Here is a 126,083-nt window from a genome sequence, read left to right on the forward strand (position 1 = left end):
ATAAGAGAGAAACATCGATCAGCTGCCTCCTGCACACCCCCTACTGGGGATGTGCCCCTGACCGGAATCGAACCTGAGACCCTTCAGTCCGCAGGCTGACGCTCTATCCACTGAGGCAAACCGGTTAGGGCAATCATTTTTTAAAAATATATTTTTATTGATTTAGGAGAGGAAGAGAGAGGGAGAAAGAGATAGAAACATCAATGATAAGAGAGAATCATTGATTGACTGCCTCCTACATGCCCTCCACTGGGGATCGAGCCCGCAGCCCGGGCATGTGCCCCTGACCGGAATCGAACCCAGGACTCCTCAGTCTGCAGGCTGATGCTCTATCCACTGAGCCAAACCAGCCAGGGCATAACTACATTCTTTAGGAAACCATATCTGAGATGATATAATTCTACCCTGAAGAGAAGGGAAAGACTTCAAATATGATTGGTGAAAATAATCAGATGCCTAAATATAACGCAGATAGGATGAATGACACAAGAGCCCACCTTCTAAACCAGACTGAAGTGACACATTAAAAAGAAATTGCTTTATTCACAGCTCTTGTTCACTAGCACCCTTTACACTCATTTTCCTAACTCCTACTCTGCACCAGCATCATTCAAACAGTCCTTATTTCCTAGGAGAAAGCATCCCATTGCAACAATCCCGGAACTGCCCGAATTCACCTCACGGGAGGAACGTCACACCAGTGTCATTCTAATGATACTCCCGTTTATTTATTTATTTATTATCCTCATCTGAGGATTATTTTTCCATTTATCGTTTAGAGAGAGTGAAGAGAGAGGGAAAGACAGAAAGGAACATTGATGTGAGAGAAACATATCAATTGGTTGCCTCCTGCATGCACCCCCACCAGGGACGGGGCTGCCGAGCAGCCTGAAAATGAGGTGCGTGCCCTTGACCAAAATCAAACCCAGGACCCTTTGGTCTGCAGGCTGATGCTCTATTCACTGAGCCAAACCAGCTAGGATGGATACGCCAGTGCACGGGCACTAGGCTAGGCATTCATGCCCCTAATTCCATTTGGCCTTCACAAGCCAGTGAATGGGGAGCTCTCTCCTGCCCAGATTCAGAAGCTCAGAAAGGCAGTGACACTCCTCAGCGGGTACAGGCAAGTCTGCCCATCTCTAAGGCTGGGAATTTTTAACCTCTCCACACTGCACGGCCCTGGCTGGGCGTCCTTTTGGGAACCCAGGGCAGGCTGCAGTGGAGCTCTGGGATCCCTGCCCAGGAAACAAGAGAACTGGAGTCCAGCCTGGTGCATAGCAAGCGGGCAAAGGCTGCTCCTTTCAAAGCCACCTGCACAGTCTGTGAAGTCTTAGAAGCTGACCCATAAGCAGGCACTTTCTCCGGCCCAGACAAGGAATGCACAAAGACCACAAAGACTGTTTCCACCTGCTGGGAATGGGAACGCTGTGAGTTTGTGTCCCCCCAACCCCACCCCCCTAACCCCCATGCCCCTCACCCCCGACCTGGAATACAACCACCATCACTCCCAATACCAGCAGCAGCAGGATGTGCTTCTGGCCCCTCCCCCCATGGCCTCCTTGAATCCTCACCACAACGCTAGGCTTGGTTCTCCCAGCTGTGGAAATAAGACAGTGAGGCACACAGCTCTTCATGCCATTGTGGGGACCAGCTCAGCAAGTGTGGAACCCACTACAGCACCTCTCAAATTGGTCAGGGAGCTCGGTCCCCTGTGGGCAGGTAGGCTTTGCTCCCAGTGTCCCAGTGCAATCCACCCTCAAAGGAATCATCTTCATGGGTTTTCTCGTGGGGGCAGGGTGTGGGGATATTATAACAGCCTTTCTCCCCTTTATATATTTCTTATATATTTTTGCTATAGCAGTTATTTTTATATTAAGAAAAAATAACAACTATTTCCTTTTCAGAGGAAAAAATGTTCAACTTCCATCTATTCTCATTTTCATCTTAGCCCCTGGATGCTTTTACATCTATATCCATCTTTTTTAACAGAATGAAGGAGACTCTGGGATTTTGCAGCAATATTAACATTCTCATATTCCTTAGTTTCAACTGTTGTCACTGTCTTCACACGAAGGTAAGCAGCAGACAAGTAGACATCAATCTCCCTTCAGAATGAACCCAAACAATGGCATTTATCTCCCTGCCCAAGTTGAGTCTGAAAGTTGAGGAAAGTAGTGATTTCATTTCTACCAACTCCACGATACCTTCCAATACGCAATCAGCTTTCCCACCAGTCAAGGTAATCAGGAAGGGAAACAAAGTCAACACTAATGTTTGCTGAAAGCATTTCTTTTGTATATGCATTCCTTAGCTCTTTTTTTAAACAATTGATGCAGTTAAGAAAGGTTGTATACAAAAAAATACCTCAAGGAGAATTTTATATGCATTATGGAATTTACTGAAATATTGGCATGAATTTTTTAAAGCAAAAAAAAGTCCTTCTGTAATTCAAATAACCTTTTTCTAATTAACCTCTATGATTGGCTGATTTTGCTATGCTGGATTTTCTTAAAATAAAGGTCATTTATTTATTTATTAGTCCTTAGTAAACTAGCAGAAAAATTGGGGGATCTATTTTTTTTGACATGTCAATTTCCAGTTGTCATTTGAAAAAATACTAGAATTATTACACCCACTTATTTAAAAGGTGATCTCAGCATAATTCCTCACTAAGGTCTTAAAGACCAAAAACATATTAGGAATTGACAGATGCCATGATTTATTCTGCTACACGTGTAATCCTGTCAAGGAAATCTGCTCAAGTTTTAGAAAGCATCTATTTTCTAAGGAAATCTAATCTCTGCCTAAGGTGGGATCAATCCCACAGTCTTTTGTAGACAATGACCCTCAACGAGAAAAGTGCATCTAAAGGGTAGTCTGGGCTGTCGGCCAGTGTGACAGACACCCTGACGTGGGTCACCCTTCAGAGTTCTCTCCACGCACCACTGAGGCAGGCAACGGGAGGGGCTCACACATTGCGGGCCACCCTGGAGGCCTCCAGTTAATACCCCACCCCCTGAAAAGGAACCCACAGCAGAGCCAGCCCCTCAAAGTTCTCACTGAAGACAGGGCTGCACTGGCCCCACCATGCTCCTCACTCAGACAGGGCCAGCAAAAAGCAGATGTTTTTATGAACAAAGAGAAACTTTATTCTAATATAGCGTGGAAAGTTTTTAAGTAGAAATTGTTCTTATCTGACAAAAAAATTCTGACACTTTGAACATCTAAAAGGTTATTTCTGTACAATTATATAAATACTTGAGGCCCGATGCATGAAAATTCATGCAAGAGTAGGCCTTCCTTCCCCCAGTTGCCAGCACTGACTTCCCTCCACTGGCTTCCCTCTGGCACCCAGGACCTGGGCTTTCCTCCTCCGGCTGCCAGCAGGCACCTGGGGCTCAGGCTTGCTTCCCTTCGGCCCTGTCTGCGTCAGGAAGGATGTCCGGAAGACACCCAGTCTAATTAGCATATTACCCTTTTATTATTATAGATTTTTGTGTCTATATAAACATGATGTTTATGATCCTAAAAGCTTTTGGGGGAATCAATACAATTAGAGTTTTTAGAAAATGATTAGCCTAATTAGGAAATAAGAAACACCCTCCAAACACAGCCAAAAAATAAAGACAATTGGGGGACACATGGCAGGAAGGGGCTGAGAGGAAAAGGAAGATTGAAAATAATAAAAACACCACAAAACCCTGCACTTGGATTTCAGAGGATAAAACCCAGCAAAAGCTAAATTATATGTAAAAATAAAAATGAACCATCCATGGGAGGGTGAGATGATCTTATGATCAAATTTCATTACAAGACAATACAATGAATACATCATCTGGCAAATTTGTTCTTCCAGGAACAAGGACCTTTCCTTGTTCATTCTTATCAAGCAAAATATTCAAGGTGAAGCAGAAAGAAAAGATTTCAGAGCCAGCAGACATGCATTCAGACCCCTGTTCCAGCAAGTGTACTGGCTGTGTGACCCTGAGCAGGTACTTAACCTCTCTGAGCCTATTCCCCTGCCTGTGAAAGGTGGACAATAATACCTACTTTGGTGGTTTGTTGGGAGGATTAGAGGTTAACTTATAAAAAGTGCTTACACTGCCTTGGAAAATAACTGACCCTCAATAAATAAAATTATTTTGTGTGTGTGACAAGGGATTCACTTTAGAATTTAGAATGGGCTTTGCTCTGCCTATTCTAAGATTATGATTCTACTAGTCTATTCCCATGTGATCTGTCAGTCAATAGTAACTCCAAAGTCAAAAACTAGCCACAGTCCTGCCCCTCCAGGGTCATGCAATCACAAAGAGCCACCAAAAGTTACAAAGGACTTTTCCTTTGGGAAGTTGTGGCCACCCCTTTCCTAAAGCACCACCAACTCAGCATGCAGTAGAAGCTCATGGAGAAGAGCTGTGATGCCCTCTAGTTTGGGAATCTTTGTTTCCTCAGAGTTGCACAAACCACCATGAATTCTACATTTTTCACCATGAAGTAACAGTCACACAGCAGACCATGTAACTGAAGCTCCAGGAGCCATGAGGTAGGTTCCTGCCTGCACGAGTCTCCCCCAACAGGTCTTCAAGCACCACAAGTCTTTCCGGGCCCAAGCGCCTGGACCCCACAGGAAGCTGGACTTCTCAAGTCTCAGGCTCTGAGACCCTCACTCCATCTGGGCAACAATGGTCAAGACTCCACAGAGAAGTGGCTCGTAAGCAAGAACGAACTGGCAAGCTCTCTGGCTGGGCATGTGAGTGAGCAGACTCAGGCGGCAGCGCACATGGGCACATGCACTTGAGAAGCGCCTGAGAGCAGCAGCAGGGACCAGGAGGATGCCAGTCCTGCCCTGAAAGACGAGGGTGCCACCCCCAGTGTCAAGGACAGAAAAAGAAGAGGCTGTACCAGCAGAAACTAAAGAATGCACTTGAGGTAAACTGTGATCTTAGAGATATGATGCTCGAGGGGAATTTTAAAAAAGAGGACAACACCGAGGTTTTTCATGAGTTCTATGGAAAGGCTCAGCTAAGTTTTTGGTCCTGGTAAGATTTTCTTCATTTCACAGACAGTCATCCCAGATACTAAATAAAGCCGAGGTCTGTAAGAGGGGTGGCTGTCCACCCTATTCTAGAGTCGGCAAGGTTTCCAAGAAGCCCACACCAATAGCCTGGATAAGGCTTCACCCTGTGCTGTGGGATCCAGGCAGGGTGGTTCTGCCCAGGAGCCACATCTGGACAATGCCATCTGCTGCAGGGAGGAATGATCTGAATGTCCAGGGCGTGGAAGTGGCTGCGATGCTGCACCTGGGGCTAGAGCTGCTGATCAGCTAGGAGATGGACCATGGGGTCTGCACCAGCCTGGAGCTTTCAGATGAACTGCTCCTCATCCCTGTCATTCAGGAGCAGAGACCACTTGTCCCCACTGTCATCAGCTGAGGTGCTGTGCCGAGACAGCTTGTCAGACTTCAGGGAGGACAGAGACACCTGGCTGATGTAGCTGACCTGGTCCCAGGGCGTGGCCCTGGGGGAGTCCCGGCGCCGGTCATCCATGCCAATGTGCACACTGACTTGGGATGCAGTGAGGGGCTTCATGCGGCCCTGGGCCTGGGCCTCGTACCTCTCCAGGTCAGGCTTCTTATAGCTGCAAAGTAAGATTCCAAGAGCATTTGAATCATTCTGGACACAGGCTTTTGAAAGCCTCTCATCCAAGTATTTCAATAACACGTAGTATTAAACTCCTAGGATTCAGGTAAACTCCCAATTTAGAAACTTTGTATCCAAATGCTTGGCATTAACTTCTTGTTAAATGAAAGCATAAGTAAATAAACATCTATTTTAAAAAAGGAAAAATATTAATACACAGGGATCCTGTATACAGTCATGGGCTACATAATGATGTTTCGGTCAACAATGGACTGCATATGTGACAGAGGTCCCATAAGGTTATAACGGAGCCGAAAACTTCCTATCCCTAGAGATGTCAGAGCCACTGTGGCACTCATTACTCATGTGTTTGTGGTGATGCTGGCGTTAACAAACCCACTACGCTACCAGCCAGATAAAAGTACAGCACATACAATTATGTACAGAACATAATGATGATGATGTACGATTATGTTAATGGTTTGTATACTTACTCTACTATATTTTTTATTATTTTAGGATGTATTCTTTCTACTTATTAAAAACCAGTTTGCTATAAAACACTATGCCATACTACACTGGCAGCAACCTCATACATCTCCTGTCCACTGCATCTCTTGACTACATCATTTTCTCTTGTGCTTGAATTATTCTCATGTTGTTTTGTACTGTAACATGCTGTGCAGGCTTGTAACCTAGGAGCAAATGGTAATACCATACAGCCTAGGTATGAAGTAGGCTATACCTAACCTAGGTTTGTGCAAGTGCACTCTATGATGTTCCTTCCCAAAAGGACGAATTGCCTAACGACACTTCCCAGACTGAATACCTCGGGTTAAGCGGCACATGACTGTACTTACATAAGCAGCCCTTGAGCAAAATAACTAGAATAGCCCAGCACGTGATGACTGTTAAGTGATAGATTACTTGATCGTGGTGCTAATAAATCATTATACACTCAGCTGTCCCTTAGGTCTTTGCCTTAGGTGAATGAATCAGGAATCTGAGCTTAGCACACACCCACTGCTGGCCCAGGAGGGGCACCAGCCAGCCGAAACTGTGTTGCTCATGCAGTGCAAAGGGGCCTAGCAAGTATTGCCTCACCTACAGCACATGCTCATGCCCTGTGGGGACTTACCACTTGAGCTGCAGCGACGAGAGAACTACAGACACAGAGGAGGCTGCCATGGCTGCCGAGCCCATCCACGGCTGCAGCACGATGCCAAAGGGCATGAAGACACCTGTGTGGGTTGAGGGGGGGAGAGAACACTCACTGTGCAGCCCAGAGAGAGCAAGGAGAGGGCCCACCAGGAAATGCTCAGTATAACTTGGAAGCCCCCTGCCACAGTGAGCACATGCCTGCAGGCCTCTAAAGCAGGCTATCTCAGAGCTGGGCAGTGGGGGGCGCTGTTGAAGGGACTGGGGTCTCCCATCCACCCTGCCCTTCCTGGGCCTGTCCATAGGTGCCGACACCATTTCAGGGGAAACTCCAGGAGAACAGTGAATCTGAGGAACCAGAGCGATAGCAGCAGGATGGGGGAGCCAGCTGTCCTGAGGCACCGCGGGGACTGTGAGCACTCAGAGGACACACTGCTCGTGACCACAGACCTGTCTGCATGGGTTGTCTTCCCTCAGGGCTCAAAACATCTTTTTAAAGGGCAATGTGAGCTAGGACCCAGGACAGGGCCAGGAGACTCAGTCCACATCTGGGCAAAGGTCTGTGGCAGAGGCACAAACACAGGAGTGAATCAGCACCTGGGCTGGCTCTGGAAGCAGCAGGTACAGCTGCCTGGCCCACCCCACCCAGTACGTTCAGGCAGACATGCTAATCATCATGTGAGTCACCTTTAACCACTCAGGCACAACAGGGGACATGAAGTGGGAAAGTTGTGTTTACAAACTTTAGGTCTCAGCCCACGTGGAAGCCTTTCCTTGCAGAAGAGCTTTTTCCTACTGGGTAACTCAGTACTGAACGGGGAAGAAAGGAGTTATGAGGCAGAAAAATCCATCTCTTCCTGGGAGACAGGGTGCATTTCGGGCAGGATGCATTTTTAAATTAAGGTTCTAAAACATCAATCACGGTGCCTAGCATGTAGCAGGGGCCCCATAACTGTTAATAATGCTAGTTTTTCAGACTGTATGTGTAATAAATGGTTCAGAAAACAGGGCCATAGTAAATAAATAGTCAAGCATCTTGGCAGCTTTTCAGAGAGAACCAGAGTGAATGAAGGTTGGGGTTCTCTCTGAAGTTTCTCATTTACTTTTAGAGAGTTAGCAAGCAGAGCACATAATAAAATCAACACTTTCTAAAATGCTCCTGGCCAGCCAGCCAGCGAGGTGGGCTGCGCACTAAGTTCGGCAGGAACCGGGCACTCAGAGAGCTAGAGGCAAAGGCCACAGGCAGGGAGAGCCCCGTTACCTGCTGCGATGGGAATGCCAACCAGGTTATAGATCAACGCCAGCACCAGGTTGAGCCGTATCCTCCAGACAGTCCTCTTGGAGAGATGAATGGCAGCGACTACATCGAGCAAGTCATTCTGAGGTAGAGGAGCATTTGGTGAGCCAGGAGCTGTGCCCACAGCCCTTACCCCTCCCACTGCCTGGACAACGGGGAGGAGGCACAGCGCGCTCACTCTGATGAGAACAACGTCAGCCGCCTCAATGGCGACATCTGTGCCTGTCCCGATGGCGATGCCGACATCGGCCTGTGCCAAGGCTGGGGAGTCATTAATGCCGTCTCCCACCATGGCGACTTTCTTCCCTTCCTTCTGGAGCTCCTGGACCTTGGCCACCTTGTGAGAAGGCAGCACCTCTGCAAAGACTTTGTTGATGCCAACCTAAAGGAAAGGAAAATAGCCATAAAAAAATAAATAAATATATAATGCCTGGTGTTGGCAAAGGATAGGAATAGTAGCAGAAACCCAAATCTTCCTGCCCAGCCCCCACCCGGCCTCCAGGTCGTCAAGGATGTCAGTCACCAAGCCCCACAGGTTCTAGATCACATGGCAGATTTACTCCCTGATCTCATCACAAGGCCAGGCAGTGGTTTGGGGCCCTCACTGGTCTCCCAGCCCATGTCCCGGCCTCCCACTCTCTTCTCCATATGCTGTCCCAGTGTCTTTCCAAAACAAATTATTTGGTCATTTTCCTTTCCTGCTTAGTCTCCTCCAGTGGACCCCAGTTCCCTTAGGACAACATCTAAATTCCTCGGTCTGCCTCCTGAGGTCCCCTTCGTCCCCTAGATCTCTGCTCATCTCCAGCTCCCTGCACCATTCAGCTCCATGTGCTCTCCAACTCCCCACTACTCTGTACCCCTGGACGGTGCTCCTGCTGCCTGTTCTGCCCTGGAAGGCCAGCTTGCTTTCCCTCCTCCTGCCCCCTCTTCTTCACCAGACCACTCCTGACTCAAGCTTCCTCTCCCCTGGGAAGGCATCCCCAGCCCCTGCCAGGCTGGAGGGAAGTTGGCAGCACCCACATGCCCCATGCACTCTTCTGTTGAAACACCAAGGACTCATTTTATAGTTGGTCACTGGTCCACCCTCCCACAGGACTGGGAGCTCCTTAAGGGCAGGTACCCTCTTCACTCCTCTCTGTAGCCTGGGCGGTGTTTAATATATGCTTGCTGAATGAATGAACAAGTTTTAACCAGGAAAGGGAGTAACTCAACAAGTCCATCATTAGCAAAATGCCCAGTAAAGAGAGGTACTGTTGCTTCCCTCATAAGGTGCAATTCATTTTCAAAAGCATACCACTGTACACACATTTTTAGGAGGAGGGGTATATATGCTCTTCAGGAATTTGTACTGGAGCCATCCCCGTGAGATGGGCCAGGAAAGCATGCAGCAGCTCTGTCTGCACAGCCCAAACTCAGAACCCAGGGCTGTGGGGGAACTGCCTGGGATCAGTCACTTATCTGGTGCAACCAGTAGGAAGAGTTGAGCTAGCAAAACATTCCTTCAACATAAAGACTACAAAGTTGTTTATGTCAGCCCTCAAGCCATGGTGGTTTTTTTTGTTCACTGTGAAGACTGGAATGGAGAATGATGGAGTTGCTTTTCCAGGACTGCAGCCAGTCCTGCATGAATCACAGCTCCCAGGCCCCAGGGCGTGACCTTTGCTGCTACAGCATGGTGGTCAGGGGTGGGGGTGGGGGTGGGGGTGCTGCATGGCTGAAAAGAACCCATCCAGGGGGAAGCTGAAGCAAAGCTGAGTGCTGGATGCACTGGTGCTTAGTTTTTCCCCTCAAACTGCTTCTGTGAGCTTAACATCACTTTAGTTTGAGAAGGGGAAGAGGGTCCCGGCCCAGACCTGGGTGGCGATGGCTCTGGCTGTCTTGCGGTTGTCCCCCGTGATCAGCGCCACATCCACACCCATGCTCTTTAGCGTGTGCACAGCCAGGGCGGCCTCCTGCTTGACGGCGTCTGCAATGGCGATCATTCCACAGAGCACTCCTGCGGGAGACACCACAGTGGGTGCAGGGAGCAGGGCCCTGGTGGCCCGAGGAGCACAGCCAGTTTCAGTTTCCTTAACAGCGTGTTACCCACAAGAAACAAAACACCCAATTATAGAACACTAGAGGCCCGGTGCACAAAAATTTGTGCACTCAGGGGGGAGGAGGAGTCCCTCAGCCTGGCCTGTGACCTCTCGCAGTCTGGGACCCCTCAGGAGATAACGACCTGCTGGCTTAGGCCTGCTACCGGGTGGCTGAGGGCAGGCCTAATCCCTAGGTGCAGCCCCTGGTCGGGCTCAGAGCAGGGCCAATTGGGGAGTTGGGGCACCGCCCCCTGTCATGCACAGAGCAGGGCGGATTGGGAGATTGCGATGCCACCCTCAGTCACACTCAGGGTAGGGCCGATTGGGGGGAGTGGGGCACCGCCCCATCACATTCAAGGCAGGGTTGATGGGGAGGTTGCAGCGCCACCCCCTGTCACGCACAGAGCAGGGTCAATCAGGGAGGTTGGGGAGCTCCCCCCTGTCATGCACAGAGCAGGGCCCATCAGGGGGTTGGGGAGCTCCCCCATGTCACTCACAGAGCAGGGCCCATCAGGGGGTTGGGGAGCTCCCCCTGTCACCCACAGAGCAGGGCCAATAGGGGAGTCGGGGCACCGCCCCTGTCACACACAGAGCAGGGCAGATCAGGGGGTTAGAGCGCTGCCCTCTATCACCCACAGAGCAGGGCCAATCAGAGGGTTGGGGCGCCGCCACTCTCACACTCAGGGCAGGGCCGATGGGGAGGTTATGTCTCTACCCCGTCACACACAGAGCAGGGCCTGTGTGTGTGTGTGGGGGGGGGGGGGGGGGTTGGGGCGCCGCCTTCTATCACCCACAGAGCAGGGCTGATCAGGGGGTTGGCATGCTGCCACTCTCACACTCAGGGCAGGGCCGATGGGGAGGTTATGGCTCTACCCCGTCACACACAGAGCAGGGCCCGTGGGGTGGGGGGTTGGGGCGCCACACCCTGTCACACACAGAGCCGCAGGGTGATCAGGGGGTTGGGGAGCTCCCCCCTATCAGGCACAGAGCAGGGCCGATCAGGGGGTTGGGGCGCCTTCCCCTGTCAGGAACAGAGCAGGGCAGATAGGAGGTTGTGGCCCCACCCCCTGTCACACACAGAGCTGCAGGGCGATCGGGGGTTTGGGCGCTGCCCCCTGTCACGCTGATCCCGGTGCCGGGAGGCCTCGCGGCTCTGCTGATCCCGGTGCTGGGAGGCATATTACCCTTTTACTATATAGGGTAGAGGCCTGGTGCATGTGTGGAGGCCGGCTGGTTTGCCCTGAAGGGTGTCCTGGATCAGGGTGGGGGTCCCCACTGGGGTGCCTGGCCAGCCTGGGAGAGGGGATGATGGCTGTTTGCAGCTGGTCACACACCCTTCAGGGTGGGGTTCCCCACTGGGGTGCCTGGCCAGTCTGGGTGAGGGGCTGAGGGCTGTTTTCAGGCTGGGAGTGAAGCTCCCAACTGCTCCTTTTTTTCTTTTTTCTTTTTTTATTCTGGGCCAGCTTTAGCACTGAGGCTCCAGCTCTGAGGCCTCTGCTGCTGAAAGAAGGTATCTGGTTTGTTTCGGTTCTATAATTGAAACTCTGTATCAATTCCAGCTCTGAGATCCCGGGATCGCTGAAAGCAGGTTTCTGGGGTTTTGTTTAGCTTCTATATTTGTCACAATGTTTTTTAAACTGCAAGCTCAGAGGCCGGCAAGGCAGGCGGGGAACGTTGGTTTCCTCCATCACTGAAGCAAGCAAGCCTCATGTTAGTTTCAAGCTGCCTGGCTGCCGGCCGCCATCTTGGCTGGCAGTTAATTTGCATATCTCACTGATTAGCCAATGGGAAGGGTAGCGGTCATACGCCAATTACCATGTTTCTCTTTTATTAGATAGGATAATATGGTTTGATTCTGTTTTTTTAAAAATTTACATAGGACAGATGCATACAAAGTCTGGAAGGACTATCAAAATGTCAACAGTGGCTCTCTGAGGTGTAGGCTAATAAGAAACTCCATTTTCTTCCTTATAGCTCTCAGAATTTTCCAAATTTTCCGCATGGCACATCCACTTGCAGAGTATCTAGCTCATAACTCAATATACCTTAGCTATTAAGACATGACAAATATAACAAATATAGAAAATACTACTTAGGAAGTGATGATTGTCCAAATAGGAAGAAAATCAATACTTCCTTTTTTTTCCCTTGTGATAAAAGCCACTTGAATAAACTTTTTTTTGGAGTGAACCTTTTAGATACTGAGGCAGGAAGGCTTTTGAGGCCTGAGGTGTGGCGGCAACAGAGTGAGTGTGAGTGATGTGTAAGGGGCATGACTCCAGTTGAGCCAATTCTGCTCTGTCAAGTGGAGGGAATTGTGGGCTTACAAGGACATAGGAGGCGGCCTCGTGATGGGAGGAGGAAAGTGAAAAAGCGAATAGGAAAGAGGACCTAAATTAGTTCTTATCTGCATATAGTTTTACTTCTATTAGCAGACACTAACATTAACAAGTAAGATGCTAATCTACCTGAGATGTAAAGCCCAAGATATAAATGGGTCCTTAGATACACTCCATCTTGAGAAGTGGAGGCAAGCTGCAGGGACCTCATTCTTTCAGGGCATGCTAGGGTTAAACCTCTTGGAAAGTGAGCTGCTTTGTCTGCAGTGATGAGGAGGAAGACTCCAAGCTACTAGCTTGGACTGCAGCAAACAATGATGGTGAAGACAGAACTCCAAGCACAAGGAGACAGGTGCCAGAGCAGAGCTGGCTCTGCGGCACAGAGGAGGGCAAGGGAAAGGGCCTCGGGACCGGGGATGCCATGAAAAAGAGGTCAGCGCAATCTTTTACAAGGAAAAACTAAAATTAGTAAAGGGAGATTGTTTCTTTTTAAAGAGGCAGGATCTATTTTTGCCTGACATCGCCAGAAGCTTTATGTCTAAGAGAGCAGGAGGAAGGCAGAGTGATACCGTCAATAGCCACCAAGATGGCCGTGTGGCCCTTCATCTCGTGGTCTGTCATAGCGTCGCTGACCTCGCTGGAAATGGCTAAGCCGTTGCGCCTCATCCATTCTCGGTTTCCAATCAGCACAGAGAAAGTCTGGGGAGCTACGTCTGTTCAAAAGAGTTTGTGGTTATTCCAAAACAGTGTAATTTCATCATGAGAAATTACTAAAAACTATGGAGCCCTTTTAACGGCAAAATATCCATTTGACCATTCCGAGAAATTATCACTTAGTAAGTGCCTCTCAGAACACCATCCTTAAAGGACCAGGGGGAAAAGTATAATTAATGTGTAGAACATGTGGGTATGAATTAAAACGGAACATTAAAAGGTACATTTTCTATGTGTGAAAATGTTACAAACCTATCAGACATTATGTGGTGTCCCTATCTGCTTTTTAGAGGAATCTGCTGCTTCTTTTTCAGGGAGTTATTTCTCCAGCATCAAATGCAAGTGGTGACTAGATGACCCAAGGTGAACAGCAAGTACTCTGTCTACTTCTATGAAATGTTTTAAAGCTATACCTCCTAAAAGGCCAGTGAGTCTTTCTCCTGTCACCTTCCATGTGTGCCAGTAACTTAGGCGTCACTGCATGAACCAGTCCCTGGACACTAAATGGAAAGGTCATCCTAGGGCTTTAAGTTGCTAGAAGGTGGCAGATGGCTTCCAACAGTGAAATCTAAATCAAGACTCAATTACCAACATACTTAAGAGAAAGCACTAGACACAGTTGTTGTTTTTTCTGGTTTGGGGTGTTATGTTTTCATACTCTTACACTGATGGATACCAAGCTATCCTTAGAATAAGAAAGGCCATTATTCAAAAGCAGCTCTCACTCCAAGCAGTGTCCCTGCTTAGCGTGGCCAGACCATTCCCATCAGCTTTCCCTGACTGCTGCTGGGTCTGTAAACACAAAACTTCCCATCAGAGTTCTACTAAGTGGGAGGTTTCCTGTTTAGGAAGAACAAAGCAGAATTCCCAGCTGTCCACCTTGTAGCTCACAAGAAGCCAGGCTAACTTGGGATAAGAAAGTGGAAACTCAAAATTATGAGCAATACTCTATAGATTTACGTAATAGACTACTTTTGTCTGCCATTGGCATCAAGAGTCAGAGGAATCAAATACAAGAGGAACTTCAGGCTTTCCTGGGGAGGGAGGCGTGCAGTGCACCTGCCATGAACCACCTTTCTCCACAGCAGGGGAACCAGGTAGCATGGTGCTGTCTGTGTTTGGCACGTTGCCCCCTGACCCAGCCAGACCCGACCCCTGGCCGGCTGAGCACCAGAGACAAAGGCCAGGGATACCTATTTCCGTGGGGACACTGCCAACCCCATTCAGGTGAGTGGCCCGTTCGGTCAGGTGCTCGCTGTGGGCCAGGATGCCTTCCACGCTGCTGACTTTACAGCCAATTCCACAGCCTGGCACGGCCTGGAAGTCCATGCAGTATCCCAAGGCCTCAGTTCCAAGTTCCTGTGAAGGAAGGGAGCAGGAAGAGGAACCAGAAAACAGAGGGGGAGGTGAGAGGGAGGAGGGCAGAGATGGGGGTGAGGGTAGGAGAGAGAGCAGCCCCAACCATGAATTAAGAGGGAAAGGTGGGATGGGAAGTAGAATTGCAGGAAAAGGTAAAGAGATAAACTATTAACTCAGCAATTCCTTTTCTCTGACACAGACATTTTAATTATTAAATTGAACAAAATTAAATAGCCAAAACTCTGTCCTTAGGTGGGTGCCTCATGATATTGGACATGTTGCAGACTAGGAGAAAGGCTATTCACATGAAACATCTCAAATTAAGGATGGGGAGTTGTAAAGGTGTCAAAGAGAGGAAATATGTTATTTTTATGTCACAAGTAATTTCATTAAAATAATGGAATAGGCAAGTGGTAACAAAGCTATTCTGAGGCTATTAAGAGAGAACTGCCCACTTACAGACCCGTGGAGGAGGGTGATGTGGCAGGAGAAAGGAGTGGGGCACTGTTTTTATTTGGGTTAACAAAACAGCAAAGGAAGCATGGCTGAGGGTGAGCAGAATTCTTTTTGAAATATCAGAAAGGTGAGAGGTGAAATGGCATGCCTGGCCCTACATGAAAGACAGAAACACGAAAAGAAATTTCTAGAAGGTTCCCTGTCCAGGAAGAGTTGTCAACTTTTTCAAGGCATCCATGTAACCCTCTACATTTACTGATAATTGTATTTGCCCACACCGTTTACATTTTTTCTGGGCAGTATTCTGGGGCATTCTGCTGCTTCTATATTCATATTGAAAATAGAGAAAATTAAATAGGACCTTCGTCTGAGAAGATCAAAAGATGAATGCTTCCCAAGTAACTGTGCCAAGAACCCACTGGGCTTCCGCTCACTTCTGCTGGCTCCTCTCCATTTCAGATGTTCCCGACTGCATGGATTTCTATCCCATCATCCCAAGACCCCATTTATTTCTGTATCCCTTTGCACTAAGTAAAGGATGGAATTTACATACCATCTGTCTTCCTCACCCAACCAGCAAGCAGCCCCGAGAGGCAGAGTTCCCAACTTCATAGCTGTCCCGAGCCCAGGTGCTCAGTAAATGCTCAATAAATGACTGTTAACACTGAGCTGCTTTTGCAATGATCTGGAGATGTGACAAGGGACCAACTACTGCGAGCCCCATCTCCACTGGCCTGCTAAGTGGTTTTCCAGATCACATAAGCCAAGGCCTCCTCAAAGGCAGCTGACTGAGGTGCCATGGCAGCTGAGAGGAAAAGCCTGTTAGGAGGAAGGAGCTTGGAGGCTCCAGCCTCACAGGTGAGAGAGGAGGCTGAGGGAGGAGCGGGAGGAGGAGCAATGCCCAGGTCTTCATACCTCTTTACAGTATTTGGTGACAGCCACACCCAAGGGGTGCTCACTGCTGGCCTCCGCAGTCCCCACCACAGCAAGAACTTTCCTGAGGGGCAGCGTGGCCACATCCACGAGCAAGAGGACCCGCATGACTTTGGGGACCCCGTGGGTAATGGTGCCAGTTTTGTCAAACATCACAGTCTTTATCTATCAAAACAACCACATCTCGGTTAGCACAAATACAGATGGAAGGGACTTTAAAATCCACACAATCTTGAGGCAGAACTTAACAACAGTCCTTAATCCTTCATGACATAATCATTTGCAATCAATCACAAGGTTCAACCACTCTCCCTGCAAAAACTGTTTCCCTCTATGCCTCCCCCCTCCCCGAAATCATCACTATGTTTTAACCTTAACCAGGTTGAGCCAGAAACTCTCACTCCGATGTAGCGAGGGATGGCACGCCGTCTCCTGGACAGTAACACTGGCAGATTTCTTGTGCAGGATCAGGAGCCAGGGACCTGGGAGTCGGCTACCTACTGCTATCTGCTGAGTCAATCACGCTTTTCTCTGGCCTGTGTAAGTGCAAAAGCCTATAACATTAAAGCTCTTGCACTCCAAGTTCAAGGAAGGGAGTATTCCTTGGCCATAATAACAGGAAACCATCAGAGCCAGTTTTTAGACCTGCGCCACTTAGTCAATGGCAGCTTTGCACCAGTCCCCGTGGGTGGGCTCAGCCAGTCAATAACAGCCACACTGGCACCTGCTTTCCTACGGCCAGAGTCCACCAAGCCCCATATTAGGTCTGCTTGCTGTGTTCAGACTATGACCCACAAGCATGGTTCTCCCTTCATTAACAAATACTAGATCCAGCTTTTTGTTTCTGCAGCTGAGTGCTGGCCCCTTCAACACTATCAACTGGTCTTCCTCCATCAATTCTTGCCTCCTTTTAGTCCATCCTTCACTTTGTAACCAGATCTTCCCAACAAGTAATCCAGTCACATCACATAGGCGCTTCAAAGCCCTCCACAGCTCCCTGTTGTTCTTTGTGCTAATTTCCAAATCCTTTCATAAACCTCCAAGACCCTTCAAGGTCCCTCTCTCCCTCACCTTTTCCCTCAATAGCCTGATCTATCGATTTCTCTTTCTCTCAATGACTTTCTTTCAGTTCCTCATTTATTATTCAGCAAATAACTATTGAGTGTTTTCAATGTGCCAGGCACTGGGCAAGACACTGGGGATACAATGATGGGAACAGTTCACAGTCTTCGATGTTATAGAGTCTACGATACAGCACCCCCTACCCGGCTCCTTATCCCCCAGGTCCTTTCCATGTGCTTTCCCCACTGCCAGAACAGGCTTCCCAACCTCCGTCTTCTGACTCACTCTCACTCAACTGTCAGCTCTCAGGTACACCACCCTCATGGCCAGTCCCACACACACAAGTCTATGCAAGGCCCCCTGCTGAGCTGATCTCACAGCGTTGCACCCCATCTCATAGCACTTGTTCTTTACTTACTCCATACTTGTCTTTCCCCATCCTTGATAGCCAAAGACCATGACGAGCGCCAGCCATAAGACCCACACATAGTACATACTCAACAAATATTGACTACATTAGTGGAAGGTTAAGGATTGGTATGTTTGGCCAAAGGAAGATTCTTTATACACAGTTGCCCATTATTCCACTCCCCAGGTCACAGGACCCCTCTGCTAATCACACAGATGCAGAGCTGGTACTTTTCTCCAGGTGTGAAACCTGGCTCTGCCATTTATTACCTGAAGGCCTTTAGGCAAGTCACCTGGCCTCCTCCTGCTGTAGCTCCCTCATCTGTAAAATGGGAATAATGGCACCACCTCAAAGCTGTTGATCAGATTAAATCAGCTAATATTTATAAAGTGTTTAATTCTATAACTGTTAACTGCTGCTATCATTCTGTCAGTCCTCGCTTCCTGTTGTTTTACTTAATGAACAGTGCTATCCTCTTTCAGGTTTCTCTCTTAATATGAAATTTAAACAGACACTATTTTCACTAGACCTCAAAGTTTAAAAAAAATCATGTAGTAAACAACTACAAAATCATCCTAGTCAAGACCCCGAAAGACGGTCAGGAGCACTGCAGTGCTGGGCCAACCTTGTGGGCCGTCTCCAGAGGCTTGCCCCCCTTGATGAGGATGCCGTTCCGGGCAGCCACGCCGGTGCCCACCATGACTGCCGTGGGTGTGGCCAAGCCCAGGGAGCAGGGGCAGGCAATGCACAGCACTGTGATGGATGTCTGGAATGCAAACCGGATGATTACCTCTGCCTGGGAAATATGTTTACTGGGAATCTGAAAAGAGGAAAGAGAGGTAAGCGGAGAGTGAAATGAGAAATCACACAGAATCCTAATCATTGTTGTTTCCTGTGTAAATTCAAAACAAAGTATGGGTCTCTTTTCCAGATATGGTGGCACATACTGGTATTATTTGCATTCTGACATCTGGAGTTATCTTCATTTTTTTTTTTTTTTAATGGCTGGTGTCTTTGGAGTACAATGAGGAGATACTATATTCACTTAATTACAATAAAAAGTAAGTTTTCTAAATCAAGGATACAGACCACAATCTCATTAGCTTCTATCTACATACTTTTTCTTTTTGAAAGGCAGAATTCTAAAATAAGATATATTATTAAAGGGTAATTTAATTTTTATAGAAATAGTTGGAGTTGGGTAGAGGGCCTGTTGTTTAAGACATAATGCATTTCTTAGAGGTAAGATGATCTTGTGTGTGTTTTTAAAAAAACACACACAATAATTCTTACCAAAATAACACCTGGCATTGTGATGGGATTGGACAGACTTCTAGAAGCTGACATGAACCCTGTCCCTACAGTGATTTTTATGTAGCACAGTGACAACAGTATCTTAAAGGAACATGCAGTACCTCATTTGCCAGCATCCTCCCTGATATTGCAGATAAAACAAAAGAAGCCAAAGTAAGACGGAAAGGCAGGGAACAGCAGAAAGTCACATATTCCAATTTGTTTAACACTGAATTTTCCCATAGCCACATGCCAATGAGCTGCTCTCCCACAAAAGCAGAAACTTTAGGCAGTGAGGTGCCACAGTAGCCAGTGGCAAATTCTGGAATACAGTCATAGGTTACTTAAAAGCAATGAAGTCTCCTTAGATGTCAGAAAATGTAAAACTTGGACATTTTTCATTTTAAGATAGGAAATTTAAGAGAGAAAATGACATCTTAGTGAATCACACACACCCCGACAATATGATATACCTTTAATTATGAGTAAAAACAAGTTTTTTAAAAGTATTATCCATTCCATAGTTGCAATTTCTTATTCTATGGCTCTAAGGTAAAATACATATTACACTGGGCTAAGTATGAGATATTTTTGAAAAATAAGGTAAAACATTGTTCTACTCCCTGGGCAGTTATCAAATACTACTCTACTAGTAAGTGGGTCATTAGCTTTTTATGTATATCAAGGGATCTCAACGTCAGCACTATTGATATTTAGGGCCAGATAATTATTTGTGGGGGCTGTCCTGTGCATTGTAGAATGTTAACAGCATCCCTAGTCTCTACCCACTAGGTGCCAGTAGCATCCCCTCCTCAGTCATGAGAACCAAAAATGTCTCCAGACATGGCCAAATGTCCCTGGGGGCGACAAAATCAGGCCCAATTAGAAATCACTAAGCTCTAATTTCTGAAGCAGAAAGTTTTTTTTTGTTTTGTTATTTTATACCTTTTTAAACGTTTGATAAAACTACATTTCTTAAGATAAATTCTTCATCCACTTTTTAAACTAAAAATATATGTATAGACCATTGCCTCATGTTTAATAGGTATTTACTAAAAACCCACTAGCATTGCTTGGGAAGCTGCAAGGTTAAAGGTGGTATTTATGGACATAGACAGCAAAAATACATTTTTCTTAAAATTTGTTAAATATTATCATGCATGCCATCAAAATCTGAAGTGACCTATCTGCTATGGTGTGTGGTTCAAAACTCTCCAAATGGACAATACTGCTTGAAGCATTGCAACTGAGAGCCAACTGATGTTTGTGAAACTATCTAACTAGGAAGCAAAGATCATCCTATCCTATATAATAAAAGGCTAATATGCAAATCGACCAAACTGCAGAATGACGGGTCGCTATGATGCGCACTGACCACCAAGGGGCAGACGCTCAATGCAGGAGCTTCCCCTTGGTGGTCAGTGTGCTTCCACAGGGGGAGCACCACTCAGCCTGAAGCTGGGCTCTCAGCTGGCGAGTGCAGCAGCGGTGGCGGGAGCCTCTCCTGCCTCCACGGCAGTGCTAAGGATGTCAGACTGATGGTTTAGGCCCACTCCCTGCAGGCTCCCGGACAGCAAGAGGGTTCAGGCCGGGTTGAGGGGCCTCCTCAAGTGCAAGAATTTTGTGCATCGGGCCTCTAGTCTTTAATAAAAACCTGCAGAAGTAAAGTGACTGATTTCTTACCACAGCTAAGATTTTGCTGCCAATAAGTAAAGCAAGCAAATAAAATGTAATGGGTAACCAAAGCCCATTGAATCTAAGACATGAAAGAATAGGGTTAATGGCAATAGATTATCTAAAACAACAACCATATAGCCCACAGCATTCAACTTACAGGAAAGTACTTCTGAACAACACCAAAATCGATAAAACCGATTATAATCCACACCACCAACGTCAAAGTTGAAATGATGATGATAAATGGGACAAAATATCCACTAAACTGGTCAGCCAGTTGCTGAATGGGTGCCTATAAAAATAAAACACCAAGACCACAGGAAATTACAATCTGCAAAGCAATCAAACACCACAAGAATGGACAAGGACTGGGATTCTCAGCTCCCTCATTAACTTAAAAAAAAACCACACTTTATTGTTGAAAGTATGCCCCCTCTTCCCCCCCCCTACCCCCCGCCACTGACCTCTTCTAGCTCACCCCCACCCCCCACCCCAGGTCTTCACCACTTCATTAACTCTTGACTCAATAATATCTGCCTGACTCTTTGGAACTCTTGGGATGATTTCTGAAATGAGAAGCAGAAGAGATATTGTTCTTTACATTTTTTCATTACCTTTGACATCTGAGCCTCTTCCACCAATTTCACAATCTGAGCCAAAGTGGTGTCATTGCCCACATGGGTAGCTTTAACGAGCACAGAGCCATGTGCGTTTATAGACCCAGCAATCACTGTGCTTCCAGGTTTCTTAGTGACTGGCATGGCTTCTCCTAGAGGTGGAGAGAAGAGACCAACTTTCATGCACTAAAACCCCATTCAGTGTTCATGGGACCTGCCACTGCACTGATACCCACCCGAAGGGAATGCAAAACAAGTCACCTAACCTGTGATGAGGGACTCGTCGGCCATGGTATTGCCTTCTAGGACTTTCCCATCCACTGGGAACTTTCCCCCTGGAACAACCTTGATGACATCACCCCGCTGCACCAGCTCCATGGGCACTTGCTCCTCTCTGCAATAAATGCCACTCAAGTTACACACATGGCCACTCATTGCAACTCACCCTCTTGGTCTGTCACTCGGGCTGAGTTCTACAACTGTTGGACTGGTTACACTATACTAGTTTTACACAGAACAGCGGTATTCAGTGTATCTGTCAGTTACAGATTGAGTCAGTATTTATTGTGCCACTACTATTTATTGTGGCACTGGGAATATAGCTGTGACTGGGATAGCAAAGTCCCCACCTCATGAAGACAAATTTCGTGGAGGAAACAGAGCAAACAAATTAGTCCAGGTATTAAATAAACGCTGTGATGAAAATGTGACTGGAGGGCTTCTTTAGTTGTGGAGGGAGGAAAAAAATGAGAAGGCCTCACTTGACAATGACATTTGAGTTGAGATCTGGATGACAAGAGAGGCCAAAATACCTGGGAAAGTACATTCAAGGGAGAAAAAACAGCTAATGCAAAGGCCCTAAGACAGACAGAAAGGGTGCCTTTGAGAAATAGGAAGCTGGCAAGCATTGCTGGAGAGAAGAAAGTGGGGCAGGCAGAATGCAGATCACATTGGACCTTGAAGAGCAGAGATGTACGTATGCTTGAATGTAGGGTTTTCAGTAGGAAAGTGACATAATCTGATTCCCATTTTCATCTCTTTGGCTGCTGCAGGAGCATGGGCTGTAGGGGAAATAACAGAAGCTGAGATAAGAGTTAGGTTGTTGCAATCACCCAAGCAAAAGATGTCAATGGCACAGGCTAGAGATGGAGTGATGAAATACCCAGGAAGTGTTTAGGGCCTGCATCAGTAAGATGAGCAGATGCACTAAATACACAGGGAAAGAATCAAAGATGAACTCTAAATTTTCAGTGTAAGCCACTGGGTGGATGAGAAATCATGTAATGAAATGACAAGAACTATGGAGAAGCAGCTGAGGGAGGAAGAGGAAAGAGGAGGCTAACTGAAAATCTCCATTTTAACCTGTTAGGTTTGAAATGCCTATATGACTTAATGTTACGTAGGAAGTTGAAAATATGATTGGAGTCCTGACAGGTGCTGCTCAGGGGTTAGAGCTGCGGCCCGCACATGGAAGGGTCTCGGGTTTGATTCCAGGTCAAGAGCACGTACTTGGGCCCAGCTGGCGTGGAGCTATGAAACAGGAGGTCACAGTTCAATTCCCGGTCAGGGCACATGCCCAGGTTGTGGGCTTGATCCCCACTGTGGGGCGTGCAGGAGGCAGCGATCAGTGTATCTCTCTCATCATTGATGTTTCTAACTCTCTCCCTTCTTTTCTGAAATCAATAAAAAAAAATATATTTTTTTTTAAAAAAAGAGCATCTACTTGGGTTGTAGGTTCGTACCCCGGCCGGGTTAGGGGCATGCGGGAGGCAACCAATCGATGTGTCTCTTTCACATTGATGTTCTTTCTCTCTACCTCCCCCACCTCCCTTCCCTTTCCACTCAATCTAAAAAACAATGGAAAAATATCCTCAGGTGAGGATTAACACACGTACACACAAAAGACTGAAGCTGACAGAAGAGATCAGAGCTTGAGGTACAAATCTGGGGCTGACAAAATAGAAAAGCATTTGAAACCATGAAATGCTAAGAGCTTACCTAGAAGAGTAACAGGAAAAAAGGAGATCTGGAACTAAGCCATGGGTCATACCAATATTTGGAGGTTGAGTAAGAGTGGAAGGGCCAGTGAGGGAGATGCAAAGGGCCAGCCAGTGAAGCGAAGGAAAAGGAGAGGATCCGAAGGAGCACCCAGACGTCATCACATATGCAGATGTAGTTACACAGATGCAAAAACAGAAAATTCATCATGCTCTATATTAGAATTAATTTGTGTACTTCAGTGAATATAAATTATCTACACTAATAAAAGAGAAAAATGGTAATTGGCGTACGGCGATACCGTTTTCATTGGCTAATCAGGGCTATATGCAAATTAACTGCCAACAAGATGGCGGCTACAATTTGCATATGTAGGCACAATGCAGGGAGGCGAAAGGGAAAGCAGGAAGCAGCCCCCTGCCACTGACAGTGATCGGAAACCCAGGGGGGAGCTAAGAGCTGGGGGGCAGGGCAAAGGCGGCCCTGGGGCCGCCTTTGCCCTGCCCCCCCAGCCATGATCGGAGAATCAGGCGCCTTTGCCGCCCTGGCCAGTGATAGCAGGAAGTAGGGGTGGAGCCAGCGATGGGAGCTGGGCACGGTCGAAGCTGGCAGTCCCAGGAGCTAGGGGTCCCTTGCCTGGGCCTAAAGCGAAGCCCACGATCGCGGCGCCCCCCGCTGCCACTGCAGGTCCCCGCTGCCTGGGCCGGACTCCTAGGCCAGAGGTGTTAGGCCTGGGCAGGGGCGGAGCCTGCAACCGCGGGGAGCTAGGGGTCCCCTGCCCAGGCCTGACACCTCTGCCAGAGGCCTCAGGCCTGGTCAAGGGGCCGATCCGGTGATTGGTGATCGGAGGGTAATGAGGGTCAACTCCTCTGGCTGAGGCATCAGGCCTGGGTGGGGGGCGGAGCCGGGGATTGGGGGGATATGATGGTCCCCTTGCCCAGGCCTGAAGCCTGGGTCAGAGGCGTCAGGCTTGGGCGGGGGGTGGAGCAAGCGATCAGAGGGAGATGGGGGTCCCCTGCCCAGGCATGATTCCTGGGCCAGAGGCCTCAGGCCTGGGTGGGGGCCAGAGCCAGTGATCGGGGGGAGATGGGGGTCCCCTGTCCAAGCCTGACACCTCTGGCGGAGGCGTCAGGCCTGGGCAAGGGGCCGATCAGGCAATTGGAGGGTGATGGGGGTCAACGCCTGAGGGCTCCCAGTATGTGAGAGGGGGCAGGCTGGGCTGAGGGACACTCTCCCCCCACACACACACACACACCCAGTGCACGAATTTCGTGCACCGGGCCCCTAGTACATTAATAAAAAAGAAAAATGTAAGGGGCAATAAAGGCTAAAAGTGCTGGTGAGAGATTGAAATGTGGATTAAGGTTGGATTTGGGTACATGGAAATTACTTGATGTCTTTGGCAAAAGCAATTGCAGAAATTGGTAGAGGCAGAAGCTCAACTGGAATGGGCTGAAGAGAGAATGTGAAGTAGAGAAATGAAGATAGCAGCTAAAGACAACTTTTAAAAGAAGTTTTGTTGTGAAAGGGGAGAAAATAACAGAAGCAGAAGAGGGAGCGAATTAAGATAGGAAATCATGAATTGCACATAAAGTGTAAATTGTATGATGGTGGGGTGGTGAGAGAGAGAAAGGGAGGAGGACCAGCAGGAAGAGTGAGAAAGCGAGAGGGACCAGGCAGGGAACCTGGACCAGCTTTGGGAGCACCTCTCTAAAATCATTGTGTGGGCCAAATATACAGCACTTGCTGGCTCACGAAAAAATGGTGAAAAATCAGAAAATCAGGTCTGTACAACAAGCAGAAATCAGAGGTTATTTTATACTGTCCTTTTGTTCTACAAAGACTAGATTTACACTACCAGAGAGGATGTACAAAAAGCCACCTTATTTATGTGAGAAAGAAAAAGACATTTACTGAGTGCAGGTACAGTGCTAGATTTGTAGATGTCTTCTCTCTCTGAATCTTCCCAAAAGCATATGAGATAAGGTGATATTCACCCATTTGGGCAGAAACCTGAACATTTCTTAGAAAGGTACAAAATTGGACATAGGTGCCCATTTCTTGAAAAATCACTGTATAAATGTATAAGACTCAGGAACCAGCTTGTGCAGACAGGTTTTACATATTTACATCAATATTTTCTTTTTTAAAAAGTGTTAGGAATGTCCTCTGTAGTGAGGACTCAATGTTGCCTGAACCTGAAGGTCCAGATGTACCCACCACGCTGCCACCTTCCGGCGAGGCTGTGAGGGCACACTGCTCCCGCGGTGTCACCTGGTGCAGGCTGCCTGAGCACACGAAGCCTACCCTGAGACTAAGTTCATGTGTGCACTGTGTGCATCAGGAGCTGGGGACACAGGAGTGAGCACGGCAGACATGGCCCTGACCTCAGGAGCTCAGAGTCCTCGCCACGGAGCAGCAGTGCAATCCGGGTCAAACCCTGGTTCAAAGCCAGAGTCCTCCTTTCCACAATAGCAATTTTGTTCCCAAGATTACCTGAGATGATGGGAGTCCCAGTGCCTGACATATAGTAAGTGTCCAGCCTCTGTGTTAACAAGTGTTGTGCTAGGCTGCAGTAATGAACAGGACAAAGTGGAGCCTTCCTCTTGGGAGGGCTAGAAGCTAAAGCCTGTTTGATATGTTACTTCAATAATTGCCATCTATATATATATAAGGCGAATATGCAAAGTGTCCCCTTGGGAGTTCAACCTGGAGACCAGGAGTTTGATTGCTCGCTATGATGTGCACTGACCACCAGGGGGTGGTGTGGAACATGGCAGGTGATCAGTGGCAGCGGGATGCTGAGGGAGCGAGGGAAGGAGGAGGCAGGGAGGCACAAATCTGATCAGCCCTGATCACTGGCCAGGCCTAGGGACCCCACCCATGCACGAATTTCGTGCACTGGGCCTCTAGTAATGAAATAAAGGGAGTACTGAAAAGGAGACCTTTCAAGGGAAAGTGGGCAGCAGACTAAAGTCCTGAGTGTCGGATGTGTAAACTGGTGACTCGGCAGGGTGGCGAACAAGGAGAAGGGGAGGATCTCTGCAACTCAAGAATACTCTGCTTTCTTTTGAAGCCTTTCCGCGATGGAGACATCCAGGCTCCGACTCCGCCTTTCCGAGTCCTGTCTGTATGACCTGGAGAAATGCTTATCATCCCAGAGGTCTCCACTTGGCAAGAGGCAGCTGTGTCAGGAAAAGGAACGCCTGCTCACTTCAGAAAAGAGGACTGTGGGGGCAGAATCTCCCCTCCCCCATTAGCTACCTACTAGGCTTTTGGCTTATATGGTGATACTTGGCACACATGTCCAATTAGGTGCCCTTGTATTAGTAATGCTAATATCTGCTTAATCTAACTTTAAATTTCCACTTTGATCTGAATTAACCAATCTTCCTAACTCTGAACAGCTTAATTTGAAGTGAACAGCCCTTTATAGGGATGAAGGTGGCTCCTTCTGGTGCGTTCCTAGTAGCATTTCTCCTTTAGCAACTAATGGCCTCCAAAATGCTGAGTTGTGGAGATATATTTAATTGAAACAGCTTTTACCCTAGCATTTCTTCAACTTTAAGAGTTCCTGCCAGCAGTCTGTTTACCTTGCCTGTCTGCTTACTTGTCTAACACAAGTTAAAAATAAATAGAAAAGCCCAGGCTGGTGTTGCTCAGTGGTTAGAATGTCAGTCCAAGCACTGAAAGGTCTTGGGCTCGATTCTCAGTCAAGGGCCCAGTCAAAGTCACGTACCTAGATTGCAGGTTTGATCCCTGGCTCCCATTGGGACCTTTGTGGTAGGCAACCAATTGATGTTCCTCTCTCCCCTTCCCTCCCTCTTTTCCACTCTCTCTAAAAATCAACGGAAAAAGATATCCTTGGGTGTGGATTAACAAAACAAAAAACGAAAGACAACACACACACACACACACACACACACACACACACACACACACACACTTAGAATAGCCACTGGTCTAGATAAAATTTATAATTTTGTTTTCCCAGTTATAAGAAACAAAACACTTCAATGTGGGAGATTGGGGACCAGGCTGTACAGGCCTTTCAATGTCAAGCAATATGCATGTGGAATTTATTTAACATTTGACAGTTGTTTCATTCATTCAACTAGTCAGTATCTGAGCACCTGCCACGTGTATGTCCAGGGTGACCGAAGGCACCAAGTGCTTGGAGAGCACTGAGGAGTGACCACAAGCCAGGCCTTGGGACAGAAAAGGCTTCTGGAGGACACGACATCTAAACCAAGACCTGAAGGACAGGAGCCAGGTGAAGGGGAAGGAAGAAAGGTGTTCAGAGGCAGAGATGACACGTGCAGTGTACAGAGGCCTGGAGACAGGAGAGAGCCTCTTCCTAGGAACTGCCAGTGGTGGACGATTCGGAGGAATGACAGGACAAGAGGCTGATCCCAAGAGGCACACAGGGCAGATGCTGAGTCTCACATGTGTGCTGAGTATGTACAATAGCAAAATAGCTACACAATAACGCCATCTGATTTGTGGTAAATATTTTGAAGGAGACTAAGAGTGTTACAATGCTTCAGACGAGAGATGGCAGTGGCCTGAGCAAGTGTGGTTGCAGTGGGAAGGGCAGTGTGCGAGGCCACCAGCAGCTGTGGAGCTAGAAGTGAGAGGACAGAGCCTGTAAGTGCGGATGAGAGGAAAAGGAGTCACATAGGACACCTAGGCCTCTGCCTGGGAGCTGGTGTGGGATGGTGCTATTCACGGAGAGGTGGACTGGGTCTTTATGCCCACCCAAGAGACGGATTCCAACAGGCAGGGGAACAACATTGGCACCTGGGGCGGTTTTGAGAATGAAGACACAGGCGATAGAAGGTATCCCAGCGACAGTCTGTAACACACCAAGACAACAGACAATGGGGCCAACACTGAAAGCCAAGATTCATTGAATTTAAGGAATGAGGAGAATGAAGAAATGACTGCCAGATCAATCAGCTATGCAGATGTTCCCATCACCCAAGACTTGGGATGGAGAGAAAGGAGAGGTGGCCCTGGCAGAAGGTCTCACTGAACGGAGCCAGCTGAGGCAGGAAACTCCAGTGGCCTTCAGAAGGCAACGCGGACCTGTCCATACCAGCAGAGGCCCAGATGCAGGAGGGCCCTGTAGGAGGTGGAGTCTGACTTGGGGATGGGGAGGTCTGGTGCCAAAGCTACTCAGAAAGGCAGGAGAGCAAGGGGTGACCATGGGCCCATCTCCTCCAAGTAGCCCAGAACACCCTGTCAGGACCCTCCTCCCCCATTTGACAGAGAGGAACTGTACAAAACAGGCATTAATTGATGTGCTCCAAGCACACAGCCTATCTGAGGCAAAGCCAGAATGGTCTTCGAGCTCCTAGCTTAAAAAATGGTACCACCACATTATGATGGTAGTAGTCAGGCCCATAATGTGTCCACCAACAAAAATTAATCACCATCTTTGGAAAAGAACTGAGTTATGGCAGGTGTTTAGCCCCACAGTACTTTGGTATTTCAACTAGCTTTTGCCTTCTGGCAAAGATGCATGTCTCCTGTATTGAAGTCAATGGAGCTGTCCATTGCCACGGTAATCCACGCTTTCAGACGCATTTCCAAATGAAAGGTAAACAGTAAATGAAGTTGCTCTTGGCTTTATTCCTCACCTGAACATTTTCACTTCTCAGAAACTCTCGTCATTCATTTAGAAGAAGAAAAGCAATAATTTGGGGAAGGCCTGGGGAGGGATGGGAGTGAGGGTGGGTGGGTAAGGGGACATCTGTAATACTTTCATCAATAAAGATAAATTGAAAAAGAAGAAAAAGGAAAAAATAAAGCAGCCAAGAAGGTTACTAGTGTAGAAGTAACCAAGTGCACGTGGAAGCCTACAGGTGCCAACAAGCCTACAAGTGCCAACGGGGTCCTCCTGTCTGAAGGGTGGCTCTGTGTCTGCAGGGCTCTAGTCCCAGCCCTGCCACTCACCTGATGTGGACACATACCTAAGATTCTTCCTAATAAAAGGGGAATCATGAGAGCACCTGCCTCATAGGGCATATCAGGGTTAAATCAGATAATTTATGCAAAGTGCTGAGTAGTGTACCTGGTACATAATAAGTTCTCAAATCTCAGCTATCACCATCATAATTCTGATTAGTATTTAAAAGCCAGCAGCCAGACAATACAGTGCTGCAGTCAGCCTGTGCCTCATTAACTTAGTTCTTCAGGTCTCACTGAATGGTTCATGTACTCAACACAGGCTCACTGAGAACCCCACTGGGGAACAAGGACCTGTGCCAGTGACCTCAGAAGTTTGTCTCTTGGAGGTCACAGCCAGTGAACCGGCACTGGCAAGAGTGTGATGAATGGACAAGTACACAGTGGGAGAAGGGCACAGGTTGGTGTAAACAACAGAGTTTGGAGTATATGTCATACTGGATGGTAACAATCTGCAAAGATGGAGACACTGAAGATCAACAAGAAATCAACAGAGGAAGCTCCTGAACAGAGGCCCAAGGAGAGAGACCCATGTTCCATGGGGCAGGCAGGAGTGTGCAGCAGGGGAAGACAGCTTTGTAATTTGAGCGGCAGGAAACTGGTAGATGTCAATAGTCACCAGTCAGATCACAGGTTAAAAGGGAAAGTGGTAGAGCTGGGGAGATTTCAGGAATGTGAAGAAAGCATATAAATAACCACTATTTAGAATTTGAAAATGAGGCTGAGCAGAGAAATACAGAAGCAAATTTGTAAAAATGTCCCTATTATTAAATATGCTTTAAGAGTCAGTATATGTAAGGATAAAGAATATGGACTCTGAAACCAACAGGCTGGGTTATATCCCAATTCAACTCCTTACTACCTGTGTGACCATGGGCCAGTTGCTTAGCTTCTCTGAATTTCAGTTTCCTCATCTTTTTAAAAAAATATATTTTATTGATTTTTTACAGAGAGGAAGGGAGAGGGATAGAGAGTTAGAAACATCGATCAACTGCCTCCTGCACACCCCCTACTGGGGATGTGCCTGCAACCAAGGTACATGCCCTTGACCAGAATCGAACCTGGGACCCTTCAGTCCACAGGCCGACACTCTATCCACTGAGCCAAACTGGTTAGGGCAGTTTCCTCATCTTTAAAATATTGGTACTATTAGTCCCTTACTCAAAGTTTTATTATTATTATATTTTTGTTAGATTAAATAAAAGAGGTTAGAATAGAGTCTGGCAAACAGCAAATGCTATATAAGTTCCAGCAATAATGAAAATAATCATTTTTAATATCTGCCAACCTTGTGAAAAAGAAAAATACTACTTCCTTTTTTATTCTTGGCAAGTTGAAACCCTTATCTCTCAGCCTGTCTGAATCCTCTGAATCTTGCAAGGAAGGCCCAGCTCACACTCCATGTTCCTTGGGAAGCTTTTCTTGACCACCACAAGCCTTCCTCTTCTAAATTCCAGGGCTACAAATCGTCTGTACCTCTAATTTATCATTTAGCAGCATACAGCACTGTGAACTTGTGTTTATCTTTGGTACTTAAAGGCCTGGTGTACATGACTGGATAGAAGGAGGGATCTTATTGTGCATGTCTATGCCCGCTTTCATGAGATCTAGTGTCACATACACGATGGGTGTTGATGTGTATGACACAGATTGACATAAATTGACCAAGCACTCTGCATGAAGATAACACACCTGATGATTGAGTTGTCCTCGCCAAGGGTCACCACGGTGGCTTCTGTGGCTTGGAGAGACATGAGTTTGGCAAGGGCTTCTGAGGTTTTGCTCTAAGAAATAACCAGAATGTAAAACAAGAAGTATCATAAACTGACCCCTGCAGGAAAAGTCTGCCCCCCTAACACAGCACACCAAAGGGCTCTCCTGGTCGATGGGACCCACTGAGCATCAACACAGCCATGTTATCGCCACACTGAATGCACAAAGGCCACAGTTCAATTAAACATTTCAGACTAAAAAAATAATACCAATCTACCCACTGATAGTTTTCTTTTAGGTTCAAGCCCATTTCTTTCAGGGCCAGGGTCCCATTCATTTATAAAATACATTAAAATACTGAGTACAATGCAGGATATTTAAAATGGCATGACCCATTTTTAATAACCTGCATTAGTGGAAATGCAGATTTCTAGACTAATAAGTAGTATACTCAGTTATGTACTAAGAGATGGCATGACCTCTGACCTGAAATCCAGGGTTCTTTCCATGACACAATGCACCGAACAAAGGTTTTAATAATTAACCAGATTAGCTGGGATTTCAGAAGTAGCAACCAATTTGGAGATTAGTGATCAAAGCACCTAATTACTAGTATATGTAGGTTTCACATTTCTTTTAAGTCTTGCTCTAATTGTGTATAGTTAGTAATTCTAAACATGGTGTTCAGATGTATTAAGATTTGTATTACTGAAGGGAGAGTTCTTGTAACATAAAGCTGCACTTACCTTTGCCACGTGTTCCAGCCACCGCCCCAGGGCAATGAACACAAAGAGCATGGGGGGAGTGTCAAAGAAAGTCACGGGGCTCCTCTCAGCCTTCTCCACAATGGCCACCACCAAGATGACCAGAGAGTAGGCATAGGCAATGCTGGTGGCCAGCACGATGAGCACATCCATGTTGGCAGCTCTGTGTCTCAGAGATTTGTAGGCCTGAACGTAGAAGTACCACCCACCGAGGAACTGAAAGACAGATGAAGGGATAGCTGAAACAAGCAGGGCACAGTGTTCAAGGAGCAAATGGAGGCCCAGAGGGCCCTTGGGCTGGCAAAAACTCTGGGCTCACCCACAATTTTGATGTTACTTTTTCCTCTATAATCAATGTTTTTGAAATATATTTCCTAATTCAGAGGACTAATGGCCACAGGAATGGATAATCAAGGGCATGGGAGACCTTCAGAACTCAGAGTACACAACCTAAATGTCCATGGTGACAATGGTACAATAAATTACACTTCATTTATGCTGTGGCCAATACTATGCAGTCCCTAGGGTGAGTGTGTTATATCTACACTGAGTGGCCAGATTATTATGACCACCCCATCAGTACTTCATTGACATTTCCAAAAATACTGACTATTGAAAACTTCCTAAGCAAATACTCTCAAGGTTTTATTATTATTATTATTATTATTATTATTATTTGCATAACTAATTCACTTCATTGTACTGATGGGGTGGTCATAATAATCTGGCCGATCATAATAATCTGGCCACTCAGTGTATAAACCACTAGAGTGAAAGATGTACATGATTAAGTAGAGAAGGCAGTTATAAAACACTACATTTATTATGATGGGTCTGCCTTATATGAACATGTATACACACATAGATACATACTTAAATATTACCTATATGGATAAAAGATACACAACCAACTAGTAATCCTATTTAATAAAGAGGTAATATGCAAATTGACCATCATACCCTCACACAAGATGGCTGCCCCTATGTGATCAAAGATGGCCTGCAGGGGAGGGTAGTTGGGGGCGATCAGGCCTGCAGGGGAGGGCAGTTGGGGGGGACCAAGCCTGCAGGGGAAGGCAGTTGGGGTGATCAGGCCGTCAGGGGAGGGCAGTTGTGGGGGGACCAGGCCTACAGGGGAAGGCAGATAGGGGCGACCAGGACTGCAGGGGAGGGCAGTGGGGGTGACCAGGACTGCAGGGGAGGGCAGTGGGGGTGACCAGGCCAGCAGGGGAAGGCAGTTGGGGTGATCAGGCCATCAGGGGAGGGCAGTTGCGGGGGGACCAGGCCTACAGGGGAAGGCAGTTGGGGTGATCAGGCCATCAGGGGAGGGCAGTTGCGGGGGGACCAGGCCTACAGGGGAAGGCAGTTGGGGGCGATTGGGCCGGCAGAGGAGGGCAGTGGGGGCAACCGGGCCAGCAGGGGAGGGCCGTGGGAGGTGACCAGGTCAGCAGAGGAGGGCAGTGGGGGTGACCGGGCCGGCAGGGGTGCAGTTAGGCATCGATCAGCCTGGCAAGGGAGCGGTTAGGGGTGATCAGGCTGGCAGGCAGAAGTGGTTAGGGGCAATCAGGCAGCCATGCAGGTGAGCAGTTGGGAGCCAGCAGTCCCGGATTGTGAGAGGGATGTCCTACTGCCAGTTTAGGCCCGATACCCCGAGGATTCCCAGATTGGAGAGGGTACAGGCTGGGCTGAGGGACAAACTCCCCCCCCCCCCAGTGCACGAATTTCGTGCACCGGGCCTCTAGTAATAATAATAATAATAATAATAATAATAATAATAATAATGTGACCTTGGGGAATGGCACTGGGCTGCAGGCAGGGTGCCAGGAGTGAAAATATATCATCTTCTTTTCTTTTTATACTTCAATGTGGCTTGAATTATTTACAATAAACGTACATTACATTTGGAATTAAAAAGAAAATACAGGAAAAAATACACAAATTCAGCCTACAAAGACTTGCCCCTTGATAGTCCTAAATATTTTGATATTAAGTCAGGAGTTTTACTTCCTAATCCAAAATATATGGAGGCCATATAGAAATATGGCCAGTTCCTTAACATTGCTCCCTAGAAGTCCCCTGAGGCCCATCTCTTTTACATTACAATTTCCTCAGAACCACATTTCTACCTCTCAAGATAAGACGTTAGAGAGAAGCTCGAGCTACACAGTGATCTAACTGCTGCTACTAACAACAAAAGTAAATTAAGTTAAAAGAAAAGCAAACTAAAGACAACTGGTTCACCAATCCTGGCACCAAGGGGGTTGCTATGCCAGTCAGATGTCAATCATCTGCAATCAACAGTGAAACTGACAGAGAAACAAGATTCTTATAAGTCCTCTGTGGTAGAGGACACCCGCTGCTGGACATAAGATGGAAAAAAAACAGCAGTGGGCCAGGGTAGTTCAGGAAAGCTGCAATCAAGTGCTGGTCACGCACAAACATGAAAGGCAGAGGTTTGACCTTTTTTCTGGTACGCACCTGGACAAAGGTACACAAGATAAAGAAGACGAGATTTAGAATCGACAATCCTGGAATGATGTTGTGGTCCAGGGCCATAGACTCATGGGGTTCATTGCTGGGTATTAACATATAGATCATTAAACCCATAACAGGGATGCCAAACACCAGGCTGCACAGGAAAGATTTCTTCCACCTGGAAAGCAACGAGCAATACCAACAGGTCAGGTACCGCCTGCCACTTGGATTATGGCTGGGCCTCTCCTGAGAACTCAGCTTAAGACTTGACTTTGTCACATGTGTGGGGCAAAATGAAAGGGCTAAAATGAAAGAAAAGCTCTCTCCCTGACACAGGCCATCTGAGGGAACACCTAAAGGTCTAAACTTCGCTGCAAGGACATTCCTGAGATGTTTAGAGCCAGCCCATGCCTGCCGATGGCTTACATGTTACCTCCAACCTACAAGTGAGGCAACCGAGGCCCAGAAGCTGAGAATCCAGCCCAAGAGACTTAACATCGTTGTCTATGGCTGCCTACAGCTCTTTATTCAAAATGTAATCTTATGCAAACTCCCAAGAAAAAATAGGTAAAAGTAACCTTTTATTAGTATTAACTTACTTAGACATTTACTTTTAAAACTATACTTAAAATAGTCGGGGAGAACAGTGAAGCTGTCTTGTTGAACACCGATATTTGAAATGGGGGTTGGTCATCAGTGACAGCTGTGGTTTCACATTAGCTTCAGCATCCATGAAATTCTAACCAAATGGTTGTGGGAACTGATGCACCTTAACTGAAAACCAGTGCCTATGAGGTTCAAGTCTCATCTCCTCAGGAGGCCGCCCAAGACCCCAAGAATTAGCCCCTCACTGCCAGCCCTCTGCTGCAGGCCAACCAACCACAGGAAACCACCTAAGAATCCATGAAGTTCCCCTGCCACTGTGCCCCCAGATCACCCTCACTTCCACACCCACTCCCTCAGCCCGGGAACTGCCACTCATTCTTTGAGGCCCAGATCATGTGTCCTCTGCTTCTTGGCTTCCAGACTTCCCAGAACTCACTTGAATCATCACTCATCCACTCTTTCCCAGCCAGGAAATGGGCACCTCAAAGGTAGGAACATTCTATTCATCCCCTACACCTAGCACAGTGTCCTGCTAGGACAGTGGCCTTGTTTATTGAATGAATATGTGAACATCTGAAACAATGAATGAATTCAGGTCTCCTGCTTCCCAGGCCATTTCCTTTCCAACTGGCTACAATTCTTGTCCTTGGATCCTGGTTCTAGAACCCATTCAAATAAGTTATCAAAATACTATAAAATAAAAAATCCATGCTCCCTTCCTTCCAACTTCAGTGCTGTCCCTGACCAGCTGATGTGGCTGAGTGACTGAGCGTCGACCTAGAAACCAGGAGGTCATCACACTTCGATTCCTGGCCAGGGCACATGCCTAGGTTGTGGGCTCCATTCCCAGTAGGAGGCATGCAAGAGGCAGCTGATTAATGATTCTCTCATCATGATATTTCTGTCTCTCTCCTCCATTTCCCTTCCTCTCTGAAATCAATAAAAAATATTTAGAAAACAAAAAAAGTGCTCTCCCATCTGTTAGCCACCAGTCATAGGTGACTATTTAAATTAAAATTAGTCAAATTAAATGAAATTTAAACTTCGGTTCCCCAGTCACATTAGTTGCATTTTGCGTACTCAGTAGCTTAGCTAGTGGCTACCATACTGGGAAGATATAGAACGTTTCTATCACAGCAGAAAGGTCTAGTGGACAGCACTAGAGGGTTAACATAACAAGGGTAAAGGCAACCAATCCAAGTGGATAACACTGGGAAATCAGGGAAGCAGGGACACTGAGAAGCACAGAATAAGGCACGTCACACCCAGGGAGAGGGAAGCAAGAGCTTCAGTTGATCTTTTCTGTTCTACCTACTGCTTTATTTCCATCTTGTGGTCCAAGTGATGAGCGCTGGGGTTTCTCTGGGCCATGGAAGCATGAAAGCCGATTTCCTTATTATTAAAAGAGAAGGGTGGGGAAAACAAAGAGAAAGGCACTTGGTTAAAACATACATTGGTAGAAAGTATTTTACATCTTTTGACATTAGAAAGCTAATCTAAAATTGCCTCAGAGAAATGTACTGTTTTTTCCTCCCACAACTTTACCCAAATCACTTTATGAATCCTGTCAGAGGACCCACACCATCTATGCTTAGAGGCTGTTGCATCCCAAGGAGATGGCTTCAGATGGAAATTCCTGTTCCTTCTGTCAACAAAGGCAGCAGCTCTGGAGATAATATCAGTGTGCCCCAAGCTGATCAGTGTTGAGTTGTAAACTCAGAATTTTTGAGTTAAGGAATCCCAAATATAGAGTGGTCAGCTGCTTTCATTCTCTGCATGAGGAAACTGAGGGTCAGGGAGGTTAAATACTCTGCCCAAAGGCACGGCATTATCAGAATACCCAGATCCAGTGCTCACTTCTCCAGGCTCCCAACTCAGGCCTCTTCACTCTGAGCAGACAGTGGCTACTTCAATATCTGCAAGCTGTCACTTCCATTGAGACCAGAGACCACACCTCATTCTGATGCTATCTTCAGGGATTAACCCAAACATTTCCTTCGCTGCCTCTCTTCTTTGCCCTCTCCGCCTTATTTGATCTGATCACTAAATGTCTCTAATATCCTTTAGGAATACACACAGAAAAAGCTGTCAGGGAATGTCCTGTCAGCTATCACAAAATGAAGAAGGGCTCCACAACTCTGGCACTGGGATTTCACACAAAAATTAAAGCAATGGTGGGAGAAAGAGCATCTAAGATAGTCTGAACACAAATCCTTATACAACTAATACCACCCGAATTATACTAGGAAAAGATGCCCCAGACTCACAAGAATAGAGGCCAGACCTTGGCCTCAAGTAAGGACAAAGAGGGGGCCGTTACCAAGCTTATAGAACAGAGTGGAGGCCAGCAAGGGCATTATACAGGAGAAGGATACCGAGCCATGTTCAAAGTACCACCTTTACCCTCCCTACTACTTAGTATAGCAGTCTGACTTCTTAGCCTAATCAACGCCATATCACACACCTGTAGTGCGGTAGAAATAGAAAGGCTGGTAAGAGCTGGGTTTGAAAGACAGCCCTACAATCTTTAGCTTGGCATCAGTGAACAAAGTACTTAGCCCCTCTTGGGATCTTTCCTCATCTGATAAAGTAGCTGTGTTGTCTGTCTCTGAGTGTGAGGCACTGTCCAGCAGTGCAGAGTGACGGTATTATTTCCATGTCAAAAAGCTCTGCCAAGCCATTCAACAGACATCTCTCTTAAAACACATGCATGCAACACACACACAGTGAAGAGAAAAGTATAGACAAAGTTAAACTTGCTACAAGATGTTTCATTTCATAAGCAAGTTCCTAAGCAGTAGTTTCCTAAACTTCATTTATTTTTACCATTAGTTGTTACAAGTTAATCTTGTTTGGTTTTGACTGACTTAACCCATTCAGATCACCACTAATGCTCTTCCTCTTATGGTGCAGTATAATATAGACCTTAAAAATGAAATGGTATGTCTGTGGACAAACTGAGTGGAACAGAGAGGTAGGGAGTGTGTGAAAACTATTCTAATTTATTTTCCAAAGGAAAAATTACCAAACTCTCCCATTATAAAGCAGGCCTAGCATAGTGGCAAATGCATATAATTCTTTCAAATATCAACATTTCTTTAGTCTATAGATACTTGGTACAGATATAAATCATACCTAAAAAATATACTTAGGCGATTTAACCCTATGTACCAGGTATCTTGGCAATATTGATGTTCCTCAGGGAATATCTGAAGTTAAAACAATAACATCTTTTTTCTCCAACATTCGTATCCATTCACTGATTTTCCTCTTAGAATATCTGATATTCAGTTTATTTTTCAATGATTCATCTTATTTCCATTGGAAAAGTTGAAAGATTTTAGGTGACCTTTTTCCCTTAGCTGTATTCTCTCTCTCTCTCTCTCTCTCTCTCTCTCTCTCTCTCTCTCTCTCTCTCTCTCACACACACACACACACACACACACACACACACACACTAGGTATAAATTAGTTTTTTAAAAGATGGGAATAACTTTTTAAATGACTGACTTACCTCAATAATTCTGACAATATCCCTCGGACCAATAATTTCTGGGTCAAACTTCACATGGGCTTTGCTGGTTGCTAGGGCCACGGAGGCATGGGTGATGCCATTCGTCCTCATGAGTTTGGATTCTATGTTGTGAACACAGGAAGCGCAGGTCATCCCAGTGATCTGCAGCACAAGATGACAAAAATCCTGCTGACCCAGAATAAAGAGGCACTCAGGCAGCCACGAGCTTCTGAGCCTCCCCTCCTCCCACAGCACCCTCCCCAAGACTCTGCACTCCCACCTTCAAACCCTATGAGCAACATCTTCACCCGAATCCTTCACCCGCGGCATCAAGTATAGAAACAGTGATTCTTCCCCAATTCTGGTACAGGAGACATAGCCACTCTACTAAGCAGATGGCAAATGACGGAGGTGTGACTTCCAGCTCTGACAACTAGGGGCTTTCATCAGCCAACTACACTCTGTCTCAGTCATCTCACCAGCAACACCAGAATAATAGCGTATGCACCTTCTCTGCGTCAAACTGATAAGGATGGGCAACTCTACAAAACCCTCTGAGCTCTTGAAATACTCTCTATGGTCCCGAGTGTTGCTGGCATCTGGTCTGCAGCTGTGGGTAAGAATGTCAATAGCTCATTATCAACAGGAGAAAATGACTTAGAAAGTGAGTGATCGAGTTGATAGGATTTGAGGCAGTCCCACAGTATGAATAGGGTATTTCCAGGTAAAAGTAAGAATAACCACAGAGTGAAGCATGGGAAAAAACAAAAGGCAGGGCAGCATGTGGTGTTCTGGCAACCAATAGTCAACATTGGCAGGGCACAGGATATGCAATGAAGAAGAAGCCTGCCATGTTGGCTGGGACCACATGAAGATGTCGAGCACCCAACTAAAAAGGGTTGCTAAGCCCTAGCTGGGGGCTCAGTGGTTAGAGCGTCAGCCCGCAGACTGAAGGGTCACAGGTTTGATTCTAATCAAGGGCATGTACCTTGGTTACAGGCTCAATTCCCAGCCCCTGTTGGGGCGCGTGTGGAGGCAACCAATCGAGGTGTGTCTCTCACATCAATGTTTCTCTCTCTTTGTCTCTCCCCCTCCCTTCCATTCTAATTAAAAAAATCAATGGGAAAAATATCCTCAGGTGAGGATTAACAAAAAATAAAATTAAATTAAAATTAAATTTAAATTAAAATAAAAAGGGTTGCTAAGCCAGCACTTGATGGGAAATCATGGAGGGGTAATGAGTACTGGAATGAGACTAGAGCTACACTTTGAAATCTGGATCAGTAATCTGAGAATCAAGTATTAGAAGAGATGGAAGAGTCCCATGTGGAATTAGGGGAAAAGGAGAAGCAAGCTCATCTGTAATGAGATGGAAGGAAAAGGAGGAAAGGAAGGACCATCACACAGACAAGAAGTTTACTGGCTGGCAGGTGGCTGTGCAAATAGAATTCTATAAAGTCTACAAATATTTCAATGTTGCTTCTAAGATCTCATTTTACTTTTATAGTAATAATAGGTAACACTTATTATAACACTTGCAACTTAAGAGGCACTGCCCTAGGCACTATCCTGCTCATATCAACCCTGCAAGGCAGATCTCAGTAACCCCAGCACTAGGAGGTTTAGGAACTTGTCCAAAGTCACACACCAATGAGTGGCAGAGTGGAGCCTGGCTCTGCACCGCTGCAGCAAGCATCATGAGGTGATCTCACAGACCAGGTGAGGACACATCCCTGCAGCGACAGAGCCTGAATTCAAGCCCAGTGAAAGCTATGCCACTCTGCCATGCCATGCTGTGTATCTTGGCTTGAGAAACAGGAGTGAGATATTCCATCCCTGTAATATGTAGAAGGCAAACCAGATAATTCACTCCTCCAAGGATCAGTGGACAGAATTTCCCAGAATACCATTAAATACACACATAACATGTCTGAACAGGTGATGATAAAAACATTTCTCAAAAAAGTATCACCTTTCCCAACCATATTCTTGATTCAGATTTTTCCACACCATAGTGCAGGCACCCTGCTCAGATCACAGGGGCTGACTTGAGCCGTAATCCAGTGAGTATCACTCTTTGCCACTCAACACACATGGAGGCCCATCCAGAGCAAAGACTTCACTCAACAAAGAACACCACTTATCAGCAGGTCAAAGTGCCATTCGTGTCCTTAGTACTTTTTCTTTAAACATTTACTTACCTTTAGGCAGTGACTAAACACAGGAAGGAAGTAAAGGATTCTTTTACCTAAGTAAAACAGCATTACTCTATTCCTTGTGCATTTTTTCTGTTTGCTTTATTTACACAAAACAAGGTTTGTACGTAAGTGCTTGTAAACATAGCATTTTCAAAATAGTAGACATACCTGTTGTTTTCAACCATTTGTTGACACATGCAGCAGGCAACAATGGACAGAAAATACCCGCCTCCCCACCACCACCACCCTACACCTGCCACCGTGACCACACTGGGAACAGCAACTATACTTGGCCTTCACTCAGACTGAGCACTTCAGGACAATCTTGTCACCAGTTACCTTCTGGATGCCCTGTGCCCACTTACAAGCCCCCTCCATCTGTAATGGCACTGGCTACAGTGCTGATTCACCTCCTCCAGCCTCAAGACACCGCTGACATTCTAGCTTCCTCTATGCAGGCTGTATGGAGTGTTCCTATTCAACTCCCTCCAACCACCAACTTGGGACAGTCGCCATTTTAATTAAATTCATCTTCCTCCAATACTCCCACCATCTCCTCCTCCTTCTCCTAATAGCTTGAATGTGCCCAATGGGAATCACTCCTGTGACTTTCTGACACAATGAACATTCCTTCACAAAATGAAGAGGTCCTGTTGGCTACAATACAAAATAATACAAACAAAACAACAGCAAACAGGATATATGCAAGATGGGGAAAGCTGACTGATCACATCTGCAGGTTGTCAGAGGCCTGCCACCCGCTAAGCCCAACTCCAGCTCAGTCACTGTACTTACGATCAGCTCAATGTCGCCATCGGAGCCCGTGTAGTCTTCCATTACTGCTGCCCCAAAGCCCAAGTCCTGGATGAGCTGAGCTATCTCGAGTGGCTGGATGACTTCTGGATTGTACTTAACTTCTGCCTTTCCAGCCATCAAGGCAACCAGCACGGAGAGAATACCTGAAACCATCAAGCTACAGCTGTAACACTCTAGGAAAGGTCTCTGGGTGTTCAACATAACCTAGAAAAACAATAACAAAAAACCCATCTGCCCCCGAAGTCTCTGGAACAGTGATTCTCAAACTTGGCCTGCACATGAGGACCACTTAGGGAGCTTTTAACTAGCATCATGCCTGGCTCTTAACCCAGACCAATTAAATCAGAATCTGCAGTTGAGTGTGAGGCGTCATTTTCAAAGCTCCCCAAGTGATTCTAATGTATAGCTAAGAGTGTGAACCACTGTTCTAGAACAATACTTCTCACACTTTATGGACATATGAACCACTTTGAAGACCTTATTAAACTACAGATTCTGGTTCAGTGGGTCTGGGGTAGTGTCTGAGGTTCTGCAGGTCAGCCAGCTCCCAAGGTGATGCTCATGCTGCTGGCCCGGGAGGCCTCTCCGAGTCCGGCTCTAAAATACACTGATGGGTGCAAGCATCTCAAAGCAAGGGATCTAGTCTGCAGCCAGCAACTACTGTTACAGTAAAGATAAACTTTTTCTTCAGTCACTTTCATATAAAGAAAAATAATTTTCTAAACTGGTTTTCCAGTTTCTGATAATTTCAAGAAGTGAAAAAGAAATCCCATGGACTATCTTGCTAATAACACTATTGTGTTAGTTTAAGGCAGTGGTTCTCAACCTTGGCTGCACATTAGAATCACCTGGGAATCTTTTTAAAATCCTGATTTCTGGGCCTCATCCTCTGGAAATTCTGTTTCTTTGTTACAGGGTGGGGCCACAACATTAGTAACAAAAAAAAACAGAATTTCCGGAGGATGAGGCCCAGAAATCAGGATTTTTAAAAGATTCCCAGGGTGATTCTAATGTGCAGCCAAGGTTGAGAACCACTGGTTTAAGGGGAAAGGGGTTTATTGATATAGATCAGCGGTTCTCAACCTGTGGGTCGCGACCCCTTTAGGGGTCGAACGACTCTTTCACAGGGGTCGCCTAAGACCATCAGAAAACACATATATAATTACATATTGTTTTTGTGATTAATCACTATGCTTTAATTATGTTCAATTTGTAACAATGAAATTGGGGGTCACCACAACATGAGGAACTGTATCAAAGGGTCGCGGCATCAGGAAGGTTGAGAACCACTGATATAGATGAAAGCAATGATGTGCTTTAAGAATGTCATAAAGGGCCCTGATCAGTGTGCCAAGTGGTTAGAGCATTGGCCCGAGCACCAAAGGTCATGGGTTTGATTCCTGGTCAAGGGTAGGTACCTGGGTTGCAGGTTTGCTCCCCAACCCCTGTTGGGATGTATGTGGGAGGCAACTCATCAATGTGTCTCTCTCACCAACCAATAGATGTGTCTCTCTCACGTCAATGTTTCTCTCCCTTCCTCCCTCCCACTCTTGCTCCCTTCCACTCTCTCTGAAAAGCAATGGAAAAAAACATCCTTGGGTGAGGATTAACAACAAAAAAGAACGCCATAAAGGATAAAAATAAGGGATTCAAGTCAGGAACAGAAACATAGGCACTTTGAGATCCAGGATAATTTTATGGGCAGCCTTTCTGTGGATGACCCTAAAGGAAGTCCTTTTAATACCTCAATGTGAACAAGGTCATTCGAAAGCTCCAGGGAGCTAAATGAGGCCAGACAAAGTGTCATCCTAATTTAGGGTTGACTCTAAGGGCCAGGGAGACACATCAGAGAGACACATGGAACCACTGGAGTGAGGAAAGGGAAAAGTTGTCTACCTCTGGTGGCATGGGAGGGTCATGGTTAAAATATTTTCCAAACAAAAAATTGGGACAGGATTTCTGTTGCACTTGCAGGTTTAAGAGAATATTGAAAATGTAGTTTGGAAAATGTACTTTGGCAAATCCACAGCACTCTATAGTTTACAGGGACAAAAAAAAAATGAAATATTTGAAATTGGAACTTCACAAAATACAGGCTTTTATTCACTTGATGGAATTGGAGGAGAAAGATAAGGATACTAGAAGAACAAGCCAATTGAGGAGGCTAACAATAGATTGTGCCATGACCGCTAAACTGGAATTCCCATAGTTAACTTACTCAGACACATTTATCTCAAACAAACTAAATACCTCTTAAAGAACATGCCCATGAACATTAGACAAACATCTATACTATCACATAATGAACTTGCTACCAGATTATCAGGGCCACTTATAAATGCAGACAGTGGAGACTGAAGGGACAGCATGGTGCCCCACTTTGCTGAATGCAGTGTTGGACAGTCCAGATGCAGCATTCCCAGTGTAACACGGGTGGGTATAGGTCTCTTACCGGCTTTTTTCTGCAGGTTTCTCTCTATGTTAGACACACAGGATGCACAGGTCATGCCTGTGATCTGTAAAAAGCACTTCTTTGGTGTCACTGTTGTGGAGGCTTGTGGAGACTTTGCTGAGAGGCCAGAGCTGTGGATTTTAGGGGGGCCCCTACCATGGCGAGCCACTACCTGTACAGAAACAGGCATGCCAGTTGTAGTTTGTGCTGTGGAATTCGCCACACTGTGCTCTCCAACATGGTTGCCAGGATAGTCTGCTGGAATAAAATGTCAGAAATCATTCAAATTAGAACAAATAATTGAGGTTTTCTTCACAGCAGGAGGTCAAGCCTGACAATATTCAGATGAAAGCTTGGAGAGTTTACATCAGTTGGTTGGCCTTTTCATCACTGTTTCTCTCTTCCCACAATCAGAGAGAGGCAAACAATTATAGACACATGAAATATGCCGATACTTGAAGAATGAAATGGTCTGGCTAGATGAATGCTTTAATTAGATGAGGATAACAATAAGAACTCACCAGGCACTCTGCTAAACACATGTGTGACCTCCTTTAATCTTAAAATAGCTATGTGATAAATACTACTATTATTCCCATTTTATATGAAGAAATGAGTTACACGAAATTAAGTAATTTGACCCAAACCCCTCAGGTTGTAATAGTGAAGCTAGCTTTGAACCAGGTCTGTTTAACTATAGGCTCTGTTCCTTTAACTGTTATTACATTCTAGTTAGCGGAGGTTTGCTCCCTCCCCATGAGAATCAAAATGATCCAAAACACCTTTTCTGAGTTGTCTTTTTCTTATTGTTTGCAGAAGTCCTATATATTCTGAACAGGAATCCTTTGTCAGTGGATTGAACTACATATATCTGCTCTCAGTCTATGGTTTGTTTTCACTCTCATCTAATGGTGTCTCTTTTGATAAAAAGAAGTCCTTAATTTAATGAAGCCCAACTTATCAATCAATCAGCCTATGATATACTTCAAATTAACATTTATATATGTATGAGGTGATAGTCAAGGTTAATTTCTTTCCACTAGGATATCCTATTGATCTGGTCCCATATACTGAAAAGACCATCCTTCCCCCCACTAAATTACAAAAATTTCGGGGAGCTATTGTTCTTTCTTCCACAAATGTATATACCGATGTAACTGATTTTGTCAATACAGAACGTTTTCATCCAGCAAGTCACATGATTTTGATGACACAAAATAGCTGACGATGTAGAAAAGATAATTACATCATTTAATGATGAAATCCCATTTGAAAATCCACTGCTGCAGAAGATAAAAGTTGGCATTAGCCTGTATTGACAATAGACCATGAATTTTAAGTTTCCCTTCTTAATAAATCTCACATCTTAGAATGTTTTGCTCATTTTCTGAAATGTGCTAAACTATTTCTATTCACTTTAAGAGTCCAGTTGGTCGACACTTTCAGCACCTTCATGGAAGACCCTCAGTACTCTGGCCTTCCAGGATCCCTACCGTATTGCTGCAAAGACATCACCTCACCCACCAGCACAGTTTACTCTCCTAGACTTTATCATTGTTCAAAATGACTCTACCCCTGGAGTCTCAAACTCACAAATTCTATTCTATGGCCTCCTCTTAATACTCCACCTCCCACACCCATCGACCCTCCTGTCCAATCTCTCCCTATTTTCCCTGTCCACCAGCTGTTCTCTGGATTCACCTCCCTTTCTATCCAAATATTGTGGTCAACAATCTCCATAATATTCAGCTATTGTAGAGCACGCCATACCCTTACTAACCTACAATTTACACATTGCTATTCTTCAACATGGAGGTATGACTCAACTAAATTCTGGGCTTCTGGAGCTTGCTAAAGAAAGTTAAAATAAGTTAACAAAAACCCAAACAAGCTTATGCTAATGGAACTTTTATTAATCTATGTAAACATCACGGGTGAGCATATCAATTGAATAGGCTTTCTGGATGATTACTTGGCAATATGTGTTATTAAGAACAGTCCCTCTAACTACTTGGTACTTAGTAGAGGCACAATAAATATTTGTGATGGAATTAAATAATGTTTATACCTTGTGACCCAGCATTTATGCTTTCAGATATTTAATAAAGTATATATACAAAGATTTAGCCTTAAAGATGCCCATCAGTATTATTTACAATCACCTGCACATAAAATAGGCGGGAACAGTCTAAGAGGACTCTGACCTAGTTACAGTACATCCATATGATGGAACACTATGCAGCCATAAGTGTGGTGTTGCAGACATAAGAATGGAGCTTACAAGGATGATTATGATAAATTGCAGAGAAAAAAGATATTACAAAACTATGTCTAATACAAACCTACATATTTCTAAATATAAGTTATATATGCTTGGGTAAAGTCTACAAGACCATATATGAACTGAAGTGAACCATGTGGACTTTGAGGGAAGAGAATTCCAGACAGAGAGGACAGCAAGAATAAGCCAAATATGAGGACTCCAAAGGGGTCAGAAAGGTAATGGGTGAGGAAGGGGGCTTCTAGATCACCATAAGGGCTCCTCCTCTTACAATATGAGAAGGGAGGGTTTGGAGCATCAGCAGAATAATAGGATCTCTGTGGATGCTGGGCAGGGAAAACACTGCAAGGATGAAAATCAGGAAATAGAGGCACCAGTTCAGAGCCTCTTGCAAAATCTGGGAGACAGATAATGGTGGTGTGGACCAGGGTGCTGACCTGTACAACCTTATACCCAAGCTTCATCTAAGCCAGACTGCTTTCAAGACATACCTGGAGGACTCCTGCCTGTGGGCCTATGCTCGTGTCTCCTCTGCCCAGTGTGCCTGATGAGATCCTATCCATTCTGATATCCTATCTAAGCCCCCCCTCCACCACTACCTCCACCATCAAGTCTCTGGGAGCTCCACAACCAGATGCTGGATTTTCTCCTTTACCTACACCATACTTGTTGCAATTATTCTAAACCTGCCTTAGATGATGGGTCTCTGTGATCTGCTACCCCATACGAACCACACACAGGCAGGTGCTAGACTCTGAGTACTTCATGGCAGCCAGCACAGTGCCAGAGACCCAGAAGATCCTCAGCACATGTTGGTACGAGAGAACCGTGCCCAGAAAGTGGCATTACATATTTACAACAGTGAGAGGAATATGTTATACCTAACAGATGACTTTTCCTCATACTATATTCATATATCCATCCACCTGTCCATCAATTTATTCATTCATTTAAAAAATAGTTACCATGTAAATCAGTGAACAGATGCAGAGCTGCCTTCTAGATAAAAATCAAGTCTAAGTGTATTCTTAGCTGTCAAATTGTAACTGCAAAAACCTTATTTTCTTTAATCTGGACTTTTATTTCTACTTTTCCCTTGACTCAACTGGCCTCACCCAGCACCCTGACTCAACCACCTCCCTCTCCCTTGCTTAATCATTAAGCCCTCAGGACAATGAGGTTCTGGTCAGCATCTAGTAGTCTTAGGAACAAGGCCCTGGGTCTATTGACTTATAGAGACAGAGTTTTCAATCCAACTAAAGACAATATCTTGGCCTCAGTTGTGTTTTAGTTCCTGACCCAGGAAAGTGGAAAGATCTCAAAGAACAAATCCTTGCGAAGTTGGACAGAGCAACTCCATAGCTGACATTAGGACCAAATGCAATGATGAATTACCCTAGCACCAACCAATCAGTAAAGACCACAACACTAATTCCTTTAGTCACTATGACTAATGATCTATTCCCTATATAATCCATCCCCTGGAAGCCATCAGGGAGCCAGGTCATTGAGCACGAGCTACCTGTGACTCCAGGCACGGCACCATCTCCTTAATAAATCCCTACTTTCTTGGCTGCAAACTCCTGTTCATGTCTTATTGGCCTTTGATGTGTGCAGGCAAACGGACCCTTTCAGTCTGGTAACAAAATAAAATGGCTGAAATTCAAAGCCTGTCACTTGCCTATGTGCTCTCACAGACCTTCCCTTCCTGCCTTCCGCTTCATTATCAAGGGTTCTGACCCCTGCAAACCACTTACCCTGGCTTTCTTGTCAACTAGTTTCTGATTGAATTTGCCACACAGGAGGTATAAAGTGGGAAATGATAGTACAGAAAGGGGGGAAAATGAAAATGTTTTCCATCTGTTTATTACGACCCCAGCTCCTGGCTCCAGCCTTTCTTTTTTTGTTGTTAATCCTCACCTTAAGGATATTTTTTTCCATTGATTTTTAAAGAGAGCGGAAGGGATGGGGAGAGAGAGAGAAACATCGATGTGAGAGAGACACATCAATTAGTTGCCTCCTGCACGTGCCTGGACCGGAGCTGGGGATTGATCCTGCAACTCAGGTACATGCCCTTGCCCAGTTATCAAACCAGAGACCCTTCAGTTTGCAGGCTGACAATCTAACCACTTAGCAACACTGGCCAGGGCCTGACTATAGCCTTTCCCTTCTTAGTTTCAGTAGCACCAGGTGCCACCAGGCAACCTCAGCCTTGGGGTCTTATAACGCTCTCTTCCCTCAGACCCACCTGCCAGGAGGTGGTGCCTTCTGCTAGTGCTAATCTAGGGTTTCCTTCCTGTTCTGTTTGGTTTTCCTTCCTAAGAGATTTCCTTAAAATATCTGTAAATAATTCCCTAGATTAAAGCCCTCCATTGAGCTACCCTGTGACCCTGCTGGTCATGGCCCATTATTTTCTTTCTCTTTCATTTCCTTCACAAATACCTACTCAGTGCTGGGTGCTGCTGAGTCAAAGAAGAAACAAATCACATGGTTTGAAGACTGTCCTCAAGGAGTTCCTATTCAATCCAGAATGAATAATCAAATACAAATGATGCCTTTTTAACATTTAAGTGGCTATAAGGGGTAGTCCCAGCACACTTACAGTTTATCCTTAACTAAGATTGACAGGTAAAATACAGAATGTCCAGCTAAATTTGAATTTCAGAAAAACCATGAATAATCTTTTAGTATAAGTATGTCCCCTAAAAAAAAAAAAAAAAGTTATTTATCTGAAATTCAAATTTAACTAGGTGTTCTATATTTCTTATTTGGTAAATCTGATATCCTAAATACCTCTTGTGATAAACATAGCTCTTATAACTCTGGCCAAGAAAAATCACTGGGTTTTTTTCTTTTAGGTTTAATTTAATCCAAATATTCTGGATTATGTAGTTCAATGCAAATTTCTTTTTACTGCCAATAATTTGATTCCACTGTTGAAAGACCTTAAATTTCACACAGATATAGCAGATAATGGCTTCCTACTTCATTTCTCACCTTTTGAGTACAGGATTTACTGTTCTTTTGTGTTTTCCTTATTTATTTTTATTTTAAATAAATAAACAAAACCCACCTCCTTCCTGAAACTTGGTACAAGACAAAGTACAGATGGCGCCAAGTCACTCCACCTGACTTATCCACACCTTTTAAGGGTGTGTGTGTGCAGGAAAGTATCACAACAGAGCAAACTTTCCAGGGAGAAATTCTTTATCTCAGTGGTGGTCAGAAAATGGAGAAAATGGATGTGGGAAACTCAAGTGCAGCTGGCCCGGAGTATGGTCAGTGGGCTTTGCCCACAAGTTCTTCTTAGGGATGAGCATGCAGCTCCAGCCAGAAGCTGAGAAACTGTCCACATTCTCATCCACCCTGCATTTGCATTGACATACAGGGCATGTATCTTGAAATCTAAACAGTAAAAACATTATCACCCAATAGCTGTCCCTCACAAAATGTCCCACACTCCCTCCTTATCCTCAGCCTCTCTCAACCACCCCTCCCTATCTTCTACCCCACTCTGTCCCTTCCAGACCTAAGCTACTGGAGGTCTGCACCTCCCTACCACCATGCAGGCAGTGAGCAATTCCAGCCGATGGTCTCCTCTTAGTTAAACCTTAGCCTCTCTGGACCCTCTTCCTTTATTTCCAGGACTCTGCCCTCTTCTCATGTCACTTGCCTGCAAGATCTTCCTCTTATAGGTGCCACCACCGCCCACCCCCCTACCCCCCCATTCCTTCCACACCAGTGCCATCACATTCCTCCTCTGCTCCTTCCCTTCTCACACTCAGTCTTCCTTCCTAGGTCCTCTGTCATCTCTGGCTCCAATCACTCAAATCTGCATATATGAACTGAAGTGAACCATGTGGACTTACCAGCCCCACTCTCCCCAAAATTCAGGACTCATAAGCCCAGCCACCCTTCAGCATCTACCTCAGCTGGGGCTCATCCCAGGCTCTCCCTTTCCTCCCTAGCCTGGCCCCATCACACACACCCTTAATCTGACACCAAGCTTGGCAGATCTGACCTGAGTGTCTTCCAAATCCATCTCTTGCTCTCCAGCCCACATCATTTCTCACCCCACCTCTTATGGGGTCTCACTGCCTCAACCCCCACTGCACCCTAACACTGACTGGTCCCCTAAAACATAATCTGGTCTGTATTTCCTCTGATCAAAATCTTCTGGTGACTCCCCCTGCCTTTATAATAAAGTCTAAACTCAACCTGACATGCAGGGCCTATTTGAGGTGGCCCAGCCACCGTCCACCACCCTCTGTGAGTCCTCACACTCAGGCCACTCTCCTCTGCAGCTTCCCCAACACACTGTGCTGCCGCTCAGGCCTTCAGACCACTGTCCAGGCTGCTTCGTCCCTGGTCACTTCCCCACCCCTCCTGCCCCACCCCAATCCCTTGCCCCTCACTGGCTCACTCCTACTCACTCTCCCAGAGGAGACCTGCCTAAGCTGGGAGCTTGGCTCAGGTGCCCCTTGCCTGGGCTTGCACAGGACTTGTCCCGTTACACTGCAAGGGTTCCCTCCTCTCAGAACCCTTCTCACTACAACATAAGCTCTCAGGAGAAGCCATGTGGCACTCATTCAGTTGCACAGTTCTGACGTACGATAGAAATTATGCTATATTTGCTGGGCTCCTACGTAAGGAAAATGAAAAATAGGCAAATGACCAGTCAGTGAGAAGAGGGGGGAGCAGGGATGGCCACAACCCTGGAAACTCTGTTTAGTGAGGTTGGCATCAGGGTACGGGGACCCTTTGTGCTCCTGTGGAACATTTCACCCATCCATCCTCTCACAGCCATCAAGGGTGGGGGCAAAGGAAATCATCCTTAAGTCCTTCCCTTACTTCCCACTTTTAAGGGAATGGGCTCTGGGTGGTGAGCCTAATATTACATTATTTTTATGATTTTATTCTATTTAGCAGAAAAATCTTCAGGGAGAATGATGATGATTCTTTGGTCAGAGAAGGACCTGATATTCCTACTGTACTCTTTTTAAAAGACAAGGTGCCTCAGTGATTGAGCATCAGTTTCTGAACCAGGAGGTCACGGTTCAATTCCCAATCACCTGGGGGGGGCACACACCTGGGTTATGGGCTCGATCCCCGGTGGGGGGCATGCAGGAGGTAGCCAATCAATGATTCTCTCTCATCATTGATGTTTCTCTCTCTCTCTCCCTCTCCCTTCCTCTCTGAAATCAATAAAAAATATATTTAAAAAACAAAACAAACAAACAAAAACGAATCAGGGTTCTGTTCAGAAAAGAAGCCAAGAGTCCAAGGACCTCAGCATTTTAGTCCCAGCTACACAAGAGGCAAAATCTAAATAAACACTTGGAAATTCTAAGTCCTCTAGCCTGAAAAACTTAACACACAAGGGAAAGTTTCAGAATTCTGTTACCATGGTCCACATGTGAGGCAGTGAGTGTGGCTCACCTGTCCAAACACGCAGGTACGATGCCATAAGACACAAAGAGAAAGGAGACAACCCCAGGGTTAACTACGTACCGGAAGCAATGGAAACCTCAAATCCCATTTCTTCTACAGCAGCTCGGAGCTCTTCTGGGTTAATTACAGAGGGATCATAGAGAATCGTTCCAGTCCCATCAGCCAGAGAGACTGATATTTGCTGCACACCTTCCCTTTGGGAGATCAGGCCTTCGATGGACTGGACACAGGATGCACAGGTCATGCCAGCAATAACAAGCACCACGGTACAGCACGCATCTTGCACCTGGGTTCTCTGAGCAGGGACAGGGGAGTGATGTGTAGAAGACCTGTTATCTGTCCCACTTCCTTCTGCTCCATCAGGAAGAGAAACTTTAAAGTTCCCTGGTGGAAGAGCCTCAATCGCCTTCTGCAGGGCCGCCGGGGAGACATAAGAAGGATGGTACTGTACTTGGGCAGTTCTGTTCTCCAAGGACACCTGAATATTTTGAACCCCTGGGAGTTTGCTGATATTTTCTTCAATATTCCGGACACAAGACTTACAGTGCATTCCATCTACGCTCAGTTGCAGGGTGACCACATGGCTCCCTTGCTGCTCCAAGGTCTGAGAGTTATTGACATTCTGGTTCAAAGTAGAAGGTGTTTTTGAGTAAGCACTCTGTAACCGTCCAATATCAATTTGTCCCAGGCTTACAGGAACCACTTTGTTCTTGATGACAGCTTCAAACCCCATGTCGTTGACATGGTCCCTGAGGTCTTGAGGTTGAATAAGATAAGGCTGATAAGTGATGACTGCCTCTTGGTTGCTGAGTGAGACTCTGACTCTCACCACTCCTTGCAGTTTCCCAATCTTGCCTTCTATGGAGCTGACACAGGACTGGCAGGTCATGCCCTCTACTCGAAGCTTGACTACAGCCTCCAGGGCTGGCAAGGACCTTAAAGGCCAGGAGTCAGCCTTTCCTTCTGCAATACTGGCCTCAAAGCCCATGTCCTCAACTTGACAGCAAACCTGTGGCAGGCTCAAAACTGATGGCACATATTTTACAATTGCGTTGCCTTGTTCCAGGGAAACCTTTATACTCACAATGCCTTTCAAACTGGAAATCCTGCCCTCAATAGACTTTACACATGACTGGCAAGTCATGCCCGAAATGCTGATGGTGCCACTGATTGTCTGTGAAGGGCACATACCATCCAGACTACCTTCATAGCCAACATTGTCAAAGGCAAAACTCTGTTTCATTGTTGGTTCCCAGCCACGAGTAGGCAAAGAAAGTTTAGACAGAATCTAAAAGAAAAAGAAATAACTTTTTTTATTCTTAAAACAAATTTTTTTTTCTAAACTATCCCACCTTGTCTGTCACTGAGAAAATGGAAAGCAATGCCACTGGTGTCTAAACATCCCAAGAGTACAAGAGCATAAAATGCAGGGAAAGAAAGCTATAGACATTACAGTTGACCCAGTTCCTACAGTCAAAAATCTGCATATAACTTTGACTCCGCAAAAACTTAATACCCGGCCCTCCGCATCCATAAATTCCCAACCTTAGATCTAAAAAGTTGACCTTTAAACAACACAGATTTGAACTGCAAAGTTCCACTTATCAGTGTTGTTCAAAGATCAATAGTGTTTATCAAATGAAAGAGTTCAGACGGGTTCCTTTTATTTCTGACATTCTGTGATTCTGAACCTAGAAGTCAACTTACCTACCTTAGTGAAATGTTTTATCTTACCTAGATGTGGAGATGTCTATGGGAAAGGAGTTTACATGACACAGTTTACAAGCACAGAACAAGCATGCAGGCCTGTGACAGAGGCAGAAAGCACAGCAGCCCACAGATCTCCCAAGAGACCCTCCCCCAGTACCTGAAACCACCCAACTTGGTCCTTTCAGCTCTAAGTTAAGGGTCTGGCTGCAATGCAAATACAAAAATTAGGTAACACCTTAATTCCGTATCTCATTCTAGGTGTGTCTGTCTTAATCTCTCAGCAGGGCTTAACTATCCTTAACAACCACAGGGTACTCAAGCATGTCAAACTCACGGCATGTTCCAAATGCAGACCTTCCAGGCCCCATGGGGTCAGACCATATATACCAGAGGAAAAAGATCTGAAAGTGTGCTCCATGAGTCAGAGGAACTGAGCTGGGGCAAGAAGGGCAGGAGTGGAAAAGCTGGAAGAACAGGAAGTTGAGTTTAACAAGAAACTTCTCAATTCTGCCTTTGCTGAGTGTCACTGTCCTCCCTAGTGTTCAGGACAACTGTAGCATTACATAAAATTACAAGTGTGTCACCAAATTAAATGGACCCATTTTCTTAATGTACCACAGTACAAGTATAATTGCCTGATTTCTTCTCATAATGATGAGGCCACAGCCATTCTATTAACATACATGATTTTCTTTCACAGGTCCCAGCCTCAGCACTCTCTTAATTAGATACAGTTTTTATGCCAGTACTATTACATATTTCAGAAATTTGGGAACAGGCCTTTATACATGGTACATGATAAAAAAGCATGTCACTCTCTGCTCCTACACAATCCTACTTATCTTCAGATGAATCTGTTACATGGATTGATCTCCGTATCGTCATCCATAAAATGCGTAATCTTTCTAACTTCAGATTTTGAGCAGCTAAACAAGATAAAGTTTAAGTAACTTTTAAAACCGACTATAAATGTTCATTTATATATCCACAAAGGAAATCATAAGCTAGTTTGAGATTAATAATTATAAAGAATTGTTTTTAAAAATACTTACTATAGCATTTTCTAAAATAGTATAGAAAAGAGGGAATAATTAAGTAAGGGACAGCAACCAAGTAGGGCTGCTGAATTCAGTAAATAAACTGAAATTATATATGGTGTAAATATGGAAATGTAGTATATAAGGATGACATGGCTCAACAGTATTAACTGACAACTGGATAGCCACACCTCAGAAATCTATCTGGAAAAATATAAATCTAGAACGTATATATCAAAATACATTTCAGACAGATTTAAAAGGAAGATATAAAAAGCAGAATGATAAAAACATGGGGGAATATCTATTATAATCTCAGAGTGAGGAAAGTCTAAATATGACAAAACAAAAACAAGAAAATCCAGAAGCTATAAAATTACAGATTGATATATCTAACTATAATAAGAGAAAAAATTGCTCAAACCAAGGCAAAGGTTAAAGAAACTGAGGGGAAAAAGCTTGACTTTACATTAAGCAAACTAAGAGCTAATTTCTTTAACACATAAAGAGGTCCTTCAAAGAAGAAAAAGGTTAACAACCCAACAGAAAATATAGGGTAGTTCATCAAAAAGAAAATACAAGTGGCTTAATAATATATAAAAAAACTATTAAATGAGAAATGTAACATTCCAACCTCACTGTGGCATAGTTTTCACCATTCAGATTGGCACTCATTTTGATTCTCAGAACTAATGGGAATGTCACTTCTCTGGAAGGCAACTTGGCAATACGTATTAAAATTACAAATTCACATATTCTTTGACCCAGCGACACTATATCTAAAAATTTAGCCAGTAAATATATATGTTTATATGCAAAAGGAAGCATACAACAAAGGATTGGAAATAAATATCCATAAATAAGAGGATGATTAATTAGATCATTGCACAGCTATACAATGGAATACTATCCAGCTCTTAAAAAGATTAAAGCAACTTTGTAAATACTGAAATAGATTGATATCTAATATATTGTTCAGTGAAAAGCAAGGCACAGAAATACATAGTACCTTCAGTTATCTATTCTGCATGACACCAAATTTAGTGGTTTATAATGAATGCACAAAGATTTTCAATTTGGACAAGGCTCAATATGGAAAGCTCACTTTCTATGCCACATAGCATTTTCTGGAATGGACTGCTCGGGCTGAGGTGCCACTTCCAAGATGGTTCATTCATCACAATGACTGGCAAGTTGATGCCAGTTGCTGTCTGGAAGCTGTTGGTCACAGAAACCCCAGTTCTCTTCCATGTAGCCTCTAGGCTGGGTGCACCTCACAATTGGTGGTTTGTAGGTTCTGTAAGGGAATGTCACAATAGTGAGCATTCCCAGAGAACAGACCTCATGTGCTAGCACATATCAAGCATCACTCTTACTAGTTTGCCATTGGTCAAATCCAGTCACCTGGCCAAGTTCAGTCAATATGGAGGTAATTACATAAAGACTTAAACACAGGGAGGTGTAGTTCATTGGAAGGACCACCAAAATGAATCTATCACAGTATGCTAGCATTATTTGTGTGAGAAAAACATTATTATACATATAGATGCTTATATATGCATAGATTGTCTCTGGGAGAATATATAAGAAACTAGTACAGAATTTGAGAATTGGACAGTTGAAGGGATCAAGTGACTAGGGTATAAGAGGGGGAAGAGTTAGTTTTCACTGTACAACTTATTGTATAATACCAAATTGTGTTACCAAATTCTAATAATTAATTGAAAAATTAAAATAAAATAACATGAGTATAAAGGAGATCCAGAACTGTGACTTGATTGAAATTGTAATTGATATTAATTAAATATTTATTTAACTGAAAAAAAGATGAAGGGAAAACTAAGAAAATACCTAAGGACATTCACTTTAATATGTTAGTAAGCAGAAACTGCCTCCTTATAATAAGACATAAACTTCAACCACCCAGTCTGTTGGGAAAATAAATCCCTGTTTTGTCTTAGGTCTAGCTACACCTTACCAAACCCCAAATCACAGTGCTGGTTCTTAATCCCTGGATTACTGCCAAAAAGGGTTAGCAGAAGTGTTGGAAGCTATTTGTTTGTAGCAAACAATGCTCAGAGGTCCCCCCTTCCTGACAGGCAGGTTTCCAAGGACAAGCAGTTACGGAGGACAACACTTTGCAAATAACCAACTTTATGAATCAGCAGAGTATCTGAAGGTTTACAAGCAATCTCCTAACAGTTATTCAGTGTTGGATAGTTTATAAGTGTGCACACGTGGTGGGTGGGTGTGCATGCTTTTAATTCCACTCTGAAGACAATCCTTCATAGTGAAAAAAACTCATGTAATGAGTTCAAACAAGTAAGTTTAGGTTTAAGGGCTCTTCAAGCATCAACAGCACTGGAGAGTGTGGGCCCAGGAGACAAATGCTGTATCAGGGGAAACCTTGTAGAAGCCCTAGTGTTGTTTAATTCTCACTAAATTATGTACTCCTTGAAGACAAACATCTGGGACTTCTTCTGCAGGCCCAACACCAGGTTGGGGAAGAATTTTTGCAAGCTTTTGAATTTTTAATAAACTACTAGTATGATAGGCATTAGTATTAGAAAGGGTTACAAATACAAGAGGAGAGAGGGATTTCACAGAGGGAAATCCAAATGAATTTCTATTCTTTACTATCTCTTTAGGCACCCAGGTCACATGGAATTTGCTGAGAGTGCCAGGTAAAAACAGGTAAAGGAATATAAAGTGTTGATTCAACAAGATGGAGCAAGGAAAGAAAAATAAGACTTTCAGATAGGCCAATCTGGTATGAAGAAATTGGAAACCAGGTGGCATGTTTTGATTAAAGTTTTCAAAGCCAAACTAAAATTGAAAAGTTGTAGAAAAGAACTGTGATTACACATCAAAGAGCAATACTATCGTGTACATAGTGGAAAAACCATTAGTCACTTTTGAGATCTCTCAATTACATATGGATCCACATCACCCTTAAGTAGGGCACTACTTGCCCTCTTATCCTTGAGACTTCTTTCACTTTGAAGGGTGTATAATGCCCTTAACCATGTATAAGCCAAAAATGTCATGCAACTTTTCCAATATATAACCTCCACCTCATACAACTCTATATTCCTAAACTTTCATGAATTCAAAATACAGAAAAGTCCTGATTTTTTGGTATGTACACAGACCCAATGATAGCAAATAGCTAATGATTCTCAGTGTTATTTTATAAGGATGACATTCTATATCCCTAATACTCAAGGTTATTCAAAAGGAGGCATTCTTATCACCATTTTACTGTTGAGACAGACTGAGATTTATCCAATGCCACAAATCCATTTAAATAACAGAGCTGGGCTTTAAATCCAGCTCAAAAGTCTAGCAGGCTCTATATTTTTAAAAACAACTTCTGAGGTTACTTTTTCTTTTTAGCCATGTTAATTACAGAAAGAGATTACAATGCAGAAAAGCAAAATGAAAGAAATACAGCCACTGGAGCAGTATAGAGTGAATGTAGTCGGGAAGTAAGGGTGTGGCCAGGACCATTGAGGCCAGCTGCCTGAGGCTGAGCCTGGCCTTAATCCCTTAGTATCTGTCACCTCTAGCTATCTCAGGAACTTCAGAAAACTACAGTAGAACATCAGTACTCTCTCTGCTTTCTTCAATATATATTTCTAACTCCAAATACACTCAAAACAACTACACTTAGGAAAGGAGACAGGACACAGGCAGAGGTGGCAATGTTGTACATCCTCCTGAATACACTGTGACTGAGTCCCTGCCTGGCTCTGTTCTTATCTGATAACTAGAGGCCTGGTGAACGGGATTCATGCACTGGTGGGGGGTGTGGCCTGAAGGGATCGGCCCACTGTGGGAACGCCACTCATCCCACTCAGTGGGAGCACACTGACCACCAGGGGCAGCTCCTGTGTTGAGCGTCTGACCCCTGGTGGTCAGTGAGCATCATAGTGACTGGTTGACCAGTCATTCTGGTCATTCCACCATTCAGTCACTGGGCATTATTATATAGGATTCAATGGATGTCAGAGATTCACAGGGGAGGGAGGATCATAAGAGACCACTTGAAAAGATCATATTCAAACCAGGCATTTGGGCGTCAGCTTCTACAACCCCCAATGAGGAGGAATCGATGTCCCCATGTTAAATTTATAGGCATATAGACTTACAAGAGCATATACTTATGTATTAATACATAAAATTGAGGTTATTTATGGGTAAGCTGATTTTTTACTATCTGTATATATAAGAGTGGGGCAAAAGTAGGTTTACAGATGTTCTTATGGAGAATAATACAATCCTCTTATATAATAAAAGGGTACTATGCAAATTGACCCTAACAGCAGAATGACTGGGAATGACTGGTCACTATGACACACACTGACCACCAGGGGGCAGACACCCAATGCAGGAGCTGCCCCCTGGTGGTCATTGCGCTCCCACAGGGGGAACTCTGCTCAGCCACAAGCCAGGCTGCCAGCTGCCAGCACAGCGGTGGTGGTGGGAGCCTCTCCCGCCTCCTCAGCAGCGCTAAGGATGTCCGACTGCAGCTTAGGCCTGCTCCCCGCTGGCAAGTGGACATGCCCCGACTTAAAAAGGCTAACATCATAAATATTTGAAAATGATTGACTATGAAGACAAACATGGCCTCATTTGATCTTCAAAAGAAGCTCAGGGAGATATGCAGGGAACTTATTTTCCACCATTTTACTGACGAGGAAAACTAATAATTAAAACTAGTGTACTTATTCCCCTACCCCCACTTTAACCCCTTCAGACTGTCCTTTAACATAGTTCACAACAGTCCAGAAAGAGCTTCCAGTGATTATTATTTAAATGTTATCTACTGAAAAAAACAAACTAACCCAAACTCAGGCATTAATTAATGCAGACATTGATAAGGGTCCACTATGTGCCTGGGCTGTGTGTGCAACAACCTGCTCTCTGACGTTAAGGGCCAGCCCCAGCCCTGGTGCAGACTGCACTTTCTGGAAAATTCCATACAAATGACCCTTGATTGCCTATTTTGTTCGCTTGACCACAGCAAGAAAAAACATTAACCCTTATGGAGAAACTGGATTTAGTATATCCACTATTTGCCCAGGAGAATAAGTAGCATTAACAAAAAATAAAATTAACAAGTTTCAATACATACATATGAACATATTTTTTGCTATATACAACAAAATAAAATTTAGAAATTTACAAACTATAAGACCTCTCCCAAGAAGCACTTCACAATATTACCTCAGAAACCCATTCACACTCTCATTTCAGTTTTACTAACAACTGTTTCAGAGAATTCTACTGCTTTAACCGTTTCAGAGAATTCCACTGCTTTTAACATATATGCATTGTAACAATTACTTCATCAAATTTTTATCAACAGCTTTTTTTTTTTTTTTTGCTACAGAATCTTCTCTGACAACACTATATTTCAAGCTCCCCTAAACAAAGAAATTTTAAATAAAAGGTCTGTCACTATTAAGCAACTGTCAGTATCTTGGAATATATTTTTATATTTGGAAAAAAATAGTTTAGGTCAGAAGCATAATTATGCTCTATAGGAGCATAATTCCCTTAAGTTATTCCCCAGAATTATGATAAAATGATCTGAAAAACCTACATTAGATACATGCATTATCACTGGTTACAAGGAATGTCACACAATGATATCAAGATAATTCAGCCGAAACCGATTTGGCTCAGTGGATAGAGTGTCGGCCTGCAGACTGAAGGGTCCCAAGTTCGATTCCGGTCAAGGGCATGTACCTGGGTTGTGGGCACACCCCCAGTGGGAGATGTGCAGGAGGCGGCTGATCGATGTTTCTCTCCCATAGATGTTTCTGACTCTCTGTCTCTCTCCCTTCCTCCCTGTAAAGAATCAGTGAAATATATTTAAAAAGAAAAAAAAAAAATTTAAGATAATTCAGCTATTTATATTATACTAGAGGCCTGTTGCACAAAAAGATTCGTGCAATAGGCTTTCCCTTCCCCTGGCTGCCAGCACCGGTTTCCCTCCAGCACCCGGGACCCAGGCCTTCGCTCCAGCCGGAGCCGCCTTCAAGCCTTCGCTGCTCTGGCCGGAGCCACCTTCAGTCTTCGCTCCGCCGCTTCGCACCTACATATGCAAATTAACTGCCATCTTTGTTGGTGGTTAATTTGCATATCTCGCTGATTAGCCCATGGGAGGCGTAGTGAAGGTACGGTCAATTACCATGTTTGTCTATTATTAGATAGGATTAGAGGCCCGGTGTACGAAATTTGTACACAGGGGCAAGGGGCGTTCCTCAGTCCAGTCTGCACCCTCTCACAATCCAGGACTCCTTGGGGGATGTGTGACTGCCAGTTTAGGCCTGCAGAATCAGGTCTAAACTGGCAGTTACACATTCCTCTCGCAATCGGGACCGCTGGCTCCTAACTGCTCACCTGCCTGCCTGCCTGCCTGATCGTCCCAACTGCTCACCTGCCTGCCTCATCACCCCAACCACTTGCCTGTCTGCCTGATTTGCCCCAACCCCTTTGCCTGCCTGCCTGCCTGATCACCCCTAACTGCTCGCCTGCCTGCCTGCCTCATTGCCCCAACCACTCGCCTGCCTGCCTGATCGCCCCAACCACTTACCTGCCTGCTTCATCGCCTCTAACCACTCGCCTGCCTGCCTCATCATCCCTAACTCCTCTGCCTACCTGCCTGATTGCCCCTAACTGCTCGCCCCCCTGCATCATCACCCCAACCACTTGCCTGTCTGTCTCATCGCCCCAACCACTCGCCTGCCTGCCTCATCATCCCTAACTCCTCTTCCTGCCTGCCTAATCGTCCCTAACTGCTTGCCTGCCTGCCTAATCACCCCTAACCACTCACCTGCCTGCCTGACTGCCCCTAACCACTCTGCCTCCCTGCCTGATCGCCCCTAACTGCCTCTGCCTGCCTGCCTGATCACCCCAAACACTCTATTGACATAGAAAGACATCCATGATAGATTAAAGAGGGAAAATGTGCAAGAATGTATTAACATTCACTATACCCTATTTTTCTAGAAGGGAAACAAACCCACACTTTTATAATCTGTTATTGATACTAATTTTGAAGAAACTAGATTAAAGAAATACAATGATAAGTGTTCTAGAAAAACAAATAATATTATAGTACTGCTGCTGCTGCTTTAACCACAAAGAATGGTCTAAAATTAAAACTTTAATTAAAAGCAGTTTATAGTGGGTAGCCATGCCCTAGGCCAGTTTCTTCCCTGACAAAGGTCAATCTTTACCTTAACTACGCCTATTGTCTTTTGGTATCTAAGATAATATGCCTGTGAAATGTCAGGGTAACTTGTAACTTCTTTTTCCGGACCCCACAGGGCAAAACCAAATGTGCCTGGGTGTCAGGACAGACACCATAAATTCCTTCATTGCTATTGTACCCACCTGGGTAAAAGAACTGAGTCCATCATTTTACTTTTTATCCAATCCCAGAAGTTACCTGCCTCCTTTGCTCTCTCCCACCTCCCTAATCTATCACCAATGGATTTCATGTAACCCACTTACATCTCTTCCTTTGATTGTATGTATAAAACAAGATGAAAAACTGCCATTCTCTGGAGCAATATCCCAATCTGTTGAGATTTTGCTTCCTGGCAATTGTTGACAGTTTGGCTCAAATAAACTCATAAAAATTTTTTACAGTTTGAATGTTTTTACGTTAACAGTAGAGACTTCTTTAAGTGACTGGATCACACCACTACATCTAATTTTCCCCCTTTATTTTAACAGGGATATACCTGTGCCATCTGAGCTAGCTTGATTACATCTAGGCAAAAATAAAATCCAATCCATGCGCCCCTCACCCAACATACAATGCTGTATATTGCTTTCTAAAATGGTCAAGTCCAAACCTAACAATATAAATCTACTTCTCCTTTATTTGTTCACTCATTCAACAGCTTGATTACTGAGGACTGATATACTATCAGAGATACAGACCCTAGAGTCAAATAAAAACAGCTGCCACGATTAGCCAAAGTAGTCAGTGGGGCCATAGGTATGGAGTCCTGGGCAGTTGTTTCTGAGAGGAAGAGTAATTCTGCTTTCCAGCTGGAACCAGTCCCTAGTAACCTCTACCCTTCCCATTCCCCCAAAGAGGGATTCTGAGAGGCAGGGGCCTATTCCTTTCCAGCCTATTGTCCTGGGCCTTAGAAGAGACCAGACTCTAAAAAGAGACCAGCCTCAGAAGGTCTGTGGAAGCCAGGACCAGAGCACCCAGGTCAGGCACTGAGGTCCCTTGGGTTAACTTGCTCCTGTTGCGGGTAGGAGGTAATTCTCTAGGAACCTCACAGGCTTAGCCCAACCTGCAGAACCTGCTAATACACCGGGGGAGGCAGGAATGCCCTCTCCAGACTTCATGTTTTTTCTAGTTATGCTTTAAAAGACATTTTTCCCCTTCTGCCAGTCCAAAAGACAGAAGAAAGTTCATTTTAAAGAAGTTTTCTCAAGCATTTTAAAAAAAAAATTACTATTTTGCTACCTTAGACACTGAGCTAAAAATATAAAAGCTGGCCAGGAACTGCATAAATGCACATTCATAAATCTCTTCTACATAAATCTCTTGCATAGTACAATTCAAAAATCTCTTTTCACAAAATTTTAGTTTTGGGGGCTTTCTAAACAAATAACACTAAAAAAAAATAACTGCTAAAAGGGCAAAGTAATTATGAAAGGTTTCCTTGGTATCTAACTAGTCTTTTTTCTCTCAGCGTACCTAGGGCAATGAAAAAGACCCCCTACAGACATCAGTCCCACCCAGAATTCCTACTAAAAGATATCATTTTTCAAAATGTTACCCGGCCTTACTTTTGAATATTACCAGACCTTTAAGTTAAACAAAATTTTCATTTGCTTAAGAGCAGCTTCTTTTTCCAGAAACATTTTTGAAATGCTTATTGAGTCGAAATGTGGATGTTAACAAAATAAAGTATACATTTTAAAATTTTTAAAAAGAAAAAGATCCATTTTTGTCTGATTTGCATTTTGGAAAACATTTGCTCTACAAAGGCTTATAAAATGGCCTGAAAATAAGAAGCAATAAAACCCAACAAGATTTATCCACCGTAGTCTTAATCTCTAGAAAATTCACCTTGACTGCTAGGTTTCAATGCTATATTCATACTCTTCCTCCCCATCCCAGATCTGCACCCCTGACCCCTCATATATAAGACATGGAAGAAACCTCCATCTATAAACCAGATCAACCCCCCTCTTGGCTTTTTAGCCCTTCTGCAATTGCACTGACCTGACTGGAGCGGATTTCCTGTGTTCCATTCAAAACCTCCAGGGAAAATTTTCCTTCCTCTGATGGGGGAGAGCCTTCCTCCTCCAAAGGCATCTGCCTGGTGGGACCCCTGTCCCGAGGGCTCTTCCTCAAGGACCACCACTTGTGGACAGACAGCAGGGTCCCCTGTGAGTCATGCCGAGTTGCTAGGAAGGACTGGTCAGGGCTCCTAGGCATCTCACCCCCAGCTTTCTCCATTGCTGTGTCCAGGGTCACACTTCAGCTCCACTAAAGCAGTTCACCTTCACCAGACTACTTGGTCACCTTAAAAGGCAATGCTTTTAAAGGACCCCCCTAACTAGCAATGGGGAAGGCACTTTCTGTGCTCAGTCCTGCATCTTCCACTCTGCTCCCGAGCCAGCCCAGGAAAGGCCGAGCGAGTCTTCGGTCTGGCATGCAGCAAGCCTCAGGAATTCGAGCAGACTGCACACTGCTGTACATATATTTGCTCTTGTTTATCTCACTCATCACACTGCATTTGGCACTGGGACTCTGCACACGGCCCACACATGCTCCTGCCCAGAGCTGCTGGGACACCTGGAGGCGGGTACAGGAGCCCAGCACAATCATCTCCCAAAGCTGAGCAAGGTCTCCTTTTGGCCATGTGCACTTCCAGGAACCCAACCTAGAGGCAGGGGGGAAAGGCCACTTTTTATTACCAAACTTCCAGCACTTTCTTGGAATAACTTCAGCCTCTTCCATGGCTCCAGTGCTGGCGGTGTGCAGAGCATCAAGGGAGAGAAGTATTTCCTAGGCAACATGACTTGAATTATCAAGGAGTAAGAAAGTTCCATGCTTTCTGTAGCTTTGTTTTTCCTTGGACCAATGAATGGCTTGCCCTCAGTAAGAACTGACTACAGAAACTCACTGGATAACAAAGCTTACCCGTGGTTTATATGTGACAGAACAGCCAGGAACTAACACACAATTCAGGCTTCTCAGGCTACCATTTGTTCCACAGGAGGATTAAGAGGAGACATTAGACAGTGTGGTAATCCGGCTGCCTCCAGCTCTGTGAGCAGCGGTGCCTCCCTTCCCATGCCCACCCCCACCCTCCACAGACAAGGAGAAGGAGTGCCCTCATTCCTCCATGGGAGAAACGGCTCCACCAGCCACTAATCCTGGCAACACCTCCTGGAACAAGTTAGTGTGGAGTGTGCACACTGAGGACTGAATGGAGCCGGTTGGTAAGACAGTCACTCTGTGCCCGCTGCATTATTTCCCCTCACCCCAACAATGTGCTGCTGGGGAGTGGGGAGTCATAGGGGTGTGCACCCAATGAGGACATTTAGGACACATCCCCTTTGCCCTAACCGGTTTGGCTCGGTGAATAGAGCCTGGGCCCGAGGACTGAAGGGTCCCGGGTTTGATTCTGGTCAAGGGCATGTACCTTGGTTGCACGCTCGATCCCCAGTAGGAGGTGTGCAGGAGGCAGCTGATTGATGTTTCCCTCTCATCGATGTTTCTAACTCTCTCTCCCTCTCCCTTCCTCTCTGTAAAAATCAATAACATATATTTTTTAAAAAGAACACATTCCCTTCTGCTCAAGGTCACTGAGGATCTGCCTCTTAAGGGTTGCTTACAGTGACTCCTCCTCCCCAAGAACTCTTGACCAAGAGATCTGTTCTTTTTGAGGTGAGGTGGCCTCACCACTGGTCCATTCACCACAGGCCCTTGGCCACTCTTCTATTTTCTTCTGTTTTCCATTTACTCTGTGGGGATGTGGCTATTTGTTTGCTCCACTTCTGGAACGGACTCAGTGCAGCCAACTCCAAAATGTGTGTGGGTTGGCTTCCTATCTGCCATGTGCTCAGCCGAAAAAGAACCTGCCTCCATTTCTATGAAATGCCATTTAAACCAGGGACCTAAAAGGGACATTTAATGCCAAGGGCCTCAGCCCCCATCCCACCCAGAAGCCAGCAGAGATGAGCCTAGTTGGTGTGATTTCTTTCTGGCGATCACTCAACTCCCACTTGCTCACCTATGACCTCCCTATTTCCTAATAGGATCTGTTAAGATTTATGGATTGATGCCTGCTGATCACCTCACATTTCCTTTATTGGGCATGATAAGTAGGTCTTCCAGATACCTGAGTCTTATCCCTTTAAGCACCAGATTTTTAAAAAAACTTTTTGCCACTTTGAGTGGAAATCTCCCCAAAGGTATAATTTCTCTTTCTACTGCCTTTTAAAATATGAGTTACTATCCTTATTTCAACTTTTCCTTGGTGATATGAAATCATTTTAAATAAAAATGCTTCTTTTGTGCAATAGCTGTGAGTAGTTAATAAGGAAAGTACGTTGGCACCATATATCCCAAGTGCTTTTGAATAGTCTATCTTGTTAGCACTGTGAACTATGAAAAGTATACTTTACTGTAAAATACTTTTTCTTCTCTTAAATGGTCACTCAGACCCAAATCATAGCCAGAAAAAGGAGACAGGGCTAGGTTATAAAGGGCATGAGGTTTAGACTTTGCACTGTGGACAGTGGAGAATCTTCAGTTTTTAACAGAAGACTTATGTGATTATATTTGTGATTTAGAAATAACAGTTTGGGCAGGCAGAGGAATGAAGACCCAGGGGAAGAGGATTATACTAGCAGGGTTATAAGGAGCAAAGAATTAACAGTAGAGTGGGGATAAGGATGTCCTCCAGGCTCAACATCAACTGATCACAGCAGGTGACACAAAGAGAGGACCTGAGGATGACAATGCCATTTCCAGTTTGGCAGAAATGAGGAGAAATGAGGGCTGGAGGGAAAGCCTGTCTATGGGTGAAAATGATGGATTCTTCTTTGTTCCCATAAAATCCTATGAAACAGCCAGGGCTCCAGCCACTTTCCCGGGCTAAAGAATCAAGTCCAAACTCCTTTTTCTAGAACCTTCACCTTTCCTCTCTCCTGACTGTTAAATTCCCAGCCCCTCCCCATCTAATCTTCCTTATCCTTTAAGTCCTGCCTCGCCTTAGAGGCGCCTCCACCCTAGCAGGGCTCTCTCTGAATTCCAGTATCCCTAGTGTCAAGACTACAAACTAATAGCCTTTATGGATACTAGATGACAAGTCTCCCTCCATTGAGGCTGCACTCAGATCAGGCCCTACTTATCAATGATGCCCAGCATACACTCAGCAGCGGGAAACCCTGGAGGCTCCTGGAAGACGAGGTTCTTCCATCTTATCTGTCCACAAACCTAACAAGGGGGTGAACAAATATCAGATGTTCAATAAATACTTGCTGAGCCAAACCACAGACAGATCAGAATGCTTTCTCTCTACAGCCTCACGGTGCTCTTAGTCCCCTTATGCTGATGCCAGGGCAAACTCCATTAGTCTCTCACATATTCCTCCTAGAACTATAGGCTTTCAGTGTCTCCCAGACTAAATTAGTTTGTCTCTTACATGTGCAAATTTTATTTTCCAAACTAAATTCATCTTGCTTATCCCCTACCCGCCTTCTCAGTTTCTGTGAATCTCTTCTGTATAAAAATAAACATCTCCTTGGTGTCCTAAACAATCCTGCTGTAAGGTAAGAAGTCTGGGCCCAAAGGCAGATGGGCAGCTCAGGTTACCATGAACCTTCAGGACAAAGGACCCTATTTGGAGGGGGGACATCTGATTCAAATATTTCAACACTCACAAAGATTACCTGCTCACCCAGCTAGAGGCTAACACTGGGCAGGGCTTCTCAGAAAAAACACTGGGTCAGTCCTCCCAAGACAGGCAGAGGAATCCCAGATCCTATGACAGGACAGAATGACAGAACCTGACACTAAGCTGCATGCTGGGAAGCAGTGGCCCAGAAGGTTCCCAGAGAACATGAGCAGTACAAACAGCCTATCTTTTACAACAGGGTATAATATTAATAAATGAACATAATTTAGAGCCTGACAGTCAAATATTTAAGTGTTATGCACAAAAGAAGATACTTTCTGCTTTCAGGAATTTATTAGCAAGTTAGGAGAAAAGAACAGTAGAGGGCAGTAATAAAATACTAAAAAAATCATTCAAACATTAGGTACTGGGATATGGGAGACTTGCCAGGGAAGAACTGGTGGGCCTGGACTTCTGCGTGGCCGCTCCTCACACCCCCAGGACCTGGTGACTTCAAGATTGAAACTGTTAGCTCTGCCTGACTTTTACACCATTGTATTAACAGGAGACCAACAAAGAACACTGGAGCCAGCTCACTAGTGGGAGTGTGCTTAACTAAAACTGCATGTGGCTTAACAGCCTAGTGTAAAAAAATCACAATGGTTCTAAATTATGAAGAGACTGGACAGGGCCACAAAGAGAAAAGGATCATCAAAGTATAAAAGTCAATACTTTGATTTCACAGTTAATGATATGCACCTTCAGCCTCCTTGGCCGCCCTCTTCATCTGGCGCCCAACCTGGCACAACACCAGCACTGGTTACCTCCATGTTCCAATAGACTCCAAGTCTGTCTTCCTGCATTGGAACAAGGAGGAAACAAAACACATTGTGGACAAAAGGAGCCACATATTAACCTGACAAGCTCAGGGAAGGCCTGCCTGGCAGTCTTGCAAAATCTAAGACCTAAAGTAACCACAAGAATGGTCTGAAATTAAAACTTTTAACTAAAAGCAGTTATGGTGAGTAGTCACGTCCTAGGCCGCTATGTTCCCTGACAAGGTCAATCTTTACCTTAACTGAGCCCATTGTTTTTTTGCATCTATGATAACATATCCTTGAAATGTCAGGGTAACTGGTAACTTTCCTTTTTTCCGGACCTCTCAGGGCACAACCAAATGCCCTGGGCACCAGGACAGATACCACAAATTCTTTCATTGTTATTGTTATCATGTTAATTATTGACTGTTAACTATCCTGTACCCACCTCAGTAAAAGAAGTATGTGTCTACCGTTTTACTTTTTAGCTAATCCCAGAGGTTTCCCACTTTGCTTTCTCCTACCTCTCTAATCTATCACCAATGGATTTCATGTAACCCACTTACTGTCTGCTCCTTTGATTGTAATGTATAAAAATAGGTGAAAAACCACCATTCTCTGGAGCATTATCCCAATCTGTTGATTCTGCTTCCTGGCAATTGTGGACAGTTTGGCTCAAATAAACTCACAAAAATTCTTTACAGGCTTGGTTGTTTTTAGATTAACAACACTCAGACTGGCTGGCCACGCTGATCATGACTACTAATCTGGAGAGGGCCCTGGTATCACCAGCAGTCCAACTACCTCTGCCTAGTCCTCTTCACTCTCCTGAATGACAACGCAACACCTCCCCACTCCTCAGACCCCCCTTCCCCCACCCCTCAATCTGCCCTGATGAGCCTGCTCCCTGCTGCCCTGAAATAACAGAAGCAATCAGAAAGAACTTGCAAACAACTCAACCACCACCTGAATGAGTGCTTCTCATTGCCCAGGAAGCTGTCCCTGCTCCCAAAGTCAGTCTCCACATACCCATCCCTCTTGGTTTATCTCCTATCTTCCTGACAGCTCCTTCTTGAGTCCATCACAAGAGCCTATTAGTCTCCAAAACTCTGGAGAGGCTCTGGCTCAGCCTTTGGATCTAACTCTCCCCTGTCTATACTCATTCTTTGGTGATCTCATTCAGTCCAGTAGATGAACCACCTACAGCCAACAACTCCCAGACTCCACAGTTCTAAACCCAAATGCTTAAACATCATCTTCTGTTGGATATTTAACATGCATCTCAAAGATTAACTTGTCTATAACTGAGATCCCAATATTCTGCCTCTTCTCTGCTTCTTCATCTTAGTAAATGGCAATTCTTCCCTTGCACTTGCCCAGAAAAAAAAGTTTTGGATTCATCCTTGATAAGAATCATCTTTTAAACCACAGGTAAATGTCTAGCAAATCCTGTCAGACCTATCTTCAAAATATATCCAGTATCCAAACAATTTTCAGTACCTCCACTATAACAATGGTCCAAGCCACCAGGACATCTCACCTGCATACTATCTAATAAAGAGGGAATATGCAAATTGACCATAACACCATCACAAAGATGGTGGCGCCCAGTCCCCTCAGCCCCGCTGGAGTCCCCCATTCCGTTCAGTCCCGCCAGGGGCGGGGGGGTGGTAGGTGTGCAGTGCGGCCAGACCCGCCCTCAGCCCCCCAGACACGCAGGGCCGGCTTGAGGCACAAGCAAGCCTTGGATGGCGGCTGCCCAGCCACCCAGGGCTGCTCGAGGCTCAGGTAACCAGGCCAGCTGAGGCTTGCACTGCCGGCAGTGACAGCAGCACAGGTGTGATGAGGGCATCGCATTCCCCTGATTGCTGGGTCGCCTCCCGCCCCCGAGGGCTCCCAGACTGTGAGAGGGGGCAGGCTGGGCTGAGGGACCCCCTCTAGTGCATGAATTTTCAAGCACCAGGCCTCTAGTTATTAAAATAATATTCTAAGTGACCCCTGGCTTCTGCTCTTACCCCTAAAGTGTATTCTCAACACAAAAGCCAGAGGAATGCCCTTAAAGGGGAAGTCAGATGAGAACATTCCTCTAAAAGCTTTCCAGGGAATTTCCTTATACATAGTATATCCCAAATTCCTTTAAATGACCTAGAGAACTTTATAGAGCAGAGGTGGGCAACCTTTTTGTGAGTGCATGCCAAAACCAGCAAAATCTCTGACTCAAAATTCTTCTGCGTGCCAACCCTAATTTTTTGAGAACATGTTAGGCCTACTTGATATCTCTTAAGGTGTATGTATGTGAAGAACCTTGAAGAAATAATAAAATTCATTCAAACGACAAAAACACAGTATATGAGATGAAAAATACATTTATTTTTTAATGTATACATGTACACTGATAGTCCGACAGAAAACTTTATGACTCCGTTTGATATTATCAGTGGGACTTTTGCTGCTGCATCACTGATAACAGAGATTTTACATCAGGTTTATATTTCCTGACTTTCAGAGATATGTACAAGCTACTACTTTCATCCATCAGGCTACTTCTATCACGAGACTTAACAAAATTCATCACTGAGAACAAAGATTCACAAGCATATGTGGATGAAAACATGGAGAGTAATGCTGTTGCAAAGTTTTGTAAACAGAAAAAATTTTCTGGAATGGCATTCCAAGTCCTCAATAGCTCGTTTTCAACACTTCTCTCTGGTACTCCTGTCTCTAATTGCTTTTTTCAATGTTTTCCAAGTCAACTCTAAGGTCAATAAATTTCTGCTTCCAAATTGAGCTACTCTGAAATTCAATCAACTGCATTTCAAAGTCAACCATGTCTATCCATGAAAACATTTGTAAGTTTAGTTCCTCCAGTTTCATGCTGTCTGAAAACCTCATGAATTTTGCTGACTCTTCCAGTCCTCTGAATTTTGCAAATCTTGAGAAGAGCTGCTCAATAGTTGACTCGATGATGTTAAAAAACAGCTTTTGAAGGCTTTGACAGTCTGTTCTGTCATCTTTTGGGAGGTCTTTGATGTGCCTCTTGAGGTTTTGGAAATATCTAAATCTCTCACCATCCACATCCCTCTTAAAGACTTCCAGTTTCTTTTCAAAAGCCTTTATGTAACCAAACATAACATCAAATGTCTTGCCAGTTTCTTGTAATTTAACATTTAAGTCATTTCAAATGTTCACAAAAATTGTAAATGGAAGATTATAAGAGAGGGTTTTGCATGCCAGCAAAAGTTACTGGTGTGCCATGTTTGGCACGCATGCCAGGGATTGCCCACCCCTGTTATAGAGTCTGCCCCACCATTACCTGTCAACCTATCCTCAAACTCCTCATCTTCATTCATTTCTACTAAAACCATTCTGATCCTGCTATTCCTAGAACAAAGTAAGGCATGCTCCTGCCTCAGGGCCTTTATGTTGCTCTCTGGGTTAGAAATATTCCTCCCCCAACACCCCATATCTAGATGGCTCGCTTTTTCACCTCATTTAGGTCTTTGCTCAAAACTCAGTGGCTTCTCCCTAATTATCTTGTTTACATTTCAAAAATTCCCCACTTCCTATTGTATCCTTTTCTGTTTATTTTCTCCAGAACACTCAACTACCATTTGACACTACATATTTTACTTATTTGCTTATTATCTCCCAACTAGAGGCCCGGTGCATGACATTTGTGCACTGCAGGGGTTCGGGGGCTCTCAGCCCAGCCTGTGCCCTCTCGCAGTTTGGGACCCCTTGGGGGATGTCCGACTGCCAGCTTAGGCCCGCTCCCCACAGTTGGACATCCCCAAGAGGTCCTTAGCACTGCCGCGGAGGCGGGAGAGGCTCCCACTTCTGCCGCTGCCCTCGCCAGCCATGATCCTGGCTTTTGGCTGAGCAGCACTCCTCCTGTGGGAGCACACTGACCAGGGAATAGCTCCTGCGTTGAGCGTCTGCCCCCTGGTGGTCAGTGCACATCATAGCAACCAGTCATTCTGCTGTTTGGTTGATTTGCATATTAGGGTGTTATTATATAGGATTAGGATGTAAGTTTTACAAGTACAGGAATCCTATTTTCTTCACTCACAGCTGTATTCCCTGAACTAAAAAAGTGCTTATACTTAAGCTTCTCAATAAATATTACTGGATGAATCAATGATAGAGAATACACAAAAACGTATTTGCTTGCTATGAAATACAGACAGATCAGAATGTGACCTGTGCTATAAAACTAAACTTTCAGACAAATATCAAATATTCAACATTTGGAAGATGCTCCATGCAAAGCTGGCACTGTCCTCCTTTAGTTACTCATTCCTTTTTCCCTCCAAACCAGGAGTCTAAGCTCAAATACTATCAAGAGTAGACACTGCAAACTAAATGACCGTAATAGATGAGGACTTATAACAACTTTAATATTGTAACTTGTGGCCCAAAATTTGGATTTTTGTAGCTGAGCTCTGAAACTGCTTGCAAGGCATGACTGCCCTTTTGGTACCCCTTGCATGGTCGACAAATAACAATCCCTGTACTATAATTGCGTGGTAAAATAAACGAACAAACAAAAAAATCTTTTGTGTTTTAAAGGCCTAGGCTGAAATTAGGACTTTGCTAAATGCTTAATCATATATTTCCCATTATTCTCATCTCACAAGCCCACTTTCTTGATCACTGAATCACCCAAGTATGTGTTCTTTTTTCCCCTAGCAACCCACCTCTTTGGTCATCAGTTCCTCATAACTTATGCCTTTAAAAACCTTGTCCTATCCCCCCATTTTGAAGGGTATTCTCTGTTCATACCAGGAGTTTGTTCCATGGTTTGCAAATCATTATCTGAATAAACTCTCTTTTTAATTTCTTTCTTTTTTTCTTTTTGTTAATCCTCACTCAAGGATATTTTTTTCCATTGATTTTTAGAGAGTGTGGAAGGACAGAAGGGGGGAGGGAGAGAGAGAGAGAGAGAGAGAGAGAGAGAGAGAGAGAGAGAGAGAGAGAGAGAAACATTGATGTGAGAGGGACACATCTACTGGTTGCCTCCCACATGCATCTGAACCCAGGTACATATCCTTGTCAGGGAATCCAATCCTCAACCCTTCCTGAACAGGCTGACGCTCTAACCACTGAGATTACTGGCCAGGACTCTTTTTTTTCTTTTTTAAATATATTTTATTGATTTTTTACAGAGAGGAAGGGAAAGAGATAGAGAGCCAGAAACATCGATGAGAGAGAAACATCGATCAGCTGCTTCCTGCACATCTCCCACTGGGGAAGTGCCTGCAACCCAGGTACATGCCCTTGACCGGAATCGAACCTGGGACCTTTCAGTCCCCAGGCTGACGCTCTATCCACTGAGCCAAACCGGTTTCGGCATCAGGACTCTTTTTAATGTTTTAAAAGGATCCTCTGGCCTTGCCTTTACATAGATTGGGGTAGGGTTTGTGGCCACATGAAGAGCTCCTGCTCCACCCAACAGAGACAGCTACTTCTGGGTTCCAGCCACGTTGTCAAATGGCCTAGAGCAGTGGTCGGCAAACTCATTAGTCAACAGAGCCAAATATCACCAGTACAACGATTGAAATTTCTTTTGAGAGCCAAATTTTTTAAACTTAAACTATACAGGTAGGTACATTGTTATTAACTTAATTAGGGTACTCCTAAGGCTTAGGAAGAGCCACACTCAAGGGGCCAAAGAGCCACATGTGGCTCGCGAGCCGCAGTTTGCTGACCACGGGCCTAGAGTCACCAGAGTTTTGTGGATGAAAAAGGGGTCACATACTGATAGGAGTAGAAACAGAATGTTGGAGAACCAGCTGGAATTATAAGAAATGTTAATCATGCCCTGTTAACCATGATTATTTTGTTCTGACTAAAGAAGGCACATTCTAACCTGGCTGGCAGTTAGTTACACATGGGACCTGGGAGCTCACCTGGAAATGCAGCCCATCCTCCCCATTTGGAGCTGCCTATTCTCATGGAGAGATTAACAGCTTTGTTGCACAAACCAGCATCACCAGCCCTTGCATATCACTAAGCCCTCTGATGATCCCCAGCCCACTGCTCACCTGTTAGCTGCCCATTTGGCATACCCTTTGGCTACTTCCCCATGTAATCTTTTCTCATTTTACCTAATATAAGCAGCTAGCTTATGATGGGGTGTAGAGCAGATTTTTGTGGATGACCTGCTGCTCTCCCATATTACTGGCATTATTGAAATAAATGCTCATAATGATTCAACCCTGTCTCTGCTTAATTGGCTCAAGTAGTGCCAGACAGTACGGACCCACTGTTTGTCCAGTTACAATACTCAATTTGACAAATTCAGGAGAGGCCTGCATGTCAGGCCTTACAAACTCAAAGACCTAAAGTAACCACACAGGATGGTCTGAAATTAAAACTTCTTAATGAAAAACAAGTCATGGTGAGTAGTCATGACCTAGGCAGGTATCTTCCTTGACAAAGGTCAATCTTTACCTTAAGTGAGCCTGTCTTTTTGCATTTATGATAACACTAGAGGCCCAGTGCACGACATTCGTGCACTTGGGGGGGGGGGGTTCCCCTCAGCCTGGCCTGCTTCCCTCTTGCAGCCCGGGAGCCCTCAAGGGATATCCTAAGCCTGCAGTTGGACATCCTTAGCACTGCTGCGGAGGTGGGAGAGGCTCCTGTCACCACCACTGCGCTAGCCAGCCATGAGTCCAGCTCAGGGCTTCTGGTTGAGGGGCACTCCCCCTGTGGGAGCACACTGACCACCAGGGGGCAGCTCCTGGATTGAGCATTTGCCCCCTGGTGGTCAGTGAGCGCCATAGCGACTGGTGGTTCTGCCATTCAGTCAATTTGCATATTAGCCTGTTATTATATAGGATTAGAGGCCTGGTGCACAAAATTCATTCACGGTTAGGGTCCCTAGGCCTGGCCGGTGATCAGAGCATTCCTTCTGGTTGCTGACTGCCAGCCGGCGCCTTCCTTCATTCTGTGCCACCCCCTGGTGGTCAGTGCCCGTCATAGTGAGCAATCGAACTCCTGGTCTCCCAGTCGAACTCCCAAAAGGACAATTTGCATTTTAGGCTTTTATATATATAGATACCTTTGGAATGTCAGAGTAATCCCCTTTTTTTCCAAACCCCTCAGGGCATAATTTCCCACCAGACCAAGGAATCCCTTGTTATCTTGTTTCCAAAATACCATCTCTCTATGTGCTGTAAATGTTAACTGTTAATTATCCTATACTCACCAATGTAAAAGTATATGTCTTTTCATTTTACTCTTTATCCAATCTCAGAGATTTCCCTGCTTTGCCTTTCTCCTGCCTCCCTAATCTGCCACTAACGAATTTTGAATTTCGTGCCTCCTCCTTTGATTGAAACAAAGATAAAAAGCTAGAGTTTTACACAATAAAGACTTCTAATTTTAAAATGTTGAAAACTGCTGCAAAGTTCTGACTAGTTAAATATAAGGGAAAGTTGTATGTCAGGCTCCTTAAAAGAGAGAAAGGATTTGTCCTTACCCCTTCCTCATTTCCGCTCTGTGCAGCAGGCCCTAGCAGCCATCTTAAGGCCATGAGGTATCCAGGTGGAGGTGTGTTCCAGCTTGCTAAAGCAGAGAGAGACAGAGTCTGAGGTCTTTGATAAAGGTGGAGATGCCACACCAATCTTGGACACACACCTCCAGACTTCACCAACAGACAGATTGTTTTGGGTTTTCTGTTATACACAGCCAAATATAATTCTAAATAATAGAAGTCAAATGTACTGGAGGGGTAGGGACTTTTGGTATGACAATAAGAGGAGTTCTGCAGACCAGCTTCCCAGTGAAACTAGTGAAAATTATTCAAAAAAATAAAACGATGGAAGTCTCTGGAAATGGTCCTAAAGGATATAGCAAATGACAAAGCATTTATTCATGAAAACTTATGAGAGTTTGGTAAGAATGAGGCATGATAGTACGAAGCTAGGAAAATTCCTTGTCAAGTAGAATGGGGAAACTGAGACAGGATAATTAAATAAGGCCAAACAATCTGATCAATTTACAGCCAGGTAGTGAATTGCAAGAGCTTATCTTCCCTATCCAAGGACACTTGAGAGCAAATGGTTTATACCTCCCCTCTAACCAGAGAATTAACATCTTAAATCACCCTGGCATGAAGGCAGGTAGCAGAGACTCCATTAGTGTCATTTGTGCCAGCCAAACCCAAGGACGGATGAAGTCAGGGGGACAAATAAAAAAAACCTGATTAGAGCCAGAGAGACCCAAGATAAAAGTAAAGCAGTGAGAGAAGAACCAAGATGGCAGCATAGGTAAGCACCTGTACTTGCTGCCTCTCACAACCACATCAATACCACAACTAAATGGCAGAACAACTACCACCCAGAACCGCGGGAAGCCTGGCCGAGTGGAAGTTCCACAACTAGAGAGGTGAAGAAGGCGTATTGAGACTGGTAGGAGGTGCGGAAGTGCAGAAAGGGCTGGCACCTGGATGAGCTGCTCTTTTCATCAGGATGGGGATACAAGCTCCCGCTTGATCTGAACTCCAGTTCCAGGCGAGACTCTGGGGGACCCAGGCACATACGAAGAGAAACTGGACTGTCTGGCATTGGGACAGAAACGTGAAGGCAGCTTTCTCTCAGAGGTGCTCGCAGCAATCATTGTTCCTGCATGGAGGTGTGGGACGTGGAGAACCGGGGACTTCTCTGGTTCAGGTCTGACTGGCAGCCATAGCTGTTAGCTCCGCCCTGGTGATTCCCAGAGACCCCACCCCACCCAAGCTGTGCACATCTGCTTTTGCATATGAATGGCCTGTCCTTTCACCTAAAACCTGTCAAACTGCAGCTGAGTCAGAGAGCCCCAGAGCTTCCAAAAGAAGGCTCAAGGCCCTGCCGTCCTTGCTTCACAGCTAGGCCTTGTCTGGGCATTTCCATACCCCCTACAAAGAGGGGGAATCTTGTCGAAACCGGTTTGGCTCAGTGGATAGAGCGTCGGCCTGCGGACTGAAAGGTCCCAGGTTCGATTCTGGTCAAGGGCATGTACCTGGGTTGCGGGTATATCCCCAGTGGGAGATATGCAGGAGGCAGCTGATCGATGTTTCTCTCTCATCCATGTTTCTAGCTCTCTATCTCTCTCCCTTCCTCTCTGTAAAAAATCAGTGAAATATATTTAAAAAAAAAAAGAGGGGGAATCTGCAGATGTCTCTGTAGCTCCTGCTGGGCAGCTCCAGACAGTGGCTGACCTTACACCTCTTTGGAGATCCAAGAGCCAGTATACCCAGTGGTCAGAGTGAGACCATACCAGATTACAACTCCTCACATCCATAAGAGACACACTCAAGGGACAGACTCAGTGAGCACCAAAGCCCCACTGAAGCAAGTTCTGCCCCATAAGGGTGTCTCCTGCACAACACATGTTCCAGTGTAGACACAGCTGGTTATCACAGCCAACTGGCCTGGAGGTCAATTTCTCACAGTGATACCAACAGCAATCAAGGGTTAACTACAACAAGACTGTGCAAACAGCCCGAAAAGGAATGCACAAAGAGCATCCACCTCAGGTGACTGGAGAGGCTGAGCCACTGGGCCCTATAGGACACCAACCACACAAGGCCACTCTATCAACTCAAGGAGACTTAGTAGCAACCCAGTACATAGAAACAAACACAGGGTGGCAGACAAAATGTGGAGACAAAGAAACAAGTCACAAATGAAAGAAATGGATGAAAGCAAAATACTGGATATAGAGTTCAAAACCACAGTTATAAGGTTACTCAAGAATCTTCTAGAAACCTCTGAGAAATTTAGTGAGACCCTCAAGTATATGAAAAAGGACCAATTAGAAATTAAGCATACACTGACTGAAATAAAGAGTAATATACAGAGATCCAACAGCAGACTAGAGCAGTGGTCGGCAAACTCACTAGTCAACAGAGCCAAATATCACCAGTTCAACAATTGAAATTTCTTTTGAGAGCCAAATTTTTTAAACATAAACTATATAGGTAAGTACATTTTTATTAACTTAATTAGGCTTAGGAAGAGCCACACTCAAGGGGCCAAAGAGCCACATGTGGCTCGCGAGCCGCAGTTTGCCAACCACGGGACTAGAGGATCCCAAGAATCAAGTCAAAGATTTGAAATACGAAGAAGCAAAAAACACCCAACCAGAAAAGCAAAAGGAAAAAAGAATCCAAAAATATGAAGATAGTGTAAGGAGCCTTTGGGACAACTTCAAGTGTACCAACATCCGAATTATGGGGGTGCCAGAAGAAGAGAGAGAGCAAGATATTGTGCCGGGAGCCGGTCCATGCTTGCTGTTTCAAGGGACCTGGCATATATGGCATACTGTTCTTAATATGTTTGCTCACCTTCTTGGCACTATGTGTTTTAACCAAGGTCTCTGAGAAAGGTTGTTTCCCCAGGTAGGGATTTTCCCCTGAAGTTAGGGAGGGAATAAAACCTCTTAACTAAATGCCAGGTGGGTAATTAATCACTTTAACTACGAACAATCATGCTTAAGCTACATAATCTTTACTCCCTGGAATGGAGATAAGAAACGCCCTAACCTTTGTAATAGAGATTGATAGGATTGAATCAACTGGTATAAATACAGATGTAACAAGACAGCAAGACACAGAGAGAGAGACAGAAATTGGCACAGAACCTACACAGAACATTCTCTAGAGACAGAAGAACTTCGCTGGAGAGAACATGGCAAAAGATCCTGGACAGAAACTGGCCTCAGAACCTAGAGACAGAACTTAGCGAGAGAACATGGCAAAAGATCCTGGACTGAACCTGACTACAGAAATTGGCAAGAGAACCTGACTAGAACCTGGTGACTGAACCTGGCTGGAGAACCTGGACAGAACCTGGCTGGAGAACCTAGCGAGGGAACATGGCTACAGAACCTGGCTGGAGAACCTGGAGAACCTGGCTGGAGAACCTAGCAAGAGACCATGGACACAGAACCTGGCTAGAGATCCTAAACAGAACTTCGCTGGAGATCCAGACCAGAACTTTGCTGGAGATCCTGGCTAGGCTGCTGATCAACTGAACACTGTCTCCGTGTCCTTCCTTCTTTGCCGACTCCGTCTACGCCTTTGGGAACCCCTGGACCTGCTGGGGTTGGACCCCGGCAATATTGAAAACCTATTTGAAGAAATAATGACAGAAAACTTCCCCTACCTGGTAAAACAAATAGACTTACAAGTCCAAGAAGCACAGAGAATCCCAAACAAGAGGAATCCAAAGAGGACCACACCAAGACACATCATAATTAAAATGCCAAGGGCAGAAGACAAAAAGAGAATCTTAAAAGCAGCAAGAGAAAAACAGTTAGTTACTACAAGGGAGTACCCATATGAGTGTCAGCTGATTTCTCAACAGAAACTATGCAGACCAGAAGGGAATGGCAAGAAATATTCAAAGTGATGAACAGCAAGAACCTACAACCAAGATTACTCTACCCAGCAAAACTATCATTTAGAATTGAAGGTCAGACAAAGAGCTTCACAGATAATAAAAAGCTAAAGGAGTTCATCACCACCAAACCATTATTATATGAAATGCTGAAGGGTATTCTTTAAGAAGAGGAAGAAGAAGAAAAAGGTAAAGATAAAAATTATGAACAACAAAGTGACAACATATACATATCTATCAAGTGAATCTAAAAATCAAGTGAATAAAAAATCTGATGAACAGAATAAACTGGTGAATATAATAGAATCAGGGGCATAGAAAGGGAGTGGACTGACAATCTCAGGGGGAAGAGGGTTTGGGGGGGTGCGGGATGAGATTAGACAAAAATCGTACACCTATGTACGAGGACAGTGGGGGTGGGGGATAAGTAAGGGCATGGGGTGGGGTGGGAACCAGGTGGAAGGGAGCTATGGGAGGAAAAAAGAGGAACAACTGTAATAATCTGAACAATAAAGATTCATTATTTTTTTAAAAAGTAAAGCAGTGAAATGGACCAAAAAACAACCCAAAACTCCCCTATATACTCATTTTGATGAATCAACATACTGAAGGACACAATAGGGAAACTAATGAATATTGGGTTAAGACCCTCCTCTGAGACCTTCCCTAGGATTCCCACCTGCAGAAGAGAAATAAAACCCTCAAGACAATGGATGCCAGCAAGGGCTCTCTCTCTCTCTCTCTCTCTCTCTCTCTCTCTCTCTCTCTCTCTCTCTCTCTCTCTCTTGCCCGCCCATGCCTTTCTTCCATCAGAGGCGGGTATCATTACTTTTTTTTTTTTTTTACTTTTATTTTTTTTTTTTTTTTTTTTTTTTTGTTTGTTTGTTTGTTTGTTTGTTTTTTTTATTGCTTAAAGTACTACAAAGGGTATTACATATGTGTCCATTTTATCACCCCGCCCTAGACAGTCCCCTAGCCTCCCCTATCCCCCAGTGTCTTATGTCCATTGGTTATGCTTATATGCATGCATACAAGTCCTTTAGTTGATCTCTTACCCCCCTACCTCCTGCCCCCCAACCCTCCCCTGCCTTCCTGCTGCAGTTTGACAATCTGTTTGAGGCTGCTCTGCCTCTGTATCTATTATTGTTCAAAAGTTTATAATGGTCTCTATTATCCATGAATGAGTGAGATCATGTGGTATTTTTCCTTCATTGACTGGCTTATTTCACTTAGCATAATGCTCTCCAGTTCCATCCATGACGTTGCAAATGGTAAGAGTTCCTTCCTTTTTACAGCAGCATAGTATTCCATCGTGTAGATGTACCACAGTTTTCTAATCCATTCATCTACAGATGGGCACTTAGGCTGTTTCCAGATCTTAGCTATGGTGAATTGTGCTGCTATGAACATAGGGGTGCATATATCCTTTCTGATTGGTGTTTCTGGTTTCTTGGGATATATTCCTAGAAGTGGGATCACAGGGTCAAATGGGAGTTCCATTTTCAGTTTTTTAAGGAAACTCCATACTGTCTTCCATAGTGGCTGCACCAGTCTGCATTCCCACCAGCAGTGCACAAGTGATCCTTTTTCTCCACATCCTCTCCAGCACTTGTCGTTTGTTGATTTGTTGATGATAGCCAGTCTGACAGGTGTGAGATGATACCTCATTGTTGTTTTGATTTGCATCTCTCGGATGATTAGTGACTTTGAGCATGTTTTCATATGTCTCTTGGCTTTCTGAATGTCCTCTTTTGAAAGGTGTCTATTTAGGTCCTTTGCCCACTTTTTGATTGGATTGTTTATCTTCCTTTTGTTGAGTTGTATGAGTTCCCTATAAATTTTGGAGATTAGGCCCTTATCAGATATGACATTGGCAAATATGTTTTCCCACACAGTGGGTTTTCTTGTTGTTTTGTTGATGGTTTCTTTTGCTGTGCAGAAGCTTTTTATTTTGATGAAGTCCCATTTGTTTATTTTCTCTTTAGTTTCAAGTGCCCTAGGAGCTGTGTCAGTGAAGAAATTGCTTCGGCATATGTCTGAGATTTTGTTGCCTTTGGATTCTTCTAGAATTTTTATGGTTTCCTGTCGTACATTTAAGTCCTTTATCCATTTTGAGTTTATTTTTGTGTATGGTGTAAGTTGGTGGTCTAGTTTCATTTTCTTGCATATATCTGTCCAATTTTCCCAACACCATTTATTGAAGAGACTATCTTGGCTCCATTGTATGTTCTTGCCTCCTTTGTCAAATATTAATTGAGCATATTGGTTCGGGCTGATTTCTGGGCTCTCTATTCTATTCCATTGATCTATATGCCTATTCTTGTGCCAGTACCAGGCAGTTTTGAGAACAGTGGCTTTGTAATACAACTTGATATCTGGTATTGAGATCCCACCTACTTTGTTCTTTTTCAGGATTGCTGCAGCTATTCGGGGTCTTTTTTTATTCCAGATGAATTTTTGGAGAGTTCGTTCTAGATCTCTGAAGTATGCCGTTGGTATTTTAATGGGAAGTGCGTTGAATTTATAGATTGCTTTGGGTAGTATGGACATTTTAATGATGTTGATTCTACCAATCCAGGAACACGGTATGTTCTTCCATCTGTTTATGTCTTCCTCTATATCTTTTTTCAACGTCCTGTAGTTTTCTGAGTAGAGGTCTTTTACCTCTTTAGTTAAGTTGATTCCTAGGTAGCTTAATTTTTTTGGTGCAATGGTAAACGGGATTGCTTTTATAATCTCTCTTTCTGAAAGTTCACTACTGGTGTATAGAAATGCCTCAGATTTCTTGGGGTTAATTTTGTATCCTGCTACATTGCCAAATTCATGTATTAAGTCTAGTAGCTTTTGGATGGAGTCTCTGGGGTTTTGTATGTATAATATCATGTCGTCTGCAAATAAGGACAGTTTTACTTCCTCTTTTCCAATTTGGATGCCTTTTATTTCTTCTTCTTGCTGAATTGCAATGGCTAACACTTCCAGTACTATGTTGAACAGGAGTGGTGAGAGGGGGCATCCCTGTCTTGTTCCTGTTCTTAGGGGAAATGGTGTTAGTTTTTGCCCATTGAGTATGATGTTGGCTGTGGGCCTGTCATATATGGCTTTTATTATGTTGAGGTATGATCCTTCTACTCCCACCTTGCTGAGAGTTTTTATCAAAAATGGGTGTTGAATTTTGTCAAATGCTTTTTCTGCATCAATTGATATGACCATGTGGTTTTTTTCTTTCAGTTTGTTTATGTGATGTATCACGTTTATTGATTTGCGGATATTGTACCATCCTTGCATCCCTGGGATAAATCCTACTTGGTCATGGTGTATGATCTTTCTGATGTACTGCTGGATCCGATTTGCTAAGATTTTGTTGAGGATTTTGGCATCTATGTTCATGAGGGATATTGGCCTGTAGTTCTCTTTCATTGTGTTGTCTTTACCTGGTTTTGGTATTAGGGTGATGCTGGCTTCATAGAATGAGCTTGGAAGTGTTCCTTCCTCTTGAATTTTTTGTAGTAGTCTGAGGAGGATAGGTTTTAGTTCTTCCTTGAATGTTTGGTAAAACTCCCCTGTGAAGCCGTCTGGTCCTGGGCTTTTGTTTGCTGGAAGCTTTTTGATGACTGCTTCAATTTCTTCCATAGTTATTGGCCTGTTGAGATTTTTAGATTCTTCCTGATTGAGTTTTGGAATGTTGTATTTTTTTAGGAATTTGTCCATTTCCTCCAGGTTGTCTAGTTTGTTGGAGTAGAGCAGTCCATAGTATTTTTTAATGATCATTTGTATTTCTGTGGGGTCTGTTGTTATTTCGCCTCTATCGTTTCTGATTTTGTTTATTTGGGTCCTCTCTCTTTGCTTCTTGGTGAGTCTGGCTAGAGGTTTGTCAATCTTGTTTATCCTTTCAAAGAACCAGCTCTTGGTTTCATTGATTTTCTGTATTGTTTTTTTGGTCTCTATGTCATTTATTTCTGCTCTAATCTTTATTATTTCCTTCCTTCTGCTCACTCTGGGGTTTTCTTGTTGCTCTCTTTCTAATTCTTTGAGTTGTAGAGTTAGATGATTTACTACCATGTTTTCTTGTTTTTTGAGATAGGCCTGTAGAGCTATAAACTTCCCTCTCAAGACTGCTTTCATTGTGTCCCATAGGTTTTGGATTGTTGTGTTTTCATTGTCATTAGTTTCCAGAATGTTTTTAATTTCTTCTTTGATCTCATTGGTAACCCAATCAATATTTAATAGCATGCTATTCAGCTTCCAGGTGTTTGAGTATTTTTGGTTGTTTTTATTGTAGTTTATTTCTAATATTATGCCATCGTGGTCTGTGAAGATGCTTTTTATGATTTCAATCTTCTTGAATTTGGGGATACTTTGCTTGTGACCCAATATATGGTCTATTTTTGAATATGTCTTATGAGCATTTGAGTAGAATGTATATTCCCTGGCTTTGGGGTGGAGTGTTCTGAAGATGTCTATTAAGTCCATCTGATCTAGTGAGTCATTTAGGATTGCTGTATCTTTGCTGATTGTTTGTCTAGAGGGCTTATCCAGTGCTGTCAGTGGTGTATTAAAGTCCCCTACTATGATTGTATTGTTGTCGATCTCTCCTTTGATATCTTCCAGGAGTTTTTTTATGAATTTGGGTGCTCCTGCATTGGGTGCATATATGTTTACCAGAGTTATATCTTCTTGTTGTATTGATCCCTTTAGTATTATGAAGTGGCCTTCCTTATCTCTTGTTATGGCCTTCACTTTGAGGTCTATTTTGTCCGATATAAGTATTGCTACCCCAGCTTTCTTTTCCTTTCCATTTGCCTGAAAGATATTTTTCCATCCTTTCACTTTCAGTCTGTGTGAGTCCCTTCTAATGAGGTGGGTTTCTTGTAGACAGCAGATGTATGGGTCATGTTTTTTTATCCATTCAGCCACTCGATGTCTTTTGTTTGGAGCATTTAGTCCGTTTACGTTTAAAGTTATTATTGAAAGGTACTTGTTTGTAGCCATTTCTGTTTTTGTGTGGCTGTTTTCTTTCTGAGCTTTTTATTTCTTATTTTTATACCAGTCCCTTTAGCATTCCTTGCATTGCTGGCTTGGTGGTGATAAACTCCCTTAGCCTTTTTTTGTCTGTGAAGCTTCTTATTTCCCCTTCAAGTTTGAATGATAGCCTTGCTGGATAGAGTATTCTTGGATTCAGTCCTTTGCTTTGCATCACTTTGTAAATTTCAGTCCATTCTTTTCTGGCCTGATGTGTTTCTGTTGAGAAATCATTTGACAATCTAATGGGAGAGCCCTTGTATGTAACTTTCCGTCTCTCTCTTGCAGCCTGTAAGATTCTCTCTTTGTCCTCAACATTTGCCATGGTAATTATGATGTGTCTTGGTGTGGGTCTTTTCGGGTTCACCTTGTTTGGGACTCTCTGGGCATGTGTGACTTTTTTCTTCCCCACCTCAGGGAAGTTTTCTGATATTATTTCTTCTAATAGGTTTTCTAATCCTTGTTCATCCTTTTGTTGTTCTGGTACTCCTATTATTCGTATGTTGTTTCGTTTCATGTTGTCCCAAAGCTCCCTTAGGCTCTCCTCCTGTCTTTTAATTTTTTTCTCCAATTGCAGTACATTTTGGGTGTGTTTTGCTTCCTTGTCTTCTAATTCACTAATTCGGTCCTCCGCTTCTCCTAGTCTACTGTTGATACTTTCAATGGAGTTTTTCATTGCAGCTATATCACTCTTCATTTCTTCTTGGGTCTTACTTAAGTTGTTGATTTTTTCATCTGTTTCTTCTAGCTTCTTCCATATGTTATCGATTTTTTCATCTGTTTCGTCTTGCTTCTTGCAGAGGTTGTCGATTTTTTCCTCCATCCGGTTTATGCACTCTAGGACCCTTATTCTGAATTCTTTTTCTGTCATGTTGCATGCCTCTGTATTACTTAGCTGCTTTTCTGGAGAGTCCTCCTTCTCTTTCCTTTGGGGGTTTCTTTGTCTACCCATGTTTGATCTCACTGACATATCTAGACGTTGAGTCGTTCAGTGGTTGCTCCCTTGGTAGCAGTGACTCCTTGATCTGTGGTTGCTCTTCGGGCGGTTGCGGTAGCAGCTGCTCTTCAGTTGGCAGCAGCTCCTCTGGTGGGTTCTGTTCACAGCTGTGGTGGCTCTTCTGGCTGGTGGGCGAGGTTTCACGTACAGCTGCTGTTCCTCGGCAGAGGGTGTGTTGCTCAGGAGGTTGCTGTTGCTTGGACCTGCTTTCCTGGGGAGTTCTGCTCTTCTCGGCTGCAAACCGTCTCACCAGCTGAGCAATTTCGCCAATTCGGTGTGGGTGTTACTAGTTTCAGCTGCTGACTCCATTTGCTCCGGGACACGACCTGGGACGCGTCTGCCTATATCGCCGCCATCTTCCGTCTCCTTTTTTTTACTTTTAAAAGTCAACTTTTTTTTTCTTAATATTCTAAATGTATTTAGGTTTAAAAAATCAGTCCCAAAGCTTTTGATGTGCCCGTTGGGCATTTTTCTGCTTCCCAGGTTGACATCCTTCAAAGTCAAGGAGCACCCTGTGTCGGAAATATGTGCTTCCCTAACTTGACCTGAGGAGCAGAAAGGATCCAGTAGGTGAGCCCTTCCTTGTGACAATGACAGCATTGGAATCTTCTCGCAGAATTGCTAAAAAGAGACATGCTATTTGACCATCAAAAAAAAAAAAGAAGGCAAAGGAGGAAGAGGAGAAAGAGGAAGAGGAGGGCAGGGGGAGAGAGGGGGGTAGAAGGAGGAGGAGAAGGAGAAGGAGGAGGAGGAGGAGAACAAGAACAAGAAGAAGAACAAGGAAGAGAAAGTAGGAGGAAAGAGGAGGAGGGAAGGAGGGAGGGAAGGAAGGAAGGGAAGGAAGGAAGGAAGGAAGGAAGGAAGGAAGGAAGGAAGGGAGGGAGGGAGGAAGGAAGGAGTAAAAAGACATTGTTCAGAGGGACCTCATTGGGAAATTACTGCAGTGCAATGGGAGATGGGTACCAGAAGGGAGCAACAATTTTTTTTTTTAATAGAATGGAAATTAATGAAATAGAGAATAGAAAAATAGAGAAAACAGTCAAAACCAAAAGCTGATTCTTTCAGATGATCAACAAAATTGACAAGCCTTTAGCTAAAAAGACTTAAAAAAAAGGAGAGAAGATTCAGTTTATTAGAATCAAAAATGAAAGCATTACTTATCTTATGAAATAAGGGTTATAACTGTATGCCAACAAATTAGATAACTTAGAAGAAATGGACAGTCCATAATTCCTAGGACACATATTACCAAAAATGACTCAAGAAGAAATAGACAATCTGAATCAACCCATAACAAGTAAAGACATTGAATTAGTAATCAGAAAAATGTCCCAAAAGAAAAGCCCAAGTTCAGATGGCTTCATCAATGAATTCTATCAAAAACTTATTAAGAAGAATGCCAATTTTTAATAAAGCCTTCAGAAAAACAGAAGGCAACACTTCTCACTTTTTCTATCAGGCCAGTATTACCAGACAAAGACATCACAAGAAAACTACGGAGCACTATTTTTTTATAAATATGAACACTAAATTGCTCAACAAAAGAGTAGAAAGCCAAATTCATCAACATATAAAATGATTTCATGCCCTAACCAAGTGGGATTTGTCCAGGAATGCAAATTTGGTTTGACATCCAAAAATTAAATAATACACCGACCATGTCAAAAAACCATGTCATCTCATTAGACACAGAAAAAACAGTTTATAAAATCTTTTCATGATAAAAACACTCAACAGACTTGGAATTAGAGGGCAACTGACAAAGGGCAACTATAAAAACTCAACAGCTAACACTGTACTTAATGGTTAAAGACTGGAAGCTTGCCCCCTACTAAGATCAGGAACAAGACAAAGATTCCATTAATATGAAATGTTCACAATAAGCAAATTTATAAAAACAGAAATATTAGTGGTTGCTTAGGCATGGTGGTCATGGGGAGATGCAAAGTGATAACTAAAAGGTACAGGGTTCCTTTTTCAGGTAATAAAAATGTTCTAAAATTGTTTGTGGTGATGACTGCACACATCTGTAAATTGTACAGTATGTGAATTGTATCTCAATACAGTTGGTTTTTTTAATGTAGTATTCCAATAAAATAATAATTAGAGAGGATATGCCTTTGGCATTCATGGAAACCTAAACAAGAAGTTTCAGGAAAATAGTGAAGCAATAGGAAAGTGGATAGACTGCCAGTGTGCACCAGGCAACTGCTTGAACAGGAAAAACTCACAAACCACCCACCATCCTTCAAAGAGAATGAATAAATTGTGCCATATTCCCAAAATGGACAGCAACAAATCTTACAAATGTAGTGTCTAGTGAGAAAAGTTAGTCCCAGAAGACCATATATACTATATCATTTTTATTAAGCTCAGAAACAAACAAAACTAATGTATTATTTGGGTATTCATATATATGTGATAAAACTTTACCAAAAAAAAAAAAAAAGCTAGTTTACAACAAATACAAAATTGAGAATGGTGGCTATCTCTATAGAGAATCTTCTATGTGATCCAAGAAGATAGGGAAGAACAGTTGAAAGATGCTGTGGCAGTGTTAATATTCTCGTTCTTGGATCAGGTGGGGTGTTCACAGGTATTCTCTATTACATTATGCTTTGTTATTCTCTGTATGAGTATAGTATATGCTTATATATATATTTCCTTTATAGCCAATAAACTGATAAAATAATCAAAGAAAAATCTTAAAATGAATGAGGGAGTGGAAACACAAAAATGTAGATGATTTTTTTCTGGAAAACTAAACAAGGGACGGGGGAAACAGTACAACAGCTACTGGGAGACACAAGCTAGTGGGAGAGATTTTAGAATGAAGGTAAATCAGATGGCTTTATAGGCTGAAGGGGAGAAGTCTGAAGAGAGAGGGGAAGAGAAGAGATTACCAATAATGGCTCCTGAACAGGCAGAGAGGAAGGGGTAGAAGTCAAGAACACTAGCAGAAGAGATGAGCTTAAAAAGAAGGTAGGCCTGTCCTGAGACTAGAAATGGAAGTGAAAACAGTTTGAACATCTAAATAAAATTTTGGGAGAAGGTAGGTAGAGATAGGCAGCAAGTTGAAGAAAATCATTCACAATGGTGTTAATTTTCTCACAGTAAGAATTGAGGTCATTTGTTGAGAATAAGGAAGGCAGGGATTGAGCACAGGGCTGGCTGCAAGTGGTGTTGGTTTGTAAGAGTCACAGGAAGTTGACAAGAAACAGTGAAAGGCATTTGCAGAGAATTAGAAATAAGGACTTGCTAGCAATACCAACCACATGATTGCCTGATTTTCTCCAGCAATTCTGTCTCTCTAATATAGGAGCAGAGAAGGCAGTTCGCAGCACTGTAGCTGGCACAGCAGGATGGAAACACAGGAATCCAGGGGCAGGTAAAAGAGAAACTAGACCAAAGATATTAATTTTGGTTATCTTTAAATTGCAAGAATATATTTTTTATTTCTAAAAATTAATAACTAGATGCAGAAAAAAGCAAACAATGAAGGAAGTGTACAAATATGCTAACAACACTCATCCTAAAAGCAGTAAGAATAAGAGTAAATTCCCGCCCCACACCCCCTTTGGTCTTTATTTTCAAATTTCTATTATGGAGTTACATTTGCTTTTATAATAATAATAATTTTTAAAAAAAACTTTAAATGTGTCTAATGCCCAATGCAGAGTAATTTTTAGTTTCTGGAGGAACCAAGGCTTCAAAAAGTGCTACATTCTAAAAGCACAGATTTCACAATTGCTGCTGTTTTTTAGTCTTATTTGCTATGTTAGTTGCATCACTCTCTGCTTTGCCCTCTATTTTATCTCATCAACCTTTGCTCTGTTCATATTTTCTCCTTTAACTTGGTTTAAAAAAAATAAGCCCCTAGACATTCCAGAATTTCAGTTGGCAATAATTCCAATCCTATAGATGAAAATAATATTGCACACATTTGACACTTCCTTGATACCTATTGCTATGGTATCAGTAAAGAGGAATATATCACTGGGCTATCTCCATCCTTTCAAAGAAGAAAATGTATGTCAGGTAAATAAGCATTTAAAATCTAGTTCTCTCACCCCCATAGCCTTTCACCCAGTTACTCATGTACCAACTAAGCTCTGTGCTGCTGTTAGGACTACCACTGGCCTCTAACACTCTGGACACTGAGGAGACTAGAAAGCCAACTCTCTATTGAGAAGACAACTCCACGGGGAACCAGGCACAAAAGAGCCAACCCCCAGTTCTTTGTTAGTCCCCCCACCCCCCTCCACTCCCTGCCCTGTCACCTTTGATCTGAACAAGGTTGTCACTGTCAAAGGTCTATAGCAAGTCTCCAGCAGTCTGATTCCCAGTTTACCCTCTTCTTTGGACTGTTTTTCTAAGCTCAAACTCTCTAGTCTGTGGGATAAAATCCAAACTCCTGGCCTGAAAAACAGGGCCTTCCACAATCACTTTTCCAGCCTTGTCAAGCCATTCATTATCCCTCCCACCCCACCCCGCCCCATGCATCTTACCATTCCCATCCTCTGGGCTTTTGCACATGCTGGTCTCTGCCTGTGCCTCCATTCTACTTGTGCCCAGCCAATGTCTGTTCTTCCTTTAAGACCTCACTCAGGCACAATCTTCTTTTGAAGCTCTTTTTGCATCTCTTCCTCCCAGGGAACACTAACCAATCATCCTTGCCTGTGGCAACGGTACAGTGTAGACACACCTCTCTCTAGCTGACAGTGTTTCTCAACCTTCCTAATGCTGTGACCCTTTAATACAGTTCCTCATGTTGTGGTGACCCCCAACCATAAAATTATTTTCATTGCTACTTCATAACTGTAATTTTGCTACTGTTATGAATCGTAATGTAAATATCTGATATGCAGGATGTATTTTCATTGTTCGCAACCCACAGGTTGAGAACCGCTGCTAGCAGCTATAACTGCCAGCTTCAAAAGCATGGGGCTGACCTCTCTTCATCTTTGCCATCCCCCTGATGGGGCCAACACCAGGCAAACAAAAGGTGCTCTATAATGTCTGTGGAATGAAGGCTGAATGACCCAGGTCATGGATCATGCCCCTTTCCGGATCACTGCTAAAGAGGTATCTGAAAAGGAAAAAGTGATGGGGGAATCATACTATAAATCATTCATTCGAGAACAATTATGGTGCATGTATTACGCATGATAGAGCATATTTTTTAAGTGACATAAACCTGGTCTCCACTCTTAAGAAACATAGAATTGCAAAGAAAAGCTATACGTGTTCAGGAAAGTATCAAGTATCAAGTAAGTTTGGAAGAAAATACATATTTGAGAAAGTCAGACAGGCCTAGCAAGGACTCAATCCCAGATCTGTTTCTTACTAGCTATAAGACCCTGGGCAAGTTACTTACTTTCTCTCTGCCTCAGCTTCCCATCAGTAAAGATGACTAACTCTAACTCATATTCTACCACTCCTGCTTCCTTCCCTCTGCTTCCAGCTATTCTGGATTTCTTCCTGTTCATCAATCAGGTCACTCCTGACTTAGGATCTTAACACCTCTGGTTCCTAAAACACTTCCCCCAAATCTCAATCACACAGGTTTCTACTCAAATGTCACCTCCTCAGAGAAGAATTCCCTTACCATCTACTTAAAATAGTATTGCCCCATCCCATGTCATTCTTAATGCCCCTAACCTGATTTATTTACTTCATAGTACTTATCAGTACAGAAATAACAGTACAGCAGTCTCCCCTTATCCACAGAGGATGCATTCCAAGATCATCAGTGGATGCCTGAAACCTAGGATAGTACTGAACCCGATCCATGTTATGTTTTTCCTATACATATATATGCATGATAAAGTTTAACTTTTAAATTAGGCACATAAGAGATTAACAACAACAATAATAAAAAAGAACAATTATAACAATCTTATATAATAAAAGCCTAATATATAAATCGACTGAATCACTGATCGCTATGATGTGCACTGACTACTAAGGGGCAGACGCTCAATGCAGGAGCTGCCCCCAGCCCGCAGACCCCAGGCCAGCCAAGGCAGGTGCCAGCAAGGCCCCCCCCCCCTCCAATCACCCCACAGATCAGCCCTGATAGCCAGCCAGGCCTAGAGACCCTACCAGTGCACGAATTTCATGCACAGGGCCTCTAGTATAGGTTATAATAGAAGTTATGTGAATGTTCTCACTCTCTCTCAAAATACCTTATAGGCCCGGCTGGTGTGGCTCAGTGGTTGAGCAGTGACCCATGAACCAAGAGGTCACAGTTCGACTCCTGGTCAGGGCACATGCCCAGGTTACAGGTTCAAGCCCCAGTAGGAGGCAGCCAATCAATGATGTTTCTCTGTCATCGATGTTTTTCTCTCTCTATTCCTCTCCCTTCTTCTCTCTCTAAAAATCAATAAAATACATTTTAAAAAATCATTTAAAAAAAAGAATACAAAATATCTTATTATACTGTATTCAACTCTTCACTTAAAAAGGAAGCACTTTACAGCTCCTCTTTTGCATATCAGAATTGCCAGCATCACTACTTTTACGCTTTGAGTTCATTATTAAGTAAAACAAGAGTTACTTGAACACAAGTGCCAATAACCAAGACAGCTACTAACTGACAAATGAGTGAATAGCAAATACAGCATGGAGAGGTTGGGTAAAGAGATGATTCACATCCCAGTAGAGAGGGAGCAGGATGATTTATGATTTCATCACACTACTCAGAATGGCTTGCAATTTAAAACTTATGAATTATTTCTGGAATTTTCCATTTAATGTTTTTGGACCACAGATAACTGAAACTGTGGAAAGTAAAACTGTGGGTAAGGTGAGGCGATTATATTTGTTTATTCTCTTTCTTTTCTGTATCTCCTACTAAGATATAAATTCCTGAGGGCAGGGTCTTGGTCTTAGCTGGACCCCAGATCCTAGAATTCCTGGCACATAGTAGATACTAAAAAAAAATTGGTTGAGTAAATGGTGACAACATGAAAATAATACCTACATCTAAAGGTTTTGTGAAGGTTAAATGAGAAAGAGTGTACAGAGAGGAAAATAAAGTGTTTAACAGCCTAGCACACATTAAGCTCACTTATGTTGGCTATTACTATTATCAAAGGAATCCAGAAGAGGGTGAGGTCAGCATGGGCAGAGGCAGTTACAGAAAGTTTCAAGGAAGAGGCAGGTCTTAAGCGTGATCTGGAAGGATAAGATTTTTCTGATAAGTACAGAGGTGGGGGCAACTGCAGGAGGCTGGTAGGCTGTCCTACTCTGTACGAGCCACCCCTCCCCCAAGTGTTCTCCTCACACCTCCATTAAATACAAAGTCATCACACTAAGAATCTTCTATTGACCAGACTACCCATCCATCAATCCATTCTTTCATTTCTATGCCACCAAAACCAAGATGAATTTCACAATAGGACATACAATTATGTTGAATTAATTTCAGGATAGACAAGCAAACCAGGCTTATTTCTATCCTAAAGAAATACTCATGTCAGCATTAAAAAGCATGCACAGGGACTACAGCCTGACTTGTGAGGGGAAAAGAAAAAAGAAGCCAGAATGTCCACTCACAGGGAAACAATAAACACACTATAAGGCATCCATACTGTGTGTAGAGATTAAACTGAACACAACTGATACTTACGTACTAATGTGAAATAATCTCCAAAATATATTCTTATATTGGGGGGGGGGGTGTTGGAGAATACACACTATGTGATCTCATTTATATAAAACAAACAAAAATTTTAAAACCACACATATAAAACCTAAATATTTCTCTGGACATACATATATACATTAATATATGTATTTAACCACTGTATGTTCAGCTCTTCATCACTGCCTGAAACTTAGTAGTTTTCAATAAATATTTGCTGAATGAATGAAAACACATGTACATGAATATAAAAAAATTAGAAAATTGATCTGCTTCCCATGCTAAATATTTCTGTACTATCCGCATTTTAAGAGGCTGTGTTAATGCATTACTTTGTATAATTAAAATAATTGAAAATAGTTCTTAAAAATGTTGCAGGGCCTCGATAGACCACAAAGGCGTATATGCACCAACTCTGAATAACTTCTCAAAAGATATATTGTTAATAATATTAAGTTAATATAATATTAAGCTAATATTATATTAACGTAATCGTCTTGAGTAATTAGGGCTCTTAAGCAGCAACTCAACGCTCACTTTACCTCTCCAGCATAAGGCGAATAGAAAAGTGCTGGGTTTTAAATTGTTCCTAAAAATCAGCTACTGCAATGGCAGGTCCTTTCTTAAGAGCGCTCTTCTTGCAAACCCAGGCTCCTCTGGGGGAGCGGCCCTCGCGCCCCGCCTTCTCCCGAGCAGAGTGAGGAGGGCAGGTGAGCAGGTGGACGCGGAACGTCAACGGGGTAGGCGCGCCCATACAGCGCAGGGGGAGGCAAACTTACTTTCCTACTGGCCGCTTCCCTAGCTGTAATCTGCCTCTCCTGTCCAGGCATCATCTCCCGGAGAAGCCTATTTCTTCTGCGATCCGGTCCAGAGCCCGAAGGTCACCTAGTTAGTGAAAAAGAAGCGCGGTATTAAACCCCAGGGGGAGGGGGAGCCTGCTGTGGACGGCATCTCTGCGGTTCGGCTCTAACAAGAGGCGGGGCATGGGAACCGACCCCAGCATTTCGGATGAGGGGATCCGCTGCCCTCACCCCACCCACTTATTTCAAAGTTGCGTGTCACCGCACCCCCGGCCCTTGGGGGCGCGGGCATGAGAGCGAGAGGGGAGGGTGGGTCTCGGACCCTCACCCTCGAACCCAGAGGCCGGCCTGCCGACGCCTCAGGGTCATCGGTGGAGCCGGGACCCCTAGAGGGGCCCATCCTGTCTCCCGGTCTCCGCTACCTCGGGCTGGTGCGCTCCGGTTCAGTCTTCAGCTCCAACGCGTGCAGGGGAGGGAAGGAGTGCGGGAGAGCCGCCAGACCCGGGCCAGAGGTGTAGATCCCGGGGGTCGCCCACCGCGGCGGCGGCGGTGAGGTGCTGCAGGCGCCCGCGTGAGGTCCGCTCTCCAGCTCCGCGCCTGAACCTGACTCCGGGACACCGCGGTCCCCAGACGCCGCAGCAGCCTCGGGAGTGAACTCCGCACCTAGAAAATCGATCCGAGACACGCCAGCGCGTCCCGTTGATCTCCAACGGGTGACGGGCTCCGCGATGGGGGCCGGGGTGCCCGAGCCCGGGCTCCCAGTGAGGGAGGGGGCCCTGGGCGGGAGAACCGGCTGTCCATCACAGGCCACGCCCTCCCAGCCCACCTCCCACGACAGCTCCGCCCATGAGCGCGGGACCCGTGTTCCACACGCTGAAAACTTGACTCCGCCCCGGAGATGCTATTGGCTGCAAGGCCGTGGGAAGTCTCTACCATAAACCAATTGGAACGCACATCCAGCCCCGTGGAGGCGGAGGAACACCTCAGTAGCCAATAGAGAAGAGAAATAGCGAAGCGCTTCCTGAGTTCCGGGGTCGACTGAAGATGGCGGCCACCGAAAGGGGTTGGTGGTTGTACGAGTTACTGAGGTGAGGAGACGGTGGTGTGGGCCCACAGGTTTCTTGTCGTGATAGTATTGTCCGCCCACGCGACTGAAGTTTGCGGGGAAGGGCTTCCTTTGTCACGAATCTGCGGCATTTTCTTAAGTCCACTGAGCGGCTCTTTCACTTTGGTGTCATCTCCATATAGACCGAAGCCGACTGGGTTAAAAAATATTCATGCTAAGTGTTTCAGTTTATCGCCTGCCCCACTGCTTACTGAGGGGTCGTTACCCTCCCTGTTGCAGCTTTTTATGTCACTTGTTTGCATCCAGTTTATCTGTCAAATCATTCATATGTGTTCCTCATTTTCCTTTATGACGGAGCCACGAATCATTTCCAATCTGGCATGTCTGCCTTTTTGGTAAAGAAGAAATTGGATCTTATTTCTCACGCCTTAGTTCCTCCTCTTTCACTCACCAAAACTGTCGTTGTTAATAGGTCATTTAAATACAAAGTTTATGCTAAACCTCTTGCTCCTTTATTTTTAAATATATTTTTATTGACTTCAGAGAGGAGGGGAGAGGGAGAGAGATGGAAACATCCATGGTGAGAGAGAATCGGGTCCGCGGCCGCCTGCGCGCTCCCCGCCGGTGTTGCGCCTGCAGCCCAGGCTGTGCCCTTGGCGGGAACCCACCCGCGGCCCTTCGGAGCCAGGCCAGCCCTCTGTCTGAGCTACCGGCTAGGGCCAAGCCCTTGCTTCTTGGACGTCCGTTGATTTTTATTTCTGATTAACGTAAGAATGGTTATATAAAATATTACGGCATGTATCTTTATGACATAAGTAATAAACTGTTTCTTATAGAACATTTAGGAAATAGATGAGCAAAAATGAAAATTCACCAAGAATGCTACCATCCAAAATAAAGACTATAAACATTTGGGTGAAGAAACTAGACTCCCCGCCCCCCCCCCCCACGTTTGTTGTTGATACAGTACTGTATTTTACTTGTCTTGCCCTACACTAATAAAACGGAAAGACCTAGTCTATTTTAACCAGGTCTTTTAACGCCTACATACAGGGTGTGGCAAAAGTAGGTGTACAGTTGTTCATATGGAAAATAATAAAATAATAATTAAGAATAAACTCTGTGTTTTGTCCCTTCCCCCTCCCCACCCTTTTAGTTCAGGTTGAAAATTTATAATTAGCAAAATAGCATCCTGATTAGCAGTATTAACGTATTCGCTCCAAAATTCAGGTATTCATTGTTCATTTTTGTCCCTCTATTTCAAATTCTATAGTGATTTTTAAAAACATTTTGAGTGCAAAAGCCTATTTTGGATCCTTCTTATTCTTCCCTGTCACTTGAAATACCCCTAATTCGCTGCTTTGCATATTCTTTCCTGTCATTTGAAATACCCCTAATTCAGTACTTTGCACATAGTAATTGCTAAATAAATGTTTGCTGAATAACTATTTTTTTTGGTATAGCATCACAGAAAAATATCCTCAGCTATCTGAAAAGGCTATTAAAATATGCTTCCTTTTCCTAGTATGTATCTGAATGAGTTTGCATTTACTTCATATACTTCAAATAAAACAACATATCACTACAGGTTGAATGCAGAAGCAGGTACAAGAAGCCACTATCTTCTGTTAAGCCAGACATCAATGAGATTTGCAAACTAAAACTGTGACATCCTTACTAAGTTTTTGGTTTGGAAAATACAGGGTTATTTAAAATAAAAATGTTATAGGCCCTGACTATCCTCCCCATATGCCAAGTGTGCCGGTTCAATCCTGGGTCAGGGCACATACAAGAATCAACAAATGGCCCTAGCTGTTTTGCTCAGTGAATAGAGCATCAGCCTGCAGACTGAAGGATCCTGGGTTTGATTCCAACCTTCATTGCAGGCTTGATCCCTGGGGCATGTGTGGGAGGCAACCAATCCATGATGTTTCTCTTCTGTCTCTCCCCCTCCCTTCCACTCTCTCTAAAAATCAATGGGAAAATATCCTTGGGTGACGATTTACAAAAAAAAATAAAAATCAACAAATGAATGCAAAAATAAATGGAACAACAAAATTGATATTTTTCTGTCTGTTTCTCTCCCTTCCTCTCTCTAAAATAAGTAAATAAAATTTTTTGAACAATAATTAAAATAAAAACTGAATATCAATAAGATATTTACTTTCCAAAGAATTTGTGTTTATTTAAGTTTTAGTATTTTATTGTTTTTGTGACCTATAAGGCCCTCAAATCCATCATAAAGGATAGGCATGGTATTACAAATACTAAGTTAGGTACCAAGCGTAAGAGAAAAATATAACTTGAGAAATTATTTCACCATAATTTAAGAGACATTGAGGAGGTAATCAAATTTTGCATTCATATATATTTATTGTATGCCTTCTCTGTACCAAGTATTATGGGATATGGTGGTGAACAAGCCTGTTTCCTTGTGTTTTCAGAGCTTCAGTTGATGTGGCAATAATAGAGAATCTTTTAGCAGTAAGTGTGGGAGTGAGTTCACTAAAGTGCACAGGGTAGGACATTAGTGGCTTTTTTGGCAACTCATTCAGAAGCAAATAAGGGAAGGCGGTGATTTTAGGGTCATGTACGCAAATCAAATAGAGAAATTAAAATTCTATTCCTCTTATCCCAGAAATTGTTCTACTTGATGTGAAGTGAGAGAAATTTATTGGGGTGGCATTGCTCAACATGAACATACAGGTTTCAGGTGTGAGTTTCTATGTTACAAGATCTGTGTATTGCATTGCGTGCCCACCACCCACAGTCAAATCTCCTGTGACCATATATTAGGACCCCCTTCTTCCCCTCCTCTTCTCTCTGGCAACCACTACTCTGCTGTTTGTGTTCACGAGTTTCAGTTTTATATCCCACATGTGAGTGAAATCATATGGTTCTTAGTTTTTTCTGACTTATTTCACTTAGCATAATGTTCTCAAGATTCATCCATGCTGCAAATGGTGCTATTTCATCCTTTCTTATGGCAGGACACTTTGGTTGTTTCCATGAATTAGCCATTTTGAATAATGCTGCAATGAACATAGGGGTGCGTATACATGTTTTCGAGTTTTTCAGGTATATATCCAGGAAAGGGATTGCTCTGTTCTTAATTTTTTTGGAATCACCAGACTGCTTTTCGTAGTGGTTGTACCAGTCTATATTCCCACCAGTGGGAAATGAGGGTTCCCTTTTTTCCACAACCTCTCCAACACTCGTTATTGCTTGTCTTGTTGATAATGGCCACTCTAACAGGTATGAGGTGGTATCTCATTGTAGTTTTGATTTGCATTTTCCTAGTTGCCAGTGAGGTTGAACATCTTTTCATATATCTACTGGCTATTCATATGTCTTCTTAGGAGAGGTGTATTTTCAAATCCTCTGCCCACTTTTGATTGGGGAGTTTGTTTATTTGGTGTTGAGTTTTATGAGTTTTTTATATATTTTGGAAATTAAACCTTTGTTGGAGCTACTGTTTGCAAATATCATCTCCCATCTGGTTGGCGCCTCTAGTTTTGTTGTCAGTTTCTTTTGCTGTGCAGAAGCTTTTTAATTTGATATAGTCCCATTTATTTATTTTTGCCTTTACTTTCCTTACCTGTGGGGTCAACTTCATAAGATTTTTTTTCTACTACCAAGGTCCATAAGTTTAGTACCTATGTTTTCTTCTGTGTAACTATTGTTTCAGGTCATATATTTAGGTCTTTGATCCATTTTGAATTACTTTTTATACATAGGGACAAACTGTAATCCAGTTTCATTCATTTGCATATGACTTTCCAGTTTTCCCAGCACCATTTTTTAAAAGACTGTCTTTACTCCACTGTGTGTTTTTGGCTCCTTTGTCGAAAATTATCTATCCATATAAATGTGGTTTTATAGCTGGGTTCTCTATTCTGTTCCATTGATCTATGTGTCTGTTTCTCTGCCAGTACCATACTGTTTTGATTTCGTAACTCTGAAGTATAATTTGAAGTCAGGTTGCATGATACCTCCAGCTTCATTCTTTTTTCTCAGGATTGCCTTGGTTATTCGGGGTCTTTTGTGGTTCTATACAAATCTGATGATTTCTCATTCTATTTCTTTAAAAAATGCCATTGGGATTTTGATAGGAATTGCATTAAATCTGCATATTGCTTTGGGTAATATGGCCATTACAGTGTTGATTTTTCCAATCCATGAACATGAGATATTTTCCATATTGTTGTGTCTTTTTTAGTCTCTTTTAATAATGCTTTGTAATTTTCAATATATAGGTCTTTCATGTTCTTTGTTACATTTATTTCTAAGTATTTTGTTCTTTGATAGCAATTGCAAAAGGAATTTTTTTTCCCGTTTCTTTTTCTGAAGTTTTGTTGTTAGTATACAGGAAGAAAATGGATTTTTGCACATTGATATTGTATTCAGCAACTTGACTGTGTTTGTTTATTGTTTCTAATAGTTTTTGGTGGAGTCTTAGGGTTTTCTAAAGAATCATGTCATCCGCAAAAAGTGACAGTTTGACTTCTTCCTTTTCCATTTGGGTACCTTTTACTTATTTCTCTTGCCTTATTGCTCTGCCTTGGAATAAGAATGGTGAGAGTGGACATCCTTGTCTTATTCCTAATCTTAGAGGAAAAGCTTCCAGTCTTTCACCATTGAGTATGATATTAGCTGAGGGTTTATCAAAGATGGCCTTTATTATTACTTTCCTTCTATTCCTATTTTATTGAGTGTTTTCATAATAAATGGATATTGTATTTTAAATGCTTTTTCTGCATCTATTGATAAAATAAGACTTTTATTCTTTCTTTTGTTAATGTGGTGTATTACATTGATTGATTTGTATATGTTAAACCATCCTTGTACCCCTGGAATGAACCCCACTTCATCGTGATGTATTATTTTTTTTGATGTACTGTTGTATTCCATTTGCTAGTATTTTGTTTAGTATTTTTGTATCTGTATTCATCAGAGATATTGGTCTGTAATTTTCTTTTTTTTGTGTTATCTTTGCCAGGTTTTGGCATCAGGATTTTATTGGCCTCATAGAATATTTTAGGAAGTATTGCCTCTTCAGTTTTTTGGAAGAGTTTGAGAAGGGTAGGTTTTTAATCTTCTTTGAACATTTGGTAGAATTCACTGGTGATACCATCTGGTCCTGGACTTTTGTTTTGGGGGAGATTTTTGATGTTTGTTTCAATTTCCTCACTGCTGATCATTCTATTTAGATTTTCCAATTCTTCATGATTTATTCTAGGAAGGTTATATATTTCTAGGAACTTATTCATTTCTTCTAAGTTATTGAATTTGGTGACAAAAAAAAGCTTTTGTAATATTCTAGTATGATCCTTTGTATATCTGTAATGCCTGTGGTGACTTCTTTTTCATCTCTGATTTTATTTATATGGGTTTTTTCCTTAGTCTAGATAGGGGTTTGTCAATTTTATTAATATTTTCAAAGAACCAGCTCTTTGTTTTATTAATTTTTTGTATAGTCTTTTTGTTCTCTATTTCATTCAATTCTTTTTATTATTTCCTTTCTTCTGCTAACTTTGGGTTGCTTTTGTTCTTTTTTTTTCTAGTTCTTTTAAGATGTAATGCTAGATTATTTACTTGAGATTTTTCTTGTTTCTTGAGATAGGCCTGTAATGTTTAAACTTCCCTCTTATTACTGCTTTTGCTGCATCCCAGACATTTTGATGTATTGTATTGTCATTCTCATTTGTCTCTATATATCTTTTGATCTCATCTTTTATTTCTCCTTTGACCCAGTCATTTTTTAGTAGTATGTTGTTTAATCTCCATGTATTTGTGGGTTTCTTTACATCCTTTTAGCTGTTGATTTCTAATTTCAAGGTATTATGGTCGGAGAATATGCTAGGTATAATTTCAATCTTCTTGAATTTGTTGATGCTACTTTCTGGGACCCAACATATGATCTGTTTTTGAGAATGTTCCCTGTGCAGTGGAGAAGAATGTATAATCTGGTTTCTGGGATGAAAGGTTTTATAAATGTCAATTATGCGTAGTTTCATTTAAGGCCAGTATTTCTTTTTTAAAAATATATGTTTATTGATTTCAGAGAGGAAGGGAGAGGGAGAGATAGAAACATCAATGATGAGGGAGAATCATTGATCGGCTGCCTCCTGCACGCTCACACTGAGTATTGAGCCCACAACCCAAGCATGTGCCCTGACCAGGAATCGAACTGTGACCTCCTGGTTCATAGGTTGACACTCAACTACTGAGCCACACCAGCCAGGCAAAACTGATATTTCTTTATGGATTTTCTGTTTGGTTGATCTGTCTAGAAATGTCACTGGAAGTATTAAAGTCTCCAATTATGATTGTGTTTTGATCTGTTTCTCCCTTTAGTTCTTTGAGTAGTTATTTTATATATGTCAGTGCTCCCTGGTTGAGTGCATATATATATATATTAAGAAGTGTTATGTTTTCGTGATGTATCATTATGAAGTGTCCATCTTTGTCTCTTGTTATCTGTTATCTTGAAATCTATTTTGACAGACATAATTGTGGCTATACCTGATTTTCTGTGGATGCTATTTGCTTGGAGAATCATTTTCCACCCTTTTACTTTGAATCTACCTTTGTCTTTGCAGCTTAGATATGTCTCTTTTAGGAAGCATATGGTTGGGTTTTGTTTTTTTATTCACTCTGCTACTCTGTGCCTCTTTATGGGTAAATTCAGACCATTTACCTTTAGGGTGATTATTGATATATGAGGACTTCCTATAACCATTTTATCTTTTGTTTTCTGGTATCTCTGTGCCTACTTTGGTTCTATTCCTTTGTGTTTTTGTCTGTTGGCTTGTTAGGCGGTATTCCATACTTCTTTCCTCTTTTCTTAAGCTATGTGTTCTGGCATGGGGATTTTTGTGGGTAGTTACCATTAGGTTTATAAAAAATAAAGTTGCATATATACCATAATGTTTTTTTTTTCTTTTGAGTGCATCTGATCTTCATCCTCCTTTGCCAGTTTAGATCTTTACCCCCTCCTCTTTTATGTTTTTGTTGTCGCAAATTATCCCTGTTTATGCTGTAAGTTTTTTTATAATCTTACTCATAGTGTTGTGACCTTATGTCCTTTGTTTCAGGTAGAATAACTCCCTTGAGTTATCCTCCTGCATTGGAGGTTTTCTGGTGATAAAATACCTCAAGTTCTGTATGTCTGGGAAAGTCCTATTTCTCCTTTCAATTTAAAGGGTAATTTTTCTGGATGTGTCATTTGTGGCTGGTAATTTCTCACTTTCAGACATTTGAATATTTGGTTCCACTCTCTTCTGGCTTGTAGAGTTTCTGCTGAGAAACCAAATGAAATTCTGATGGATTTTCCTTTGTAGATCATTTCCTTCTTTTCCCTGGCTGCTTTGAGAATTTTTTCCTTATCGTTAATTTGTGACAGTTTTAGACCAAGTGCCTTGGAGACAGCTTCTTTGGATTGAGGTAACTAGGTGTTCTGTTTGCTTCTTGGATTTAAGGATCTAGTTCTTTCCATAGGTTTGGAAAGTTCTCATCCAATATTAGTTAGAATAGAATCTCTGTTCCCTGCTCCCTCTCTTTCTCCTCCACAATGCCTATCCTATATAATAAAAGGCTAATATGCATATTGTCCCCTCTACTAGGAGTTCACCTGGGAGCTCACCTGGGAGTTCAGCCAGGGGGCGGGGCTGGCCAGCCAACTGCCCATGGACCCTCCCCCCAGCCAGCCCCACCCCCAGTTGGCCCCCACTCACCCTGATCTGGGGCCAGGGCTGGCCGGACCCCACCCGTGCACGAATTTGTGCAGCAGGCCCCTAGTAATTATAATATTGCTTGTTCTGATGGAGTCAGTTCTTGTAGAGCTCTTTCATTTTTCTTTATGCTCAGGTCTCTCACTTCTTCCCTCTGCTATTTTTAGATCCCTATCTTTGATATCACAAATTCTTTCCTCCATCTGGTTGGTTCTGTTTTCTGTGCTCAGTCATTCACTCTTTTTTATTATTTTTTTTATTACCTTAAATCTTTATTGTTGAGTGTATTACAGATGTTCCCTCCCCGCCCCCCCCAATGCCCCAGGCCTTCACTGTCTGTGTCCATAGATAAGATCAACCAAAAGACTTGTATGCATGCATATAAGCATAACCAATGGACAGAAACAGCAGGGGGGTGAGGGCATGTACAGGAGTGGGGTGGGGAGGCATTTGGGGTTATGGATACATATGTAATACTTTAATCAATTAAAAAAAAAAAAAAAAGTTCTTTGGGTAATTTCTTCCCACCTGCCCTGCCCCCTTCCCTCTGAGATTCGTCAGTCTGTTCCATGTTTCCATGCCTCTGATTCTATTTTATTCACCAGTTTATTTTGTTCATTAGATTTCTTATTCGTTTATTTTTATTTTAGGTTCAATTATTGATAGAAATGTATTTATTGCCATTTTATTGTTCGTATTTTTTATCTTTTTTTTTCTCTTCTTCCTCTTCGTAAAGAATACTGTTCAAGACCAGTCGGCATGGCTCAGTGGATAAGCATCAACCTATAAATCAGGATGTCACAGTTCAATTCCCAGTTAGGGCACATGCCTGGTTTGGGGCTCAATCCCCACTGTGGGCATGCAGGAGGCAGCCGATCAATGATTCTCATCATTGATGTTTCTATCTCTCTATCCCTCTCCCTTCTTCTCTGAAATCAATTAAAATATATTAAAAAAAAAAAAGAAGAAGACAAAGAAGCCATAGCTGGTTTGGCTCAGTGGATAGAGCATTGGCCTGCTGACTGAAGGGTCCCAAGTTCGATTACGGTCAAGGGCACTTACCTTGGTTGCAGGCTCCTCCCTGGCCTGGGCCCTGCTCAGGGCTCGTGTAGGAGGCAACCAGTTGTGTTTCTCTCACATTGATGTTTCTCTCTGTCTTTCCCTCTCTCTTCCACTGTCCCTTAAAATCAATGGAAAAATATCCAAGGGTGAGGATTAAAAACAAACAAATAAATAAAAAGTAAAAAAAAAAAGAGTGTCCGTCAACATTTCATGTAATACTGGCTTGGTAGTGATGAACTCCTTTAGCTTTTTCTTGTCTGTGAAGCTCTTTATCTTACCCTCAATTCTAAATGAGAGCTTTGCTGAGTATAGTAATCTTGGTTGTAGGTCCTTGCTATTCATCACTTTGAATATTTCCTGCCACTTCCTTCTGGCCTGCAAAGTTTCTCTTGAGAAATCAGCTTACAGTCATATGGGTCATTCCTTTTAAGTAACTAACTGCTTTTCTCTTGCTGCTTTTAAGATTCTCTCTCTGTCTTAAACCCTTGTTTCTTTGTCTGCTTCCCTGTGTTTTGGCTGCTTCCCTGTATTTGTTTCTATGTATTAGGTAGCAGTGCTATGTCTTCTGGAATTGGTCTTGTTCAGTAGGTGTCCTGTAGGGCCCAGTGGCTCAGCTTCCCCAGTCATCTATGCTGGGCACTCTAGGTGTGCCCCTGGGTGGGCTGGGGCATAGTCTTGTAGTTAAGCCTCTATTGCTGTTGGTATCACTGAGAGGAGTTGACCTCTAGGCTAGTTGGTTGTAAGGACCAGCTGTGACTACAGTGGGAGAGCTGCTGTGTAGGAGACATCCCTATGGTGTAGGAGTTGCTTCAGTGGACTTTGGTGCTCACTGAGTCTGCCTCTTGAGTGTGTCACTTGTGAATGTATAGAGTTGTAATCTGGTATGGTCTGAAGCTGTCCACCAGGTGCACTGGCTCTGGGGCCTCCAGGGAGGTGCAAAATCAGCCACTGCTGGGGCCACCTGGCAGTAGCTACAGAGGGATCTGTATATGGCTGCTATTTGTATTGGGCTTGGTGGTACCCAGGCATGGCCCAGCTGTGAAGCAAAGCAGGCTGGTGCTAGTGCTGGTGATTCTTGGGCCTTTTATTGATAGGTTTGAGGCACACTGACACCAGCTGCAACTCTTTGGAGAGATTTTAGCAAAGTGTGATGCATGAGCCAGGAGAAGCCATTCATATGGAAAAGCTACTGCAAACAGCTTGGGTGAGTTCCTGCCCTGATACCGGACAATCCAGTTCCTCCCAGTATGTGTCTGGGTCCCCCAAAGCCATCCGGTGCTGGAGCTCAAGGGGATAAATCTGAGTAAGCTTGTGCATTGGCCCTTTAAAAAGAACACCTGGATCTCCAGCAGCCTCCGTGTCACTCAGCCACAGTCCCTGCTGTTTTTTATTGGCCATATAGTTTCAGGAACTTCACTTCCCAGTTCTGGAACCCTGGGCTGGGAATTTGATGTGGGCCTCAGACACCGTGCTCCTCACAGGCAACCTCCACAGAGATAGTCTCCCTCCCGATTAAAAAAATGGCACACGTGGGTGTTGGACCAGCCTGTTCTGTGCCTCTGCCCCTCCTACTATCTCAGTGTGCTTCTTTTCGTTACTTCTCTAGTTTAGGACTTCCATTCAGCCAGCTTTCAGGTGGTTCTGAATGATGGTGGTTCTGTATTTTAGTTGTAATTTTGATGTGGTTGTGGGAGACAGCAAGTACAGGTGTTTACCTATGCTGCCATCATGGTTTTCAGCAGTTTACTCTTAATCTCCCTTATTGCATTGAAATCTTTCCAGGATTTCTGATTGGTTCTTTTTTAAAGTTTCAATCTCCTTGGCAAAGTACTCATTTTGTCCATTGATTTGTTTTCTGAGTGCATTGAATTGCCTATCTGTATTTTCTGACATCTCATTGAGTATTTTCAGAACTGCAATCTTGAGATCTCTGTCATTTATATCACACATTTCCAAGTGTTCCAACTTGCTTTCTGGGGATTTTTCATGTCCTTTCTGGTCATCCTCATTATTATGGTTATTCATGGTATTTGCTGTTCTACTTTGCTGTTCTCCATCAATATATTATTTTCCAGTAGATAGCCCTGAATTGCAAACTTTTTTATCTCTTGTGATCTCCCAGTCTTGACCACCATGGCTCCCATAATACAGTATAGCCATGCTACTTGGGAGTGGGATTTTTTTGCCCTCACCATAATGGAGACCCCTGACCTCCATGGGGTCCTGCCCTAAGCACCCCTCCTAGGGTTCAGTCACAGAGGGAAACAGTGGTTCTGCTCCAACAGCTCTTGGTCTACAGATAATATGCTCCTGGACCCAACTCTAAGGGCAATGGGAGGTGAGTTTGGGGGGTCCAGGTGCATCAGGGCTCTATGGTTCTATTTCTTTGTCTGAAACACGGAGCTGCTGGGTAGAACCCCATGTTCTGTCAGGCATCTGCTGACTCAGAAACTGTTCACACCTTTGCAACTCGCCCTGTTGGGTCCTCAGACCCCCACCCCTACCCCCCACATAACTCTTTGTTGCTCCCAGCCAAAGGAAGCGCTTACTACCACCAGTTTCCTTCCCTTTCAAGGCTGAGACTCGAGCTCTTGGCTGAAGGGCTGTGTCTGCAAGCTGTCTGCGCTTTCCTCCCTCCTCATCTTCCCAGTTGCCCACCTTTAGGTGTTTCAAGGCACAGACCTTTCATGCATGCGTCTGTGTTGAACAGAGATTTCTTTGTTGAATTATAGTTGGTTTCCTTGATATTTCAGGGTGAGCAGCCAAGGGGCTCTCTCACACACCATTCCTCTGACATAACTTTCACCAAACTTTTAACTAATGCAATACTGATCATTCAAGAAGACATATTTTGCCCTGGCTGGTGTGGCTCAGTTGGTTGAGCATCATTCTGTGTGCTGAAAGGTAACTGGTTTGATTCCTGATCATGGCATATGCCCGGGTTGTGGCTCAATCCCTCCTAGGAAGATTGTAGGAGGCAGATGATCAATGTTTCTCTCTCACATTGATGTTTATCTCTCCACCACCCCTCCCCCCACCCCAACCTCCCTTCCTCTCTCTTTACAAATCAGTAAACTAGTCTTTAGAGAGAGAGAGACAGACAGACAGAGAGAGAGAGAAAAAGCTCTCAGTCCGACATCTTATCAAACCAGCAGCAGAGGCCCTGCTCTCCAAGTCTCACAATGCCACCCAAGGACAACAAGAAGAAGAAAATGTGGGCCAAAAAAGACAAAGACCCAGTGAACAAGTCCGGGGGTAAGGCCAAAAAGAAGTGGTCCAAGGGCAAAGTTCTGGACAAGCTCAATAACCTAGTCTTATTTGGCAAAGCATATTATGTTCAACTCTATAAGGAAGTTCCCAACTATAAGCTTATAATCCCAGCTATTATCTCTGAGAGACTGAAGATCCACAGTTCCTTGGCCAGGAGCCCTTCAGGGGCTCCTTAGGAAAGGACTTATTAAACTAGTTTCAGAGCGCAGAGCTCAAGCAGTTTACACCAGAAACACAAAAGATGGAGATGCCCCAGCTGTTGAAGAAGATGCACGAACAGGTCCCACCAGCGATACATTAAAAAAAATAAAACTTTACTTAAAAAGAGAGAGAGAGAGAGAGAGAGAGAGAGAGAGAGAGAGAGAGAGAGAAGACACGTTTGGGGGGTTACATATTGTCATTTCGAGGGGCAGATGCTATTACTAATGTTTTGTTGAGATTAATAATTAAATATGTTTTAATCCTTTAACACAGCAGTCACCAACCTTTTGGACCTCATGGACCACCATTGTTCCACGGACCGCTAGTTGGCAACCGCTGCTTTAACACATATATTGAGTTAGGAGAAAGATGGCTCAATATTTATTTTTATTACTAATTAAAAATAAATATATTAAATTGCTAACATTTCTGTGGAGACTGGAATTAAAGGGGACTTTTATACTTTTGTATCTGGATATTTTGTAGCAATAGAATTTCAATCATTGAGTATTTCGTTAGCAGGCTCACAAGCTATAAAAATTTCTCTCTGCTACTAATATATAAAGTAGATGTATGAAAGTAGACTTTACTTTGTAGTCATATTTTTGTTTAATGGGCATTATTATATCAATTTTCACCTTTTCCCTCTTGTTTCAGGTTTTTTTATTCATTATTCTTCCCTGGGCTAATTGTATGTGGAATTTTATGTTTGTGTTTGATCCTTATCCTTTGGGGAATCAGAGTGCTGCTACAAAGAAAGAAAAACACAGCATCAACTGGCAAAAAAGGGAAAGATCAAATGGTGATTGCATTTTTTCATCCATACTGCAATGCTGGCGGAGGAGGAGAAAGAGTTTTATGGTGTGCATTAAGGGCCCTGCAGAAAAAGTAGGTATGCATCTTTTTTAGCTAATTTGCTATATTAGCATTTTTTTAAAAAAATCATTACCCAGAATTCATCTTTATCTAATACCTTATTTATAGCCAGGAATTCATTTTTAAACTATTTTTCAACAAAGAAATAGTTCTCTCATATGCCAATCTGCCTTATAAGATCCTATTGAATTTAGTGGCTATGATAAAAAATGGAAAGTATCTGCCCTTTTATGGCATAATTTAAAACTAGTCATCTTGGGAGAGTATGTGGAGAAGAGATTAAATAGTAGAAAGTAATGTGGAGCACTTTTAGTCAGTGGTGGCATACCCAAAATAATCTTTATGAAGCATCTATTTGCTTCTAATTCTGATATCATTATCAGTTGGCTAGTCTTAAGTAACTTACCATGTTAGAAATAATATATTATACATCATTTAATGTTTTAGGCTTTTTTCCTCCCACCCCAAAGTATTTATGATTCCCTTTTAAAAAGGAGAAAGCATAGTAAAGTGCAGGTTTCATTGTTTTATTATATGTGGAAAACTGTTATCCTCCTATGGTTATTCTGCTTCCGGGTTATTATCCTTCTATGGTTATTCATGCCCTTCATTTCCTTCCAAAGCCTTCACAGGTAATCCCTTAGCTCTACATGTCTATGTTCTTGACCCATCCTGGCTTCCAGCCACCACCCCTGTATTTCCTCTTCTATCTTCCATAAGTGCCTAAATCCAAAGAATTTTCTTAAATCCTCCCTTAATTCTCACCTCCTTGCAACCCTCTCCACCTTAATCTATACTATTCTTTTCTTTGCATAACTCTGTGTATTACCTTTTTCTCTCTAGTGATATTATCTAATTCTGGATAATTAGGCAGTGGCAAAGTTTTATATCTATACACATACTCCCCAGCAACCCCTATCACTCCTAACTCACCTACAAGGAAAAAATAATCCAAATAATTAGTATGACACAGAAGATACTTTTTCATCTTGCTCTTGCCAGATTTTGTTTCTTATTCCTCTCTGCTCTTTCACATATACTGTGTTCCAGCATACTGAACATCATGCTTTCTCTAGATTCCTTATCTTTTTATATAGTGTTCCCTTTTTTCTGAAATAATCTTTTTCTCTTCAGTTAATTTCTATAAGTCTTTCCTGACTCAGCATAAGGTACAGTATACTTATGCAGTATTTATTGGGGAACTACTCTGTTTCAAGCACTGTAAAAAGAAGTTGAGAGTAAATGGTGAACAAGGTAGATCAAGTCCCTCTTGCAGACCTTAGATTTTAGTGGAGAGAAAACAATAAGCAAAGAAGAAAAATATCAAATGGTAAGAAGTACTATATAAGAAATTAAAATAGAATAATATGAGTGTGACTTGATACTTTATATTGAGCAATTAGGGAAATTCTTCAAGGAGATACTTTTGAATGACAAAAGTACTACCATTTAATGAATTTTTACTATGTGCCAGACATTGTTTGAATAATATTTTATTTATGTTAGCTCACTCAATCCTCCTAACAACCTTGTGAGGTCATTACTCTTATTTTCATTTGACAAACAAGGAAACTGAGTTACTAGAGCCCCTGCTCTAAACCACTTGCTATATTGCCTGCCTTATGAAAAGACAATGGAGAAAAGAGAATTCAAAGCAAAGGGACAACTACTGCAAGTCCCCTAAGACTGAAGCAACTTGGCTTGTTCAAAGAAAGGATTGTCAGTTTGGCTGAACCCTGGTAGGCAAGGGAGAAAGTAGAAGACGAAGGTACAGAGGGCGACAGGACCCAGATTACAGAGCTTCAGTGAACAGGGTAAGGAGTTTAGATTTTATTCTAAGTGCTGTGAAGAACCATGTGAAGATCTAGTTTTTATAACCTTTTTTATTACTCAGATTAACCTTTTTTATTACTCAGATAACACTGAGAAGTGCTTTAGCATTTACCATTCTATCTAAAGATGTCTTCAGTGAAATTTAACTCATATATTTTATTAATATTTCACTACCATTTTTATATTGAAAAAGTTGTCAAAATAAAATTTTTAATATTTCTTGAAAATAAAAAAGTCTCATTTATAAATCAGTTTTTGTTTGTGTCTGCTCTATAGGAAACTCTTAGTGGAGGAGAGAGCCAAGAACTAGAAGTCTGATTTGAAGGACTAACATTTTAGTTATAGGGCAGGAAAGAATGAGATCAGTAGTCCAAATGCAATGAGTGGAAAACATTTTTTTAGTCTAAAAAATAAGCTTCTTATGATTGTGAGAAAAAAATCTATAACTTTTTGCTTGATTTTAACCTAAACTAATGAAATTCTTAACTATTGTATTCTATTTTAGGTATCCTGCAGCAGTTTATGTTGTTTATACTGGTGATGTTAATGTCAGCAGTCAACAAATACTAGAAGGTGCTTTCAGAAGATTTAACATCAGATTAACTCACCCAGTGAAGTTTGTTTTCTTAAGGAAACGCTACCTTGTGGAAGATTCTCTCTATCCTTACTTCACACTGCTGGGCCAAAGTCTAGGGTCCATCTTTCTTGGCTGGGAAGCCCTGATGCAGTGTGTCCCTGATATTTACATCGATTCAATGGGATATGCTTTCACACTTCCTCTGTTTAAGTATTTAGGTGGTTGCCGAGTTGGAAGCTATGTTCATTATCCCACTATCAGCACTGACATGCTCTCTGTAGTGAAGAATCAAAATGCTAGATTTAATAATGCAACCTTCATTACCAGGAATCCTTTTCTCAGCAAAGTAAAGCTCATCTATTACTATTTATTTGCTTTTCTTTATGGACTTGTTGGTTCCTGCAGTGATATAGTCATGGTCAATTCTTCTTGGACATTAAACCATATTCTCTCACTGTGGAAGGTTGGGCATTGCACTAACATTGTTTATCCACCTTGTGATGTGCATACATTTCTGGACATTCCCTTAGAGGAGAAAAAGATGACCCCAGGACATTTACTGGTTTCTGTTGGCCAGTTCAGGCCTGAAAAGAATCATCCTTTGCAGATCAGAGCCTTTGCTAAATTGTTGAATATGAGGAAGACTGAGTCACTTCCTTCACTTAAACTTGTCCTCATTGGAGGTTGTCGTAACCAAGATGATGAATTTAGAGTAAACCAACTGAGAAGACTATGTGAAGACCTAGGAGTTCAAGAAGATGTGGAATTTAAAATAAATATTCCATTTGATGAATTAAAGAATTACTTGTCTAAAGGAACAATTGGTTTGCATACCATGTGGAATGAGCATTTTGGAATTGGTGAGTTTGTTCTTTAACTTGTTTGTTGCTATGAAGTATATTGATAAAATTATAATACTCTGAAAGTTTTTCTATTTTATAAATAAACAGAGAGGTTTAGAATATGCCCAAGTCAGTCACACAGGAAGAGGTAGAGCCCACATTCTAACCCAGATAGCCCCTGCTCTTAACCACTACATTTTCTCTCCCCACCTACCCCCATCTACATACTGATCCCACTGAAGGACCAAATCAGAATTTCTGGGTGGGGCCCAGGGCTAAGTATTTTGGTAAAGTTCCTTAGGTGATTCTGTTTTGCATCAGAAGCTGAGAACCCCTCTCTTCAGGTGGACGTCTCACAGAAATTCTTTGGTTCTTTTATTGATTCTGTTCTCATTATGGGAATGTCCTCTCCTTTTCTTTCTGCCAAATTCCATTATAAATGTTCAGCTTAAATCTCCTTGCTCATTGATATAGCCTTATCTATTCCAGAACTAATTACTCTTTCTGACCTCCTGTTATGTAAAGATTTGGGTATATAATCAAGTACTGTTTTGACAAACAGTTTGTCATTTGACAAACAAGGAAACTGAGTTACTAGAGCCCCTGCTCTAAACCACTTGCTATACTGCCTGCCTTATGAAAAGACAATGTGATGTTAAAGTTCTAAATACTTCAGCATAAGGGAAACTAGTCAAGCACTCTGAAAGTGTTTTCACTCTTAATGTGGTGTACAGGGAGATATTAGAATAAGTTTAATCACTTTATCAGTCATTGTTTGCATCACTTGTTTTTATTGTTTTAATATCATGTTTTTGTTGTTTTTACATCATGTCTCTGTTATGTCCTTTTGTTACTGTTCATTAATAAATTTATATGGTATTTTCATTAAAAAAAAAAAAAAAAAAAAGGCGGCTGTCGGCCGTTTAAGATATGTCTCAAGTGCCTCATACTGCTAGGTGTTAGGGGAAAATAGAAAAACATAGAAGTGAAGTCTCCTGCACTCGGGCTACAATTTCTCTTATACTCTTTTCTGGCCCTAGTTAGTAGCACAGTACTAAGCTCAGACATATAGCAGGAACTGCTGATCCAAACTTTCTGCATGGAATTGACTTCCCGTGCTTCCTCCCACATATGTTTATTGAGCATTTATTGTGCCAGGCATATAAGAACTGCTCTTAAACTTCAGAGGCTCACAGCTCTGTGAGTGATACAGACAAGTTAAACAGTCATCGTTAACCGCACAGTGTGCTGAGTGCTATGCTAAGGCAAGTGCAGAATATGAAAGAACCTAAGAGAAACACCTAACACAGACTTGTGGGGTCAGGGACAATGGCCCAGGAAATGATGTGATACTTCAGCCGGGACCTGTCAGTAATTAGAAGCTACCATGCAAAAGCGGGGAGGGTAGCCAGCAAAAGAAGGGCAGGTATAACGTGGTGACAGGCATCACAAAGGAGCAGTAGCAGGCACATTCAGGGAACAGAGTTCAGTCTGGCTGGAGCATGACAGAGGAGCAGCAAGACAATGGAGGATCACATGGCCGTATTAAGCCAGTGGGAAAAGATAGAAAAATTTTAACTTTGGATTTAAAAGCATTCTGTTTCCTAAAGTTCACTGGCAGCAATATGGGGAATGGATTGGTTAGGTAAGAAACAGGAAGAGCAAGACTAGAAAGGCAGGAAGTTGAGTTGGGCTGCTGCAGCAACCTGGGTGACAGGTGTTGGCATTGTGAACCTGTGAGGTGAACATGCCAGCGAGATTCTGAAGAAGGATTGAACAGGATTTGGTGATTAATTGGATGTATTAAATGAAAGGCAATGAGGAGTTTGGACAACTGTGTGAATGGTGATGCCTTTTACCTAGAGAGGGAATACAAGAGGAGAGGCCGTTAATGAGCCAAGTTTCTAGCATGTAGAGTTTAAATTGTCTGAAGGACATGTATAGTCAAACCTCATTTCTCGAATGTCTTCCATCTTGAACAATTCCATTCTCAACCAAGTTGTTCACAGAAAAAAATGTCTCGGTTTTCTACCAAAACTTCAGTTTTTGACCTGACAACCCTTTCACGCATGACAAAAAGCATTTCAGCAGACAAGCAAAGGAGAGGATGCTTTTGTTGCTGGTGATGAGCACAGTTTTTTTAAAAATACACTTTTATTGATTTTAAAGAGAAGGAAGAGGGAGAGAAAGATAGAAACATCAATGATGAGAAAGAATCATTGATTGGCGGCTTCCTGCACCCCACCTACTGGGGATCAAGCCAGCATCCCTGCACTGCCTTGAACTGTGACCTCCTGATTCATAGGTTGATGCTGGGCCAATCCGCACAATTTTAAAACATAAAGAGGCCATCAAGAGTGCTAATGTGCCCGGCTGGTGTTGCTTAGTGGTTGAGTGTCCCAAGAGGTCCTTAGTTCAATTCCTGGTCAGGGCACCTGCCTGGGTTGCTGGCTCCATCCCCAGTAGGGGGCGTGCAGAGTTCTAATGTTGCTAAGGGTGTGAACGTGTTCACAAAACATTAATCCCAGGCTCATTAAGGAGCTCGTTAACTCAAATTACTCTATCAACTCAATGCAAAAAATCAGCCAAGAGACAGCTGGTATCTCAAAAAACTCGTTAGGACACTCATAAGTCAAGGCCCCATTGTAGATAGAAAAACTGCTGTTGTTTTGGATAAAGGAAAGCAGTTAGCTGGTGATAGCATTTCAAAGGCAGTGATTGTTAGGGTCCCCAAAGGAGGAATGCACAAGGCCAAAGTGGTGGAATTATGAATATAGGGTCATCTGGATACCAGATGGGATAAGCCCCAAAATGGCATCAGCACCCAGGGACAGGGAGTCAAATATTTTAAAGAATTCCAGGTGGACTTTTTTTGAGTGGAGAATTCTCTGAGCTGGTCTGGATCCTAGGAAGGTCCAGAAGGGAAGGATAATGGTCTTAGCAAATGGAATGTGGTCTTAGCAAGTGGAATGTAGTCTAAGCCAAAGGGAATGCTGTGAAGTGGTCTAAAGGCCAGTTCCCAGAGGAGGGAGTGTTGATTCAATTATTTGATCAGACCTAACAGTGATACAGGCAGGCCTCCGGTTATGTCGGACTCGACATTCATCATTTCGTGGTTACATCACCATCTCCCATTTACAGTATTTATTTAAAAAAAAAAAGTTCTGTCATTTCGACGTATGTACATATGTGCTTTATGTTTTTTATTATTTACCAAAAGTAAAGGTCAGGAATTGTTATCTTTCTTTTAATTTTTTTTTACTGTTTCACTTCATTACTGCTGTGTATGTGCTCCATGTGAGTGACGGAGGTGCTTATGTAGGTGGGTTCCGACTTACGGCGAAAATCGAGTTATGTCGTGCTGTAGGAACAGATCTCTGAGGTAACCCGAGGACCTACTGTATATGAAAAATTCCTTTAAGGCTCATAGGGGGTGGTTCGATAAATTTAAGAAGTGTTTATTTCTAAATTAAACAGTATATTAGACATGTGCTGTATATAAGAAAAGTTAAAACAAGGAATCATTTGGGGGTTTGGAACTAATTAATTCAGTTTACATTATTTCTAATGGGAAAAAATTATTCAGTTTTAGAACAAATCATTTCTCGAACAACCTTCTGGAATGAATTAAGTTTGAGAAATGAAGTTCCACTGTACATGTGTGCATCCAGCAAGCATTTATATATATGAGTCTGAAGTACAGGAGAGGGACCTGCTCTGGGAATACAGTTTGAGTTGTTGTTGTTGTCCAGGTAGTTACTGCAGGCCCCTTGGACGTGGATAAGATTGCCTACAGAAAGTGTGTAGAGGCCCGTAGTACAAACTGCTGAGAATAGTAACAGCTCAGAAGTGGGCAGAAGGAGAGTGTCCAGCAAAGCAGAAGAGAAGAAATAGAGGGAGGAAGAAAACCAGTATAATGCAGTGTCATGGAAATCAAGGGGAGAGAGTGTTTGGGGAGGAAGAGTAAGGGCAGCAAGTTTCCATGTTTCCCAGATGCTGGGCCAGATAAGGAAGTGACTGGTGACCTGGTCAAGAGCAGTTTACCAGTAAAGGAGGAGGAGAAGCAAGAGTTGAATTGTGGTAAGTTGAGCATTGAATGTAGGTGAGCAAGTGAAATAGTAAGTGCAAACCATACTTTTCAGAAGTTTATGAAAGGGAGATGAAAGAAGAGACATTAGCAAAAGGAAGACTTATGAACTGAAGAGGTGGAAAATCCTGGAGGGAGGGGAATAAAATTGATTAGATTTGAGGTCTCTGAGAAAGTATAGAGGAATGGTATCCAGCCTTGAACAGAATATTATGATATAATCCATATTTTTCAAATAAGAATTCAAATTACAACACTAACAGAAAATTCTGTTCCATAGAGATTTTACCACTTTTGAAGAAACGGTTGTAAATTATTTCATTTCTTTCCTGTGCATCTAGAATATCAGTTCTGCAGTCAACTAACCCACTTTCTGAAGGGCTTAATTCTCTCTAGAAGCACAGTTAAGATATTCTGGCTAGAGTAACTTATATCCTCACCTACATTATTTGGCAGAAACTAACCAAAACTTTCATTTAGTTCACTGCTGTTGGGCACACAGTAGTTTCGGATTTGCCGGAAATCCAGGCAGTAACTTAAGCATCAGTAATAGTATGCCTCACTAAGATGGCTTAATTTTTTCCTGTTTCCTCCTACTGCTGTAATTTGAACTGTTATATTTTTGCTTTTGATACCTTTTTACTTCTTTTATATTTCCATATCCGTTAATTATCTACCATTCTGCTAACTTTCTCTAGTCTTCTACTTTGTTTTATTATCCACATATCTGTTTTATATAGACCGTCCTTCCATCTACTTATCTGTTTTAATTAAGAACAAAGCAACATTATTGTGAAGGTTTGAAAATTAAAAACCTTAAAATTATTTTGTACCATGGAAGTTAAATGAGCATATTTATACACATATAGATATGTAATTAAATTTCTCATAAGTCTCATACAGTTTTTTTAAGGTTTCTGTTGATTCTTGTTCATATGAACATGTTCAAAAACTTAAACTACATGCTTTTGTTTTTTCCTCAGGAGTTGTTGAGTGTATGGCAGCTGGCACAATTATCCTTGCACACAATTCAGGGGGCCCGAAGCTTGACATTGTCATTCCTTATGAAGGGGAAGTAACTGGATTTCTGGCTGAAAGTGAAGAAGGCTATGCTGAGACTATGGCTCATATTCTTTCCATGTCTGAGGAAAAGAGACTCCAAATCAGAAATAATGCTCGTGCATCTGTAAGCAGATTCTCTGATCAGGAGTTTGAAGTGACATTCCTGTCATCTGTGGAGAAGTTATTTAAATAATGCCATATCTGTACAAATAAAAGATGGGTAATATTTTTCTTTTTCTAGTTATATTTATATATATATATATATAGTGGGAGAGTATGATTGATCGTCTGCCTCCTGCACATCCCATACTCGGGGATCAAGCCCGCAACCCGGGCATGTGCCCTGACTGGGAATCAAACCATGACATCCTTGTTCATAGGTTGACACTCAACCACTAAGCCACGCCAGCTGAGCTAGATAGGTAAGATTTTTCTAAACTCATTCCTCCTTGTAATAAAATCAGCCTAAGCAACACTCTTTAGATATGTAGGCAATGTATTTATTTTAAGGAAAAAAGGCAAAAGTACCTAAATAGAAAAGGTAACCTTATATGTTTAAATGTAAAAATTTTAGATTAGTGCTTGATCTCAAAATCTGAAAAATACAATCTTAAAGAAAAAAAGATGAACAATCTTAATGTTTGTATAATCTGTATTTTTTAAATCTGTTTAGTAACCAGAAAAGAGAATTACCTTCTGGAAAAAAAGGAAATGTTAAATAAAAAATTGATGACTGGTAATTGATTAGTAATTTAGAATTGTACATTTTTGGAACACAGGAAAATTCTGGTACATTTAAATTTAGACAGTATTGTAGAGGACCATTTTGAATATATCTAATGAGTTTCTTAAAAGATAAAAGGAAACTTTAAGCAGGCTTAATATTCTAAAAGTCAAAAGATGAACTGACTGTGATTGCTTTGTGAATGTGCATAGGCATGTAGAGGTCAAGGTATTGCTGGTAATCATTTCCTATTTGTGAAAATAGTTTTTTGTTTAGAGCTATCAGCACATTTGTATGGGTCTTTCATTATTCCTTAACATTTCCACATCTCAGAGGCTAGAAGTCAGCTTTACGTCGATCAGGAGGTTTGAGTAAGAACATCACAATTAGTTGTTTTTTCATAGTGATGATGTAACATACACTTCCATGTGCACAGTCCCTATGACCAGCATTATGCATTGTAAGGTGAAAAGGTGGCATTCTGAAGAGAGCACCGGGCTAGTAGGTAGCGTACCTGGGCCTGACCTCAGCTTCATTTACAAACGTCTGATTTTTTTACGTTAAAGCTTTTCCTTAATCTTTCTGAGTAGCACCTAAAATTCTTCATCTATAATCTGGACATGGTAATGCCTGTCCTCCCTGCCTTTTCGAGTTCTGATACTGACATGGAAAGTATGTGAAAGTACTTTGAAAATTATAAAAGTAAAAGTTACTTTAATTAAAGGTAACAGCCCTGGCCATGTGGCTCAGTTGGTTGGATTGTCGTCTTGTACACCAAAAAGGTTGTGGTTTGATCCCCAGTCAGCGTGCATATGGGAGGCAACCAATTGATGTTTCTCACATCAATGTTTCTGTCTCCCCCCTTCTGTCTCTAAAATCAACTAATGTAGCAATATGTAGGAAATATCTTCTGTAATCCTATCTTTATCACTGCATTAGGGCCCTGTGTGAATTCTTGGTTACTAAGCCAGTAGCAAGGAATCAGTATAATTTAGCAGGACTTCTATCCTGAATAACTAGTATGAAAAGTAACTAATATATGCATATGAACAGCAATGGCATAGAGATCCACAACTTTTGGCATTTTCTGCATACATAGTCAATTCCTTCTAGTTCAGTGACTTGACCTCTTTTCCAGTCTGATACCTCTTTGTGTTAGGGTTATGTTAAAGAGGTATGTTTTTCCTTTTCAGTCCTCTCTCCATGCGTAGATCGAGCCATTTTGTTATCTACTCTCAATTACATTGTCCTGCAGTAGATGGCCTGCAGACAACTCATCAGATCAAAAGGCAGCAAATCCGAGTCCCAAGATGTTCTGACACACCAACATAGCTTTGTATTGGAGGTTATTCAGTTTAGAAAAGAAAGACTCTTGGAAATTGGAGCTGAAAGGAATGTTACGAATTCTCTAGTCCACTTTGCTTTTATTTTCAACTTTATAGACAAGAGCAGTTTAAAGAATTCAGACTCCTTCAGTATCACAAAGCTGTTTAATGACAAAATCAGGATGATAACCTGGGTGTTCCCAGCCTAGTGCTTTCTTGTATGTTACACCTAGTCTTTTTTTTTTTTTTATCTTTATTGTTGAAAGTCTTACATAGCTCCTCCTTTCTCCCCCATTAACCTCTTCCAGCCCGCTCCCACCCTTACCCACCCAGACCCACACCACCCCATTGTCTGTGTCCACGGGTTATGCATATATGCATACAAGTGCATTGGTTGATCTCTTTCCGTCCACCCTCCCCTGCCTTCCCTGAGGTTCAACAGTTACACCTAGGCTTTGAGGTAGGATTCATATACCATTGTCCACTCAGCCTACCCATCTGCCCAAAGAAAATCATGGGACAAAGACAAAGAAATTGAAATTGAACATAAATAGAGGATGTAGTAAGTAAGAAAGGATTCTGAAATGCCAGAAGACATTTTTAAGCTTGTTTCTTTAAAACAATTTTTATCACAAACATTAGAAATATAAATTGCATATATGTTTACTTCAATGTTCCTAATGCAAGCATGTCAAACTCAAAGGCTAACACGGGCCAAATAAACAAGGTTTAAGTTTATGTGAGCCGCAAAGAAACATAAGCTTCAATTTTCATAGAAACATAGGTTTATTTCGATGGAGACATGCTGAATACAAAGGGCTGAAATAAATGAGTGATCGTTAACATAAAATAATAGAACATTTTAATAAAAATTAATATTTTTTTCTTGAACAGTAACTTACCAGACACTGAATAACTGCACAAATTAATAAGTGTAACACAAATAAACCTATTTTTCTTCTTCTCCGAAAGCGAAATATTTCCTGTGGCTCACACCAAATAAGTCAGTACAAGACTAAGAACATGGCAATCGGCTACTAAAATATTTGCTGCTAGTATTAGTGGAGAGAAATGGTGCGCCTGCACGTAAGGCACGTAAGGGAAATGACTGCAACATGATTATAGTAATTAGTCATTAGCGAATGTTGTAGTTATTAGTAATTATGTATAACAGGATATTGTAAAAATTATGTTATGAAATTTTTATTAAAACGTTTCTTACATACTGTTATATTGGCTGGGCCGCAAAAATATTCCTGTGGGCTGCATGAGGCCCATGGGCCACGAGTTTGACATGTTTGTCCTAATGTGTTGTTTTGTTTTTGTTTGTTCGTTTTTTCAGAATGATTGATACCATGACAAATGTCAAAACAATATGTCAGCTACTGTCTGGAGCAGGGGTCCTCAAACTTTTTAAACAGGGGCCAGTTCACTGTCCCTCAGACCGTTGGAGGGCCGGACTATAGTTTAAAAAAAAACTATGAACGAATTCCTATCCACACTGCACATATCTTATTTTGAAGTAAAAAAACAAAACGGAAACAAATACAATATTTGTATTTGCATGTGGCCCACGGGCCGTAGTTTGAGGACCCCTGGTCTGGAGAAAGTCTGAGTGACTATTCCTATAAGATGTTGCTTGTGAGTGGGCTGTTTTTTTGAACCCACAGCAGTAGTTAATCACATCCCTATTTCCAGTTATGCATGTTCTTTGTATCTGAATATGACCTAATGGAGTGATTTTCGTTATCTTGGATACTTTTTCCAGTATGGTACGTTTATATCCCTCATGTAATCTTTAAATGCTTTTATTTATTATCTAATATTTCAAGCTTCACTTGCCAAGAAAAATTTTTTTAAAGAATTTTATGGCAAAACCAAACCATCTTGTCTCTTGTGTCCAAGAAGAATAGGTTGGCAGGTTTTTTAAATAACTTTTTTAAAATGAATATTTCAGACATACAAAAACATTTTTGTGAAGCAGAGCTTCATATACTTTACTTTAATAATGTTTAGGGTATTTTACAAAATCATCTTATAGACAAAATTATGAAATAGGGGCCAGTATGATTATCAGTGCTTTCAGAATATTTGTTTAATTATGTAAATGTACCTTAGACTCCAGAACTATAATGTGAATAAATAAGTATGCCTGTGCTAAATCTGTTAGTGGGTGCAAAAAAGTTACTACTAAAGGGTTCAGAACAGAACTCCCCAAGATGTGCCACTTTGGTATGTGAATTATGTTGAGATGAAGGCAATCGAAACCTTGCAGGCTCATGAGAAACTTTTACTTCTTCCTTAAAGAATTTAAATTTGGGGCCTTGACCATAATAAGAGTATCGGCAAAAATAACTTTTTATGACCTATTTATAGGGCTGAGCACACTTCTAATTACTGAGCATCTGTCCTGCAAATGACCCTCCTCCCCTCTGAAGCGCCAGGGTGCCTTCCTGCATCCTTAACTCTGAATGCCATGTCTACCTTACTTTCCCTTTTTGTCTCTGAACCGCTTTTGTGTGTAGGGTTCCTATACATACTTATGTGATTAAATTTGGTTATTTTCTCTTGCTAATCTGTCTCACATAGATTTAATTAGTAGACCAGCTGAAAGAGGTCTAATAATTAAAAGGTAGAGGAAAGGCTCTTCCTCCCCATACTTGTGTTAAACCACAAGAAGTTATGCAAACACTAGAGTAATTTATACCCTAAAATTTACCCTACCTCCCACTATTGCTATGCTGCCTCTTTTTCCTCTTTCCCCACCCTAAATCTTAGGCCTTCTCTGGTGTTGGAGAAGCATCAGTTCTAATGCCCTAGTGCTAAGTGCTCACTTAGACTATATGTAAATGGTACCAGCAACTTAGAAGGGAAGTTAAGGCTTGATATACCTATTGGTACCATTTTTTTTTTCCAATATACTTTTATTGATTTCAGAGAGGAAGAGGGAGAGATAGAAACATCCATGATGAGAGAGAATCATGGTGGATCGGTTGCCTCCTGCAAGTCCCCCACTGGGGATCAAGCTCACAACCTGGGCATGTGCCCTTGACTGGAATCGAACCTGGGACCTTTCAGTTCGCAGGCCAATGCTCTATTCCAGGGGTGGGCAAACTTTTTGACTCGAGGGCCACAATGGGTTCTTAAACTGGACCTGAGGGCTGGAACAAAAGCATGGATGGAGTGTTTGTGTGAACTAATATAAATTCAAAGTAAACATCTGCCGGGAGCCGGTCCATCCTTGCTGTTTCAAGGGACCTGGCATATATGGCATACTGTTCTTAATATGTTTGCTCACCTTATTGGCACTATGTGTTTTAACCAAGGTCATCTCTCTGAGAAAGGTTGTTTCCCCAGGTAGGGATTTTCCCCTGAAGTTAGGGAGGGAATAAAACCCCTTAACTAAGTGCCAGGCGGGTAATTAATCACTTTAACTACGAACAATCATGCTTAAGCTACATAATCTTTACTCCCTGGAATGGAGATAAGAAACGCCCTAACCTTTGGAATAGAGATTGATAGGATTGAATCAACTGGTATAACTACAGATGTAACAAGACAACAGGAGACAGAACTTAGAAGACAGAACCTAGAGACACAGAACCTAGACACAGAACACACAGAACCTAGAGACAGAACCTAGAGACAGAACATGGCAAAAGATCCTGGACAGAAACTGGCAACAGAACCTAGAGACAGAACCTAGCGAGAGAACCTGGCTGAAGATCCTAGAGACAGAACCTGGCTACAGAACCTGGATAGGACATGGCAAGAGAACCTGACTAGAACCTGGTGACTGAACCTGGCAAAAGAACCTGGACAGAACCTGGCTGGAGAACCTAGCAAGGGAACATGGCTACAGAACCTGGCTGGAGAACCTGGCTGGAGAACCTAGCAAGAGAACATGGACACAGAACTTGGCTGGAGATCCTGGCTAGGGATCCTGGCTAGGCTGCTGATCAACTGAACACTGTCTCCGTGTCATTCCTTCTTCGCCGACTCCGTCCACACCTTTGGGGACCCCTGGACCTGCTGGGGCTGGATCCCAGCAAACATCATTACATAAAAGGGTATGGTCTTTTTTTTTTTAATTTTATTCATTTCAAACGGCCGGATCTGGCCCGCGGGCCGTAGTTTGCCCACGGCTGCTCTATTCACTGAGCCAAACTGGCTAGGGCCCGTATTGGTACCATTTAAAGAGTGATCAGTTTGATAGCTATCATACATAAAGATGAATGATTTTTCTAATAAAATGTATTCTAAAAATATGTAGGTTTGATCAATAGTTTCAATATACAGAGGCAGCCAAGCCTAAAAGCAGAGAAGAGCAATCAGGACTGTGTCTCTAGAACACAATTTAGGTAATGGTGTGTGTAAGATGGGTAAGGTAAATTAGGGGCTGAAGCAGGTTGACAAACCTTGCAGATATGTATATTCATCACAATGAATGCTTTCTAATTTATAGCAAAGAACTCAAAATCTTAGAATGAATGATAATCAGGCTTGGTGGCTGTTGCCTAAAGGAGACTTTAGCCAAGCATGTTGTCCTTGGAGCAAACTTAATATGCGTATCCTATATAATAAAAGCCCAGCGACCGAAATGGTGGAATAACCAGAGACCAGAACACCATGGCCCCTAGCCCAGGCTGGCCCCGCCCCCCAGCGGGGACCCCCCACCCTGATTGGGGGCATGGCCAACCTGCAAACCCCCAGTGGCCCCTTGCCCAGGCTGGCCCCGCCCCCCAGCGGGGACCCCCACCCCTGCACCAGGCCTCTATCCTATATAATAAAAGGATAATATGCAAATTGACCTTGAAGGAAGAACAACCAGAACAACCACTGGACCAGTCACTATAAGGCACACTGACCACTTCTGGGTCCCTTTCCCCAGCCAGCAGGCTCCAATCACCTGATGGCAAATGAGGAACTGGGGGTGGGTGGTGGGGGATGTGGGCAGCGCCAGGCCAAGGCCCCCGCCCTGCCAGTTGCCCTCTACACACAGGGTGACACATGGCGGAGGCAGGGCTGGTGAGCGGGCAGGAAAAGCCGACCTCTCAGTCCCTACCCCTGGCCGTCAGGCACCGATCACCCAATGGTGAAAGGGGAACCAGGAGAGGGTGGCAGCAGGGGGAGGGGCCAGCTGTGGGCAGCCGGGGAAGATGGCCCTGATCACAGCCCTAAGGACCGTCCCCATGCATGAATTTTGTGCGCTGGGCCTCTACTCCTTAAATATTGACCTTAGTCATTCCTTTTCTTTTTCCTGCATACTATAATTGGCTGATCTTTGGATTTGGGAGATTTTTCAGAATTGTGTTGCATTTCCCATGCTTTCAAACACTATTCAGACAGCATGAAGATCACCTGAAGATATATCTGAACCAGATAATGTCCTAAAAGTAAATTAAGTATGTATACACTGACCACTAAAGAGGTGTAGAGTTATTGATGCTCCAATCCCTCAGGATAGGTGTTACCTAGTTTGAAATTAACACAATGGTGAGAAAGTTTTCAATATTCCCAGCATGATGATATGACCATACTGAGCACTCTTCCTAAAAGAGTAGAATCAATAACTATATACCAAATATTAAGAACAATCCTTCAAGCATCACCAGGAAAATAAAGGCATAAAGACTGGACACATCCCACAGCTAGAGGAATCCCTATAGTTAATAAAGTTATAACAAATGGAAATACTAAGCAGACCTTAGAAGTAATCAGACCAACCCCTCATCTTTGTTTCCTTGGTTCAGCAATGTATCAATGTGCAATTTGGGTTTTATTTTTATTATAGGGCAGATATTTCTGGCAGAATTCTACCACTTAGAAATAGAACAGCCCTGTCCTGGCCAGTGTTGTTCAGTGGTTAGAGTGTCAGTCTGCACACCAAAAGGGTTGCAGGTTTGATTTCCAGTCAAGGACAAATACCTGGGTTGTAGGTTCCATCCCCAGCTCTGATTGGGGTGCATTTGGGAGGCAATCAGTTGATGTGTTTTTCATGTCCGTGTTTCTCTGGTTCTCTCCTCCCTTACACTCTCTCTAAAAAAAAAATCAACGGAGCCCTAGCCAGTTTGCTCAGTAATAGAGCATCAGTCTGCAGATCAAAGGGTCCCGGGTTCAGTTCTAGTGGAGGGCACCTACCTTGGTTGCAAGCTCCTCCCCACTCCGGCCCTGGTCAAGGTGCATGCAGGAGGCAACCAATCAATGTGTTTCTCTCATATCAATGTCTCTCTGTCTTTCCCTCTCTCTTCTACTCTCCCTAAAAAATCAATGGAAAATATCCTTGGGTGAGGATTAATAAAACAACAAAAAAATCAATGGAAAAAATATCCTCAGGTAAGGATTAAGAAAAAAAGAAAAGAACCCTGTCCTCTGTAGAGGCAGATAAATCAACAATATCTATTACGCTCTAGGCACATGTTCAATACAAAAAATTCTCCTTTCCTGACAAAAAGTTTACAGTCTTACTGAGGAAATTGTATTAGCATTTATTTACTCATTTAAGAAACATTTCTGGCACTATGCTAAGTACTACATATAAAAAGACCATTATAAGAGTTTATAACCTATACATTTGAAACTATCAAAATAATTCAATAAAACATAATAAAATGATTTTATGATGTATAATTAAAAGACATGTCTTGTTCCCCTCCTTGCTCAATTGCCTTACTCCCATGTCAACATCAGCTTCAAACAAGTGTATTCAATATAACAAGAAATTTTAAAATCACGGTTTTATTAAATGGCAGATTCATTATTTTAAATGAGTTTGTATTAGTTTTCTATTGCTGTCTTAACATTACCATAAACTAAGTTAAAACCACACATTTATTATCTTACTTAGAGTTCCATAGGTCAGAAGCCTAAAGTGGGTTTCACTAAGCTAAAATCAAGGTGTTGGCAGAGCTTTAGGGGAAAATCCTTTTCCTTGCCTTTCCCAGTTTCTAGAGGCTGCCTGCTTTCTTTGGCTTTGGCCCTTTCCTCTATCTTCAAAGCCAGCAGCATCAGGCCAACTGCCTCTCACACTGCCATGTCTCTGATTCTACTGTCTCCCTCTTCTACTTTTAAAGACTTATGATTACACTAGAGCCGTGGTGGGCAAACTGCTGCTCACGAGCCACATGCAGCTCTTTGGCCCCTTGAGTGTGACTCTTCCTAAGCCATAGGAGTACCCTAATTAAGTTAATAACAATGTACTTACCTATATATTTTAAGTTTAAAAAATTTGGCTCTCAAAAGAAATTTCAATCGTACTGTTGATATTTGGTTCTGTTGACTGAGTTTGCCGACCACTGTGCTAGAGGCCCAGTGCATGAAATTCATGTACGGCTGCAGTCCCTAGGCCTGGCCGGTGATCGAAGCGTGAGTGTCTGGTGTGGAAAGGCAGGTCCCAGCTGACCTCTGGGCCCTGGGCAGCACCTGGGCCCCCATGCGCCCCCCAAGTCCCCACATGGAGATGTGGTGAGCATGGCTGGATGCCACGGGCCGGGGTGCAGCATGAGCCTCTGGGCTGCCCAGTGGCACCACACGGAAGCCGGATGGGCAGCACGCTCTCTCCCAGCCGTCTCACAGACCAGCTCCTGTGCAAACCCACGGGGAGCCCAACCAGCCCTGTGGTTCCAGCGGCTGCAGCCCGGCTCACCCGGAAGAGGCCACACAGGTGAGGGGTGGGCTCCTTGCAGGAACCCGGCACATGAGTGCAGGAGCTTCCCCAGTGTGCGAGCCCTGGCATCCCAGGGGAGGGTAGCAGGAGAAGTGAGAGCGAACTCGGTGGACACCCTGCATTCTCACTGCAGCTCTATCCCCGTCACACCTGCCCCCAAGTAGTTGGCGAGAGGTTGCAG

At 43.1% G+C, this 126,083-nt stretch overlaps 2 protein-coding genes and 1 pseudogene across 3 annotated transcripts; 2 read left to right on the forward strand and 1 right to left on the reverse strand.

Annotated features, from left to right (window-relative positions):
• Positions 1–4,998: 4,998 nt before the first annotated feature.
• Positions 4,999–93,608, reverse strand: ATP7B (ATPase copper transporting beta; the record flags this gene model as incomplete). Its single annotated transcript, XM_081082709.1, has 21 exons — positions 4,999–5,637; positions 6,778–6,880; positions 8,059–8,176; positions 8,273–8,476; positions 9,948–10,090; positions 13,081–13,224; positions 14,419–14,584; positions 15,956–16,138; positions 18,070–18,264; positions 20,572–20,706; positions 21,029–21,183; positions 21,298–21,425; positions 30,692–30,783; positions 31,459–31,692; positions 33,955–34,129; positions 35,873–35,949; positions 38,072–38,233; positions 41,065–41,228; positions 43,538–43,795; positions 51,330–52,557; positions 93,558–93,608. The coding sequence occupies 21 exons, from the start codon at positions 93,606–93,608 to the stop codon at positions 5,364–5,366; spliced, it is 4,389 nt and encodes a 1,462-aa protein (XP_080938835.1). The 3' UTR covers positions 4,999–5,363.
• A 998-nt stretch (positions 93,609–94,606) lies between these two features.
• ALG11 (ALG11 alpha-1,2-mannosyltransferase) lies at positions 94,607–116,418 on the forward strand. The gene is made up of 4 exons (XM_081082822.1): positions 94,607–94,666; positions 107,568–107,798; positions 110,125–111,056; positions 116,109–116,418. Exons 1-4 carry the CDS (start codon positions 94,623–94,625, stop codon positions 116,378–116,380), a joined length of 1,479 nt encoding a protein of 492 aa, XP_080938948.1. The 5' UTR covers positions 94,607–94,622; the 3' UTR covers positions 116,381–116,418.
• On the forward strand, positions 106,622–107,236 carry LOC308511832 (small ribosomal subunit protein eS25-like; annotated as a pseudogene). Its single transcript has 2 exons — positions 106,622–106,998; positions 107,184–107,236. The product of its transcript is annotated as a small ribosomal subunit protein eS25-like (transcript).
• Positions 116,419–126,083: the final 9,665 nt, after the last annotated feature.

This window comes from Myotis nattereri (assembly GCF_964212035.1).
Source record: "Myotis nattereri genome assembly, chromosome: 2".
Classification (NCBI taxonomy): Eukaryota; Metazoa; Chordata; class Mammalia; order Chiroptera; family Vespertilionidae; genus Myotis; species Myotis nattereri.

Coding starts and splice junctions, on each gene's coding strand:
- ALG11 (XM_081082822.1), top strand. CDS start 94,623: ATGGCGGCCACCGAAAGGGGTTGGTGGTTGTACGAGTTACTGAG. Junction 94,667..107,567: donor TGGTTGTACGAGTTACTGAG/GTGAGGAGACGG, acceptor CTCTTGTTTCAG/GTTTTTTTATTCATTATTCT. Junction 111,057..116,108: donor GAATGAGCATTTTGGAATTG/GTGAGTTTGTTC, acceptor TTTTTTCCTCAG/GAGTTGTTGAGTGTATGGCA.